This window comes from Balaenoptera acutorostrata, chromosome 5, assembly GCF_949987535.1.
Source record: "Balaenoptera acutorostrata chromosome 5, mBalAcu1.1, whole genome shotgun sequence".
Taxonomy (NCBI): Eukaryota; Metazoa; Chordata; class Mammalia; order Artiodactyla; family Balaenopteridae; genus Balaenoptera; species Balaenoptera acutorostrata.
Genome location: NC_080068.1, coordinates 141,082,275 through 141,222,669, shown reverse-complemented (window position 1 = coordinate 141,222,669; position 140,395 = coordinate 141,082,275). Strand labels below are relative to the sequence as shown.

The window sequence follows — 140,395 nt, the reverse complement described above, 5'->3', positions numbered from 1 at the left end:
ATATAGATCAATGGTACAGGATAGAATGCCCAGAGATAAACCCATGCACATATGGGCCCTAATTTACAACAAAGGAGGCAAAAACATACAATGGAGAAAAGACAGCCTCTTCAATAAGTGGTGCTGGGAAAACTGGACAGCTACATGTAAAAGAATGAAATTAGAACACTACCAAACACCATACACAAAAATAAACTCCAAATGGATTAAAGACTTAAATGTAAGACCAGACACTGTAAAACTTTTAGAGGAAAACATAGGAAATCACTCTTTGACATAAACCACAGCAAGATCTTTTTTGATGCACCTCCTAGAGTAACGGAAATAAAAACAAAAATAAACAAATGGGACTTAATTAAACTTAAAAGCTTTTGTACAGCAAAGGAAACCATAAACAAGACAAAAAGACAACCCTCAGAACGGGAGAAAATATTTGCAAATGAAACAACAGACAAAGGATTAATCTCCAAAATATACAAACAGCTCATGGAGCTCAATATCGAAAAAAAAACAATCCAGTTAAAAAATGGGCAGAAGACCTAAATAGACATTTCACCAAGGAAGACATACGGATGACCAAGAGGCACGTGAAAAGATACTCAACATCACTAATGATTAGAGAAATGCAAATCAAAACTACAATGAAGTATCACCTCACGCCAGTCAGAATGGCCATTATCAAAAAAGCTAGAAACAATAAATGCTGGAAAGGGTGTGGTGAAAATGGAACCCCCCTACACTGTTGATGGAAATGTGAATTGATACAACCACTATGGAAAACAGTACAGAGGTTCCTTAAAAAACTAAAAATAGAACTACCATATGACCCAGCAATCCCACTACTGGGCATATACCCTGCAAAAACCATAATTCAAAAAGAGACTTGCACCAAAATGTTCATTGCAGCTCTATTTACAATAGCCAGGATATGGAAGCAACCTAAGTGTCCATCGACAGACGAATGGATAAAGAAGATGTGGCACATATATACAATGGAATATTACTCAGCCATAAAAAGAAACGAAATTGAGTTATTTGTAGTGAGGTGGATGGACCTAGAGTCTGTCATACAGAGTGAAGTAAGTCAGAAAGAGAAAAACAAATACCATATGCTAATACACATATATGGGCTCTAAAAAAAAATGGTACTGATGAACCTAGTTGCAGGGCAGGAATAAAGAGGCAGACATAGAGAGTGGACTTGATGACATGGGGTGGGTGGGCGAAGCTGGAGCAAAGTGAGAGTAGCATCGACATATATACACTACCAAATGTAAAACAGTTAGCTAATGGGAAGCAGCAGCATAGCACAGGGAGATTGGCTTGATGCTTTGCGATGACCTAGAGGGGTGGGATAGGATGGGAGGGAGGTTCAAGAAGGAGGAGATATGGGGACATGTGTATTCATACGGCTGATTCGCTTTGTTGTGCAACAGAAACTAACACGGTATTGTGAAGCAATTATACTCCAATAAAGATCTATTAAAAAAATTAATAACTTGCTGCCAAGGACATTCTCAAGAAAGTGAAAAGGCAACACACAGAATGGGAAGAAATATTGGCAAACCATATATCTGATAACTATCTGGTGTCTAGAATATAACAATAAGAAACCCAAATAATCCAACTTTAAAATGAGCAAAGGATCTGAAAGACACGTCTCCAAAGAAGATGTATAAATGGCCAACAGGCACATGAAAAGATGCTCAACATCATTAGTCATCAGGGATGTGCAAATCAAAACCACAGTGAAACACCACTTCACACCCACTAGGATGGCTGTCATCAAAAACAGAAACAACTAGTGCTGGTGAGGACGTGGAGAAATTGGAAACCTTGTACATTGGTGGTGGGAATGTAAAAAGGTGCAGCCACTGTGGAAAAGTTGTCAGTGCCTCCAAAAGTTAAACATGGAATTTTCATGTGACACAGCAATTCTACTCCTAAGTATATAAGAAAAATGAAGAGAACAAGAGAAATGAAAACATAGGTCCACACAAAAACCCGCGCATAAATGTTCATAGCAGCATTATTCACAACAGCCAAAAAGTGGAAACAGCCTACATGTCCATCAACTAATGGCTTTTTTTTAACGTGGTCCATCCATACGATGGAAGATTATTCAACCATTAAAAGGAATGATGCACTGACATAGCTACAACATGGATGAATCTTTGAAAACATTATGCTAAGTGAAAGAAGCCAGACACAAAGGCCACATATAGGATTTCATTTATAAACGTTCATAGTAGGCAAACTTATAGAGACAGAAAGCAGATTAGGGGTCATTAGGGGATGAGGGAGAGGGGGTAATTGGGAATGACCACTAACAGGTGTGGGATTTCCTCTTGGGATGACAGAAATATTGTGAAATTAGATAATGGTGATGATTGCACAACATTGTGAACATACTAAACACCACTGATTTGTGCACTTTAAAATGGTTAAAACGGTGACTTTTATGTTACATAAATTATATCTCAGTAAAAAATACAATTTAATAAAAGGAAAAAAATGGACTTCCCTGGCGGTCCCATGGTTAAGATTCCGAGCTCCCTCTGCAGGAGGTGCGGGATCGATCCCTGGTTGGGGAATTAAGATCCCACATGCCGTGCAGTGCAGCCAAAACTTTTTTTTAAAAAAAGGAAAAAACTGGGGCTTCCCTGGTGGCGCAGTGGTTGAGAATCTGCCTGCCAATGCAGGGGACACGGGTTCGAGCCCTGGTCTGGGAAGATCCCACATGCCACGGAGCGACTAGTTCCGTGAGCCACAATTACTGAGCCTGCGCATCTGGAGCCTGTGCTCCGCAACAAGAGAGGCCGCGATAGCGAGAGGCCTGCGCACCGCGATGAAGAGTGGCCCCCATTTGCCGCAACTAGAGAAAGCCCTCGCACAGAAACGAAGACCCAACACAGCCATAAATAAATAAATAAATAAATAAAATTTAAAAAAAAAAAAAAAAAGGAAAAAACTGAATAAAGCTTCACAGGCCTGTGAGGAATAATGTAAGGTCGAATGCTTGTGTCATCAGAGTCCCAGACAGAGAGGAGGAAGGGGGCAGTGCACAAAAAAACCTCAAGAAATAATTGCTGAAAACTTGCCACATTTGGCAAGACATAAGCTTGGGACAACCCAAATGTCCTCCAGTGGGTAAACAGGTAAACGAATGAGGCTACAGCTGTACAACGGAAACCACCCAGTGGACAAAGGACGGCCCCGCTGACACAGGAAACTCCTTGGCTGGTCCCCAGGGCATCTCGCTGAGGAAGGAAGCCATTCTCCAGGCCTCCCTTTCCCCTTGGGTTTCTTTCACAGTCATTGCTCGAAGCCTTTTTCAGATAATCCCAATGTCTTATTTCATTTATAAGATGTTCTAGAAAAGACAGAACCGTGGTGATGGAAAGCAAGTCGCTGGTGGCCAGGGGTTATGGCTGGAGGAGACCACGGGCAGCTCTGGGGTGGCTCACTGGACCACTGGAGAGGAAACACCAGCTCCCCAGAGGGGAGAGTCCTGACACTTGACCTGTGATGTGTGGCCACCACGCCGGGTCCAGGAGGGAGCCGGGGACGCAGGGAGCGGCCAGGCCTGGTTCCCCAAGGAGCCCCAGGAAGACACAGAAACAGGAGGTGCCAAGACTCCAGCGCCCGGGGAATGAGACAATCACCCTCACTGCCTGTCCTGACTTGGCCGTGGACACCCGCATGCCCCCCTCGAGCTCAGCCGGGCGGTCGCCCAGACCTCTCTCAGCACGCAGTCCATTTCATGGCCACTAAGCGTGTCTTCAGAAAGGCGGTGTCCGGCGCTGAGATGAAAGCGCCGGGTCTGGTTTCCGGGCAACGGGTTTTATCTCTTAGCGGCAGGTAGATGAGGGAGCGCCTGGCAGTGGTCCATGTCTAAGAGTCAGGACGATGTGCTGGTTATTCATTCCTGTGGCTGACACGGGCAGTGTGCCGGCAGGGGCTTCACTGAAGAAGGAAGCCGGGGCCCAGGGCTGTGGACCATGCAGTTCTGCACAAGCAGGGTGAGTGAGTGGCGGAGCAAGGTCGCCCCAAGTGTCCACGCTCTGAGCTCAGCTCTGGCCTGATATCCGCCCTCCCCGGGCACCCTCCCTGCCCGAGCCCCCTCCACTGCCGACCTCGGCCCTCCCCAGGCCAGCTCCAGAGGCCTCTCCGGCCCTCACACCCCGGGAACACAATCCCTCCTTCCTCTTATACTGGGAATATTTGAGATTCCACACAGTGGCCCCATTGAACTTTTCCAGAAATATTTCCTGAGCAGCAAATTCTTGAGCCTTTTTTGAAATGCATTTTCCTTCTGTCCTGCTTTCTCTGCTGCCCTTTGCCTCTCCCGCGGCCCAGCAATTTCTCTGGCTCACAGGAAGGCCTGCGTCCTTTTGAGCAGGGTTCCCTGGAGGGGCCTTACTGAGAGGCTGTGAGTTTTCAGCCTCTGTGGGTCCCATGGGCCTCCATGGAGATGGATTCTGAACCTTGTGTCACCTTGGGAGACACCTCCCCTGGGAAGCCCTCCTGACAGCCAGCCCCACCCGGGGCAGCACCCGGGCAAGGCGTCCGTGGGGAAGAAGCAACTCATCCCAGACCAAAACCTACAGGTCCTACTGTGCGTGGGCGTGCAGCCTGCGCCACGTGGGATTCGCCACGGCAACTGGCATGTCTGCATCAGGGTGACCTCGGACGAGCACGTGCTGGGTGCTGCCACCAGGCAAACTGCGGTGAAATCTCCCAGCACTCGCCGGGAGCCCGGGACAAGCATCTTGCGACAGCCCCCTGGTGTGGACTGCGCAGAACCGCCTGTTGGGGCCTCTCGGCTGTGGTGTGTCCCGAGCCCAGGCTGGGCCCCTGAGCAGTGCGTGGGCGCCACGTCCCAGCGGGAGGCCTCCGGGCAGAAGCCGCGTTGAAGGAAGAAATGAGTGAGTGTGAGCGAAGAACGAGCAGGAGAAGGAGCCCGTGGCCGAGAGGAGGGAGGCACTCTGCCTCCGGGAGCGCACGGTGGGCGCCGGATGCTGCCCCCTGCAGTCATGTGCAGTGCGAGCGACCCCGACTGTGTGTCGGCGCCCTGCGGCACACGCTGGACGTCACCACTTCCGTTTACGGTCTGGACTTTCCCGTCCTGGTGGAGAAACCGTTCTCTAACCTGAGATCGCAAGAGCATTCTCCTGGATGTTCTTCTCAACGTTTTGGTGTTTTGCTTTTCCCATGTAGGTCTTCAATGCATCCAGAATTTGCTTTGTGTACGATAGGGCCCTACGTCTTCATTGCCCACACAGACAAGCAATTATTTCAGCCCCATCTGTCAAAGTGCCTGCCCTTTCCACACTATATGACAGAGGGGAGCCAAGACCAGCTCTCTGACTTGGGATCCGGAATGCCCTCCCTCACCTCCTCCCCCTGACCAACTCCTATTCATCCTTCAATACCCGATGTGCTCACTGCTCCCAGGCAGACTTCTCTGACTTCGCCTGGGTTTGGTGTCTCCTCTGGGCTCCTGCAGCCTCTCTGCTTCCCTCTGCCACAGCAGAAAACACAGAAATGAAGTCTGATAAACTGGGGTAGGTCGTGAAAGGTTGAAATCCTTCTCCTCTTTTACTTGTGTGACCTTGGGCAAATTCCTTAACTTCTATTAGCTCAGTTCCCTTGTCTATAAAACAAGGGTAATAATGTATGCCCTAAAGGTTGTTGTAAGAATTAAATAAGGAGGGGCTTCCCTGGTGGCACAGGGGTTAGGAATCTGCCTGCCAGTGCAGGGGACACGGGTTCCAGCCCTGGTCCAGGAAGACCCCACATGCCGCAGAGCAACTAAGCCTGCGCTCTAGAGCCCGCGAGCCACAACTACGGAGCTCACGTGCCACAGCTACTGAGCCCATGAGCCACAACTACTGAGCCCACGTGCCACAATTACTGAGCCCATGAGCCACAACTACTGAGCCTGCGTGCCACAACTACTGAAGCCCACGCGCCTAGAACCCGTGCTCCGCAACAAGAGAAGCCACGACAATGAGAAACCCACGCACTGCAACGAAGAGTAGCCCCCGCTCGCCATTAGAGAAAGCCCACGCACAGCAATGAAGACCCAACACAGCCCAAAATAAATAAATAAATAAATTGACACCTTTAAAAAAAAAAGAATTAAATAAGGAATCTTTATAAGCTTCCTAGAATATTACAAGAACTCCATAAATGATCATTATAGCTGCAATGCTGATTGCGGATGTTGTGACCATCTCTTTCCTTGTCTGTTTCCCCCAGTAGATGGAAAGCTTCCTGGGGGCAGGAACTGGGTCTGCCCCATGGGGGTGTTTGTGTTTGCTGAACAGAAGGCAGCTTCGCATCCCAGGACAGAGAGAGGACACAGCTTCGGCCATCACGATGGGGAGGAGGCGGTTAAAAGGAAGAGCAGCCTGGGCTTGGCTTGGAATCGGGGCCCCAGTCCACGTGGCCACCGCATCCCTTCCAGAGCGTCTCTTTTCACAGTGGAAAATAGGCGCTGGCAACCTCCCGCTGGACGTACAAGCACTAGCGGGCGAGCCCTGGAGAGGGCTTCTCCAGATGGCCCCGGAGCACCGCGGCTGAATTCCTGCTGAGAACGCTCTCCAGCCCGCGGCGGCAGCCCTGAGCCCGGCGCGGAGGGTGGGCTGCTCATTGCCACCTTGTTTCCCGTCGCCCCACTGGGGACACAGCCAAGCAGGGTCAGCATAGGGACCCAGGCCTTCAGCTTCCCCTCCTGCACTAAAAGTCAGAACGGAAAAGGTGACATGTTTAAAACCCACCGGTCCTTTCAACACGACTTTCCTGCCCTTTCTGTGTCCAGCCTGTGATAGGAGCAGGGAGTCAGAGAGGATGGAGCCCACCCAAGTCCCGGGCCGAGACCCCATCGCTGAGAGAGGAGCTGACGGGCCCTGGGGGGCTCTGTCCGGCCAGTCACAGCAACAGGGCACAGGGCAGCTGCTGTCTAGCCCCCAGATGGTCTGTACCCGAGCCAGCTACTGACCCACCCACCTCCCTCCGGCCAAACCTGGCTCTTCATGTCAAAGGCAGGATAGTTCATGGCAGAGCCCAGGCGGCAAATTGTCCTTTCATTTGTTCATTCATCCATTCATTCATTCGTTCATCTCTCTGTGCTTCCATTTCTTCATCTGAAAAATGAGGATATTAATAGTGCCCGCAGGCTTCCCTGGTGGCGCAGTGGTTAAGAATCCACCTGCCAATGCAGGGGACACGGGTTCGAGCCCTGGTCCGGGAAGATTCCACATGCCGCGGAGCAGCTAAGCCCGTGCACCACAACTACTGAGCCCACGTGCCACAACTACTGAAGCCCACGTGCCTAGAGCCCACGCACTGCAACGAAGAGCAGCCCCTGCTCGCCACAACTGGAGAAAGCCTGTGCACAGCAATGAAGACCCAATGCAGCCAAAAATAAAAATAAAAAATAGTGCCCGTACCATAGGGATGGCGTGTGGATTACTTCCCAGAGGGAGGAGGCCTTCACTGATCACGCTCGTCTGTCCTGCCCAAGCCTGGAGCCAACTGGGGACAAAGGAATCAGGCAGATGGGACTGGGAATAAAATACCAGCTTTAATACTTAAAACAGACAAACAAAGCTGGATTCAGAAGAACATAGCTGGGACGGGTAGCAACCGTGGCTTCCTAGTGCCGGCCACCAGGGTTAGGCTATCGTCGGGCCACGGGCAGCAGTGACCCCTGCAGGCCTCCTGTCAGGGCTGCCCCGAAACCCGGCCACCGGGGGGAGCTGACCACGCTGCGAACTCAGAGGGGACAGAGGGCGGAGAAGCTCGTGCACGGCCTGCTCCCCCAGCAGGGAAGAGCTCTCTCCTCCAGGCAGGTTTAGGAAAATCCCTCCTTAAGGACACTAGGTGAGGAAAAATGCCGTCTGCCGCTCCCACCCTGTCTACACAGGGTGGATGTGGATAGAAAGTGCTTAGAGAGTGCCAGGCGTGCAGAAGGTGCACACTAACATTGGCTGTTATGATTCTCACTATTATTACTTGCTAAGCCCTTGCAATGTGCCAGGCACGAGGCTGGAAGCTGAGGATGCAGAAGTGAGCAGGGCAGGCACGGTCCTGCCCCCCTGAGCCTCCAGCCCAGCACCCGCGACCTGTGGGATCTGGGTAAGGCAACAACTTCCCTACACCTGCTTCCTCTTGGGCTCGTTGGAAGGATGCCATGCGATACCGTGTTGTGTGTGTCCTCCTTCAAACAGTGGATACTTCAGCTTCACTTTGTTTGTTCCCACCACGTGGCTTGCAGGACCTTAGTTCTCCAACCAGGGACTGAACCAGCGTCCTGGGCAGTGAAAGCACTGAGCCCTAACCACTGGACCACCAGGGAATTCCCAGCTTCGTTCTTTTCAACTTGGTTTGGATACTTTTGGTCTTTTGCATTTCCATATGAATCTTAGAATCGGTTTGTCAATTTCTACTAAAAAGCCCACTGAGAGCTTGCCTGGGATTAGGTCGAATCTACAGATAAATTTGGGGAGAAGAGTCATCTTAACCTCTTTTGTGTCTTTAGGTCTTTACTTTCAGCAGTATTTGGCGGTTTTCAGTGCACCAGCCTTTCATCTCTTTTGTCAGATTTATTCCTAAGTATTTCGTACTTTTTGATGTTCTCGTAAATGGTTCTTTTATATTTCAGTTTCCAATCATTCATTGCTAGTGTATTAAAAATGGATTTATGTATTGAGCTTGTATCCTGCAACCTTGTTAAACTCACTTATTCATTCTAATAGCTTTTTTGTAGATTCCATCAGATTCCATCAGATTTCCTACATAGATGACCATGGTGCATGTGAAAAAGACAGTTTTACTTCTTCATTTCCAATATGCATGCCCTTTATTTCTTTTTGTTGCCTCCTTGCACTGGCCAGCCCTTCAGTACAATGCTGACCAGGAGTGGGGCAGCATATAACCTTGTCCCGTCCCTCTTCTCAGAGGCAGTCTGTCTTCATCCACAAAGTACGACATGAACAGGGGTGTTTTATAGGTGTCCTTGCTCAGCTGAAGGAAGTTCCCTTCTATTCCTAGTGTGCTGAGAGTTTTTATCAAAAATACACGTTGGGTTTTATCAAAGCTTTTTTTTGCATCTATTGAGATGATCATGTGGTTTTTCATTTTTAGCTTATTAATGCAGCAAATTACATCGATTGCTTTTAAAATGTTAAACCACCCTTGCATTCCTGGGATAAATCTGGCTTGGTCATAATATATTATTCTATTTATATATTATTGGATTCAAGTTGTTTAAAATTTTTCCACTTATGTTCATAAAAGAAGTTAGTCTGTACTTTCTGTAATGTCGGTGTCTGGTTTTGGTATCAGGATAATGCTGGCTTCATAGAATGAGTTGAGAAATATTCCTTCCTCTTCTATTTTCCAGAAGAGTCTGGGGATAATTGGTGTTATTTCTTCCTTAGATTTTTGGTAGCATTTTCCAATGAAACCATCTGGGCCTGAATTTTCTCTTTGGGGAGGTTTCAATTACTAATTCAATTTCTCTAATAGCTATAGGGCTATACTCTGAAAAGAGAATCTTTTTCTTCTTGAGCTTTGGTAGTTCATGTCTTTCAAGGAATTTGTCCATTGTAGCTAAGTTGTTGAGTTTTATGAAGTTGTATGTACTATTCCCTATTTTCCTTTTAATATCTATGAAATCTGTAGTGATGTCACCTCTCTCATCCCTGATATTGGTAATATTGGTAGGCTTTGCCCAAACAGGATTTCCTACAAAATAGTAAAGACATGCTGAATTGGCTTCTCCAGTAGCTACTTCACATTCTCTCTGGAACCCCTAACATTTCCTCCCCTCCTTCCCTTCTGCTCATACCATCTGGTCCTGTATCCAGTTGAGCCCCAAAGATGGCCAAGCAAGGTAGGACCAGGTATGGCTGCATACAACAGAAAACAGAATTAAATGGCTTAAAGAGTTCAGCAGTTTACTTTCTCAGGTAAAATATGTCAGGAGACATGAGGTCAGCAGAGACCCCAGAGCCTGCTCCCTTTCTGCTTCCACATACTCACTGTGTGGTATGTATCTTCAAAGTCACAATCTGGCTGCTGCAGCTCCAACTAGCACACATGCATTCCAGCCAAGAAGAAGGGAAGAGGAGAGGTTAAGGGGGTGAGCACCTGCTATCTGTCCCCCTTTAAGGAACATTCCTAATTTTCTACTCTGGTACCTCCACTCCACTTCACTGGCCATGCCTGCAGCTCCAACTTCACCTGCTCCTCCCTTCAGCCTGTCTCTTGGGGTCTCACCAAGCCCACTCATCCCCCAACACAACTCCGCACCAGACTTCTGTGCCCCATCTCCTTCCCACCAGAGGCTCAGAGGATGGTCCTTATCCCCCACCACTCTACAGATGGGGAAACTCAGGCCCCAAGAGAAGGGGCTCACCCAGGGTCTCACAAAGTTGGTGCCCCAGAAGGGCGACCACGCCAGCCACTACTCCCGCCCAGAGCTCTGGCTGGCACAGTCCGTCTGGCTCTCTGAAGATGACATTCCAAGAGACTGATTGCAGGATCCAGGACCACCCAGTAAGCGGTTGAATGAGTCATCTCACAGCCAAGGTGCCAGGTGCCTCTGAGCCCTCCAGAAACGGGGCTGTGGTCCTGCTGACCATGGGGGGGTTCTCTCATCCCCCCGCCAAGTCCGCTCAGCCCCCAACACAGGTCAGACGTGGTGCCGAACATGAGGGTTCAGCAAAGGGTCCTTTTGTCTTCCTAGAACAGTGCTTCAGTCCCTAATGCGACTCACTCACCTCCCATCTCCCAGAGGGTGGGCACCACTGACCCCTGCCCGTGTCCTCAGCTGAGGAAACACCGGGACAGAAACAGGCAAATGACCCCAGAGCACGGGCACAATCCCACCCTACACTGAGATCACCAGGGTTGGAAAGAACTGGAGAAAGTTCTAGATGATCCTACAGCAGCCCCCCTACGCTGTCTTCTGTCCCCCGCCCACAGGTGGACCGCCTGAGGGTCCCAGAAGCACCTTGTCCAGGCTGACGCAGCCACAAGAGTCAGGGCCTGGTTGCAGGCGGGCTGTGAGCAGAGACGCGTCCGCAGCAAAGGCTACTCCGTGCCCTCGGTCAGTCATCTCCCAGCCACCCTGCCCCGGGAAGGCCCTTTCTCATTTTGCAGACGGGAAGTTAAGTTAAACTGCCCCAAGGTACTTCAGACCCCTTGCTCTGCTGTCCCGCCCGGAGCCCTAACTCCCCTGACCCAGCCCCTTTGCCGTCCACCCCACACCAGCCCAATCAGGAGAACTTCGGCAGGCTTCCTGCCCCCCTTCTGCCCTAACACCCAACTGAAGCCTGGACGGGCAAAGTCAGGCCAGTGCGGGCCAGCACAGGGAAAGGGCACCGTCAAGGCAAAGAGATTCCTGAATGCAACTCAGTTCTTGGAAGTCACTTTTTCCTTCTCTCTCCCCAGGTGCCCGCCCTCTTCGCGTCCTGCCAGGAGTTTGTACCTCGTGAAAACCCTGAGAGGAGGGGGCCGCCTCCCAGCCGTGGGCCTGCAGCTGACGTGGCCTCGAGCCTGGCCACCAGCAGGAGGACGAGGGAGCCAAATCGCCTGGGCCCCTCCTGGCCAGAGGGACAAGCCTCCACCAGGTGTGTCTTTGGGGGCTTTCTGGGCGAGGGGGCTGGAGACGAAGCGGAGCGGACCCCCTCAACAGGCGCCTGGGGCTCCCCTCTGTTATTTGGCCCCAGGAGTGCATAGACCCTGCAGGGCCTCCATCCCAGCCCGTCCCCCCCCACCCCCAGCAGCCCTGCCATACCCTCCCTCCTTGCTGCAGACAGGAGGTGCTGCCCTGGGCACCTGTGCAGGTAAGGGCAGAAGGGTCTGACCCAGGTTACTCAGAGTGCGTGGCAAGGCCAGGAGTTCCTGACCCCAGAGCCTGTGCCCTCCCCGGCCATGGCCTCTTGGGGCTGAAAACAGTCTCTGTGAAGGAGCAGGAACCCAGGAGACTGTCAACGTCAGAGGACAGCTGAGCTGGAAGGAGAAGAGAGCCACGCAGCCTGTCCTCCGGTGAGGACTTGGAGGCCCAGAGAGGGTGGGGGCCCCCGGCCTCACACAGCAGGTTGGTGACAGGGCTGGGACATGCCTGCCACTGCCTCCCAAACCCGGGAGACTGTGCCCCTCCCCTCCAAATGGCCAGCCCTTCCCTCAGCTCGCTCCCCCTCCTCCCTCCCTGGCACTAGGGGAGAGAACTTCCCCAGGGTCTGGCCCTGATTACCACCGGATAGAAATGAATTTCAAAATAAATTTCTGGATGAATCATGGCACCAGGAAACCGAAAACTGCCTGTGTCTGCTGGAGGCTTCTGTCCCGTCTGACCTGTCAGGCGGCTTCCTGCTGTCTCCTTTTTTCAATCCTGGAAATAACTCATTGCTAATGGTTCATTCGGAACAAATGCTATGCGGCTACAACACTGGGCCACCCAACCAGCTAGAGCCGCACTGAAGGCTGCCTGGTAATCATGACCAGTCGCCCAGTACTAGGCATCTTCTGCAGTTGTTCAGGTTCCTTCTCTTTCCAGACAGGAATGAACCGGGGGACAGAGCATCGCCATCAAGAAGAGGCTCCATCCGCACACCAACCCCTCATGCAATGTCTGAAATCAGCTAGGAGAGACGCCAGGCTTCTCAAGAAATTGTCTGCTTGGTAGCACGGGTTACACTGTTACAGGGTTACATTACTGCAAATGTCACTAGGGACCCCGCTCGGGATAACACGGTGCTTAGCACATGGAATGTCCCTGGTTCAATAACATCTTGCTGAACTGAAGGAAGAAAGCAGGAAGGGTAGGAGGGAGGGAAGGAGGAAGAAAGGAAGGACAGAAGGAAGGAAGGGAGGGAGGGAGGAAGGAAGGAAGGGAGAGTGAATGGATAGACAGGTGGATGGTGGGTAGATAAAGGATGGATGGATAGATGGATGAGTGGGTGTATGGATGAGTGGGTGGTTGGATGAATGGATGGACAGATGGATGATGATGTATGGCTGGTAAGATGGGTAACTGTGAGGATAGATCCTACATCCCCACAGGTACATTCATTCATTCATTCCACAAACATTTATGGAGCACCTATTATGCACCAAACCCATTCCAGACACTGGGGATTCAGTGGTAATCAAGAAAGACACAGTCTTTCTTCCTGGAGTTCACAGCCTGGAACTGGAAGGGGAACAAAAAGTCAGGCTCCATTTCCACAGAAGGAATGCAGAAGGCAGTTTCCCCTTTTGCATAAGCCAGTGTAGTTCAACCTTGGCTGAATATGTCTGCATTTGTGTCATGAGCTCAGCTGTAATAAAGGGCAGTGTGGTGCATTAGAAGGAGCCTGCACTCTGGAGTCTGATCAGGTTAAATCAGTGCATTGGTGCTTACCTGCTGTGTAACATGGGCAAGTCAGTTCACTTCTCTTGGTCTGTTTCTTCACCTATTCAATGGAAGTAATTGTCCCCATTTGCAGTGCCGTCATGGAAATTGAATGAGAGAATGTAATGCTCTCAATAAGTGGTAGCTTCTATGAATGTGCCTCAACTGTCACCTTTATCCTCCCTCTTGAGTACTGAAAACATAGGGGTGTTTACCTATAGGACCCATCCTGTCCCTTGAACCACTGCTCCTTTCCTGGAGGAGGGGTCTTTCCAGTGCTCCCTATGGCCCTGTGAACCTACCAAGGCAGCTCACAGACATTCTGTCCAAGGCCCAGGCCCCACCGCAACCATCCAACCCCCTCTCGATTTGCTGTTGATGCTGCCCGGCTGCCCTGGGCTATCAGAGGGGCAAGGAGCAAACCCCACTCCCGTTTATCTCCCCACCCCTCATTTCCCTCTTTGGTCCTCCTGCCAAAGTTGTAAAGAATCATGAAATTCCCTCCGAAGGTTAAGAAATTAAAAGACACGACAGTGTAAAAAGGAAAGAGTGTAAGCCTGTCTAATCAGACTGACTTTTCACACGGTCCAAAGGGAACCCCCCCCCAAAGTTAAGCCTTCCTTCCCCAACCATCTTCCCTGTCTTCAGAGGTAGCACATCCACCTGCAAACTTCTGCCCGTGACACCCCCCCCCCATCTCTCAGGGTCAAAATGGACTTGGCACCAGCCACACACCCCCAGGCGCTGAGGGGCCCCAGGTGGACCTGGGCCTGCAGCTCCGCAGGACGCCCAACCCCCAGGGCCCTCAGGCCTCTCAGCTCCAGGCGACTCACCGTCTCTGGCCAAGCACAAGCCATCTTCCTGAGGCTGACCCCGCTGGGCCAGCATGACCCCGAGCTGGCCCTGGCCCAGAGCCATCGGCAAACCACTGTGACTGGTCGGGGAAAAAAGGCACAGAAATCGAGAGTAGACAGAAACGTTTGTGACAATTTGACAAAGCAATTTTGTTTGTTGTTAAATCTTAAAACAATGATGTTTAAATGAGCCTGTCCTTTGAATGACTATCTTTTTATTTCATTTTCTAACAGTTTATTATATTTTCCAAAAGTATTGCTCTGACAGATTGGGAATTTTTTGAAACCGTTCTTCCCCATAGATCATTTGAGAAGTGCCGGTCTGAACGCTTAAGAAAAAAGAGGGTCTATTTTCCTGAGGGTCTTGCTGTCGCAGCCCCGCACTGCCACATGGGGACTCAGGGTCTCTCATCCTCACACAGAACCAGGTTCCTCTCTGTCGGCCCATTCTTCTCCCCAACCCCTAAACTCCCCAGCTCAGGGACCTCCTGGGAACAGAAACCAGCTTATTCGAGACTCCCTCTTAGAAGTTGATCCCCTCAGCCTCAGCACCCCCAGGGAACCTTCATGATGCCTGCGTAAGAGGCCCCAGGGAAGTCAGAGGAGCGTGAAGGCCAGGCTGTCAGGGACAGAGGCCAGGAGGGGTCTGTCCCGTCTGCAGAGAGTCTGGGCTGGGCCCCCACCACTTAAGTCTCTCTTGTCTTCAGCAGAAGGAAAGCAGTTTGTTTACAAATAGAAGACAATGTTGGTGCAGCTGGCGGCCTCCGGGTCGAGCGGGGGAAGGGGGGTGGTAGGTAGCAGGCGGGGTAGTCACAGGCAGCCTGCGGTGTATTCCGGGTCATGAGATCCGAGGCCAGACAAGCGGCACAGAAGGGTCTCGCCGGCTGTGCCGGTCAACGTGTCGGCCTCTAGGGGTGCTCTGTCCCCCTGAAGCCGGTGGCCATGGCCCTGCCTGGCCAAGACTCAGGCAGCCCAATCCTTCCAATAAATGGCCTCGTACAAAATAATGGTGTCTTCTGCACCCGCTGAGCACCTGCTGTATGCCGGGCTCTGACCCAGCGTAGGGAGCGGGTGTAGCTCCCTTGAAACACAAGGGAAACCAAGGCTCAGAGAAGAGACATGTTCTGACCAAAATCACAGAACATTTAAGTGTTAGCGCTGAGACTGGGACCTCAGAGCGCCAGCAGCAAAATCTGGCATATTTTTAGCCGAAAGGCCCATCTCACAGGCACAGAAAAGCCGGCCCAAAGCACGGAGGTCCTGGCTGCTATGTCAGCCAGCTGATCAAGCATCAGCTGCACAAATATTTCTTGAGCTGCCAGGACATACCAGGCCCTGGGCTGAACTCCTGGGGTCCAGCCAGGCAGAACACAAAGTCCTGTTTTGAGAAGCAGAAGTGAACCCTCTCAGATCATCTGGCCCGGGGAGAGGATATTTGAGCCAAGGCTGAGAGACAGCAGCGAGTGAGCTGCATGAGTATTTTGGTGAAAGAATACCGCAGGCAGAGGGACACCCTGCTCCCTGGACCAGAGGCAACACCAACCCCCAGTCCAACCCCAGCCTCCTACACGTTCTTCAGGCTCATCCCAGGGTCACCTCCCTGTGGAAGCCTTCCCAGATTCACCCCTCCCCAGTCTAGGTCCGACACTCCTCCGGGCTCCCACGGCCCGGGTTCTGCCCCTGGTGACACTTGTGTTAGCCTCTCTTGGAGTCCTCGCCAGCCCGGGAGCAGCGTGGGGACAGGGGCTGTGTCTGCAGCACCGTTTTAGAGCCTGGCACAGAGTGAGAACCCAGGGTGCGAGTCACGGGGTGCCCTTCACTGGACGGTGAGCTCCTAGCGGTCAGCTTGGCGGGGCTCCGCTTGGATTCTTCGAGATCGCTTCCTCCGAGCCCAGAACAGGGCCCAGCCCAGAGCAGGAGTTCTGAGAGTATTTGTTAAATAAATGAACTCGAAGTCCCGGTGCGTGTGGACGAGCACCTCACGTGGTCCTCCCACACAGGTCCTCCGGCCTGTGTGCCGGGGAGTCTTGTTAAGTGTTTTTCTGTGCAGCCCTGAGCTGGGGGGCGTATTTGGTAAACTTCTTAGGGAGCTGGAGAAAGTACCCTCACTGGGCAGCTGGACGAAGTTTCATGAAGGCAGCCACTGCCCAGATCAGAAAGCACAGACCAGCACCTGCGCTCTGAGGCCTCTGCCCGCCCCCCGCAAGCACCACTTCCCTCCTGAAAGCAGCACATCCTTCCCCCGCAGGCGCAGATGGCCTTGCCTGGGCGGGACCTTCTCAAAGGCGGCGCACACGACACGTCTCCTCTGTCCGGCCGCCCCGCGCAGCCGTCCCGCGCCCAGGATCCACCCACGCTGTGTGCCACGCGAGGCCGTGTCACTGCCATGCGGTTCTCCCTCGCACTCAGGTCGCTGTTGGAGACACCTGAGTGGTTTCCAGTGGGTGCCCGACGTGCGCGTTTTTGCTGGGTGTCCACCCGGGAGTGGGAGTGCTGAGTCGCCGCCCAGCAGATGCTGCCAGACGGTGAGACCCAAACTTTGGCTCAAAGCGCCAAAACCCGCTTGCCCCAGCGGCGTCCCACGAGCTCCGGCTGCCGCAGCACGTGGAACGTCTGGTGTATTTCAGGACTTGTTTCTGGTGGGCATTTAATGACCCTGCGTGTGGTTCAATCTGCATCTCCCCGAGGACTGAGAAAGCTGAGCACCTCTTCAGGTTTCCCGATCCTTTGAACATCCTCTTTCCTGAGGTGTCTCTTTAAAGTCTTTTACCCGTTTGTATGTTTTATCTGCCTTTTTCTTAATGGTTTGCAGTTGTTCTTTATTGTAGATTCAGATATTTTTGTCCATTGTACGTACTACGAACACCTCCGTTTTCAGCTCGCTGGTTCCTTTTCTTACCGGTGGCTTTTGATGGGCTGACATCCTTAATTCTACTATAGCCCAATTTACAATGCTGTCTTTATGAGTAGAACTTACGTACATGTCCCGGTGGAGAAACCTCTGCCTTCCCGCCCACCGCCCCCACCACCCCCACCGCCCCGAGTCCTGAAGATGGTGTTCTACATTGTCCTCCAAAAGGCTTTCTGTTTTGACCTCCATGTTCGGATCTGCTGTCCATCATAGACTGAGCTGGGGTGTGCGGAGAGCCGGGGGCAAGGCTCACTTTCCCAGACACGGGCTGCAGCACCTTAACGGGAAAGTGCACGCTTCCCCTGCAGAGGTACCTTCCTCCCCCATCAGCGCAGGGACTTGGGGGCTGCTCTGTATGCCCCGCCCTCTCGGTCTGGCTGCCTGTCCGGGTGCCAACACCTCCCTGGCTCGTTTACGCCCCTTTATAACAGGGATTAACCCTGTCAGTGAGTCCCTCCAGCGTAGCTCTGCTTTTTCAAGATCGCCGTGACTGTTCTCGGTTCTTCACATTTCCATGCACCTTTGACATTCCCTGTCGATTTTTCCCAAACAAGGAACCACTGGGGTTTTATTGGCAGTTATTTTCCTTCAGCCCTTCACAGAGCTCGCTCCCGTTTCTCCCGGTTTCCATCACTCCTGTCGAGGAAGGGGGCAGTGCCGCAGAGCTTGGACAGCCAAGACCCAGGGAGACGGCCCTCGGGCTGTACTGTCCACGTGCCAAGGAGCTGACTCGGCACAAGCTGGCTTCCGGGGCGCCTAAAGCCGACTGGGGCTGCTCTTCCAATTCGAGCAATTCTCTGCACCCAAGTCAGACTAAACTGGTGTAGGTGGATCCTTGCGGGAAACGCCGCCAAGGGACGGCTCCCCGTCGGGAGCTCAAACGGTGGGTCATCGTGAGCCCCCGGTGCACCCAGAATGCTCACGTTTAACAAGCAGATACCGGGATCCCACCAGCCTCTCATCCCGCCCTCCCGAGATCCCACAGGGGAGGCCAGTGCCCCATTTTACAGATGAAGAGGCTGAGGCGCAGGCTGGTGAGGGAGTTTCGCGAACGCATACTCAGTGGCTGAGCTGAGACCCCAGGCAGGTCTGCCTGGCTCTCTCACCTGCGACCCCGGCAGTGACCCCCCAACCCGTCCCTGCCAGCCCAATCCAGGTCCCACGAGGTGTCCGCCGGGCAGGCGACGGGAGGCGTGTCGCTGGGGGGAAGAAGCCACTGCAGGGCCGGAGGAAGGTGCTGAGCCAGGCGCCCGCCCAGCTCTGCTCTCCCAGCCCCCAGGTCCTGCGGGTCATGGGAGGCACACAACAGCCTCCCCCAGGGGTCTAGCCCCTGAGATGCACCCAGCACAGGCCTCAGTGCCTCCTTCCCTCTGTGCCAGCTGGGAGCGGGGCCAGGACACAGACGGGGGCCTGCGCAGACAGAGGCCGTCAGCAACCGTGAGCACGGCCGAGGGCCCGGAGGAGGGAGCCTGGGCTGCGCGTGGCAGACGCAGGCCGGGTGCACCCGCTCCCTCGTCCACGACGTTTGCTGTGTCCACTCTCTGTCCCGCCCGGTCCTCGTGCTGAGCACACAGCAGCGGACCCAGCCAGCAAGGTCCTTCAAGCTTCGTGCTCCGAGGCTGACCCCAGCACCCAAAGCCACGTGAGGGCGGCTGGCCTCGCGTGGTGGCCAGGGACTCGCCGGTAGGGTGGGGTGCGGCGTGGGGCGGGATGCGACTTGAGAGAGGAGTGGTGGCGACGCTGACAGGGCTAGGCTGCCGACTGGCCCTGGGGTCGGGGAGGAGACACCGGGCGGACCCCAGGCTTCTGAGCAGGACCAAGACAGGAACGGTCACCCGTGGGACCCGTCGTGGGCCTCGCCTCCGCTCACAGGCCCGGGCCCTCCCGGAGCCCCCCTGCTCTGTGCTGCCGAAGTGACACGAGCTCCCTCCCCCCCCGGGGCCTCGGCCCAGCTGCTGCCTCTCCCGAGGTTGCCCCTCTCCCAGGTCACGGCCCCGCACCCCTTCCCTCATCTGTTCCTGTCTCTGCCGTACTGTCACCTGCCATCATGACCCCTGAAGCAGTTCCTTGGAGGTTCCCATCGACTTAGTGCTCGAACCTCTGAGATCTCTGGGCGACTCACGTGCCCACGTACCTGGGTCTGTCCTCTGTCAGGGGTAGGTGCAGAGCCGCCTGGCCAATGACACACCCGTGCTCTTTGGGGGCCACCCACACAGGGTGAGCGAGGAGGGCGGCTGGCTTCTGGTCCCCACGGTGGGGGACATCTCTGGGGGGCCGTCATCTGACCGCAAACACAGACCACCACCGGGGAGAAAGTAAGCAGCCCCCGGCATCAGTCCCCTGGAAATCATCACTCAGCATGTTCCCATCTGTCCTTCCAGACTCTTCTCTGAGCGCGTGTGGTTTCAGGAAGGGACCCATGCTCTCTGGGACTCACTATTGTGAAAGCTCAATGCGTCCGGGGCATTTCCGTGACACTCAGCACAGGGCCCTGTACGGCTGCGAGGATACCCGCACCCCCCGCACCCCGCCCATCGGACACTAAAGCGGCAGCGGCAGCCTCTTTCCCGCGGTGGCACGCTCGGGCAGTCCCCAAAGCTGGTTACATGTGACCGCAGGGAGCACCGTCCGGCTCCATCTCCACGCTCACCCCTCCTCCTCGAGACCCCGGGCTGAGCTCCCCCCCCAGGAGCCTCCGGCCGCGGTCACTTTCTGTCCTCTTCGGGTAACCGACGCTCATGGTCGCAGGTGGAGGTGGCCAGGCAGAGGCAGGAGGTCGGGGAGCAGCACAGACGCTGAAGCAGACCTGGGACCGTGGGGGCCTGTGCCCCTCAGCCCCCCGACTCCCTTCTCGGCTTCCGTGTCCCGGAGGCCCAGGGACCCCCATCCAGCCCCCTCGCTGTCCCTGCCGGCTGCGTCCTGCAGTCCCACCTCAGATCCGCGTCTATACCGAATGCTTTCTCCCTCCGATGGCCCCCCCGCTCCATCCTCTGCACACACTCTCTGCTGGTTTCATGCCCTCCCACTACCCCAGGTACCATCTGGGGTCAGCAGAATAGTGTCCCCCCCCCCCCCCAAGACATCCCCGTGGGAATCCCTGTAAGCCGTGAGGTCAGGTCGCACTGCAAGGGGCAGTGAAGGGTGCAGACGGCAGGAAGTTGCTCATCAGCTGACCTTGAGACGGGCGATGGTCCTGGGCTGTCAGGCGGGCCCGATGGCATCAGAGGGTTCCTCAGTGTGGACGAGGGAGGGTCATCAGCAGAGGACGTGACTGCGGAAATGGGGCGGGGGATGTGACAGGGCTGGCTCTGCAGATGACGAGGGACCACAAGCCAAGGAGTGCGGTCGCCTCTAGAAGCTAGAAAAGGTGAGGAGTGGATTCGCCCTGGAGCCTGCAGACGGGGTGTGGCCCTGACCACACCTGACTTTAGCCCGTGAGACCGATAATGATTTGGGTTGTATAAGCCGCCACGTCTGTGCTAATTTGTTACAACAGCAAAAGGAAGCTAACGTACCATCTCCATCTCTACCTGGGTGGTCCAAAGGACAGCTCCAGCCCAGATCCCGCTCCTGAGTCCAGACACATGAACAACTGCCCCCAATGTCTCCACGGGGGTGTCACCCCAAACTCAGCACATCCAGGAATGAATTCACCACTCACCCACCGTGCCACCCCTTTCGCATCCCCACCGAGTGACGGACACTGGGTCAAACACCATGACCGGAAGCCACCCGAGGTGGGCTTTGACACGGGGTGGGGGGGGGCACGTGTCAAGCGCCTCTGCTCCGGTTCACCTGTGAGGCCCTCCTCGCGGGGCCCAACCGCCCGGGCTGCGGTTTCCACACTGAAACGGGCTCCTGCTCACGAGAGCAGTGCGGCAGGCAGGGAAGGCCCGGCTCTGCCTCTTTCAATGGAAATCGCCCTCATCAGGGCCACCCCTGGGGGATTGCTTCCCCGCCCAGCCCAGAGCACAGGGAGGTACAAAAGGGCCCTTGCTGCCAGCTGGGCCTGCTGGACGGCACTGCTCACACACAGCTCCCGAGAGACCCAGCGTGACTCCAGCGAGACTACTTTCTTGCCTAACTCCTTGCCCTGCCTGGTCCTGACGTTCCGGGATCCCTGTCTCAGGCTCCGCTTCCAGGGGACCTGGCCCCCTGCTTCGCACAGGCTGGGTGCAGAGGTAACCGACGCCCGCCTGGTGTTTCCCGAGTGTCACTTGTGCAGGGTTGTCCAGTGGTCAGCGGCTGCGGCCCTCAGCTGTCCTGCCCGTCGGGAAATGCCGGTGGGCATCCATCGAGGGGCACAGGCGCCCCTCCCTCCCTCCCTGCCTCTTCAGGCTCCCCTTTCACAGGAGGCACCGGTGCTCAGGACTGTGGAGCAATCCCAACCCCAAAGGCTAGAGTTACATTTACGATTGCTTGTGCTTCTTTGGTTATTCTAGGAGAGGTACAATCACAAAATCTCAGAGGCTTACCTGTATTCTGCTTTCCAGTTTCCATGGAAACCCCAAGCATTACCCAGCATGTGCTCAGGAGAGGAGTGCCTGACTGGGTCCCTCCGAGCGGCCAGCTGCCAGCCCTTCAGGGCTTCACGGGATGGGGTGTGAGGCTGGCCAGCCAGCGCCTGATCTGGGAAGGGGAAGGGCCCAGAGGAGACGGGCAGCCCAAGGTCTCAGAAGCAGCTACTGGCTTGGAGAAGGGCTCTTCCCCCACTTTACAGGTGAGCAAGCTGAGGCTCGGGAAGGGGAAGGGACTTGCCCCAAACCCCACAGACCAGTCTCAGGACCCTGGCAAACATGATTGTGTTGTGCGCACATCATCTGAGGCTCACAGCCGGCACTTTATGTTACAGCCACTGTCCGGGTCACCAAAACCACATGGCCACAGTCGGGGCTGGCGGACTCCAAGGCCCTGAGGGGCTGAGACAGGCTTCCCTTCCACTCAGCCCCCCTGGGGCCTCCAAGTGTCCGCCTGCATAAACAGGTGACATGGAGCGGCCTCTGGGTGCATCAGGCCTCCCTCTGCCTGGGGAGTAGCTGGGGCGGGGGTTCTGGGGCTCCTGCCGCCTTCACCAGCCCAGCAGTAGCCTACGGCCACAGGCAGGGCCGGCAGCCCTCACCCGCCCTTGCAGCCCCTAGCCACTAGCTATTAACAGCCCAAGTGCCTGGAATGTCACCTTCCTGCCTCTCCCAGCCCAATCCGGCTCTGTGGGGAGTTCAGTGCTGGTGGCGGAGAGTGGTTACAGGGGTTCGCTGGCCCCAGGCCGGGCAGGGGAAGCTGGCATGGTCACAGGCCGTGGGCTGACCCCTTGACCGGGCACCAGGGGCGCTTAGAGGGCAGCTCCATCCGCCGATCTCAGGAGAAGCCAGCCGGTACCGAGGCCCCCAGCTCCCCGGCTGCAGCCAGGCCTTCAGTGAGCCGGGACAGGGGGATGGGCGGCCCCGCTAACCAAGCCACATTTTCCATTTGGAGCCACAGGGAGCTTGGGTTGGGGTTTCCACTTGTGCCAGGAAACGGCTCCCAGCACTCCCAGCTGGGCCTCTGCTGGAGCCTGGGACGGGTGGGTGCTGAGGAGGGGTGGCGCCAAGGGGAAGAGCAGTGCAGCACTTGGCCTGCTTCCCCGGGCAGAGCCCTCGCTCCCCCGCTTGCAGGGACCCCCGGCCAAGGGAGGGAACTCCCCGAGCCAGGCAGGGGCCGCAGAGCCCGAGGTTAAATCAGGCTAAGGGGGCGCTGAGCGTTGTGGGTCCCTGGCCGAGGCCCGGCTGAGGGCTCTGCTTTGGTTTTAGTGGCATCAAGTTCTCATGGTTATAAAGGCAGTTTAAGAAATGGGGAATTCCAGCAAAGTCGTTTTCTGGGGCACTGAGGGTTTAGGAGAAATTCCTTTTGCTTCACCCCCTGCTGTTGAAAGTCGGGGGACTGCCCGTCTGGAGCACCGTGACACCCTCCTTTGGCTCCTGGACATCCCTCTGAGCGCCGTCTCCTCGTAAAGTACCCACTAGAGCAGGGAGCCCTCTCTCCTTTCATGTCCCGCATGCACTCCAGCCAGACAGCCCTGGGTTCCAGCTCTGGTGCTGCCGTTGACTGTGTGGCCTTAAGCAAGTGTCTCAACCTCTCTGTTGTCTCTGACTTCTCATCAGTACAAAAAGAGGGACGATGAGGACACCCTTCTCTGGGGGTTGAGGATGAGCAGACTTCCTGCACCTCCCCTGCACCAGCTCCGTCTTACCCCGTGACCCCAGCCCGCCCACCCTGCTGCCTCTCCAGGGCCACAGAGGAGGCCATGGGGGGTCTCTAGCCACCCCAAGTCTCACAAGCCGAGGCTGCAGCACTGCCAGCTAATCCCCCACCCGGGACATCCACCCACAATCTACATCTTACTGGGCAGGAGTTCCCTGCCCCTCGCCAGTCAGCACGTGGCCCTGCTGGCCTTTCTGCTCGGGACCCTCCACCTGAGCCCACACCCTGCACCTCTCGGGTTCAGATTCCCACATGATTGAGTCTGTTGCTTCCGGCTGGTTCCCTGGGGTCTGATCTTCTGGCCTGGTCCCATCAGCTGTGGGTGGGCAGGTGTGATATTGTGATTTATAGTAAGAAATATATCACACGTACCTTCACCAGGCGTGGAGAGACTGAGCCTCAGGTGGAGGGAGAGACTGCGTCTGCACTGGGCGGGCCACGCGAGCCTCTCTCACAGCCAGCGTTCACGTTCCCATTCTACAGATGGGAAATGGAGGCTCCCTAACCTGCCCGAGGTCACACAGCTAAGAGGCGGAGCCCACATTCAAACCCAGGTCTGTTTGGGCTGGTTTTGTTGTTTTCTGAGTACCGGCTTGGCTGTCTCTTCCTGCCCCGCACCCATCCCCACTGCCTCTCTACCAGAACGGTGCATCCAGCCCATGATGCCCGGTGTGGGGTAAAAAGCAGAAAAGCCCAGTGGGCAAACGCCTGGCAGCCCTCACCTGGATAAACCACCTGAATGGGGGGGATGCAGGAGCTACTACAAAGGCCTGCCTTGGCCTCTACAGACTAAGAATCACTGGACTTCTTATCGCCCAAGGCGGAAATTTACTGGCTGGGAAGGCCACGTGGATTAATGTGCTTTTAATTAACCTCCCGGCCGATCCTGAGCCATCGGGCCTTTCTGGAGTCCGACCCACTGCACCAACTGACACCATACCAACCACCCAGCCGAGCTCCAGCCTGGGGGCCGGCCGGCGACCCCGAAAACCCATCCACTCCTCCCCCCCTTAGTTGCATCCTTGAAGCCTGATAGACAAGGAAACAGCCACTGCCACTGCGGCTCAGGGTGGGGCGGGGACAAGGAGATCAGTGGTTTCTGCCTGCACAACAGCGAGATGTGGATGCTGCCCGATCTTAATTCTGGAAGAAGTTAGAGGGCAGCGATTTCCACACTGGGATCATTCGAGTCCGTACCGCTTTTGTCAAGGTGGCCCCATCCACGAACCAACTAAATCATCATCTACTTAACATTTTGTATTATATTGACTTGCTTTTTACTAAAACGGATTCATTTTGACAATACACTTCACCACTGACCATGGGAGACCAGCACCACCTGCCCTAAATGGGGGATGAGAAATAAACACACACCCAGATTAAACCTCTGCTCGGCCCCTCGGCTCAAGGGCCCCACCAGGAAAGAGCCACCTGGGAGGTGGGGTCCCAGGTTTGAATCTTGACTCTGGCAGTTGCTGTGTGATTTTGGGCAAGTCACCCAACCTCTCTGAGCCTCAATTTGCTTTCTGGGGGACCAGGTCACTGACACCCTATGGGTAGTGAGGTTTAACTATGATAACAGATATAAACCATCAAGTGCAACAGGACTCGGGGGACGGCTGTGGCTGTCCTGTCCGCCTCCTGTCTGGACGAGAGCAATCTCTTTGCCGGCAGCCCATCCTCGCCGGGTCCAGGACCTCTCAAAAGTCCTGTCTCCCCCACTGGACCGAGGGCTCCGTCTGGGATGAGTCGGGTGGCTCCAAGCAGCTACGGTAACCGTTTCCTGAGTGGAGGCCCACCGTTCACCCACTTTTAATGCACTTTCCTATGAGCTGCCTCTTCCCCTAACCACAGAGACCCCAAGAAAAACGACCCCAGGAAGGGGCCAGCCGGAAACGGGCAGGGAGGAGGTTAAAGGGCGCTCTCAGCTCTCCGTGCCGGGGCTCTCCCTGCAGCAGCCCTGGGCCTCCACGGTGACCCTGGGCAGGCAGTCACCCCAGAAGCAGAGCCCAGAGAGACGAAGCACAGCCTCAGCTCCCGATCCCCTTCGAGGTGACGGGGGTCTTTAATGGGGAGACGGGGGTGGGGGTCACCTCTGGGTGGGACAGGAAGGTGGCCGCCCAGGGGAGCAGACCCCCCGCCGGCCAGGGACACGGAACAGCGTGGCGGGCGGAGAGAGGCTGGACGGCGCCTGGAAGATGTACCTCGTGACCCGAGGTCACTCCCCTGCCCGCAGGACCCCCGGAGCCTCCCCTCTGGGTCTCGCTCCACCACCAGCACTGACTCAGCCCACGGCCTCTAAACGCACCAGCCACCAGGCTCACAGCCACCCAGCCCTCGGGACGCTCAGAGGTCACCTGCTGCCCTGCCAACCCCGACCAGCCCCGGCTGGCGGCAGGCCAGTCACTACGGTAACCACTGTTCCCCTCGGTGCACCTCCTCCGAGGCAGACGGGGTGAGCCAGGCTCTGGGGACGGGCGAGGGCTGCAGGGCCACGCACCTGTGAGTCCACAGGGCGCCCTGGGTCCTTGGAGGAAATGGGACTTCGGGCTGGGCCGCCTGGACACAGGCCGCTTGTGGGCCCTGACGCCGCCTGGCCCGCGGCTAGCCCGCGTGGGCCTGGTTCAGTCCACCTCACAGCCACCTGTGCGGCGCCCACGAGAGCCCACGTCCCACAAGACGCTCCGGCTCAGAGCCGTCGCCCGGCGTGTCCTCGGGGCAGGCCGCAGCCAGGCCACTGTGCTCAGCGATCACCTGGCCTGTGCACCCACAGATGGGCGGCACGTTGCTGCGATGCTACAGCGTGTGTGACGCCCAATGTCACGGTGACCTGTGGGCAGAGGGCACGGCGGTCCTGGGGGCTGGTAAGAAATGGCTCCCGGAACCCAGAGGCTGGATCTGGGTGACACGGCCCATCGCAGCCATTTCGGCAACGCTGGGTGGCACACGGGGGAACTACAGGCGTGGCGCCCCGCTCAGCGCAGCTCGCAGCCTGGCAGCCCCCATCGGGACAGGCAGAGACCACGCCGCCAGCTGGGGCAGGCGTCCCCGGGGCAACAGGGAGGGCTGAGGTCATCTTCCTGACCCCAAACTGGACGCTGGGCTGAGAACGTACCCTTGGGGCTTTTCAGGACAAGATGTCCGTCCCGGGACCTGGGGGTAGGGGTGCAGCTCATTTTCCTGAGGGCCACCCCGCCTGCCCCAGGACAGGCAGCTCTGGATGGGGTTTTGAGTCCAGATCCCGCAGACCCAGGCTACGGTGGCCGCAGCGCACACCCTCGTGCTGGAAAAGGAGAGCAGGTGCTCGCGGGCCCGGGCAGACGGGCTGCCTGGGGGGCACACCCTGCACGTGGGGCGGGCCTGGGGCAGCCCCGGGGCTCACCCCGTAGGGATGCTCCCCTTCCAAGAGGAGAAGGGGGGAGGATCCCAACGCAGGGAGGCCAGGGGCTCGTCGGAAGGGCATCAGCCCGGATGCGCCGGGCAGCCGGCAACAGCAGCCTCCGCTCAGCGGCTTCAAGGATGCAGGCGCCTCGGCTCTGGGAGAGACAGCTCAGAGACTCTGGGAACCTGGGCTCCTCCCAGCTTTCGCTCTGCCCCCCTTGACTTCCTACACCAGGAGGGGTCTCCACAGCCAGGAAACCGCCCCCGGGAGCCCCGGTGGTCCCCTCCCACCTCACTGGTCAGAATGGTCAGAATGGCTCCACCTGGGGCTTCCCTGGCGGTGCAGTGGTTAAGACTCGGAGCTTCCACTGCAGGGGGTGCAGGCTCCGTCCCTGATCTAAGAGCCCGCGTGCTGCGCAGTGCGGCAAAAAAAAAAAAAGAATGGCTCCATCTGCACAGGCCAAGCCAACCACGGCCGGAGTGGCGTCACTGCGGCCACTCAGGCCCTCCAGGATGTCCTCGCGGGGCCTCACGCAAGGGAGAGGCTGGGCGGGTGGTAGGCAGGCACAGCCCATGTCCCCACCCGGCCAACCCTGCCCATTCCTGGAGGCTGGCCAGGCGCCTGCTGGCCTGTCCTTGACCTCAACCTGGCACCGGGGGCTCCCAGCTGACCAGGGCTTCCCGAGGGCAGGGCCCTGTGCCCCGCGGCAGCCCCAGTCATGCTGCACGGAGCGGAACAGAGTGGGTTCCTTCTCATCACTCACGAATGAACGGAGAATCCCGCACGAGGAACACTCCACAAGGGAAAGGCCGCCGGATACGTTCCACGGAAAATCAAGGGGCAGAACAATGCACTGACACGGCTTTTGGTGTAAAACTATAAACGCAATTTTAAATAGAAGCACATCGGGATTTGGGGATTTTTTTGTTTTCCCGGAATGAGAATTAACAGTACCTGTGGGGAGAAGATCTAGGGCAGGAGAAGGAGGCCAACCCCGGAGCGGCTAGTGGCTGGCAGGGCGGCCACCCTGCTGCACACCGAGAAGGGCCAGTTCAAGCACTTCCTGCACCTCCTGAGCCACGAGACACCACGAGACTGTCACCCTCTCTTCCTGATGTAAAGATGCTGACCACATTTAAAACAAACCCAGCACTCGGACAGGGGCGGGGGGACGGGTGAGTGATTTTAGCTTCTGTGGGGCGTGATCACGTCCCCTGTGAGAACCTGGAGGAAGGAGGAAGGAAAACGACCTTGAACGCCACCAGGTCAGAAGCGCAGCGCTCGGCGGAGCTGGGAGTCTCCCTCATGCTCGGCGTCCCCGCACCAGGCCTCCACGCAGGCGGAGCAGCTCACAGAGGCTGCTTTTTCTTCCTGGTGGTGGCCGGCCGCAGCTCCCCAGGCCCGTGGGCAAACGGGCAGCGGTCCGAAGGCAGAACACAACCGTCAGGGTGATGAGTGAAAAACCAACAGATTCGGGTTTTGAAGGTTTCCGAGAACAGCCTCCGTTTTGCTTCTGGTTCCTTTTCCTTCCGAGGCCTCTCTTCCCGCCAGTCGCGGAGGCGAACTCGCCCGTCCAGAACTGGGGGTGGGAACAAGGAGAAAAGACAGCCGAGGCGTGAACTGCGAGCTGGGCAGGTCGCCGGGCTCTGTGGGGACAGCTGTCCAGGGCCGGGGTGCGGCCACGGGAGACGCAGCCCCCGGCAGGCTCGGCGGCGGGAGGGGCAGAGGCGCTGGGATCCCAGGCGGTGGCCCCAGCCCCCCACCTGCCCGCGGCCTGCAGTCCCCCCTACACACACGGGAGCACGAGGAGGGGCTGGGGGGAGCAAGGACAGGGTTGTGGCGCCTGGGAGCCGTCAGGAGCTGCCGCACACCAGGGGGAGGGCGAGGGGCCGGCGCCGGAGGTCCTGGTGGTGACAGGACCCGGGCGTGACCACTCGTGGGCACCGGCTCGTGGAACAAGGCTAACGACGACCACGAGTGTGGTCCCCACGCGGGCAGGACGTCTGCGTGGCGGCACTGGCCCTCGAGGGCACGCGTCCGCATCATGAGGAGGGAGCGGAGGGAGCGGCGGAGAGGCCCTGTCCGGGCAGGTGGAGACGAGGGGCAGGCTGCGGGGGCCACCAGGGTTACAGGCAGAGCCCCCAAACGTAAACGGGAAGTAGGGGGTAGGGGCACGGCAGCCCTGGCGGCAGGGGTAGGGCAGGAGGCCTTCACAGAGCAGCACGGGGCTGAGATGCGGCGGGGGGACCTGTGTGGGCGGGGTGACCGCAGAGCTGGGCCGCTGGAGGACCCCAGGGCGGTGCAGGGGGAGGGCCCGGGGCCGCCCAAACGCCTCCTGAACCGGTCGCCCCAACTCGGCTGAAGCTGCGCTGGGAGCTTCCGCTGGGCCGTTTCCTCCCGAGAAGCCAACACCCCCACGTGAGACGGGGCCAGAGCAACCAAACCCGTCCTGCTTTTCCTGGAAGCCATACAGCCACCTGGAGACGGAAAGGCTCAGCAAAAATAAAGGAAGCTTAGTGAACAAATCTGGCTCTCCAACTTCTAAGGAAAACTTGAAAGTGTGCATTCAAGCTTGAATTTCGCTTTCAAATTGCCTCGTGTTGCAACAATAACCAGACTGTCTGTCTCTGCAGACTGATGTTTATCGAAAACTGTCCCCTGAAACCAGAGGAAGGAACTGCAGAGGTGCCTCTCCGCACAAGGGACACAAGGCAGGGATTCACCCTCGGGGGCGGCCGAGAAGCACCTCGGAAGGGAGGCCGGCCCTGCTTCCAAGGCGGCAGACGCAGAGAGCTCGGCTGTCCTGGCCCGGCGGCTGGGCAGGCAGCCACCGCCTTCCACAGGCGCTCCCACAGCAGCCCCTCCCGGCACAGCCGGGAACGACACGCCCTAGCCGGGGCGGGGCGGCCGGAGCCCCCCGGCCGTGTGCAAGGAGCCTGGGAGGCAGGACTCCCCCGGACTCCTGCCGTGGGTGCCCCAGAAAGAGGAGGAGCCCCTGACGGCCTGGACGGGCTCAAGAGAAAGCCGGGCGAGAGGGCGAGGGGCTCGCTGGGACCAAAGCCGAGTGCAGACCCTCACCCTCCACAGAGGCTGGCCCGTCCCCTCCCCTCAGGGCGGGCTGGCTCGCAGCGGGCCCTCCACCGGCCGTACCACGTTTCTAGAGCAATCCCTGCAGGGTCGGGGGAAGGGGACCCAGGCAGGATTTGTACGGCCTGTGGAGCAGGCGCTGATGACGAGGGGTGGCCCTGCAGGGGGCAGGGGCCGGCGAGTCCCGGGGGGCCAGGCCGGCTGACAGGCCCCCGCCCCCAGGCTGGGCAGGCCCCCCTCTGCTGAGCTGCGTCCGTGTCCTCAAGGCTGAGCGCGGGCTCCAAGCCCGGCCCAGGGCGGCGCCTGCCCTCCCGCGCCCGCCCGGCGCATGCCCGGCCCACAAGGTGCTCACCCGAAACTGTTTTCACCTCCTCACTCGTGTAAAACTAACCATGCTAGTTTAAAAAAAATCTCCTACAGAGGTCAGACCCAGCTTTGGTGCTTACTTTTTGCATGACTGGGTGTAGAATGTTCACTGGAGTTCAATCCCCAAGCCACCTACTCAGAAGTGTTTCCAAAAATAAACGTGCTGGGCTTCCCTGGTGGCGCAGTGGTTGAGAATCCGCCTGCCAATGCAGGGGACACGGGTTCGTGCCCCGGTCTGGGAAGATCCCACATGCCACGGAGCAACTGGGCCCGTGAGCCACAATTACTGAGCCTGCGCGTCTGGAGCCTGTGCTCCGCAACGGGAGAGGCCGCGACAGTGAGAGGCCCGCGCACCGCGATGAAGAGTGGTCCCCACTCGCCGCAACTGGAGAAAGCCCTCGCACAGAAACGAAGACTCAACACAGTCATAAATAAATAAATAAAAGAACGTGAATTTCTTTAAAAAATAAAAAAATAAAAAAAAAAATAAACGTGCTCCTCGATGCAAACCGCACAGAAGACCCATCACACACATGCATATTTATGGCGGGGGAGAAAAGAACACTGTTTCGTGAAACCAAACCGAAAAACATGCTGGGAACAGCAGAAAGCGGAGCAGCCCCCTGGGCACAGCGAGTTGTCGTCGCCAAAGCTCCATGCGGTGGAGCCCAGCTGGGTGGGGACTCCCAGCCGCAAGGCCCACCCTCCCCCTGCCTCTCGGCCCACCAGTGGGCTGCCCTCCACACCCCCCAACCCTGGACCCGCCAGCTCCACTGCGGGGCTCACTGCCACCGCAACAGCAGCATTTAGCCGACTGAGGTCAAGTGGAAATGAAAACCAACGTTAGCTCTAGAAGGACAAACAACCAGGCCCCCCGAAGGTGGTGCGGGCGTGAACACACGAGCTCTCAGGGTCACACACATGGGGCGGGTGGTACAGGTGTGTATGCCTCGGGGTGGTGCACACACGGCGGTGCACACGGAGCTCTCAGGTAGGTGCACGCGTGGAGGCGGGACCACAAGGTGGCAGCGCTCACCTCCCGAGGAGGTCCACAGGCCGAGGAGTGGACAGATGTGCTTCCACATCTCCGTGCGCAGCCCCTCCACCCACAGCCCCCGTCACGCGGCGACCACCCTGGCGGTAGGAGCACAAAGGTGCGGCGGGGGGGATAGGTCCAGATCCCGGGGCTCGGGACAAGGCCTTCAGGCCCAGTGCTGGCCAGCGCCCTCGGGACAGACTTCTATTCCGTGCTGCCACAGTGGCCTCCCCGCCTCTGCAAAGGCCCCAGCCCAGCAGGGCCCGTCACCCCTCCCCACACAGACCCCCAAGGCACCTGTCCCAAGGGGCTGGACCCACTGCTCGGAGCGCCCACCCACCCGCCAGGTCCTGGGGATGAGTGGGGACAGGGAGGCTGTCATCTGGGCGTGCAGCCCCCAGCACGGACAGAGTGGGGTCAGGCAGGCATGTCCTCCTTGTCGGACACCCCATCCTTCATCCACGCAGGTGCTGAGCCTGACACACTGGTCTCCGGCCACCTCTCGGCCCTGCCTGCATGAGCCCATGGTCCGGTTGGGCCTGCCCCTCCCCACCATCACAGCGAGTCAGCATGCCCCTGCCAGTCACAGAAGCCCAAATCCTCCGCACGGCCACAGGGGGCTGCAGCCTGCCAGCGCTACCTCCCCCTCCCCCTCGCTCATCAAGCCCCCACCCTGCCACTTCGCACACGCTGTTCCCTCTGCCTGAAGTGCTTTTCCTTGTTCACTTCGCCAAGTCCCAGCTCAGATGTCATTTCCTAAGCAAAGCCTTCCTGATGCCTGTCTGAGGTAAGGCCAGGCCTCCCTGGGCGAGAAGGTCACCTACGACATTAGGGTGATGCAAGAAGACGCCCACTATTCTTAAAGCCACGCACAGAAGTACTTAGGGGGTGACTAGCACGTCAGCTGGGCTGTGCTTAAAATACTTCCACAAAAACAAAGGGGAAAAAGCTTTATGAAGCAAACACGACAACTGATGGACCCTCCGGCTGATGTGTACACAGAATCTCCTCTGTGTATGTTGGTGAAGTTTAACAGAACTTCTTGGAACCCCAGGTGCCCATGTAAACATTTGCGACGTTTCCCCTCCCTGTCAGGCTGCAAACTCCAGGAGGGCAGGAGTGGCAGCGCCCCGTTCTGCAGAGCTCTGCAGCCTGCGTGGAAGAGCACGCAGGCCCCGGGCCCTTCTCCCTCCACCCACCTGGATCCCAGGGCGCCTGTGTGTTTGTGTGGGGGGCGGGGGGTAGGAGTGGGTGCAGGCACATGGGCCGGGGTAGGGAGGCCTCCCTCCTCTAGGCCCAGGGCCTGGATGGGAGCTCAGGATGCTTCCAGTTTGCAGGCAGCCAGAGGCCAAAGCAAAGCCAAGTACTGAAGCTCCACCCGAAAAAGCTCCCCAGCGACAGGAGGCCCTGCCAGCGGCTCTTCCCTCCGTGGGAGGAGGGGGCGCGTCCTGGACGGGGCGGGGCTGGGCCCGGGGGTGCCGGGCAGAGGCTGGCAGCATCACAGAAGCAGAGGTGCGACCCACGTCCTGTCGGGACTTGAGATGCACATGAGGGGATCTATCCTCTAGCTCTGAAACTCCTCTCTGATAAGGTTCATTTCATTAAAAAACGGGGGGAAAGGAAGGAGAGGGTGGTGGTGGAATCTGCACGAGCGCCACCTCGCGCTGCCTCGGGAACCGCGGAGCCCACCCTCAGGCGCCGAGAGCCGAGGGAGCCCCGGCGCAGCCCTCACCGTGGAACACCTGCGAGCTGTTCCTCAGCAGCGTCCGCAGGCCCCCGCGCTCCCGCCTCAGCCTCCGCAGCGTGTCTCTGTCCAGCTCCCGGGCCACTTCCGCCAAGGACAGGCTCCCTGTGGAAGACGGGGTTTCCCCCACACGAGAACTTTAGTTAAACTGAGTCCACAGCTGGCTGGAACTCCGCAGGCAGAGCCATCGCACCTGAGATGCCAGGCCGCGCGCTGGTGTCTGACCCCCGAGGACAACCGAACCTCCCAGACACGGAAAGCCAGCCCTGCCGCGCGGTCCGGCCGCTGCTCGGGGGAGGGACTGCAATTCCCCGCACCAAGCCCACCTCGCAGCCACCTCAAACCCCTTCCGAGAGGAGACAGGAAGTCTGCGGGGAAAATTAACCCCCCACCCCCCGCCCAGAACCCCATGACGTGGGCTCGCACGTGCAGCCCCGCACCGCCGCCTCTCACCCTTCCACGTGTGCGTGTCCCGACCCCGCCACCTCCCACCCTGCGTCCCCTCGGCCATGCCTGGCAGAGGGTAGACCCCAGCCTGGGATGAGTGAGGTCCTGGGGACAGACCCGCTCACTGACGTCGCGCAGGACTCAGACACACTGGGGGTCCCGAGCCTGACGCTGGGGCAGGGCTCACTAAGTCCAGCGACCAAGGGGGGATTGTGCAGCTGCGAGGCTGGGATGGGAGGGGCGTGAGGATGAAGAAGGAGACTCAGCACAGCGCCATCCACGCTGCGGGGGGAGAAGGACCCGCTGCTCACCCCTCCCTGGGCCGGCCCACCCACGGGGCCAGCAGGCAGCATCCCCGACAGGCTGAGGGTGGGGCCTCCATCTCCTCCAGTGACCCCAAAACTCAGAGGGCGAGCGCCTGGCTGCACAGGAAGCCCTACAGCCCCCTCGGGCGGCAGCCCACCAACAAGCTCCTTCCCTCAGCCCATCTGCACACTCCTAACGACTTGACGTTTAATTAAAAATGACCACACAGGCACGTCCCTGGTGGTCCAGTGGTTAAGACTCCGCGCTCCCAGTGCAGGGGGCCCAGGTCTGATCCCTGGTCAGGGAACTAGATCCACACGCATGCCGCAACTAAGAGCCCACTTGCTGCAACTAAAAGATCCTGCACACCGCAAGGAAGATCCCGCAGGTGGGCAACTAAGATCCGGTGCGGCCAAATATTTAAAAAATAAAAAAAATAAAAATAAAAATGACCACACAGTTTTAAGTTGGTTCTAAGAAGAGAAGAGAGTCACTGCCTGAAACCCAGCCAGTACCCAGGGTGGTCGTTACCTCCTCGATTCCAGGCCTTCGCACTCCTGCTCTGAGAACTTCTCATGTTTAACTGCTTTCCACCCAACAACAAATTCGCCACTTGCAAAACCACTCGGTCGATAAAATCTCGAGGGAGGGCAGCACAGTTCCTCACGCGCTTGACTTTTTCTCTGGGGTGAAATCCAGACAGCCAGAGCCCTTCAGCGGAGGACTCTGGTGTGTGCCCGGCCCCGACGTCCAGGGCTCCACGCCCCTCAGGGCCATCGGCACCACCGGCGGCGGCCCCGGGTGGAGGAGGGGCAGGGACCTGGCCAGGTGGGCTCACAGGGCCGCCCGGCCTGCTATTAATGTAGCGGGTTCTCCGCTCATCCACAGAATCTTCTCCAGCGGGCGGGTATGTTCTGGATTTCCCAATGAGACACACCTGCACGTGAAAAGAGCACAGAAGTACTTTAGCAGTTTCCAATCGTATTTCAACGTTCTCCAGGGAACTCTCTTGTTCTGGAGAATAAATTCCACGAATGTCTTAGACACCCATCATGAAAGGAATCCTTATTTTAAAAACTCATACCAATCAATGACTTAATATACTATCAGCAAAAGCCCACAGGAAGCTTCACTCCTCACACTTCCACAGAGCCTAACAGACACGACAGACCAAGGTCACCTCTACTGAGCCAACCAGCCGCACCCCACTGCACCCCTCTTCCGCCCCACACACAGACCCTGACGGTAACCCTCCAGAGCTCTCAAGGGGCAGCGCTGCCAGAGCGAGGAGAGCACGTGTGCACCTAGCACTCAGCATGGCGGGGACGTCCAGTTCACGCCGTCCCCTTCCCCGTTCGCACGTCCAGACGAAGGCTGCCCTCAGGAGCCCCGGGGAGAGCCAGGCCCCGTCCGGCGACGCTGCAGTGGGTACAGCGTCTCTGGACGTCCTCTCCGGGCCCGAACCCGATGAAGGCGAGTCTGGTTGCATCAGAGCCACCCCTCACTGCTCTCCAGCTGTGCCACCTGCTGAATGTGTGATCTTGGGCAGGTGACAACTTCTGTGTGCGTGGAATGAGAAGGCGGGGCACGTAATCAGTCCTCAATTAACAGCTGCTGTGTGTGGACACCCGCACTTGCATCTGACCCCCAGTTATATGGAAACTGAGGTTCGGAGAGATTAAGCAATGCTCCATGGTCTCCAGCAACCAGTAACGGAATAGCAAATGCAAACATCAAAACTGTAGGCTCTTCGTACCTACGTGACCCAGACTCCAGCAGAATTCCATTCCAACCTCAGAAGGCTGACTTGCCAGAAGAGAGGACATTTAATAGAATGACATGAAGGCTCTGAAGGTGAGCCCTAAAGGACGTTCCAAAACGATCCTGAGCAGCGACAGCAGTGACGTAACTGAAGCCGACAGAGGGCCCAGCGCAGGCAGGGGAGCCCGAGTGAGGGCCCAGCGCCGGCCGGCGAGCTGCTCCCCCTCGTTGGCAGTGAGGACACGGGCAGGGAGTGTCTGTACTGTGCCCCCGAATGCACTGCTAGGAAGTGGCAGAGCCCAGAGTCAAGCTCAAACCTTCGATCCTTTTCACCACTGTCAAGCCATCAAGCTGAGATCGGATGACAGGTTTTTGTGTTTAGTTTTTCACAAAAAGCACTGACGGCCATAGAGTCTCATGAAAGAAAGTTACCAGAGATTAATAAAACCGATGTCAACGGTTCCCCTGACTCTCTGATAAGTTCAAGCCCCCTGCGTGGTGAGCAGGTCAGCCCCGACCACCTGGCAGGGTCACAGGCAGTGCAAGGGTCAATTTCTACCTGGAAAAATTCATTTCAAGTAAATCTGAATCAATGAGTCTTTTAATGAGGAAATGTGAAATCATTTTGAACTTCTGAAGCGATTTCAGCCAGTCATTTGGGACCCTAAGTCAGAAGTTAGAGCGTTCAGCCGCAGGCAGCACTACGGCCAGAAACCCGTAGAGAAGCCAAGCTGACACCCACTCTGGGAGGGTCCCCGAGGGGCAGTCACAGTTTCTGGAAAAGGGATGAAGACCCGCTGAGGGTTCCTGCAGAGCTGCCACAGGGCTGGAGAAGGAAGTGCCAGAACGCCTGCAAAGCAGGGGACTGCAGGCACAGAACAAGCCTCTGGACCCGCCAGTGACGGGGATGTTGGGATCAGCAAGGGCACCTCTGAGACAGTCACACCTGCAACCATCCCAGTGTCGTCTACGGTTCTGTGACAAGGACGGCCCCAAGCTTTCCATCTAAACACCACGTGTCGCCCGCCGAGGACAGCCCAGGTGACCAGGACGCACCCTCTTGGTGGAAGGAATCCTAAGACAATCCTCCTCCACGTGGAAGCCACAGGTCGACCCCACCTCGGTGATGAAATCCAGGTACCCTCGGTACTGGGTCTTCTTGCTCTGCCTCCTCTGGTATTTCCCAATGAAGTCAAAGAAGCAGCAGGGCACGACGAAGAAGCGGCAGTTGTAGGAAGACCTTCAAAGACAATCAGCGACACGGAAACCCAAAGTCTTAAACAGATTCAATAAAGAAAATTCCCCAGAAAGCCACACGGCAATAGTGTGTCAGGGCAAAATGCAAACGATGTGCTACTGGCTAATTTTGTTTTTTATATAAAAAGAAGCATTATAGCCTTCCCCAATTTAATTTCTAGAAACAATGTAGCATAGTATCTTTTCAATTAAATATGAATCTAATTACTTTTATTAAAAATATTTTTTTTCTATTGCAATTATGATCATCAACTGTAATCTAAAACTTTCTGAAGTACTTGGAGATTTCAGCTGTTGGACAGGAAATTTCAGAGGTAAGCACAAAAAAGATTATGATTTGCTCCTTGACCTATATTATTCTAAAAAAGTCCAAAAGAATGGCCCTGGAAGGTATTATGCTTAGTGAAATGAAGTCAGACAGAGAAAGACAAATACTGTGCATTATCATTTGTATGCTGAATCTAAAAAATAAAACAAACGAATGAAAATAACCAAAAAGAAACAACTCACAGATATAGAGAATGAATTAGTGGTCACCAGTGGGGAGAGGGAAGCGGGGAGGGGTGAGGCAGGGGTAGAGGATTAAGAGGTACAAACTACTATGTATAACATAAATAAGCTACAAGAATATGTTGTACAGCACAGGGAACACAGGAAATATTTTATGATAACTACAAATACAGTACGACCAAAAAAATTTTTAATCACTATGTTGTACGCCTGAAACTACATAATATTGTAAATCAACTGTACCTAAAAGAAAAGGGGGGGAGGGCATTAAAAAAATAAATAAATAGAATAGTCCAAAAGAACCTTGGATAAAAGAGACTCGGCAATGAAATATGAAAGGGCAGCAAGGTAACGTGCATCTTAAAGAAGTCTGACTGAGGCAGAGAGCCCAAAATTGAAGAGACAAACATTTCAGCAGAGGGTCTTTACACTGAAAGACAAACCCTCCTGTTATTAGGAAAAACACATCTTTCAACACTGGATATAAACACTGTGGAAGTAATCACAACGAAAATATAATGTGGACGTGTGAACCACATACATAATTTTATATTTTCTAGTATCCGTATCTTCAATAGCAAAATAAAACAGGTGGAATTTATTTTAAATTTAACCCAATATATCCAACAGATGATCATCTCATCAATCTGGACCAGCCACGTTTCAAGTACGCCATAGCCACAAGCAGCCAGTGGCTACGGTTCTGGACGGCGAGGTTCAGGCAACAAAACATCCCCAGACACCACTGTGCTGACACCTCCACCTACTCACCTGGCCGCAATCACAGGTATCCACGGCGTCAGTTCATCAGAATGGTTTCCGATTAACCAATCGACGTCCGGGAAGAGGGTCTTATCATTTGGTGTGATTGCACTTTCCTAAAAGGAAGACACGGAACAAGACTAAACGTCTAGTAAATAAAATCAGAGCACAGAGGGCAACAACAAACGCAGCCACCCCTGCAGAACCGCAGCTGTTCCCGGCCCGGTCTCAAACCCTCTGGGCTGCAGGTCTTCATCTGCAAAAGGCGGAAGCTGGGCCAGGAGTGAAGAAGTGTGTGCCCGGCCCGGCCTGCCCGAGGGCACGGCTACTGACAACTTTTAGCATCATCGCTGCGCCGGATGAGCCAACGCTTCTGGGTGCTCATCTCCTTTTGATATTAAAAATAGCCTTTTCACATAAATATAAGAGCAGCTAAAGGAGACAGGGGACATGTGAACCGTTTTACTTTTGGCAGGAGGAGGAGCAAGAAACGGCCTGCAGAGGGGTGGGCGCAAAGCTGGGAGGTCTGAGGCTGACTTGACATAGAACCTGATGCACTTACACAACCCACGGAATGAGCGCATCTGTGAAAAGAGAAAATATAGGAAGAATTTACAGAAGTGTGCACCAGCCTTTGCTATTACGCTATTATCTTTTGTGAACTCTCAGACAGCAAGTTTTTACCCACTGAACAGGCATGTTCACCACTGTGATAGTTTCTGTAGTTAAGCTGGGAACAGCTTGCTTTGAGGATTTAAGAACTTTAAGTGAACACCTTATCCTTTCTGCTAATCAGCAGGCCGTCATTAATTATCAAAGTCAACAGTCTCAATGGTGAAGCTGTCAGTGAGAACTGGAGACTACAGCCGAAACTAACACAACACTGCAAATTCACTATACTTCAATGTAAAAAAAAGGGTAAAAAAAAAAAACTGGAAAGAGAGACAAAAGAGACTATATAACCACTCAAAATCCTCTAATCTTAGAATTGAAGAATGAACCCCCAAGGCAAGTAAGCAGACGTGTTAGTTCTCGGTCAGAACAAATGGGGAAGACGTGATGTTAACACTCACCTTTCAAGGTCACTGGAGTGTTTTGCAAAGCTGATGGATACAAAAATTGAATTTAAATTCATCTTTTTGGTTCTTGAATAAGCATATGTGCTATTTTCACATATGTTAAAATGCTGAAAACAGTATTTCAGTGAAATACTGAAAATGGTCTATACGTAATTCAAAAGTAGGCAAAACAAACTTTTGATACTATTTATTCTTTCTTCCCACCCAGTCTACATTTAAATTTGCCTGCCTCTTTAAATGGTCTACATTTACAAAAACAAATTACGCTTAGTAATTATCATAATCACATTTACAGTTTTCTTTCCAACATGCTAGACAACAAAGCTCTACCTGTCTTAGAAACAGTTTTGGGATTTTGAATATGGCAAATTGCAATATTCCTATTTCCTACAGAGCTTCACAAACAAAATTAGGACACTTTGTGCTCATCACAATGCTGTTATCAAAAGCATGTGTTTTTCTTAACTGTCTCTTGCTTACAATCAAATGAGGTTTTTGAAATAAAGGAAAGTTGTACCCCATGCTTGGCCTTCGAATGCCCAGACTGTGCCTATTCGTGGAAATCAGCCATTTACTAGGAAACACACAGCCCCAAGCCCTTGCCAACAAAGGCAGGCTCGCTCCTGGCCACGTTCTTCTAGAGCAGAGGTGTCCTCGAAGCGTGGCCAGCCTCCACCCTCACGTTTAACACCGGAACACGCGGGACTCTTCCAGCTCCGCGACCAGAGGTCCAGGTGTAACGAGAAAAAAATCCACGAGAGGTGAGACAGAGCACTCCTACTAGCAGGCCTTGACTGAGTGATGGGGTGGGGTTTCCCCCACTCCACAGGGAACCTCGAATAAAGAACTAGAATCTTCCACCTGTTCTCCAAGGGGCACATTGTGCCAGCCAGCTCTTCCTTGGGGTCATGATTTAAACAGAGCCTATTCAACTGCTGTGTGAACTTTTTACCCAAAGAAATTATTTTGCTTTTTCACCTGGGACACAGGGGATTTTGGAATCAACCACGTTATTCCCTTAGCTTTGATCATCAGCCTCATCAAAATTCAGAGCCCAATTTTATTACCTGCGTAAGGACACGTGGTCTGTACACGTAGCTGCAGAGCCTCCCCTAGTCCTTCATCTGGTTTACCACCATTCCTCAAACCTGAGATTTTTTTTTAAATGTTCTAATTTATTGTAATGTATGAACATACAAGCAAATGTAAACCCTTGTAGCATAAAGTAAAGTATAAAAATATAATGAGAAACTGAGCAAATAAAAAGCTGTCGGGCAGCTGCAACAAACCTCCCTTCCTCCAATCTTTTTATATTTTGCAATAATATTCTCGACTTTAATAGAAAGGCAAAGAGAAAATATCCAAGTAAGTCTTGAAACTTTCGTTTTCTTTTCATAGATGAAATGATATACCCGAGATCTGCTTCGAAACCACGGCTGGGCGGATGCTGTGGTTGGGGACGGGGAGGAATGAGACAAAAGAATCGCTGAGGCGGGCTGATGAGCTTCTGGGGTTTGGCACGCGCTTCTCTCCACTTTGGTATATTCCTGACATTCCCCACAATGAAAAGCAAATGCCCTTTTCATTTCTCCGGCCAGCATCCTGCCCTCAAGCAGATGAGACGTGGCGTCCCAGTCACCCCCGCGCGTCTTCGCGCGGGAACGGGGTCTAGAGGCGATGCGGGCAGCTGGACAGCAGAGGCCCCACGGCGCCCCGGAGCCAAGGGTGCGGCCCCACTGCCGCGCTCCCCTGCCGGCTTGGAGGCCTGGGCTCTTAAGAGACCAACGCCGGGAAACGCTAGAGCCCAGACCTGCCATGGGGTGCTGCGGAGGAGACCCTGCTCTCTGATGGCTCGGAGCTGCCCTGGACCACGGCGGGGCGGACGGGGCTCCCTGTAGCCCCGCGGTCACGACTGAGGCCAGGCGTGCTGTCCGTCTCCGCTGGACGGCTGCACGTGTGCGGCCCGGTCCGGCCCCTCCACTGCGCTCCCCTCCCCCGACTCCTCGCCAGCTCGCCGTCTTGCTGGAGGCCACTCTTGGCCACGCTGCTCACACAGCAGGACCGCCCATGGTGCCCGCCCCGGCCCGGTCCTGGCAGGCTGGGCACCCACTGCCTAGTGGAGGTCTGAACGTGCGGCCTGTCCCAGGCACCAGAGGAGATGCAGAGGAGGGGTCGTCCTCCGCCCCTGCCCCCAAGGCAGCCAAGAGCCCCCTCGGGCACCCACAGGAGATGCAAAGGGCCTGCGGCAGACCCGGGGAAGGAGACATGCCTCCAGCTCCGGCATCCCTCCTTCGGTTTAACCGGAAGGCTGTGGAGGTCTAAAGCTTCATCCGTTTTTACAGTCTCAGAGCGCTGAGACGAATGTGGACTGCTGTGGTTATGAGCATCTCTGACTGGCCCGTACACAGAGACACCCCTTAAAACAACCGCGCTGAGGTCAAGGGAAGGGACAGAGCCAGTACCTCTAAGTGCGTCTCTGGTCCGTACATGTCCCAGACTTTTCGTCTTCGGACATCAATCCCTCTGCCTGGATGCTGAAACGAGGAATTTCAGGAATCAAAGGTTAAGGTCAGTACACCATAATAAATTAGCAAGAACAAATCAAACTCTGCAGGTATCACCCCCTGCGTGAAGTGCAGGAGACCCTCAGCTCCTCGGCTGCTGAGAACAGACACTCGCATCCTGCAGGGCACAGACGGAACCTGTGCTGCCGAGGCTTTGCGAAGGGGGAGCAGAGCCAAGGCGTGGGAACACCTCCACGGCCACACGCAGCCCCGGGAAATACGCCTGCCCGGAAAGGGCGCCGGCTCCTCTGAGCTGGTCAAGCTCAGCTCCCGGGCTCACCTTCGCTTCCAGCCCCCAGACGAGCCTCGTCCCCAGGGTCATTCTCACCCAGCGCACCCTGACCACACGCTGCTCTCCCGGGGCCCCACCCCCGTGTCTCCACCCACTGGCTCCTAGTCGCCACCAGGCACGCTAACACCCCACAGACAACCTGTCCACAGGGGTCACAACTACAGCCTGTTTTACAAAGCACCTCAGAAAGGCCCATCTAACAGCCCCATTCCAAAGTCCCACAGGTGAGGACAAATGTGTCTGTCCTTAAGGCAGGACGCTATGGTCACAAGAAAACCAGCCTTCGGGTCACCACCATTGGGCTTCAATCCCCACTGTCACTCTCGAGCACGAAGCTCACTGGGCCAGGTGACGGCACTGCTGCACCCAGGTCACTGGTCTCGCTGGACGCTGCGAGACGCCGGGGAAAAGCTGACGCTTGCGAGTCCTGAACTGCTCCCAGGGCCGGGGCTGTTCTCAGCTCTCAATGCCTCTGCTTCACAATCCAGAAAATGGGTGCAAGACTGACGATCACAGTTTTACATATGTATGTGTATCAATACAATATACGGGTGCCTGACTGTCCTCTGAGCTAGAATCTAAACTTCTCTAGGGCAGAACCCACCTTATCCTTTATATTCCCCTCCCTGTGCCTTGAAATGGTGGGTTTTCCCAAGAAAATACTGACAACAAAAACAGGAGAGCTGTTGGAAGCGTGTGGTCCCACAGGCCGAGTGCCTGAGAGCCCTCTTCCAGTCTAACGAGACCCCTGCCTCTGGTCCTGTTTACAAGCTGCCTGCGCCACAGTTCACAACCGGCCACTACGCCGGCAGCCAGGCCGCCTCTGAGCCCAGACCGGGCCAGCAGAGAAAGACCTCGCGCTGGGCCTGAAGACGCTCTAGCAAAGGTACGAGACACGGCCCCGAGCATGCTTTACCCCCTCGCTGCTCAGGATGTGGACCAGGAGGCCGTTCCCACAGCCGAGGTCGACAAAGGACTGCCTGGTTGGCTCTCCCCGCTCAGCTCTCTCTTCTTCCCACAGAATCTAAGAAAACAGAAAAAAGAAACCAAAGTCAGTTTGTGATTCACTCTACGCCAGAGTAATTCAGACACAACCCCACGTGGAACGACAGATCCTCTTGCGCACAGGAGGAGCGGCCTCCTCCGAGGCCCTGGGCCTCCGCACAGGTGACGCCCGGGTGAGCAGAGGGAGGCGGGATTCGCCCACGTCCCCGGCCGGACGCCGCGCGGGCATCGAAGCCATCTTCTTCCACCCAGAGTCCACGTTCACGTGGTCGTCTCTGGGCAAAGGCTGTACAGATTACTGTTAGCTCCTTCAGGCGTTCTCTCAACTCTTCAAGCTTTGTGTGCTTTGAGAAGCAACGTTATTTCGAAGACTAAGAGAATTACGGGTGAAAGGAAATTGGAAGGTATCTCCTCTAAACATCTCATAGATGAGAAAATCAAGACTATGAAGTTAAAGGCTTGCCCAGATCCAGGCGGTCAGCAAGGCAGCCGAGAAGGTCTAGAACTAGAAAGACCGCACGCGAGGACGGGTAGGCAGGTGCTTCTCAGACGGGCCCCGACGGCAGCCCCCACACGCAGCCAGCATCTCCGTGTTCCACGCTGACTACTAATTAGGAAAGCACTGCTTCAGTTCAGTTCCTGAGGTTACATTTCGCAATTCAGACTTGTTCTACATTCATGCAAAAGCACCATGCAAAGTTAAAAAAATAAATCACTTGTGTAACCAACCTTGGCAAACAGAACTATACAAGCCCTGAGCTACCCGTAGCAACCTCCCGCCCTTCCACCTGAACTCAGCCCACAAGCAGTCGTACCAGCAGGTAGGCAGCAAGGGCCACGTCTTCATACACGAACTTCTCAGGGTCAGTTACTTCAGGCCACACCTACAACATTTTCAAGGGCACATGTAAATTTTCACCGCATCTGTGTGTATCAGGACACATTGAGACCAATGGAGTCTGAAGCAAGACTGTGGAATAAAGACATTGTCTGTAAGACATTTAGGTGGGGCCACTGGGCATCAGAGGGAAACGCTGAGCTATACTACCCTCATCACTTCTCTAGACAAGTATGACAAACAAGGAAATGAGGGGCGGGGCGGGGGGGTCGAGGACGCAAAGGCGCAGGGGTTAGGAGGTCAGTGCTCCACCCTCTGGTCTGTCAGTGAGTTGCTGTCACTTGTCAGGAGTGTCACTCAGCTGTTTTGTCCCCATCTCCCTATCTGTAAAGCAGGGATAAAGACTTTGACTTAATTACCATGCAGGATGACCATCAGGTACTATGAAACTAGAAAATACTGGCTGTGCAAGTGTGAGGCCTCTTTATTAAAATCAGTAACGTGCAGAACAGGAGTTTGGGAGATGAGAAAAAAACCAATGGCCAATGTTAAACATTCAGATTTCTGTTTCCAGTCTAGTGGATTAGATAGTTTGGACGAACCATCTCACCAAGGACAATTTTAAAAGCTGGAAGAATAAAGAAGTCCCTTCTTAAAGGTACTAAACAGTACGATAATGAAGGACCACTAGGCCAGGACCTGGGAGAGAAGGGGAACCCAGCAGAGGTCAGCCAGCTCCAGCAGGAACGGGTGGTTACTGTTTCACGCCTGAGACTCTGGGGGATGCTTTGCTACACAGCGGGAGGGGACTGATACAAAAACACACGGCAACGATGAACTGCGGTTACCTCTAGGACAAGGGAGGGAGATACGAACAGGAAGAGGACAAAGCAAGTTCAACTCTGTTAGCACAGGCGCCTTGGAGATACTGCGAGTTCAGTTCCAGACACCCCAACAAAGTAAATATTGCAGTAAAGCGAGTCACACAGACTTTTTGGCTTTCCAGTGCATATAAAAGTTCCGTTTACACTACAGAGTAGTCTATTAAGTGTGCAATAGCATTGAGTCTAAAAAAACAACGGACGTACTTTAATTAAAAAATACTTCATTGCTGGGAATTCCCTGGCAGTCCAGTGGTTAAGACTCAGCACTTTCACAGCAGAGAGCGTGGGTTTAACCCCTGGCTGGGGACTTAAGATCTCGTAAGCCGCCTGGCGCAGCCAAAAAATAAAATACTTGATTGCTAAAAAATGCCAACCATCATCTGAGTCTTCAGTGAGTTATAGTAGTAACATCAAAGGTCACTGATCACAGGTCACCATGACAAATATAATAATAATGAAAAAGTTTGAAATATTGTGCAAATTACCAACATGTGACACAGATATACAAAGTGAGCAAACGCTGTTGGAAAATGGTGCCAACAGACCTATTCCGTGCAGGGCCGTTACAAACCTTCAATTCGTAAAAAATACAATATTTGCAAAGCACAATAAATGGAGATATGCTTGTGATACTTTATTTCTTAAGCTGGGTGTGAATACACAGATGTTTGCTGTTATCTTCTTTTTACATCTTAAAGTTAAGGACATTTTACAAGATTTGTCTCCTTTTTGGAAGTATATGCTTTTGTACTTTAATTTTTCATGTATTTTTTTCAAATACCTTTATGTTTGTACTAAAGAATTATGGTAATTTAGTATTTAAATATTCAATTATTTTAAATTAAATTATTTTCCTTTTGTTCTCTTGAAAAAAAATAGTAACGTGCCAAAACAAAACAAAACAAAAAAAACCAAATCCTTTTCCACAGCGTAACTGCCAATGTTTTTATGGTCTGCATCCCTAACTATGTCAAAGTACAGGCTGCAATGTGGGACTTCAGGTGGGTATGTTTTGACTTAATGTCTGCATCTGTAGCACACAGGCGAAACAATGTTACCTGCAGTAGCTTGGTATATCACCTCGTTTAAATGGGGGTGGGGGAGGTCACAGACGTCTTTCCCCAGAATTACCTTGACCATGTCTTTATACTTCTCTTTAAGCGCCTGGTAAGCCTTGCTGTACTTCATGATGGAAATGAGGGACAGGGTGCTTTTGAACCCACTCTGCCTGCTCCCCACACACCACCTGGCCAGTTTGGCCAGCAACTCTTCTCCAAGCCAGGTGGGTTTGGGATACACAATGCCATCTGAATGCCATCTTTCTGGACAGAAAATTAAAACAGATATGAACCTTTGAAAATAAGAGAAATATGAATAAGCAGAGCTGGTTTCAATTCTTATTTTTAAACTACACATTTCTTTGCCAAAAGAACAGAGAAATTAAGACAGCTACGATGACAAAATATTGTACCCCAAACACAAGACAATCTGGAACTAGTTACAGAATTTTCATCCTACAGAGAAAAACACATTTAAAAAGCAGCAAGAATTCCTCCTCTCTTGCAAACGTTGTTAAAATGCATTTACACAACTTACGAAGCCCATCAGAAGGATGGCAAACGACGAAGTTCCTCTCACCTCCCACTTCATGCACTGATTAGCTAGATTCTAAAACATCTATGGATTTCTTTAACTTCTCTAGGTTTTATACGTTTCACATGTGCTACCCAGATGTAGAACGCTGGTCCACTGAGTATCTCCCATCCAGAAAGCTGAGTGCTCGGTCACCAAGCTGAGGACACATACACAGTCCCTGTGGCTCACAGGCCTTCTAGGTCACCGTGTGTCCTCTGCCACCAGAGCGCAGAGGCCGCGGCCCTGTCTGTTCTGTTCGCTGCTCGACCCGGGCCCCAGCAGTGCCTGATCACAGCGGGCGCTCGCTGTCTGGGCGCTGAGTAAACGCGCAACCCGCGGGCCCAGGTCACGACAACACATCCGCCGAGGCTGCGATCCAGGCAGTGCGATGAAGGGGAGAAGCATCAAGTTCGCTGGCGCACAGAGAAGGAGGTGGCGCTCAATGGGGGCCCCTAAGAAGGAGCAGAAGCACAGGCGGCTGGGTGAGGGGGTGGGGCTGGGGCGGGGCTGGGGCGGGGCGGGGGGCGGAGCTGGGGCAGGGGCAGGCGCGGGGCGGGGGCAAGGGCAAGGGGTGGCCCGTCTGCTGAGAGTTTGGACTGTCAGGCTTTTGCCACCAGGCACATCAAAGGGACACAGCTCACTCCCGTAAGTAACAGGTGCCCAGTGTCCACTGAGAGACACGCCCCAAGATGCTCACCTTTCCCGTCCCTTCCCCTCGGAAGCTATCCTGCTGGGGCTGATGGCCTCGGGCCTTTCCTCTGCTCTTCCTGGGCCCCACGCTCTTTCCCAGGTGTCCCCGGGGACAGGAGATGTCAGCCGGGAAAGGTGGGGAGTAGCCACCCGGGCACTCAGAAGCTCATGGAGAACAGGGGCTGGGATTCCACCGCATCAGCCACACTGAGCGCCTGCCGCGGCCGGACTCGGGCCGGGCTTCCCCAACCAGGCGAGGGGACAGCAGCCTCCAGCGCGCACCCTGCAGCTCCGGCATCGGCGCCCCCTGGGTGACCCACACGGGCACACCAGCTTTCCCACAGGGTCTGCCCTCACTCTCCAGGGGAGAGGAAAGGGCATCGGGGCAAGGCCCCTCGGGGAGCATTTAACAACTGGCAAGAGGCTTCGCCCCAGCAGACCCTGAGTATTCCACCCAGCGTGTAAGCCTGCAACAGGTCCCTGGTAAGTCCAGCCCAGCCCCCTCCTGGGGGGCTCAAAAATGATTAAACCCGTTTCAGAGGTGAGAAGACTGAGGGCCACAGAGGCAACGTACCCAAGCTCAATGCTGGTGGGGAAACCCAGGTCTACGTGACTCCAAAACCAAGCTCTTCCCAATGTACCCCTCAGCTCTCTATGAAACCATATGCAAAGCTCATCCCCAAGGTTGTCTTGAAAGAATAGACCCATGTGGCTCTCAGGAAAACATCAGCAGAAGAATAGCGAGTGATTTAACCTTAGCCTCTGACTTTTTCATTTAAAAAATACCAAATGGAAGTAAATCAAATTTCACACTTTCCAGACAGGCCCAAACACCACATGGAATTAAGGGAACGGATGAAACTGCTGCTTTTATAATAAACATCACAGAATACCCACTATATCTAAGACCACGTGAGCCTCAGTGGACAATAAAAAAGAAGGTTCCACTTACCACCCATTACCAAGGTGTAAGAAATAACAAAATAACGAAAGGATTGTGTTTATTTGAATTCGGTGCTAGAACCCGGTGCTACTAACCATCAAGGCTACACGGAACGTACGGGCCCTCCAGCCAGGCTATGACCACCCAGGTGCCAACAGGGACAAGGACGCGTCAGGGAAACGCCAACTAGAAAACACATTCCCACAAACCTGAACCGCCTGAGAGAGAGTCCCTGCTGCTCCCTGGTGACCGGAATCTTACAGCCGCCTAAGGAAATCCCTGACTGGGGCTTCCCTGGTGGCGCAGTGGTTAAGAATCCACCTGCCAATGCAGGGGACACGGGTTCGAGCCTTGGTCCAGAAGATCCCACGTGCCGTAGAGCCACAACTAGTGAGCCTGTCCTCTAGAGCCCGTGTGCCACAACTACTGAAGCCCATGCGCCTAGAGCCCGTGCTCCGCAACAAGAGAAGCCACCGCGATGAGAAGCCCGTGCACTGCAACAAAGAGTAGCCCGCGCTCACTGCAACTAGAGAAAGCCCACGCGCAGCAACAAAGACCCGATGCAGCCCCCCAAAATTAATTAATTAATTTAAAAAAATCATCGATTTAAGGCATCAATCATTGAGAGAAAGGAATAAGTTTTCCAGTCCTCACCATTCTCCTTCGCTATGACTGAGCTGAATTTGATACACGTTGCTCGTCTTGACCTTTAAATTCCCTTCATTGTCTTCTTCCAAAGGTAAAAAAATTACAGTTCCATTGAGGACATCTGGGGAAAAAAAGATAGGGATGATCAATTAAAACTGCTTAGTTCAGAGTCTCATCAAAAGTGGTCTCAAAAAAATAGTACTGAATCCACCGTGCCTTCAACCCCCAGGGCTTTTCCCCACTCGATTTACATCAGCGAATGTCCTGGCCACGGCCGCATCCCGGAGCCTGCACCACGCCACTCGGAGCAGCCGTGTTCAAAGAGCTGAGCGTAGTCCTGAAAGGGCGCCCCTTGTGGAGGAGCGATGCTCACCAAGAGGAAGAGGACAGGCTTAGCCGGCCCCGCTCTTCCGTGAAGCCCATGTGAGAATGCAGACATCCACGTTTGAAGGCCTCGTGGGCAGATGCGCTCATCCCCTCAGGCCGGGAGAGGTGAAGTGTAAAAGGTGATCAAAGCTGGAAGGGCTCCTAAACTAGTCTGGGCAGCAGGGTCAGAGAGGGCCTCCTGGAGGAGGGGACACCTGCCAAGAGTCTTACAGGGGCACAGAGGCCCACAGCATTGGGGGGCGGGGAGGGGGTACGCACCCACCAGTAATTCAGCATCGCTGCTTGTGGTGGACAGAACAACCTCCAGAGACACCCGCACCCTGCCACCCAGAACCTGTGACCACACGGAGTTGTTTCATGGCAAAAAGGGACTCTACAGATGTGACGAGGGTTACGGACCTTGGAAGAGAGAGAGGGTATCCTGGATTACGCAGGTGGGCTCAGCCTAGCCACGTGAGCCCTGAACAGCTGAGAGCCGTCTCCAGCTAGAGGCAGAAAAGATGCAGCAGCAGGGGAAGCCAACGAGGCTCTGAGCATGAGACAAATTCGGCACGGGTGCGGCTCTGAGATGGAGGGAGGCCTCTACGAGCTGCCCCAGGAGCTGGCCTTTTCCCTTATCCCTTTACCTAGTAAATTCCTCTTTACCACTCATGGTCCAGCGCTCCTTCACCGTCTTCCCCAAGCCTTCCAGACACCACCCCAATCCACAACCCCACCCTCTGTACTAAGGATTCACATTTCTACGTGCCCCCTCCAAAAACAATGAAAAATCTACAACCTCCCTAGGGCATGGCAAGGAAACTGGCAGACTAGGTGCCTTTAGTGCCTCTTCACTTACTGGCTGGTTTTTAATCTAACTGCAGCCTCTGCGAAAGACTCTCCTCGGGACCAAACTCTAGGCAGGCTCCTCTGAGGCCTGGGTCAATTAGGGTTCAACCTTGGCCTATGAAGACCCGAACAAACACTGTCACAGTTCCCAACAGCTCAAGACCACATCCCTAGCATGACCCTAGGCCCCCTTAAAGTGCCCACCTGAAAAAACTCAAGGCTGAGAGAAGAAGAGACTGTTCCAGCCCACACCTGAACAAGAGCCCCTGTGACCGCCTCTGTGGGAGGGGAGGACCTAACATCCACAGGCACCAGTTAGCAAACCCAGATGGGTGTCACATGGACTGATCCCCCACCTTTCCTGCTTCTGGTTAGTTTTTCACCTCCCTGACTCTACCGCCCCATCCTCTTCCTTCATTCTCCCTGTAGAAAGCCCAGTCACCTCTGCACAAATCGCAGTGGAGTTCAGTTCACGCTGGACTCTTCTCCCTACTGTGATAGTGCGCATTACCAATTAAAACCTATCCTTGCCACTTCCACTAGTGTCCGGCTCTATGTATCTTCGGCACCTGCCACTATCAGAAACACTCTTACCCTGCACGACAATTTCTCTCCTCGGAGCACTGAGCGGGCAATGCGTGTTCGTTTTCGGGATGACGGTTCTGAGAATCACGTCGAGCTCGTGCTGAGCCTCTAGCTGCGATTCCGCCCAGGAGCGGGTGAAGAAGGCTAGCATCTCTCGATTGCCGCTGGCGAGGCTTCGGGAGAAATCGTCCCAGAGAGAATCCAGGTCCGAGGCGGGGAAGTCGCCCACCCCGGCTCCAGCCTTGCCGGGCTGCCCAGGGGCCCCAGAGAGCAGAGGCGCTTTGGCTGCTTCCCGCTGGTCCTCCCCTTGCTGGCGCCGGCCCTGGGACTCCTGGGGGCCTTGCTCGGGGCCTGCGCTCGGCCGAGGGCCCGGCCCCCCCTCGGGGAAACGCTGGCCGTGCCCCGGCCCCTCCTTGGGCCCGCATTCCGCCGGGGCCTGCTCCTCCCGCTCGGGGCCTGAGCTCGGCCGGGGGCCGGCATGCTCGGCCCGGGGCAAGGAGACGCTCCGCCGGGCCTCTAGGCGAACGCCACACAGCCGCTTGTTGGTCACCTGCGGCCTCTCCACCCACACGGCCACCGCCGCCCAGAAGCCCCCAGGAAGCAGCGAATCCGGGTCGCGCACAGCAACCCTTCCCAGCTCCGCCATGTTCTGCCTCCGCCGAGAGCCTCGGCAGCGCGCCGGGATGACGCACGTTACGGCGCGGCGTGTTTGCGTCATGGGGGCGGGACGCTGCGGCCGGAAGTGAAAAGGAAGAAGCTGGACCCCCTGCCTTTCCTGCTTTGGATTCATTGGCATCATTCGACTGGGGAGTTCGGGGCTGAGGAATTCTTTTTTTTTTTTTTTTTTTTTAATACAGCAGGTTCTTATTAGTTATCCATTTTATACATATTAGTGTATACATGTCAATCCCAATCTCCCAATTCATCACACCACCAGCCCCATGCCCCGCCGCTTTACCCACTTGGTGTCCATACCTTTGTTCTCTACATGTGTCTCAATTTCTGCCCTGCAAACCGGTTCATCTGTACCATTTTTCTAGGTTCCACATATATGCGTTAATATACGATATTTGTTTTTCTCTTTCTGACTTACTTCACTCTGGGGGCTGAGGAATTTAACCTTTGCTTTATTCTCTGGGGAAACATCCAAGGGTGTCGGTGCCGGATAGTAACATGACCAGAGCTGAGTTTTGGAGAATTCTGGAGGTGGTGTATTTATGGAATCATAAAGGTCAATCCTGCATCCGACATCTGATTGTCTCCGTATTGTTACCGATCAAAGTCATGGAGCCTACGTTTGTGAATGTTCAGGGTTGTGCTCTTATGAAAGCTCGCGAGTCTCCATGTTTACTCTGGCGTGCTTTCTCGTGTGGGAGAGTTGCAGCTGGTGTGTTCCTGCGTCTGACCACTGCCCTGGGGTGTTTATTAGGACAGGTGAACGTCAGCTGTCACCTGCGTGTTCCCAGGAGGATCAGAGACGGGCAGGTACTGTGGGTTTAGGCCAACATCACCTGCACAGTCTGCAGAATCTAGTGATATCCTAAAAACCTCAAAGATTCTTCATTCTTTTTGTACATTATAGTCCCTCAGTTGGGATTTTCCCTAAAGGGTCTCTGTCAGAATCAAGGAGTGAAAACTAACTCAGATCATGTGATTTATCAGAGAGAAGAGCAAAAACCAAATGTCTGTTGAATTACGTAAAAGATAAATGAATGCTAAACCTCATAGTCTTTGACCACGGAGTTGATTTTCATGCCGTCTGTATTTCTTTCCCAGGGCTGCCATAAAAAATTACCACAAACTAGGTGGTTTAAAACAATGGAAATTTATTCTCTCACAGATCTGAAAGCTTGGAGGGGGAATCTATTTCTTGCCTCTCAACTTCTGGTGGTCGCCAGCAATTGTAAGTGTTCCTGGGCTTGTGGCCACATAACTCTAATCGCTGCCTCTATGATCATGTGGCCTTCTTGTGTTTCTCTGTGTCTCTTCTCCTGCAAAGACCCTATTTCCAAATAAGGTCACAGGTATGGTGGGTTAGGACTTTGGCATGTCTTTGGGGGGAGACATAATTCAACCTCCACCACTATCCAAAGATGTTTAGCCAGGTGGGGCAGCCAAAAGATTAATAATTACAAACTTTATTAGTTGCTAACATGTGGAGAGACCTGGGCTAAGTATTGAGGATGCAGGGTGAAGTAAGATCCTGCCCTTGAGGAACCTTCAGGCTGACAGAGGAGGCAGACAGGTAAGACAATGATCAAGGAATATGAAAAGTGCAACAGTCAAGATATACGGGGTGCAGAGGCTGCAGAAGGAGGGGAAGATTTTTTACACTATAAGGCTCCTCTGGGACTTCCCTGGTGGCGCAGGAAATCCGCCTGCCAATGCAGGGGACACGGGTTTGATCCCTGGTCGGGGACGATCCCACATGCCGCAGAGCAACTAAGCCCGTGCGCCACAGCTACTGAAGCCCGCGCACCTAGAGCCCATGCTCCGCAACAAGAGAAGCCACCACAATGAGAAGCCCATGCACCTCAACGAAGAGTAGCCCCCGCTCGCCGCAATGAGAGAAAGCCTGCACACAGCAACAAAGACCCAACGCAGCCAAAAATAAATAAATTAATTTTAAATAAAAAATAAAAATAAAAGCCCTTGCCCACTGATTGGCAGTGGGTAGTTGGCCTTTGGACAGGAGTCCACCTTTTCCCCTGGTTGCTGACTCCTGAATAAAGCAACGTTTCCTTTATACCAACACCTGCCTCTCAAGTATCAGCTTTCAAGTGGCAAGCAGTTGGACCTGAGTGCAGCAATGTGAGGTCATAAATCCAGAGGCCAATGTTTAGGGGGAGGTGGAAAATTCCAATTCGATGGGGGCAGTATCCCTGCATAAGCTCACGCCGGCTCCCTGCCAGAAGCCCACACATTGAATCAAAATTGCAGGTAACCTGCCTCTTGGGCTCCTGCCTCCGACATCCCACACAGGCTGGTTCCTGCCTCCCTTGCCACCTCGTTTCCCTTCCCTCACCTGCTAAGCCCTGCATGGGGTGCTTCTCATCCTTGGAACTTGGAAGCTCATTCCCCTCTCTCCCACTCTGTTCCCTCTGCCTGGAATGCTCGTTCCCTATCTTCTCCCAATTAAGAGCTCAGATTAAATGTCCTCTCCTCAGATGGGGCTTCCCAAACGCGCCCCACCCGCACCAAAGAAAGAGCCCTCCAGACGCCTCATATCTTATTGCCCTGTTTTGTTTTCTTATAATTATCCAAGCGTTGTAGTGTGTTTTGTTTCCTTCCTCTGGAACACAAGCATCCTTAGGTCAGGAACTCTGTCTGGCTTGTTTGCCACCATAGCCCTAGCTTAGTTTTTGGCACACTGGATACACCCAGTGATAATTTCTGAGTGAAAATGTCCGTGAGGGAAGGCAGTGTGTCAGAGCCAGGCTTAGGTCAAGGTTGCAAGCTGTGGCCTGGGGTTGGGAGTGGTCTCAGGATACTGCTAGCCTAGAGAACTTCCAGTGAGGATGGAAATGTTCTATGTCTGCATTGTCTGAAACAGTAGCCACATGTGGCTATGGAGCATGTGAACTGTAGCTAATGCAACTGAGGAACTTAATGTGAAATGTATTTAACTAATGCACATTTGAATTAAAATAGGCGCATGAGGCTAGTGGCTACTGTATTGGACAGTGTGGCTCTAGAGAGACCCAAGTGGGACTCCCAAACACCCTCCAGGCTGGGTCCTCAACATCTAAGTGCCGGACGCCGGGTGGAGCTCAGGGAAAGCAGCGGCTGAGGCTTCAGAAGGAAGGCCCTCTAGGCTCTGAGTGTCCTGAGTGCCAGCCCCATTGTGCTGACTGAACATGGGCTTCACGCCACTTCAGTAGGAGCCCATCCTCCCCATTACTTTCTAGGTCCTCAGCCAGACACTCCCCTGATGCCAAGCCTCCTTCAGTGTTTAAACCCTTTGGATTGAATTGTTGGGTTTATGGTTTCCAAAAATAAATTCTTTCATTGACTCATGCCCGTAACATTTGCCATGAAGATCAAAGCTTCGGCCCTTTGTGTGTGCATCTCATACAAAACCATATTGCATTGCATAACTCTTTCCCAATACCATTCTCAGCTGCCTAGTACTTGATGTAGGTTTACTACGGGGAAGGAGGTTGATGCTTGTGGTCCTGGCAGAGCTGTGACAGGACCATACTTGGTACCAAATCATCACGGCCCATCCCAACCCAGTGACCTGGTGACTCCTTTCCAACCACTCTTCTGCGGATCCTGAACTGGTAAGGGAGGTGGTGGTGGTGGGAGAGAAAGGAGGAAGGGGATAAGGAGAGACAAGTGGCCAGAGTTTTGGAGGAGACTTTAGTGTTAACAATGTGTTCAAATAATTGCAGTTACCGACAATGGCCAAAAGAGCAAATGACTCAAAATGAGCAGGGAATGGGTGCGCCCAACAGGGTGGAGTGGGACAGATGTCAAAAGGACAAGAGTGGGCGGTTGGGGGCTGACAGCAGAGCCCCAGCAGAGGACAGCCAGATCATCGCCAGCTGAGTTACCGAAAGAGCTCGCACCCTGCCCTACTGCTCACACCAGCTCCTGGCAGCTTTACCAGGAAGCAGCTAAGAAAACATGTGCAAAACAGAACTCCCTTTCTCTTTCCCCAAGTGGCTCCTCCTATGTCGGTCTCCATGGCATCTCTATCTACCCAGCAAAACAACCCTGAGTAGTGTGTGAACCCTTCTTCTCTCCCCACCTCGCCGCCGCCCAAAAAGTCATTATGTCCACCCAATTCCACCTAGAGATGTCCAAAGCACGTTCCCTGTCAAATGCACGTCAAGCAGTGTCCTAAAACCAGGGAGGGAACAGAATCCCCGGGATTCTTCTGCAGGAAGGTGCACTGGGAAGAGCGCCAGGGACCCTCCGAGGAAAGTCCCCCGTTTGCGCGCAGCCTCAGCGGCCTCTGCGCGCGGACGCGTCCTGCGTTTCCCGGGCGACGGGGCGGGAGGCGCGGTGAGATGACGTCACGGACGGGGGAGGAGAAGCGGGGCGGGGCGGACGGCAGGGCCTGTCTGCGGCTGCGCGCGCTTCTCTTCGGCTGGGACTTCGGCCTTGGTCCTGGGGACGATCGTTGAGCGCCTGCTGTGTGCGCTGGGCGGTGCGAGGACTCGCGAGCCGGAGGGCCTGGCGAGTTCCGAAGGTCCAGCCCGCTTTAGCCCGGGAGCGCGGGGGCGGCACGTGCAAAGGTCCGGGGGCAAACGTGTGTCCCGCGCGGGATTGCTGGGTGCAGAGGCTGCAAGGGCCGGCGGCCGGGCGGGTAACTGCGCGAGACGTTTTGAGGAGTTACGACATTGTCCCCTGAGGTCACCTAAAGGGAGAATGATCGGATCCGCATGTTAGGGCCATCTCTGAAATTGTCTGCAAGCGGCTATTGCCACAGTAATGGTATGGACATTCCATGCGGGGAACTGCTCCAAGTGCCCCCGTGAATGGCAACAGCCTGCAGACTAGATACAGGACTAGCCTTACCGTGTTGTCATCACCCCCGAGAGGTGAAGTGACTTTGCCAAATTCGCCCGACGCGTAAGCTCTAGGATTGGGATCTGACACCAGGTGACTGGCTTCAGATCCTTGTATGTAACAGCTGAACCATCATGCAGTACTGTTGGTGACCTCAGGCGGCATTTTGCTGCTTAGGATCCTGGCATTTGGGGTGGGATGTGCCTGATGACAGCGTTAAGACCTTGGACAATTTACTCCACTCTGACAAGCTGCGGTTTCCTCACGTGGAAAGTGAGAGTACTGATTATACTGGGGTTGCCAGCACCATGGAGATCAACTATTCAATTTCTGTTAGCAACGTGTGAGATTAACACACCCACCCACACGCAATGTTTGCTCAATAATTGGAGGTTATTATGATAGATGTAATAGGAGCAACGAGAAACGAAAGGGTTCGGTTAGCATTAAAGAGGTGCAATGGGTGAGGGGGAGGAGGGCTTGGGAACTAATTGGATTATGGGGCACAAGGGAGAGGGGAGTTCCAGGATGACACTTGGGTTTATAGATCAACTAACCCTTGGGCTACTGGCAGCAAGGAACTGGCCCTGCAAGGGGACAGGTAGAGCCGGGGGCTGAGGGTGAGTTCCATGCTGAACATTCAGAGTTTGAGGACCTCTGGAACATGAGAGGAGAGGGGTGTCCAGGAAGCTGCCAATGAGCACATGGGGCTGGAGGTGTGGAGTTGGGAGCCCTTGGTGAATTAAGTCAATGTAAACGGATGAGATGACGCAGGGCGAGAGTGGCTGAGGCCCAGTCTGCAAGGAGACAGAAGAGGAGCAGCAGAGGGAGAAGTGTGGTGTCTGGACCAACGAACAGGAGGGACCCTGAGGAGCAACAGGGATGGGGCCACCTGCAGGGAAGTCCAGAAAGATACAGAGTTCCCTTGGACTTTGTAGCTTGCATTGGGGGGAACTTGGTCTCTGCCAAGAGCTGCGCCTTACTTTTTTTTTTTTTTTTAATTTAACCTATTTATTGAGCTATAACTCACTGTACAATTCACCCATCTAAAGTGTACAGATCAGTGGTTTTCCCTATCCTGTATTCACAGAGTTGTGCAACCAATGCCACTGTTTAATTCCAGGACATGTTCTTCACTCCAAAAGAAACCTTGGACACATTAGTTGTCACAATCCTTATCTTTCCACCTCCCCAGCTCCTGGCAGCTGCTAACCTACTTTCTGCCTCTCTCTTTTTACCCTATCTGATCATTTCACTTAAATGGGATCATGCAGTCTGTTATCTTTCAAGTCTGACTTCTTTCACCCAGCATCATGTTTTCAAGGTTCGTCTACATTGTAGCATATGCCAGTACTGCCTTCCTTTTTGTGGCAAGTAATATTTCATTGTATGGAGAGACTACATTTTATTGATGAACATATGGGTTGTTTCTACTTTTGGGTTATTATAAATGCTGCTATGAATATTCTTATACAAATTTTTGTGTGGATATTTATTTTCATTTCTCTTGGCTATATACCTAGAAGCGGAATTGCCGGGTCATGTGGTAACAGTATACTTAAGCTTTTGAAAAATTACCAAATTTTCCAAAGTCACTGCACCATTTTACATTCCCACCAGCAATGTATAAGGGTTCCAGTTTCTCCGCATCCTCATCAACACTTGTTATTATCTATCTTTTTGATCCATGGCCATCCTAGGGTATGCAAAGTGGTATCTTATTTTGGTTTTGATTTTCATTTCTCTGATGGCTAATGATGTTGAGAGTCTTTTCATGAGCTTGTTGGCCATTCATATATCTTTGGAGAAATGTCTATTTGAGCCCTTTAAATTGGGTTATTTGGCTTTATTATTAAGTTTTAAGATTCTTCATGTAGCCTGGGTACAAGTCCCTTATCAATATATGATTTTCAGATCTCTTCCCCCATTCTCTGGGTTGTCATTTCACTATTTTAAGAAAATTTTTGTTGGAGTATAGTTGATTTACAATGTTGTGTTAGCTTCAGGTGTACAGCAAAGTGAATCAGTTATACATATAGCCACTCTTTTTTTTTTTTAAAGATTATTTTCCCATATAGGCCATTACAGAGTATTGAGTAGAGTTCCCTGTGCTATACAGCAGGGAACTTACTAGTTATCTATTAGTTATCTTATTAGTTATCTATTTTATATATAGTAGTGTGTATGTGTCAGTCCCAATCTTCCAGTTTATCCCTCCCTCCCCCTTACCCCAGTAACCATCAGCTTGTTTTCTACATCTGTGGCTCTACTTCTGCTTTGTAAATAAGTTCATTTGTACCCTTTTTTTTAGATTGCACATATAAGCGATATCATATGATATTTGTCTTTCTGTGTCTGACTTACTTCACTCAGTATGACAATTTCTAGGTCCTTCCACATTGCTGCAAATGGCATTATTTTGTTCTTTTTTATGGCTGAGTAATATTCCATTGTATATATGTACCACATCTTCTTTATCCATTCTTCTGTTGATGGACATTTAGGTTGCTTTCATGTCCTGGCCATTGTAAATAGTGCTGCAATGAACATTGGGGTGCGTGTATCTTTTTGAATTATGGTTTCCTCTGGGTATATGCCCAGGAGTGGGATTCCTGGATCATATGGCAACTCTATATTTAGTTTTTTAAGGAACCTCCATACTGTTTTCCATAGTGGCTGTGATAGTGACCAGGGTTCTTGGCCTTGCCCAACCAATAGAAATTGATCAGAGGCCAGACAAGAAATTCAAACAAGGCTTTATTGGGACCCCTGCTGCAGCAGGGGGGAGCAAACAACAGGTTCCCTTGCTGGCTCGCTCCCTGAGGGGGTGCGAGCTGGTTCCGTATATGGGGTGAGGGTAGGGGTGTGTACAGGGGTCAGCCGGAGGGGTGGCTTAGGTGGTCTGCCCACCCCTTAGGTGGGGTTGAGTGCAGGGGGCATGCGCAGTACCCTGCTTTTGCTCCCGGCTCTTTGGAAGTGGCATTTCAGTTTTTTGGTCTTTTGTATACTTTGTCCAGAATTTGCCCCAACTGCCCATGCACACAGTTATTTTTAGTCCCATATAGTTTCTTTGTCTTTTATTGCTCAAGGAGAGGTGTGTCCATGTGCAAGCACTGCAGCAAAGGGTCCCAGGTCCCAGGCCTGTCTCAGCTGTACCAGTTTACATTCCTACCCACAGCGTAGGAGGGGTCCTTTTTCTCCACACCCTCTCCAGCATTTATTGTTTGTAGATATTTTGGTGACGGCCATTCTGACCGGTGTGTGGTGATACCTCATTGTAGTTTTGATTTGCCACTTTCTTGATGGTGTCCTTTGCAGCAAAACATTTTCATTTTGATGAAGTCCAACATGTATGTTTTTTCTTTTGTTGCTTGTGCTTTTGGTATCATCTCTAAGAAGGCTTTGCCTATCCTGAAATTATAGAGATTTACTCTTATATATATTTCTAAGAGTTTATAGTTGTAGCTCTTACATTTAGATCTGTGATCCATTCTGAGTTAATTTTTGTGTATGTGTGTGGAAAGAGTTCAACTTCATTCCTTTGCATGTGGTTATTCAGCTGCCCCAGCACCATCTGAGAAAAGACTGTTTTTCTCTGTTGAACTGTCTTGGCACCCTTCTCAAAAAGCAGTTGACCCTACATGTTAAGGTTTATTGCTGGACTCTCAATCCTATTCCATTGGTAAATATGTCTATCTTTATGCCAGTACCACAGTGTCTTCATTATTGTCACTTTGTAGCAAATTTTGAAATCAGGAAGAAGTGTGAACCCTCCAACTTTGTTTTTCAAGATGTTTTTGTCTATTCTGAGTTCCTTACATTTCCATATGAATTTTAGGGTCAGCTTTTTAATTCTTGCCAAAAAAGCCAGCTGGAATTTTGACTGGGATAACACTGAATCTGTAGATGAGTTGGGGAATATTGGTATCTCAACAATATTAAGTCTTCTGATCCGTGAACAAGGGGTACAAGACTTCCGCCACCAGGGCAGTCTTATTTAGGTCTTAGATTTCTCTCAAAAATGTTTTACAGTTTTCAGAGTACAAGTTTTGCACTTCTTTTGTTGAATTTATTTCCAAGTATTTTATCATATTTAATGCTGTTGTTGATGGAATTGTTTTCTTAATTTCATTTTTGAGTTGTTCATTGCTAGTATATAGAAACCAGTTGACTTTTGCTTACTGATCTTGTACCCTGCAAACTGGCTGAACTGATTTATTAATTCTAATCGTTTTTTGGAATTTCTATATACAAAGTCATGTCATCTGCAGATAGAGATAGGTTTCTAATCTGGATGCCTTTAATTTCATTTCTTGCCTAATTATATTGACTAGCACGTCCAGTATAGTGTCGACTAGAAGAGGTAGTGGACATCCTTGTCTTGTTCCTGATCTTAGGGGAAAGGCATTCAGTCTTTAATATTTAAGTACAATGATAGCTATGGAGTTTTCGTAGATGCCTTTTATCAGGTTAAATAGCTTTTATCAAACTATTTCTAGTTTATTGAGTTTTTATCATGAAAGGGTGTTTGTTTTTGTCAAATGCTTTGTCTGCAACTGTTGATGTGTATTTTTTGTCCTTTATTCTGTTGATATGGTGTATTACATGAATTGATTTTCAAATGTTGAATCAGCCCCACATTCCTGGTATAAATTTCACTTGGTCATGGTGTATAATCTTTTTTTGTATGTTGCTGGATTTAGTTTGCAAGATTTATTGAGGACTTTTGCTATATTCATGAGGGGTGTTGGTCTGTAGTTTTCTTGTGATGTCTTTGGTTTTGGTTTCAAGGCAATACTGGCTTAATGGAACACTTTACAGACATGTTCCTGCCTCTTTTTTGGGGGGCAGGGGATGGGAGGAAGAGTTTGTAGATTACTGGTATTCTTCTTTAAACGTTTGGTAGAATTCACAACCGAAGGCCTCTGGCTTTTCTTTGTGTGTCGTTTATTGATTCCTGATTCAATCTCTTTACTTGTTATAGGTCTATTCACATTTTCTATTTCTTCATGAGTCAGTTTTGGTAGATTGTGTCTTTTGAGGAATTTGTCCATTTTATGGAGTGTATCGGATTTGTTGGCATACAGTGGTTCATAGGATTCCCTTAGAATCCTTTTTATTTCTTTAAGGTCAGTAGTAATAGTCCCTCCTTGGTTCCTGAAGTTGGTAATTTGTGTTTTCCCTCTTTTTTAACTGGGTCAGTCGAGCTAGAAGTTTGTCAATTTTGTCAGTCTTTTCAAAGAACCAACTTCTGTTTTTGTTGATTTTTCTCTTTTCTATTCCATAATTTTGGCTCTAACCTTTTATCTTCTTCCTTTCTGCTTGCTCTAGGTTTAGTTTGTGCTTTTTTCCCAGCATCTTAAAGTGGTGCCTGAAGAACTTGCCTTGGGGTCAGACTCTGGGTTCAGGTCCCTTCTCTACCGCTTCTCAGCGGTGGGAGCTCCCAAAAGACAGCAAGCCTCTCTGAGCTGGGGTTCTTGCATCTTTCGAGAGGGAGAGTAGTACTTGGCTCACAGTTTGGGGGGTGAAATAAGCCGCAGTCTGTCGCAGTAGCATCCCTGACACACAAGTGGGTGGTCAGATGTACCCCTCCCCATCTTTTCCCCTGTCACACACACAGAAGACAGAGGTGCTTCACCAGGAAAGAGACCACTTTCCCATGGTGTATCAGCGACCTTGACCATCATACTCAGAGTCCGACATCCTAGACTATTCTAATGTTTAACTAGAAGGATTTAAAGGTTCCCTTGGGCCTTAGAGAGTTGAGCTGGGGGTTCACGCCCAGGACTCTGCTCTCCTGGTGGCCCTCTAGGTCTGTGTTCACAAGCCTCTCCCGTCCCTGGCTTCATTGGCCCAGGCACTGTGGAAAAGGAGCCAGTCTGCTCAGAAAATTCCAGATCGAACCTTTGGTCAAGAGAGCTGGGTTGCTCTGTTAGTAGAAGCCGGACATCCCCCGTCCAGGCTCTGGGCGGGCATCCCCCATCCAGGCGGGCTCACGGGCACCCTAGGGGTGTGGCCAGAGTGCACTGGCCAGCACTGGCTCGACTCCAGGGCGAGGCTTCCTGGGCCGCCGGTCTGGATGGCCCGGCGGGGGCGAGGTATCTTCAGGCCAGGCTGTAGCACACAGAGCCCTGGACCTTGGTGCTTCACAGCACCGGCCCTGGGCTGCCCTTTGCCCCCGTCCAACTCCTCATCACCTTGGTTCAGGAATAGAAACGCGGAGCACTCACCTTCTCTCCTGGGAGAATGGCTGTCAGCTGTGTGGTCCCCGCTGGCTGTCCCTTCAGAGTCAGAGCTCGTTTGTCCTTCACGTCCCGTCGCACACATGCCGTCGTTGGTGATGGTGTGAGTAGGACACGAGCTGACTTGACTCATGTGTCTGTGCAGGTGGTGGGAGCGATGGTGCCCCTTGGGGAAGGGAGCGATGACCCCCTGCTGCCAGACCTGCCCCGGGGGCCCCTGCATGCGGCCCGCGCCCGCGCCTCCTTCCCCTGGAAGGAACTGGCGCTGTTCTGGGAAGGGCCGGACATGCTGCGCTTCAAGGTGAGGCTGGGCTGGGCGGCGCCGGGGGACCCTCGCGGTCGGGCAGGGTCTGCTGGGTGGCTGGTTCCTCGGCAGAAAGGTGGGGCGGGCCCTCGGGGGATCATAGGGAGCTGGGAACGAATGAACACAGACAGGTGGAGCTTCCTAAGCCTGGGGCCCTCCGCTCTCGCCCGGGAAGGACGCTCACCTCTGTCCCTGCATTTCTGGGTTAGACTGCACGTCTGAGGCCATGAGACGTGGCCATGAGAAATCCACATAAGCCAGAGCATAGCGACTTTCCATGCTTTACCTCCAAATCAGCCATTCCGTGCCCCCTGCGTTTCCAGAAAAACATCTTCTCGGCTCTGGAGAACGACCCCCTCTTTGCCCATCCCCCTGGCAGTCTCTCGCTGGAGAAGTACCGGGAGCTGAACTTCCTGCGCTGCAAGCGGGTCTTCGAATACGACTTCCTCCGCGTGGAGGACTTGCTGGGGAGCCCGCAGAGGGTCCTGGCGCTGATCCAGTGCCTGGGCATGTACGACTGGTCCCTGGCCACCAAGTTCTTCCTGCACACGCTGGTGAGTCGGCCCCAGGAGAGGAGAGGAGAGAGAGCCCCACTCTCACCCTGCGCCCCGGGGCCACGACGGCTGTCTGTCCACGTGGACCTAAGGCACACTCGGCCCGTGAGAGGGAGACAGGTGCCTTTGTGGTTTCGTGGTTGTCAGCGTTTGCCTGCTTCTAAAGTTTTGGGAGATCTGTGCGTTGGGGAAATGTTCATTTAAAGCGATTTCTAGAAAATAAGATAGGAACCAAAAGCAGAGATGAGAATGTGTGGGCAGATCTTGTGACTTTTAGTGAGAAGGCCGATGTTTTTTCAGCCATTTATGCAAATATTTACGCGTTAAGTCTTTGGATAAAGTGCAGTGCTGTGAAGTTAAAGCCCCATAGGAACAGGAGCTTTGGGACTTCTGCTTTATACCAAAAAATAAAGAAAGAAAGAAAGGGAGGGAGAGAGAGAGAGAGAGAGAAAGAGAGAGAGAGAAAGGTCAAAGGTGAAGCCCGTGTTTCTGCCTCAAATACATGGGTAGAGCTGAACTTGAGAAGGCGGCCTCATCCACGTGCTGTGTGAAGGAAAGGTGGGCTCACTCTGCCTTTCCTGCACCCTCATCCCTCACCCAATCCCCATCTCCTTGCTGTTCATGGACCCTCACAGTTCTGTGTAACTCACATAAACTGCTTGGGACAAGGACCCAGGTCTCGCCACTGCACGAGCTCAAGGCTGTGTCTCAGGGGACCCTGGACCTTGGACGCCAGTGCCCTTACCTCTGGGAACCTGGTGACCTCGCTGTGGGACGCTGTGGTGCTGAGGGACCGTGGTAGGGTGGGTGTGAAGTCCCAGGGGGGCAGCACTCATTAGCTTCCACCCTTTTACGTCATGATGTTATATTTTCAGACCTTTGGATCAGCGATCTACAGCTCTGGTTCTGAAAGGCATTTCAAATACCTTCCAAAGATCTTCAGTATGGAGGTCAGTGGAGGTTCGTGGTAAGTCGCGAGCTCATGTCCTGTTCCCTGTTCCCCTTAGAGGTTTGTGGAAGGGGCAGCTTGCAGCAGAGGGTAGGGATGCCCGTCTTATTTCATGATGTTCTCAGGCTTTTCACCAAATAGCGAAGGCTGTTGTTTACCACACTGGGCTGTGCCAGATTCCCAGCGTTACAGGAATTTAGGTTTTTGTTATCGAGGTAAAGCCTCCCGTTGTCTCCTGCCGCCCGGGAGCCGTTCTTGCCGCCGTGCTGACTTAGCGAGACCGCCGTCCGCTCATCCAACCTGCTGTTCTCACAGGCGGGAGCTGCGGCCGGCGGCCTGCACGGCGGGATGGCTCAGTAAGGTCACTGGTTGTTAGATAGGAAATGGAGATTTGGGGCTTTGATGGGTGGTTTAGGCCGTAAGGGAAGGGTGTTGGCAGGGTCCCTCCACGAAGGGGACCCTCGCCTTACATCATTTTCTGTTTCCACATTAGATTTTTGGATGCTTTGCTCTGACTGAAGTGAGTCACGGGAGTAATACCAAGGCCATGCGGACGACCGCTCACTATGACCCCACCACTGAGGTAGGTGATACCCGCCCATCTGTCTGTGGGCTTCGAGCACAGGAAACGTGGTGTTGTCATGTAATTAGACCAAGAAACCCGTCTTTCTACATGAGTGCACACTGAGATCTGTCACGCAGAACAGTGGAGCTTAGGAGATAAAGGCTGTGAGAGGTGCAACCCAGTCCCACCCGGAAATCTGTCCTGGTTTGGATTTGGGTGGAATTTGAATGTGGTGAAGGCACGAGCTATCACTTGGTAAAATTTATTTCTTTGTTTACCAGGTTTGGTGTATGATTTGTAAACCATTCAATCTGCTCCTGCTTTGTAGAACAAACAGTAAAGAAGATTCTCTGTGACCCTTGTCCCTCTCTAGCTGTCTGTCTGCGTCCCCTGCCTGTGGCCAGGCTCTTTCGGGCAGTGGCCCGGCCCCTCCGGTCCTGGCACTCCTCCTGCATTCGTGGATTCTCGTGGCACGTGTCCATGGGACCCCGGCGGTCCTTGCTGTCAGGGGGCACGTGCTCTAGAGGAGGCGAGCCTGTGAACAGATGGGGTCGTGGTGTGTGGGGCGGTCGGCGCTGTGGACGGCAGTGAGGGAGGCGGAGAGGACGGGGCGTGCGGGGGATCTGTGACCTCTGCTGCTCGCATCCTGCGGCCCCTCTCCCATCACTGGCGTCGGGCCCCTTTGCCCCCATGTCTCCCAGAGGCCCGCGTCCTTCTGCCACTTTCTCACGGTTCTGGTGTCGTGGGACCCTTTGGCCGTCACCCGCCCGGTTGGTCGTGTGGTTCGGCAGAGTGAAGCCGTGTCCCGTGCGTCTGCTCACCACGTGGCCAGTCATTCACGGGGCAGCGCCGGCCGAGTGTGGGTTGTGTGCCTGCCGTGCTGCAGGCTGGGGGCGCAAGAGGATGAACCCGAGGAGCCCCCGGCGGAGCAGGGGCAGTGGAGGGGGGTCACAGCGGGCGCCCGCAGGCTGCCAGGTGGCGTCTGGGAGGAGAGCCGGGGGCCAGCCACGCTCTCGGGGCTGAGAGCAGGCCGTGTGGCCTCTTGGGTTCTTACCTGTCATTTAAGCCACGACGTACCTTTGTCTGAACCCAGGTCTTTCTGGCTCTTGGCCTCCTCTTTCCTCGGCTCCCGTGCCCCTGGGCTCTCGGTGTAGGGGGAAGGGGGGCTTCCAACTCCGGCACAGAGAGGTCAGTGCCTCTTTGGCCTGGTGGCCTGGGCGGAACGCGACAGGCAGTTGTTTCTGACCCCGTTCCTCTTGGCGTTTGTCCTTAAGTGCAGATCGGTCAAGATTAGGATCCCCGAGCCTCCCACGGGCCGCGGGTTGTGTTGGTCTAGACAACGGGTATTTGTTGAGCACCTACTGTGTGCTAGAAGCTGCGGCGAGGGCCTGGACTCATAGCGGTGAGCAGGCCGGTGGGCCTCTTATGCTGGAGGGGAGATGCTGACGGTCACCGGCGTGGAGAAGCTGGGTGTGACTGGGCTGTGGAGACGCGGGGGGTGAGGGGAGAGTGTGGAGGGTGCGGGGACGGTGACTGTGTACTGTCTCGTGCAGTAGCACACGTACAGCTTATAAAATCATACACACTGCCGGTTACAGAAGGAAATTCTCCCCGTGAGCCCTGCAAGAACAAGGAAAGCTGAACTGGAGCTGGCCTCCAGGGACCTCGGGAATTTATGCGGGAGGTGACACGCTCTCCTCTGCCCGCAGGCGCTGTCCGTCCAGTGACCAGGAGGCCCTCTCCTTGGAGTGGCTCAGTCTTTCCCGGGCCCTCCAGTGGGCACCTCCCTGGGGGCAGCCCCCAGCCCTGCTTTCCTCTTGCTCTCCTGCTGTGTCCTGCCTCCCCAGGGCCCCGGCTGTGTCCTCCTGTCTGCTCCTTCTTTAATTCCTGTGCTTGTCTGCCTCGTGCTCCTGGGCTCATGGGGCGTCATCCCCCCGTCATCTCCCCCAGCCTGTAGGTGGGAGAGACAGGGCGAGCGGAGGGACAGAACGTCGTGAATGAGAGGCGGATGAGGGGTCAGGCAGGTGTGAGGCAGAGGAGGGGACCCATCCCTCCTCCCAAAGGCCGTGCTCGGGGGAGGTTTGCTGGGAAGGTAAACGCTGTCGGGCGTTGGCAGCTTCCAAGATATTTTGCGTATAGTTTATTGTTCGACATACTGGTCATCGTTTTCCATAGGAAGGTGCTTCTTTAAGTCATAAGACCCAGGATATGCTCTGTTTAAAAGCAGGGCTACCTGTGCCGTGCAGGAGATAACCTTCAGCCCGTTCTTGCTCTTGCCTCAAAAGATTTTGAACAGAGAAAATCGAGTGTGTCATAGAGAGAAAGAAATTCCGTGTATTCCCTAGTCTCCAACTGTAACTTTAATTTTTTTTCCTCGTGCAGGAAATCATCATACATTCGCCTGATTTCGAAGCCGCCAAGTTCTGGGTTGGCAATATGGGCAAGACGGCTACACACGCGGTGGTGTTCGCTCAGCTGTACACGCCAGGGGGCCAGTGCCACGGGCTGCACCCCTTTGTCGTGCAGGTAGGGGCAGGTTTTACCCGGGGGTGTCTGGCCAGTCTGGAGACATTTTCATCACAGCTGGGGACGGGGTGCTTCTGGCATCTGGGGTACAGACCAAGGGTGCCTTAAACACCTTGTAGTACACACGACAGCCCTGCTGCCACCCCCCGCCAGAAGCCTGATCAGCCCCAAATGTCAGTGTGCTGCCGCTGAGAAACCCTGAGCCCAGGATCATCTGGGGGAGAATCTCCATCCTCCTGGGGGCCACACTGGCATGGTGGGACACCTGTCCCCACCCCCCAGGCTCTGGCAGCCGGTCTCAGGGGCTCCAGGCGTTCCGATGTGAAGTCTGACTTGGGGGCTTTCATGTAGCCCCTTCCTGGGTCACAAACGGAGCTTTGGCCATCGGGGGTGCCTGGGATGGCCGGCCTGTTTCCCGCTGCCAAGGGCGGCTGCAGTGTCCCTGGACTTGGAGCTCTGGGAGGTTCTCCAGGACCTTTCTATCTGGGCTAACTGGATACTGAATGACACCCTGCTTCCCCCGCCCCCAGACCTATTCTGGCATTTTTTATTCTCAAAGACTTTTCTGATGGGGGCGGTGCTCTCATGAGAGAAGAAAATCATCATTTTTTTTTTAATTGAGCTGAAATTCATGTAACATGCAATTAACCATTTTATTTATTTTTAAATTAAATTAAATTTATTTATTTTTTTGGCTGCGCTGTGTGGCTTGTGGGATCTTAGTTCCCCGACCAGGGATTGAACCCGGGCCCACAGCAGTGAAAGCACAGAGTCTGAACCACTGGACCACCAGGGAATTACCAAAATTAACCATTTTATAAATTTATTTATTTATTTATTTATTTATTTATTTATTTATTTATGGCTGTGCTGGGTCTTCGTTTCTGTGCGAGGGCTTTCTCCAGTTGCGGCAAGTGGGGGCCACTCTTCATCGCGGTGCACGGGCCTCTCACTATCGCGGCCTCTCGTTGCGGAGCACAGTCTCCAGACGTGCAGGCTCAGCAGTTGTGGCTCACGGGCCCAGTTGCTCCGCGGCATGTGGGATCCTCCCAGACCAGGGCTCGAACCCGTGTCCCCTGCATTGGCAGGCAGATTCTCAACCACTGCGCCACCAGGGAAGCCCCAAAATTAACCATTTTAAAGTGAACAATTTAGTGGCATTTAGGGAATTCACGATGTTGTATCTCTCTAGTTTCAGAGCGTTTCCTTTCTAGAAGAAACCCCACACTCATTCAGCACTGCCTCCCTGCCACCCTCCCCAGCTCTGGCAACCAGTGGTCTGCTTTCTGTCTCTATGCATCTGCCTCTTCTGGATGTTTCATATAAAACGCATCATGCACTATGTGACCTTTTGTGTCTGACTTCTTTCCCTTCACGTGTTTTTGAAGTTCATCCACGTTGCAGCCTGTCCCAGAACCCCCTTCCTTTTAAAGCCTGAATGATCCATTATGTGGGTGGTCCACAGTTTGTGTATGCATTCGTCCTTTGATGGATCTTGGGTGGTTTCACCTTTTGGCTGTTGGGAGTAATGTCACTGTCAACATTCATGAGCAGTGTCTGTTTGGACACCAGTCTTCAGTTCTTTGGGGTATGTACCTAGGAGTGGAATTGCTGGGTCGTATGGTCATTCTGTGTTAAACTTTTTGTAGAATCCCATACTAGTTTCCACCATTTTACATCCCCACCTGCAATGCCGAGGGCTCCAGTTTCTTCACATCCTCACCAACACTTGTTATTTTCCTTTTTCTTCCCCATAACCACCCTAGTGGGTATGAAGCAGTATCTGCTTGCGATTTTGATTTGCATTTTCTTAATAACCAACGATGTGGAACATATTTTCCTATGCCATTTGCTTATCTTCTTTGTCAAAATGTCTATTCAAATCCTTTGCCCTGTGGAACCAAGCAGGGACTGAGAAAGCAAAGGCTGTTTGCTCAGAGCTGGCTGAGCGAGGGGTCGGCCTTCATCATTGTGATTGGCAGAGACCCAGAGGCAGGCAGAGGAGTGGGTGAGCTTCCCAGTGGGGAAAAGGGGGCTCGGGGTGCCTGATGGGGCTGGAGGCCTGGTTGGGGGGAGGGGCTACCAGAAGAGGGAGGCATCCCAGGTGACTATTCAGGGGGCAGGTTGGACCTTCTGGGGTTGGTCCTGAGTTGGAAGCAGGACAACGATTAGGGAGGCCATCAGTATTGATTGAGTCCTGGCCAATTGTCCAGGGGTGGCTGTTTGGCTTCCTGGCTTGTCACTAGAGACAGCAGTCTGCCCTCCTGCATGTCTGACTCCCACCAGACTGGCTCCCGGGGCTGGCGGCTGCGGGCTGAGGGTCAGAGCCCTGCTTTCGCAAGTGGTCTGGTCATCGTCCAGTTGTATGTGCAGACTCTCAGTTCATTTCTTAATCGGATTGTTTGTGATTTTTGGTGAGTCACAAGGGTTCTTTATGTATTCTGCATACTAAGCCTTAGCAGATGGATGGTGTGCAAATATTTCCTCCTGTTCTAAAATTATCTTCACTTTCTCGATAACGTCCTCTGTGCACAAGGGCTTGAATTTTGACGACGCCCAGTTGACCCATTTCCCTTTGGTGCTCATGTCCTTATTTTTCAACTTGCAATGAACCCCTGCAGACCAGGTGTATTTTTTGTTACCTAAGGCCACCACACACTGTTTCTGGAGTATAGATTTGTACCCGAAGTGAACTTCCTATGGAAATTGGACTTGAATGCAACGTCTTTCAGTGTCTCTGGTTCTTAGACTATAGAGCCATGGTGTTCTGGATTCTGTTACACGCTGTGCTTTAAACACTCGGTAGGATGTTGTCGCCCCTCCATCTGGCATATCCTCTCTGTGTAACTAGTGCATATCCAGTGCAGGCTCGAGGGTGGCGTGAATCCTGTCCTCGTGGAGTTTACCGTCTACTCAGAAAGAGAGGTTGACATAAGTCATCACAAAACTATTTAATTAGAATGTGATATGTGCCATATCACATATTTTTTTATTGGAAAATTCAACAGGATTAGTTTAATACGGTGTAGTGGTTTACACTACTTAGGTACCAATACTTCTTTTTCTTTAATTAAAAAAAATTTTTTTTTTATTGAGGTATACTTGATTTACAACGTTATATTTGTTTCAGGTGTACAATACAGTGATTCAAAATTTTTATAGATTATACTCCATTTAAAGTTATTATTAAATATTGGCTATATTCCCTGTGCTATACAATGTATCCTTGTAGCTTATTTACTTTATACGTAGTAGTGTGTACCTACCGGAGGGCATAATTTATTGCAGGTTTGTTATATCAGGTGGACAGTCTCCAAATATTGTGGGAAATGTTATATGTAAATTGATACAATTAAATACTTTTGAGAAGAGGAGACCGTTAACTTAATCCTGGTTTTGACTTTAGTGAGCGTCCTTTCCTTGATTTGAGAGGTTAACATGAAGTTTGTAAGGACTATGTTATCATTTCTTTCTAGATGAACTGAAAACTGGCATTAGCAGTATTTTTCTGTTTGATGACTTGAAAATCACTAACTGTTTTTTATATCTCTTCTCCTCTCCATCTTTTTTGTAAAACTTTTTTTCTGTTTCGTAAGGATTTCAAGAGTTTTTATCTGAATCTTTACTGAGCCTTATTGTTTGTCACTAGCCTTCAATTTTATTTTATCTGTATTATAAAGTTCAACTAAATTAGCTAACTGTTCCACTGAAAGAAAGGAAAACTAGCAATTCATACAAACAGCTAAATTTCTAATACTGCAAATTCAGTAGTTCTTTAACACGGATGTTTTTGTCAGCCTTCGTGCCGTTGGCATTCGGGGCTGGAAAATTCCAGGCTCCGGGACCACCCTATGCACCGTAGGATGCTTAGCATTGCTGGCCTCTACCCACTAGACGCCTGTAGTACCCGCCACTCACGACAACCAAAAATATCAACAGACATCGGCAAATGACACTGGGACGGGAGGGTGGCGCAATCATGCCTGGTAGGAGTCACTGAAAGTCTTTGAGAACGAAACTCCATACTGTCCGCTTAGGGCGCACGAAGCGAGGGCCAGTCAGCTAGCTGTCTGTGTGTGTGTTAGTAAGTATATTTACTGGAAACTCATTTGGGGGAGCAGAGATTTACAGAAATAATCCACAGCAAGTATGTGCACAACCGTTTTGTCATTTCATTAAAAGCCAGTGGAAAGTCCTCCATCTAAAATGTGACTGGGAAATGCCTGGCATTCTCCAGGCAGCACGTACTAATCAGCTCCTACGTCGGCGTCCTGGGGCCACCATAACCAAACAAAGCATCACAGACTGGGGGCCTGAAACCACAGAAATTGACTCTCCACAGTCTGGAGGCCAGAGGTCTGAAATCAAGGTGTCAGAAAGTCCACACTCCCCCCGGAGGCGCCATGGGAGGGTCCTTCCTCTGTCTCTTCCAGCTTCTGGTGACCCCAGAGTTCCTGGGCTGTGGCCTCTTCCCTCTCATCTCTGCTTCCGTCTGCACGTGGCCCCGCTCTCTCCATGCCCTCTCCTCCCCCGACTCTTGGAGGACAGCGGTCATTGGATTCAGGGCCCACCCAGGTAACCCAGAGGGACCTCACCTCCAGATCCTTAATTACATCTGCAAGGACCCTGTCTCCCATCAAGGTCACACGTTTGGAGGACACTTTAACCCACGGCAGCTACACGGAGGGAGCCTGTGGCTCAGTCACTGGGGGTTTCGAATATTTTCATCTTGATTTTCGTGTGGTCATAAGAGTTGCCATCTGTGGTTTCTGCAGATTCGGGACCCGAAGACCCTTCTTCCCATGCCAGGGGTGATGGTTGGCGACATCGGAAAGAAGCTTGGACAGAACGGTCTGGACAATGGGTGAGCGCGTACCTTGTGCTTGACGGTCACTCCTCCAGGGGTCGTTCCTCAAGGCTGCCTGCTCAGTACGTCCTACCTGTGAGCCCACCGGGTCCCTCAGTGCTGTCCCCGTACCCTCCCAGACTCCTGCGGGATGCACCTCACCTCTGCACCTGAGATCATGCTGGAAAGGGCCGGGTCCTGTTTGTACTCCAACTTCAGGAGACATAAGTGGCCCCAAGTGCAGAGCACACAAACTTCTCCCCAGCAGGTGGCCACTCCAGCTCTCAGGCCAGGTTCAGGCTGGACACCTGTCTCCCGTGGGGCCTCAGCCTGTGACCCGGGCCTGCTCCTCATCCTGGAGCTCAGGCACCCAACAGGTGTCCACGCTGCTTCTGGGGTAGAGCCGGGTCCCGGGTAGCGGGGGCAGAGTGGTCTGAGACGAGACCTGGGCTTGGGGAGCTGGAGGTGGGGGGGTGGGCAGGGAAGCCACGTCAGGAAGGGCCTTGGATTCTCCCTGAGGGATTCCCGGGCTCATTCATGGCATGAGTTTTGGAATCAGACAGATCTGGGTTCAAATCCTGGGTCCACCTCTGCCTCTTTGTGTTGTCTTGACCAGCTTTCTTGGCCGTCTCCTCGTCTGTAAGGTGGGCATGATGTCTGCAAGCTCGGCCCCCGCGTAGCCCTGCCTGGGGGCCTGGCACGGTCTTACTGACCTTTGCTACCTGTCAGCGCTCCCCCACCTGCGCCTGCGGGCGGGACTCACATGCCGTCTCCCGGAAAGCCTGGCTGAGATGCTTTGTGTCCCTCTGTTCTCCTGAGATGCTTTCTACCTGGGGGGAAAGCACAGCCGGGGGTTCCTTAGTCGTGTACCTCACACTGCGTCTCGGGAACGTTTGCATACCTGCCGCTTCGTCGGGGGGCAGAGAACAGAGGAGCCCGCCTCGCCGTAGTTTGAGCTGGTTATCCTGACCCTGGTCATCTTGAGTGTAAATCAGGAGGCAGTTCATCTCTGAGACAGAAGCTGGGCCAGGTGGTCTCCCACCACCCTAAGCGTGGAGAAACCTCCTTTCAGCTGTCGCCCCTCCCCAGAGGTCAGGGAGCTGGGGGCACGGAGAGTGCCTCAAACCTCTGCTTGGACCCTCAGAACAGGTGGGGCCCCAGCCTGTACCAGACAGGGCGGGAGAACCATCGATTTTCACTGAGTGTAGCTGGAGGAGAAAATGGAAGGATGTCACTAAAAAGTAAAACCAGAAACACACACACACACACACACACACACACAGCCCTTCTAACCTATACCTGTCAAGAGCTTCGAGTGCCTCTCTCGCTGGGCTGTGAAAAGAGCTGTTAATTAACGCTGGAGCCTGGGGTTGGGGGAGGAGGGTGTCAGTTTCCTTCCATCACTGCTTTGTGCGGGTGCATGGGGCCCCCCCGGCAGGGACGGGCCATGTGGCCTGTGGTCCTTGGGGCAGGGGAAGCTCTGCAGCCCTCAAAGCGAGGCCGCCACGCGGCTCGGTGTGTTTGAGAAGATGCACCCGATCTGGCCGAGGTGAGCCAGCATCAAGGAGGACCATGCGGGAGGTGGAGGTGGAAGGCCCCGTCTTGCTCTGGACTCTGTGACCACGAGCGTCCTTTTATTAGATCCATGCGTCCCAGTGTGGGACCCGGAAAATGCGTGTGTGGTGACTCCGTCTGTGGAAGGGTCTGTGCTCACACGTAAGGCCGGGCAGGTGTATCTCCAGGCGCCTGGCGGTAGGAAATGACCCTCCAGCTGTGAGCAAGTGCTGCCGGGTCACTGCTGTCCAAGGAAGGCCTTGGGTGAGGTCACAGATCTCCAGTCCCCGTTCATTTGGTTTTACAAGTTAGAACCTTTAACAGTGTTTTGGGACATCCGTGAAAAACTCTGCACTTGGTTCTCCCAAATCAAGTCCCGTTTTAGAGCCTGAGTATTTGTCTCTTATGGCGATGGTCCCAGGGAGTCACGCCGACGTCCCAAAGACCCTCCTAAATAAACATGTCACGTCAGAGGAGCCAAGCTTTTCTGAGACTCAGCAGTGCCAGCCCGGGTGCCGCCAGGGGGCAGCATGGTGACCACCCTGAAGCCGGCTCAGAGCGGCCCCCCCAAACCAGAGTCGCCGTTCCCATGGGGCCACTTGGAGGCCGGCGGACGGGACGTGGAAGCAGCCGTACCCGGTCCCTGAGCCTTTGAAGGTTCAGTGGTGCCTGGGGTCCCTCGGCCCCTGGGCTGGGGCTGGGATGTGGGCCAGGGGCGGTGACGCAGGCAGTGCCCGCCCCGCCAGAAACGCAGCTGTGCCCGCCCGCTTCGGGGCGCACGCCCAGCAGAGGGCGCGCGGGTCTGAGTCCCGGGCTTTCCCTGCTTGCCTGCTGCTTGCGGAGCAGTGTCGCGACTGAGTGAGTTTTGTCCGAGATCTTTTATTTTGAAAAAGTGATTAACAATTCATAGGTGGGTCACAAGAATTCGCGCGTCTGTGGGAAGACGGTCTGGAAATCAGAGGCAGACGTAAATCGCACGGATTACTTTTAGCCAAATAACTCTGAAAGCAAATCAGTAAAGATCCCTCAAGTGAACTGTTGAACCTCACCTTCAAGGTGGGCTGCAGGGCCTCCTCACACTTGCTCAGAGGTGAGGCGGGGAATCATCTCGAGAGCGGCTGAGAGGACGTCCCACGAGGCGCTGGGGCCCCGGTGGGGCTGGGGCAGCAGTGAGAGGCCCCAGGAGCAAGGAGGTCACTGGGACGTGGAGCGAGAGGCCCGGGAGGAAGGGGGTGCGGGGCCTGGGAGCAGGGCCTGCCGCCCGCTAACTCCCCAGCCCTGCTGTATGCTCACACTGTCGTGTCACACACCCCAAGTCACGCACACCCCGTATCAGATACAACCTATGCGGCCCCCCCCCCGGCCCCTGCCCTCTGGGGACACTGGGGATTCTGACCAGGCTGGCCAGCATCGACTGTTTGTGGAACAGCCTTTGCCACATGGCAGTGCTCAAAAGAGAATGTGTAAAATTTTTATTTCAGTTGAAGTCCAGCAAATATTTTCGCAACTATAAATATATTCAGCCTTGTTGCATCCTGTGCAGCAGGAAGGGTGAAGATTTTCCACTCCTTAAAAAGGGCGCTCTGAGCTGACAGCATCAGACTTGGAGGAGCATTCCTTGCCTTTCAAGTGACGAGCTGGACCAGACCAGGGACATCGGCACTGAGGCCGGCCCTTCTTGAGACGTGGGTGTCTGAACCCCCCAAAGGCTCCCGGGGCCAGTCAGAGCCACCCCACAAAGGCCCTGACGAGTGGCTCCCTCCAGGCAGTGCCTTCGGATGCTTGGGCCGGGCCTGCGTTTCCCACGCCGGAAGGGAGACCCTGGCCTGGATGCTGGTGGGGGCCTGGCGGCCTCGCGTGCAGAAATCCTAGTCGCTTCCGAAGGAATTGGGGAGGGGCCCCTCCAGCCGCCCCGCGCCCAGCCCCGGGTCTCAGCTCTTCCCCAGGTGCACTGGCTGTGTCACCCCTCAAGGCTGCCCTGGGACTCGGGGTTCTGTGGAGGTGCACCAGCGCCCTAAGGACGATGTCTCGCCGCTGTTGATTCATCCCCGGCACTTATTACGTGTCTGCTAGGTGCTAGGCATGTGGCCCCCTTATAAGAGGGTCACTAACTGCCACCGAGAAGCAAGTGGCTCAGTGGGCAACGTGGCCAGGACCGCCATCTAATGGTGCTGTGGGACCCCTGGGTGCTCACCTCGGGGCAGGGGTGGGAATCGTGGCAGGCATCTTGGAGGAGGTGGCAGCGCTCTGAGGGCCGTCGGCCCAGAGGCCAGGAGAGGGCCTGGCCGGCTTGACGGTCACAGGCAGATGTGACCCAGCTGCGGGCTGCGGGCTACCAGGAGGCCGGTGCTGTTGCAGCAGCTGATGGGGTCCCGCCGGAGGGCTTACCACGTTTTCCTACGGGTTTAGATTCTGTTGGCCCCAGGGACCCAAGATTCTCGTGCCGGGTGTGACCGTTCCGAGCTGAAGTTTAGAAAGGCCTCTGCTCCTGTGTGCGGGACAGGGGCACGAGGTGGGGTCTGGAAAGAGCTGGGTGGGGGGGGACTGTTGCAGGAAATGGGACAAGAAGAGGTACAGACCATCGAGACACAGCTCGGGGTGGGGGGGAGCGCCGTGGCTCGGGACGGTGCCTGGGGAGCCGTGCAGCCTGGGATCCAAGGAGGAGCTGGGGGGTGGCACGAGGAGCTGCCCCCCTTCTCCGCAGGGCGCCGCTGCTCTTCCCAGAGCCGCTTCCCGTGGTTCCGTAAAAGAATGTTCCGTGTGACATCTAAACTGCTTGGAAATCAGATAAGGCACCGTCGGAACTGTTGATATTTTAAGATGGTTTGGGTTTTTTTGCACAGTGTCTGTACCACCCGTTACTTCGCATAACCTTGTTCCCTGCACTATCGTGAGACAGATTTTCCTTCCTGACAACCACGGAAAATACCTTCGATTACTGACACACACGTGATCCCCAGGGATGCGTGTGCACGCGTGTTCTCAGCTGCTCAGGGGAGCTGACTCGCCTGCCTCTGGAGCCCTAATGGGATGGTGCGGTTCTCCTGTTTGACGTGGGACGTTTAAAACCTCAGTTTGCTGACTTTGTCACTCCGTGTGTGGACTCTGGTGTGGGATTCAAGTGTGAGAACCAGAGATTCTCATCTTTACGAAAACGGTCCCGCCTTTTCTGCTGAATGACCGGTCCCGGGTGTTCTGGCCGCAGCGAGCGAGGACGTTTCCTCCCAGCGTGCAGTGTAGCAGAAGCCCGCGTGCAGCCCTGAGGTCCGAGCGCCGGGGGTAGGGGCGTGGGGGGGCTGGCCTCCATCGTTACCAGCAGACAGCCGCTTTATCTCACGCAGAGCCCATCACTCACACCACCTTTTGCTTACGCCTGCTTTTTTGGATAGAACAATTTGTTGAAATGTCCTGTCTACTGGTGCCTTCTCTCTCCTGCGTTTTTGTCTTGTTGGGTTTTCTGGGTTTTTTTTTTGGTCTTTTGGGGATTATGTCACCTTTTGAGCTGTCCTTTGCTTTTATTTGACTGAGTTTCAGGAGGGAGAGGAGATAAGCCCCGGGGGCCGACCCCAGTTTAACCAGAAGCGTTGTGTCTCCGCACAGATTTGCCATGTTCCACAAGGTCAGGATTCCTCGCCAGGACCTGCTGAACCGCTCAGGAGATATCACCCCCGAGGGCACCTACGTCACCCATGTTAAGGTACAGCTGCCTCCAGGCCCACAGGACACCCACCCCCTGTGCTCAGAGGGGGATAGTCACCACAGGAGCCCGTGGCCCGTGCAGACCTGCCTAGGATCAGGTCCCCGTGCCGCTAACAGGGACGGGAGTGCTTGGGTCGGCCACACCTCCAGGGCCCCGAGCACGATGACCTCCCCCCGCCCCGCCCCTGCCAGCCCCCCGGCACTTCAGTTAGGGAGGTTGCCCCCGCCAGTTCTGTTTCCCACCAGGGGCTTAAGAGTGAAGGGTCGCCTGGTGGGCTGTGCACCAACGGGGGTGACCACACACCTAAGTTTATTGAGTGTAGACATGCAGTGGCACGGCCCCGGGTGCTTTCCAGACGTGGCCAAGTCAGGGTCGCTGAGCCCTCCCGGTCCTGAACCCACGGCCAGGATGATGCGACCCGGGAGCACATGTGCGTGTGAGATCCCTGCCTGACATTGAGCTTCGGCTGCTTGGAGCCGAGAGAACAGGGCTTCAACGAGTGTGACAAGTACCTTCAGATGACGAGAGAAGCTAGAGGAGACACAGGAAGCCGTTCAAGAATGGAAACAGCGATATAAAAAAATGAACGAAAAGTACGAAAGTAAGTCCTTGAGAGAACCCAACAGATGGGGTACATACAGCGGGAGAGTGAATTAGTGGTTGGAAATCAGAGTGAAGGAGGCGGCAGGAAGGGATGGAGAGAACCACGGAGACAATGTCTTGCAGAAACGATGAAGATAAATGTCTCTAAAGTAAAGAAGGAAGAAAACCTTGACGGAGGGGCACATACAGGAGGAGTCAGGATCTCCCATCCCACACTCACTGTGGAGAAATGGCAGAACCTCGTAGAGAAGATGCTGAGGTCTTCCGGAGACAGGACGCTGAGCCACCTCCCACGGAATGGACCCCCTTTCGTCTCAGAGCTCTGCGGCGCGACGCCGGACGCAAGAAGTCAGCGAGATGACATTTCAGACCACTGAGGGAAGACAACTGTAAACATGCTTCTTCTAAATCCAACTGGACTGTCATTCGTGCGTGGGAACATAATAAATATTCTCGGCCAGAGGCTTGAAGTGTTGCCATACAAATACCAGAGTGGACATAATTTTGGAAGAAAAGCCCGAATAGTAAAATAAGTGAACCCAGGAGAAGCAGCAGAGGGTAAGGGAGGTGTACGTGATCGAATAATTTGGTGAGGCTTACGGGCGGATGTACCCAAACGCCGCCGACGGCCCTTAAAGCACAAGCCACTGTTGGAAACAGCGATAAGTGCATTGCGATTTACCACACATTAAAAATAGATGCACGCAGGCAATTACCCAGTTCCAAAGATCACAAAGGACAACAGATGACCATCACACCCCTTAGAATGGTGGTTTGATGGGCCGGGAGGAATCCCAGGTGGGGGGTGAGGGGATGGGGGAAGGAGCCTGTTCTACAAACGAAATGTCGGTGCCCGCCGTGCCCTCTGCCCTCGGCTCCTGCCTCGCTCTCAGCACGCTGTCCGGTCCCCGGTGGGATCGGGAGCAGGGCTTCGTACTTCCAGGGGGCAGCTTGCAGGTCTCTGCAGGTGGTGCATCTGCCCGGGCCCCCGTCCTCCTGTCGCTGGGCATCCTCCGTGCCCCCCCACAGCCTCCCGTGATGGGGACGCCGGCCCCCATGCAGCTTGGCCTCCTGGGCCCAGGGGCCTGTGTCTGGGGCGCCCCGGGGGCAGGGCCTGGAAGGGTTGAGTGAATAAAGGAGCGCCCCTCCACGTCTGTGCCCGTCCCCGAGGCAGCTTGCGGATCCCAGGTCCGCCCTCACCTGCTTTCCTCCTGCAGGACGCCAGGCAGCACTTCAGCGAGTCCCTGGGCAGCCTGTCCTCCGGCCGGGTCGCCATCGCGGGCATGTCCGTCGTGAACCTGAAGCTGGCCGTGTCCATAGCTCTGCGTTTCTCAGCCACCAGGCGTCAGTTTGGACCAACAGACGAGGAGGAAGCACCGGTGCTGGAGTATCCGATGCAGGTACGGCTTGCGCAGGCGTGAGTTCACTTCCTTTCTGCTCCGCGTGCAGACATAGCTTCTCTCTTAGGTCGCTGCACCGGGGTTACTGGTCGCTGATCAGCCCTCTTCAGGAGTTAACAGCGGGAGTGACAGACACTCCCAGGGAAGGAGTGCGGCGTCTGGGGCCCCGCGTGCTCTCGATGAGCGGTCTTTAGTTGAAAAGGAGTGTGTACGACCAGTAGGAGGCGCTCTGGTGAGGCCGAGGGAGCAGGTGTGCACGCTCAGCCCACCTGCAGGGCCCTGCACGTCCGGGCCGCGCTCCAACGCGCCCGTCCCGTCCCTGGGCAGTGACCCCAGGACCCAGCGGCTGCATGGGCAACACTGTTCGTGGTGACGTCCTTTAGCAGAGGGTATGCTCACCTCCCAGGTCCTCCGAGATGAGGCAGCCCTCGATGGCAAAGGTGCAGCTCAGGCTGAGCTTCACCTGGACGCCGGGGCGGGGCGGGGGATGCATTTTATCACAGCGAGCCCCCACCGGTGCCCCCAGCCCCCAGCCCTTCCGTGCACACCGCGCAGCTGCCCTGCACACCAGGTGGGCTGGTGGTTGTCCCCGGGTTCCAGGTGGGTCCCCGAGGATCGAGTCGGTGGCTCCTGCCAGAGTCAGCAGCTAAATCGGACCCAGGTCTTGGCCAGTTAGGCGTGAGCAAAGGTGTATCTGAGCGAAAGTTTCAGGAAATTGTAACTGAATCGAAGTTGTTTCTTTTAACACTTCTTTTGCTATGGCCGTGAACCTGTTTTTTTTTTTTTTTTTTAATTGAGGATCTTGAATCAGATGCGTATGTTTGATTGATTGATTGATTGACTGATTTTGGCTGTGTTGGGTCTTCGTTTCTGTGCGAGGGCTTTCTCCAGTTGTGGCAAGCGGGGGCCACTCTTCATCGCGATGCGCGGGCCTCTCACCGTCGCGGCCTCTCTCGTTGCGGAGCACAGGCTCCAGACGCGCAGGCTCAGCAGTTGTGGCTCACGGGCCCAGCCGCTCTGCGGCATGTGGGATCTTCCCAGGCCAGGGCTCGAACCCGTGTCCCCTGCATTAGCAGGCAGATTCTCAACCACTGCGCCACCTGGGAAGCCCCGTGAACCTGTTTTAATGCCAAATAAACAAGTAAGGAAAAGCCCAGTGCCTGGTTCATGCCTGGCTGGCACACAGTGTCCACCACACCACTAACCCCGTGGCCTTGGTGAGGTCACGGCACGTCCGACTGCCTGGGCATCGTGCCTGGCTCAGTGGTCACGAGAGCCCACCTGAGCCACATGCTTGGGCTCCTGACCCCAGGTCCACCCCCTCCCTGCTGTGTGTCCTTGGGCAAGCCACTGAACCTCTCTGTGCTCTAGTTTTCTCCTTTGTAAGTTGGGACTGGTGATAAGACCTCTCTGTGAGTGGCTGTAAGGATTAAATACGTTAGTGCATGAGAAGCAGTTGGCACCGTGACCACACCCAGGAGACGGCAGGTGACCACGGTGCTGCCGACGGTGGCACCTGTCTCCCAGGTCCTTTCAGGCTCCGCCCCCTCCATCCACGCAACAGCGGATGTGCGCTGGTGAAAGAGACACCCTCCCTCGGCTCTCCGTGAGCCTGTTTCCCCGTCTGGCTCGGGGGGTGGTCGCTTCATTCCCCGTAGGCTCCCAAAGCACAGGCATCGCCGGGTGGGCCCTGCGCTCGGGCACGGCCGCCTGGCTTTCTTAGTTCTCTTGTAGATCAGCATTTGCTCTGGCTCAGGGGTCACGTGGATGGGAGAGCGGTGAGGGGGCCGTGCAGGGCGGTGCACACGGCACGGTTTCTCCTTGAGTGGGGTCATCAGGGTGGTGCAGGAGACCTGGTCCCGCTGGAAGAGCGTCGGGGGGCAGGTGTCACGGGGGTGGGTCCGGGAGGCATGCAGGACCTTCTGCAACAAGTGGGGACGGTGGGCAGCGGGTTCCTGGCGCTCCAGCCCTGTCGCCCACCCCGGAAGGCAGGCGGGCCCTGGGGGCACTTGGAGGTCTCCAGGCAGGGATTTGTCTGTTTCAGCAATGGCGCTTACTTCCGTACCTGGCCGCGGCCTATGCCTTGGACCACTTTTCCAAATGGCTCTTCCTGGATCTGGCGGAGCTTCAGCAAGGCCTTCTGGGGAGAGACCGGAGCGCCAGGCAGGTGAGGCTCTCCGCTTTTCTCCGCAGCGTTTATCATCCTTTAAATTTCACTGGGGTTGGACAGCACAGATTCAGCCTTTCTTTCAAAACAACCTCGGTGCGTGGATTTGCGGGGATGAAGGCTCCGTCCGACTTGACCCCTGGGCTGTGTCCTGTCAGAGCCCTCGCTGCGACGGGAACGTGTCAGGCACGTGTCCACATTCCCGATTCTCAAGGATGTGCTGACACGTCTCCTGGTTCCCGTCTGTGAGTTCAGCTGCTGTTCTCCTCTTGAGAACATGATGGTTTTGCAAAATCCACATTACCGGCCCCTCCGTCGATTTCACGGTTCTGATCCCTTTGTAAACAACCCGACAAAGGTCTGAATCCAGCTGACTGGATTTGACTTGACAGGCGAGGCTTTGCTCCAGAAATGAGCGTGCAAATCCACTGAGATCGGCCCCTTCGTAGAAAGGGGTCCTCCGCTAATTTCTATGTGGACGGTTCATGTGTTGTTTTCTTCCCCCCTTATGCTGCCTCATGGGCAGCGGTGAAATGTGAATCACACCAAGGGCGTCTGAAAACTGATTAGGAATGCTGCAGATCGGGGTTATGTACCACACCCTGAAAAGCCTGTATCAAATTAGCACGTTTTGGAATATTCAACGTAAACATCCAGGAGTCAAGAGGTGGGGGGGGGGTGGCGGGGGGTTGCCGGCAGTGTGCACTGCTGAGCAGTCAGGCCGACCGCGATGACCGTGACCCTGAAGACCGTTTCATCAGGAGTGCAGGGTCACGCGTGTTTTTTCTCCCAAGCGTGAGTCATTGAAACTTTTGCCAGCTGACAATGGAGTTGTCCTGTTAAAAATGTTTTGAAGTGTCATCGAGCTCTGTTCTTTCTGAAACTCAGTGCTTCAACCCAGGCACAGGTTCTAAAGTAGCCCTTCTCTGAAGTTGAAAATGCTGGTAGAACACATCACGTTGTCTAGCGGGTGTGCGTGTGTGTCTCTCTTGTAATCGTTCGCGTTGAACATAGAGTCGAGGCGAAAGGGTATTTACTAGACGTGTTAAGGCTGGGGATGCTGGCTGGGCCCTCCGCGCAGTGTGGACCGAGTGGCCATGTCTGTGCAGTCCCCTGGGGCCGCCTGCCACCCTCTCCCCTGGGGGCAGTGTCTCAGCACCGCCTCCCACCCCTTGGGTTTCCTCTTAGTCTCCGCTGCAAACTTCGCGTAAACCGAGTCATAACGTTATGTTCTTCTGCGATCAGCCTTCCCCGCTCCCCCGCACTCCCACCCCGTGTTTACTGGCTAGGCAGAGCTGTGGTCGTTTATTTTCACTGTCATGAAGTTGTGTGACTGTACTGCAGGGTATCCGTGCTTAGTTGAATCCTGTTTTTTAAACTAAAATTGGGTTTCTTTCCTTTGTAGTTGTCGGGTACCTCGGATTAGACTGGAGGGGACGTAAGCCTCTGAGGCTCTGCTTGAACTGACCCCGACCTCTGGGGTCGGAGCCTTTTTTTCACCTGTTCTCGTTGGCTTCTCTCTCCCAAGGCAGAGCTGGGACGCGAGATCCATGCCTTGGCGTCGGCCGGCAAGCCCCTGGCCTCGTGGACGGCCCAGCGCGGAATCCAGGAGTGCCGGGAGGCGTGCGGAGGACACGGCTATCTGGCCAGTAGGTTTTGGGGACACGTGGGCTGGTTTTCTGTCCTCGCCCGCACCATGTGGCTCACGGCCAGGGGTCGGCAAACGGCAGCCTGCGGGCCAAAGGCTGTCTCTGTGGGTAAAGGTTTTTGTGAATAAAGATTTATTGGCCCCCGGTCACGCCCATTCGTTTACACACTTCCTGTGGCCGTGTTCCCGCTCCACTCGCCGAGCTGAGCCGTCTCAGCAAAGCCTAAAACATTTACTGGCTGGAACTTTCTAGAGCAAGTTTGCCAACCCCTGCCCTAGTCCAATCCCTCGGCTCGCTGCCACCTGATGTTCCTTGGTCGAAACCTGGGTGTCACGAGGCAGCGTGGAGACCGAAAACCAGAACAGAAAGGAGCTTATCTGTTCATCTGAATTGGAACTTTTTCCAATGTTAATGACTTGTTCCACTGTTAATGACTTTGGCAGTAAACCAGCACCAAGTTTTGTTCTGAAGAAAAATTCTGAAACTTAGAAAGAGAGAGTTGGCAGCTGTTCGGTCAGCTGGTGGATGGTGGAGAGAGGGGTGACCGACAGCCCGGGACCGGATCCCGGCTCTGCCGGTCATGGGCTTCATAGCCGCGGGCAAGCTGCCCACCCTCACCGCTCCTCAGCTTTCTTCTCCATAAAATGGGACTAATGATAGGATAGCACAACGGGGGTTTTTGCAACGAGTAAGTGAACTAACCCATGTGAAGGGTTTAGCACAGTGTGGGCATATGGCGTGTGCCCAGTTATTTTGGTCTATTATTATTATCATTATTATTGTGGTCATCATCATTATTGCAGCTTACCTGCCTAACTCCCCATGTGCTAATCTTCAATAACTGATTGGTTAAAGTCTGGTTACTCAGAGAAGGCAACAACAGAACTGGCAGAGACCTTCTTGACAGTTTATTCCTCCGGAAGCCTTTTAGGAGCTTTTAGTAACTGGGATGTGTCCCAGTTACTCCTCGTGCGGGGGCAGCAGGCAGGGGGGCCCCTCCCCTCCTCCACACTCCACGTTTACTGACGTGTGGGTAACCGTGGGGCTGCAGAAGTTACTCATCCATGTGTTTTGTCCTCTGTGCAATGCTCTTTGTAGTATTTATTTGTTGTTATAGCTCATAGAGACACTATAAATAGTTTAGAAGGAGGAACTTGAATCATGCAGCCCTGCAGACAACAAAAATGACTAAAGGAAGTGTCATCACATAATACAAACAGGGCTGAAGCCAGTGAGGCCCAACTCAGCAGGGATAAACGTAAAGCCGTTTATCTAGATTTAAATATCAGTTGCAAATCATTTCTCTAAGGGCACTCTTAGCCCTTCATGTTCAGTGGTCTAACTGTGGCATGGGCAGCAAGTCAGAGGAAGACGATCAGCGTGTCATAGGTGACCACAAGCCTCACGTCTGCTGCAGAACATCTTACACCCTCTTGGGCTGTTCATAGCAATACGTGAGTGTGAGCAGTTAGGGTCCTACCCTTTCTCCCGTCTCAGCCTCACGTTTGGAGAATATTCTCTGTCAGAGGATGGAAACCTAGGTGGTGAGGATCTGGGAAGCATACTTTATAAAATCTGCAAAGGATTTGGGTTATTTCACTGGTAGGAAAGACAAGAGAAAAACGAGAGTTGTCTTCAGACATTTGAAATGTCTCGTGTCAAAAGAAGGGTTCCTTCCGTTGGAAGAGGATGAAGGGCACCCTCCCGCCGCTCAGGTAGTCAGCTCTGTCAGTGACCCCGCTGGAGGGCGCTTTGCCAGGTGACCTGAGAGGCTCGTGATAGGGACAGGGAGGCTGATGCCAGCGGATGCTTCTCGAGCGCGGCACTGGGACTTCATGGGGAGCCACCCGCTTCCCTTCCTGGGGACCTTGCGGGTGTCACCAATATGTCCCTAAAGAGGGAGCAGCTGGATCGAGAGGGCACACCGCGGGTCGGGGGTGGAGTCGGCACTGGGAGCAGGGTGGGAAGTGCCTCATCCGGTCCAGCTGGGCCTGGGGCCTCAGAGTCCCAGGTGGCAGTTGGGGGTTGGGGGGCACTTCTCACATGTGCACCCCCAGTGACGAGAACGCTGGGGCCTCCTTGCAGTGAACCGTCTGGGAGACCTCAGAGATGACAACGACCCGAACTGCACATACGAAGGCGACAACAACGTCTTGCTGCAGCAGACCAGCAACTACCTGCTTGGCCTGCTGGTGCGCCGGGACCAAGGTGAGGAGGCTGGCGCCCCTGCAGCCCAGTTGGGGGCAGGAGGGTGCGGTTCCCAGGCCCCCTTGAGCTAGCTCTTCTGTCAGGATGGACCCTGGGTTTGCAGGAAGGAAATGTGTGATCAAATGGGGATGGACCAGTTTCTGAAGTGATGGGCTAGGCCAGGTGGGGTCCTTCCGCCAGACGTCCCCTGGGGTTGGGGGGGGTCCCTGGCTCTCCTGAGTCACTGGCTGTGCTCCTAGGCGGTGCCCGCATTGAGAGCCCGCTGAAGACCGTGGACTTTCTGGAAGCCTATCCCAACATCCTTGGCCACAGGTTCGAGGGTTGCAGCCCTGAGGACTGCTTGAACTCCTCAGGTAAGTACACTCCCTCCGTGTCTCCAGGGGGCACTGTGCCCGGCAGAAGCCGGAATGGCAGCCCATCTGCCAGAGAGCAAGGGGCGCTGGGTCTGCTCCTGGCCCCCCACCGTGTTAACGGTTGTGATTTTAATCGCAAAAACCGCTGTCTGGATGCTCTGTGTTCCACGGAACGCTGTTAGCAGAGAGCCTTTGGCGTGGCAGGAGGGCACCTGGCTTTACGGAGTGTTTGTGTCCCCTGGGGGCGGGTCGCTGGGTCCTCCGGGTGAAGGAGCCGCCCCCTCCCTTACTCGGAGGATGGAGGGCATGTGACACATCGCAGCATCGGCAGCTGCGGGCACTGGGCGTGCCGTCTCTGGGGGACCCCGCCGGGCTGCACCGCTGCTCACGTCTCCAGGAGAGGAGACCACGGCTGCCCAGTCCACCCCAGTGCGTGCCAGCGGCCGGAGCAGGCGTCAGACCCCGGCTGGGCTGACTTGCCAGCCGTCTCTCCTCCATCTTCTTCATCGCCATCATCAGCCAGAAACGTTGCTGCTAGTAATTGCTTCGTCTCCCTCGCCACACTTTGTTACAGCTTTTCTGACAATAACTCACCTCCTTCATCTCCCTTTTTAAAGCGCTAAGAGGACACAGGGACACACTTGAAGATCTCTTTCTGATGGTCACAGAGCTCCCCAAATGTTGCTCCAGGAAGCCCCCGGGAATGACCTAATCACTCTAATAACACCAACCCCGCCGGAATTTTTCCCCCAATGCTGTCCCCACTGTAAACTCAGAACGTGGCACGCGGTGTGCCAGCTTCAGGACGCGTCCGCCATGCCCGCTGTGTCCCTTCGCCGCTCGCTGCGACCGTGGACGCAGAAGCTGTTTTGTGCACCGGCATCACGAAGCACGCCAGGGCAGCGTCATCTGTTTTTCCTGTGGGTGCTCTAATTTCTGCTCGTTCCAACAAAGTGAAAACATTTTCTGGAGCAAAGAACGCAAACAAAATTCATTTGACAACAGGGGCTTGGCATCCAACACTGACGATCTTCCCCACGTGGAGAAGGGAGCCCACGGCCAGCCGTTGGTCTCCAGGGCATTCGATCATCAAATCCCACATCTCGGGGCCAGCCTTTGTCTCAGCTGCATCTTTGGTAAAAAGTTCGTAAATGACATATGACCCTGGGGCTCTGAAGGGCTGGACACTCAGGACCTTTCCAGCATTGAGCGAGGGCTGTCTGCAAGCTCAGGAGATTTTTCCTTCAGGGATTAAAAGGTTTATTTGGAGAGGGAGGGGCCGGGTGGGGCACTTCTCTGTCTGGTTCCTCTGATTTATGTGCTGAGGGTGCGTGTGTGCTGAGGATGGGTGTAACAAACGGTCCTGAGCGTTGAGGAGCTGCACGTCGCTTAATAACTGAGGCCCAGTTCTTTCCTTTAGTTGGCTTATTTGCAAAAATATTAAATAATTGGAGTTCAGCGTGTTGGCTGCTCTGACCCTTGTGTACGTACACAGGACAGTAGGATTGTGTAGCATCACGTGTTCAGCGGGGTACATGGTGCGGTCAGCACACCGCCCAGAGGCTGGGAGCTCAGGGTCTGGAGTCAGCTGTGTAACCTCGAGCTAGATGCTTAACCTCTCTGAGCCTCAGTTTCCCCTGTAAGGTATCAGGAGGGAATGCGGTAGCCCCCGCCCTCGTGGGGGGCTCGCCGCCATGAGCTGGGGCCCTCCCTTGGGAATGGTGGGTGCAGAGCGACCCCTGCAGCGTGAGCTTAGCTGCTTCCCAGGAAGGCGGCTTGCGAGGTGGGTCTTGGAGGTTCAGAGTGGAGTGTGGGGGGGGCAGTCAGCCACACGGGAGCCGTGGGGTGGGCGTGGTGGGAGAGCAGGTGGCCCCCACCCCTGGGGCTGTGTGCCAGCCGAGGGTCTGCGGCCAGGTGGCCAAGCCTTGCTTTCCGGGGCGCACCTGGGCCAGAGCCCCACTTTGGAAGGCATGCCCTGGTGCCGACGCAGAGCAAGGCTGGACTCGGGAGACCAGCCAGGAAACCAGAACCCGGGCGGGGGCAGTGCAGGAGAGAGTTGGGAGAGCTGGGTGAGGGCAGGGGAGGTGGTCAGATGGAAAGGACAGCTTGAGTGGTGCGTTCGATGGAGGGCCAGGTGAGACCCCCCCCTGGGGGGTGGGTGCTGGTGAAGCTGGGAGTTCAGGTGTCCCACGTTGAGTGCCCGGTGGGCGTGTCAGGGAGCCCCGATGCTGAGAGCCCATGCAGGTGGGCAGACCTCGGAGTGATTGATGGTAGTGACAGTGGCCGCCCTGGGAGCTGCCTGGGTTGGGGGGGGCCAGCATGGGGACACAGGCAGCACTCAGGGCCTTCGAGGGATGCAGGGAAGCAGCCAGGGGAGCCCCGAGGAGGCCCCGTGTGGCAGCGCCTCAAAGGCCATTTGTGACCAGGAGACCGGGAAGGACTTGAGGACTGCAGTTGAAGCAGCATTTGTCTTGGGCCTTCAGCAGCCCCCCAAGCAGCAGCGTTACCGCCCACCTGTGCCAGTTTCCCCGTTTGTTCCCGATGACTCCTCACGCCCAGACGGACTCTCCGAGTGGCCCACACGCCGCCCGGCTATGACTGTACCTTTTGTGTGCTCGCTGGGGGCTCCCCCCTTCCGTGTGGGCACAGAGCAGCGTCACCCACTTCTCTGTGAAGAATTAAGGGCTAAACGTGGAATTTCTAAAGTAAAACGTTCCAGCAACTCATGTATCAAGCTTGCTTCTCACTCGGAGCACAGAGCAAACTGAACGGGTTGCTGACGTCAGGCACGGTGGGTCCACGTGGTGCGGGACCCTCGGGGAGCCCGGTCACTTCTGCAGAGGGTCGCCTGCCCGGGCAGCGTCTGGGAACAGTCCAGAGCAGCCGCGGTTGCTGCGTCCTGGGATGGTGGGGCCTCTGGCTGGAGTCAGGAATTAGCCTGAGCGGCTTCTGGCCTTGGCGACTTCCTTGGGTTTTGTTGCCACGTCAATAATTCATGGAAAATCTGAGTCCCCGTGGCGCCTACCTGTTACGGTCTTGGTGACGGTCCATCCGGCAGGAAGAGTTTAGCCACAAAGACCCTGGGACACACATGCGTCAGAGTGGGCCCCGTCGGCATCAGAGCTGGTTTCCAGCATCCACCTGGCTTTTCAGGGATGTCCTGAAGGGCAGCGCCCTGGGCCACTGGTTTGTGGACGTCCCGTGGCACAGGACCGGGTGTGAAAACAGCAGGAATGTGTCCAGGACCGAAGCTCAAAGTCCCAGTGTGGGCGGGGCCGCACTCCCTCCGGAGGCTCCGGGGAGCCTCGCTCCTCGTCTCCGCAGCTCATGGGGGCTGCAGGCGTCCCTGGGCTTGCGGCCGCATCCCGCATCTCTGCCTCTGCCCTCGCACGGCCTCTGTTCTGTGTCTGCGCTTCTCCTTTTTCTCATTGGATTCAGGGCCACCCTGATCTAGGATGACCCCGTGTTGTCACGTCATTCCATCTGCAAAGACCCTGTGCCCAAGTAAGGGCGCATTCACAAGATTCAGGGGGTTAGGACATGGATGTGACTTCGGGGGGCCCCGTTCCAGCCACCCCACCTGGCAGGCCTCTGGGAGGGGTGCCTCGTCCCAGGTCCCCGCCCCCGCCTCACTGGGCTCCCTGAGAACAGCTGTGTGAGCTCGGCCAGGCTGCTTGCAGCCTTGGAGCCTTTAATTCCTCAGCCCAGTGAGACGGATCGTTTGCTGTTTAATGAAGTTGTCAGCTGTGCTATGAGGTAACGGATACGACAGCGTGAAACGGTCGGGGGTCTGTAGCAGGACCCCAGTGGGTACCATGTGTCATCTTCCCAGGGAACGGGCTGTGTGACATCAAAGGAAATCCCAGGTCCCCTGTGTCCTGCCTTTGTGCCCAGACCCAGTTCGGCCAGATCCCACCTGGGAGTCCGGAGCCGAGAGCAGCTGCAGGTCCCACAGGCCTGGGCGCCCTGGCCCTGGGCCCTCTGCCTGGGTCGGGGGTGAAAGCGTGGTGGCTTCAGACTCCTAACCCCTGCCCCGCTCACTCGCCATGTGCCTGGGCTCCTCCTCACGCCCTGTGTCCTTAACGGAAGAGGCAGTAGCAGTCCTGCCGGGCAGGGTGTTCTGAGGTCGCCGAGGCCTCGGAACTAGCGGAGATGTGACGAGAAGGACCCGCAGATGCGGGCGCAGCGCTGGGGGATAGGGAGGAGGACGGAGGTCTCCCTCCAGCCCCTTCCAGCCCACCCCTGTCTGTCTACACCCCTGCCGTGGTGCTTCCTCTCTGCCCTTCAGGGCTCTCGGGCGAGGGGGGCGAGGCCTCGGGGGGGGCCGGTGTGAGGCCCAGGGCCCCAGGGCCAGGCTGGCCAGGTGGACAGGGAGCCCCTCCTCCTACCACCTGCTGGAAAGTCGTCCCGACGTCCGTGCGGATCCGAGCTCCTTCCAGACTGTGTATCCTCATCGTAAACCAGGTGGCTGCCCCCAGAGTGACTCCGTGGCCCTGTGGACTCCGTGGCCCTGTGGACTCCGTGGCCCTGTGGACTCTGTGGCCGCTAGAACCGTGTAGAACACGGCTGGCCTCACAGCAGAGCCAGGAAATACCCTCACCTGCGCCTGTCCCAGCCCGGCCACCCCCCGGGGGGGGTTGCCACGGGCAGCCCCCCGTCTCTGGGCCTCAGTTTCCGCACCTGTAAACTGGAGAACTGAGTTCTCGACAAGGGTGAGGCGCCCTGCGGTTGCATCGGTTACAGTTCTCTCTGTTTCTCGTTTTGAAGTCCCGCTGGCGGCCTACGAGTGGTTGGTCTGTTACCTGCTCCGCGAGAGTTATCAGAAATTAAATCAAGAGAAACAATCGGGAAGCAACGACTTTGAAGCAAGAAACAACTGTCAGGTATGTGTTGGTTTTAAAAGTTGCTTTTCTAACGATTCGCTCCTACTTCCCGCACTGTCGTGTCCTTGGTGAGCTGCACGTCCTGGTGGTGGCAGGCCCTGGTGCTCAGCCCCTGTGACCTCGGGCGCTTGGCCTGACCTCTCCGCACAGTGGTTTGCTGTTGGGACGGTGGCGCCGCCCTTGCCCCGTGTGGAAGAGGTTGTGGGCATCATACCTAAGGTGCCCGACAAGTGTGTGGCCCGTCGGCCGGAGCTGTGCTGGTTGGAGGGGGCACCCGGGGCTGTGGGGGCCTGAGGCGCACAGTGGAGCCCATCAGCCGCCAGGGCCCCTCCCAGCAGAGTGACGGCTCGGTGACTCCTGTGAGGTCCCACCCGCGCTCTGTCTGCCTTTGCTTCCTTAGTCATCGTGCTTCTCTCCAAGGAGGCTTGGTGAGATTGGCCCAAGGGCAGCTCTGGTTCTCACTCCGGGACAGGGCTGCCTCTCGTGTCTGGAATCCCCAGCACGAAAACAGCCGCTCTAAACACCTCTTTACGCGGGATCTGGTCCTGCTGTGGTCCGTGGGCCCCGTGCATCTACAGTGACGGGTGTCGTTTGGGAAAAACGTAGCCCAGGAAGCTTCTCAAACTGGTGTCACCCCTTCTCCTTGGACACTGGGCGATGGAGCCTCCCCCGGGAGCCCGGGGCCGCGTCTGCCCATCACCTCCGAGGGCCCCGCCCCCTGTGCTGTGAGGGGCAGCTTCACGCCCTTCGGCAGATGCAGCCAGAGCAAAGCAGCCATCCAGGGACCGGCTGGGCATGCCTGCCCCAGGGAGGGGGAGGGGCACACAAGGATGGGTCTCGACTGGAAAGGCTCCGACCGAGGGCGAATAAACCAAGATCACACCTGTGTCTTAAATGAATTCGGCGGACGTCAAGGTCGGTGAAACCCTAGTTCAGTCCAGGAACCCGAGAGAGGAGGTGTGAACACGATCCTTCAGCGTGGGCTGGGGCCGTGGCACACTCGGTCACTCGGACACGGACGGCTGTGGAGCTCCTCCTTTCTCTGCGTTGTAGCCCAAGACCCCGAAGAGTTGGAGGACACAGAGGCCGCCCATTCCCACAACATCCGCATCCCGCAGAGCTGCCCAGAAGGTCACCACAGGTCTCGTCTGAGCCGTTCTGTGACACCGCCGTGCCCGCCGGCCTGTGCCCGGCACCTGCACACACAGACAGCAGAACCCGTGTGTGTGGCTTGGTCGTTTGAGAAGGAATTCACATTTAGACCTTTGACTGAGAACTTGGTAAGGGCACTTCAGTGAGCCTCGTGGCAGAGAACAGGAGGGGCCAGCGTACCCAGCCTGGGTCCAGCCAGGACGGGTGTCCCTGGGGAGAGCCTCAGAGCTGAGGTGCGGCCAGAAGGAGCGGCCGTGATGTGGGCTGGAAGGCGGCCGCGGGGCCTGGAGGGGAAGGTGACCCGAGAGGGGGGCTGCATTCTCCAGACCTGGTCTGGATCACGAAGCATTAGGAGTGAGCGCTGGGTCGTCCTGACAGCTGAGAGCGCCTCAGAGCCCTGGGCTGGACGTTCAGGGTCCTGTGGAGGTGTGGTCCCCGCCCGTATGGTGATCGGAGCAGCAGTAGAGCCTGAGAGGGAAACTTCAGCGAATGTTTACGTGCCCTCGGCGGGCCGAGCTGCTCAAGCATGACAGGAAACTCAGAGGCTGTGAAAGAAGAGAGAACCGTCAGCTCTGACTACACACACGTTCACCCTTTCTAAACAGCAAAAGGTACTACAAGCGAAGTCAGGAGACAGATTGCAGTCTGGGGAAGCATGGAACGCACGTAACCGACGGTAGGAAAGAGTCCCTACAGACTGAGGGTCAGCCTGGCCCGGAAACCAGCCACTGGCCCGAGGCAGCAGCCAGAGCAGTCGCTGACCGTGAACCAGGGCCAGGGATGTGCGGGTCAGAGGACAGTGTCTGACGGACAAGGGCCACTCCACGCGCTGTCAGCCGAGGGTGTGAACTTCTGTGCCCTTTGGGGGAGGTTACTGGCTGCTTTTGTGAAAATATAAAGCGTGTTCACTCTTTGACTCAGCGGGCGGTGGGGTGGGGGGGGGAGCTGATAAACTTTTCTTTATCTGCTGCTGCTTGTAAGAACTCCCAAGCATTGAACCCAAGCCAGCTGACCCCTGAGCCCAGCTCTTTCCCCACACTGCATGGCTAATGTCCGCACTTGGATAGTTCAGAGTTTGTTTTTTGCCTAAAATATTTATTACTTGTTAAAATGCAAATATACTCAGAAATCAGAGCACACCAGAAACTGATAGCTGGATCCGAATCTTTTCCCTGGGGCTGTAGGTTTATTGGGGGCGGGGATTCATGAGAGGGAGGAGCCTGGCACTGGGACCCGTGCGGGGAGAGGGGAACGGACCTTCCTGGCCTCACACGTCAGACTGCTGGTCTCTCTCTGGAGCTTTTCATGATGACAGAGCGGCAGAAACATTGAGTATGGAGCGGCTTGTGCCACGGGGGGTAGGACCACCCCTGAGTGTTTCTGTCCCCACCACGGCCCCAGAGTGGACACCATACAGGACCCTTTGTGGGCACTGGCCCACGTCTGTTAATAGTGCGGTCAGATCTGCTGGCGGCAAGGACAGGCTGTCCGGGAGAAGTCAAGGACGGGCACCGTGTGTAAGGATTTGGGAGGGAAGTTGAGGGCACGGGAGCTGGAGTGAGGCCCTCACCCCTATGCATGTTTGGGCGGTGTGATTTTGGGGGACCTGTCCGTGCATTGTGGGGTGCCCAGCAGTACCCCAGGCCTGTACCCACTAAGATGCCAGCAACACCCCCGAGTTGTGACAACCCAAACTGTCTCCTGACAGTGCCAGATGCCCCAGGGGGCAAACCGGCCCCAGTCAAGGACCCCTGAGTCAGCGGAGCCTCCTGTGTGGAGCGGGGAGCTGATGGGAAGCGGAAGCAGATCCGTTCTCTGTGGCTCCTGGAATCTCGGCTCTGCCATGTCTCCCTTCAGACACTTCCTGCCTGCCCATGGCCTGGCGTGGCCGTCACCCTGCATCCACGTGACCACCCAGGCCCAGCACATACTGCCCGTGCACTGTGTTCTCCACGACTATTCATTCGGGTTCTCAGGCAGCAGGTCAGGTGGCCTGACGGGCGGCCAGGAGAGCCAGCCAGCCCCTGGCGCCCAGTCCGCGGGGTGGGGAGTAGACGTGGGCTCCTGAGCCCGCTGCTGCATCGTGCGTCCTGGGCGCGGAGGTCGCGGTGGGGCAGACCCCCAAAGCCCATGTCCCCCAGGCAGCTAGCTGATGGCCTCATCTGAACATTTCCAGAAGCACACGTAGTAGCTTCGTGCGTGTCCGAGCCCTGGGATTGAGACAGAGTAGAATAGCAGCCACCATCACAGAGCAGCTTCTAGGACCCCGAGCAGGTGCTGGACACATGAGATGCTGTCTGATGCTCCTGCCGGCAGCGCTCGGAGGCTGCACCCTGACGCTCCCTCTTCTCAGACCAAGAAGCTTGGGCTTGGGGCGGAAACCACTTGTCCACACGTGCACATTTGGAAAAGCCGAGTGGATTTGGAAGCTGGTCCCCTCGACCCTGAATCACTTCTGCGTCAGTGACTCAAAGCTCAGCGGGGCTCAGGATGCGTTTTTCGGGTGGCGAGGTCAGAGGTGGCGCTGCCTTTCCAGGCCTGCACCAGCTGATGCCATAGCTGAAATAGACGTGCGCTGCTTGCACGGGAAAGTAAGATGAACGCAATGTGATTTAATACTAGAAAGTCCACGTGGTTGAAAAGGAGAGAGTAAAGTGGAGAGCATGGAGAGTTTGGATTCAGTTCTGAGCCCGGCCTCTGGGATTCGCAAGGGTCCCCACACAGAGCAGAGCCCACAGCGCGTGAGCACGTTTAGGGGTGCTGGTGGTTACTGTAATGACATGCTCTAGCAACATAGTGAAGGGGTGGACATTGGGGCCAGCCTGCCTGGGTTCAACTGTGTCTCCACCTCTTGCCCGTTGCGTGACCTTGTTTCATCCGTGGGGTACAGGGAGGATCAAGGTGATAAACTGCTGGCTCTTATTAGCTTAGTGCCTGGCCTGGGGTGAGGGTGGGGTACTCCCTGCCCACCTCCGTCGTCAGCTTTGTCAGCTTCCCTCCTGTGAGGTCTCCTCACCCAGCCTCCCCCAACGCTCACCCTCCAAAGCCAAGGGCGCACACACCACGGCGTGTGCGAGAGGGAAGGGGACAAAGCAGCTCTGAAGGCCCCGGGCTGGCCCTCCAGGCAGGACACGGGGATGCAGGATGTGTGCCCTCGCGGCTTCAGAAGCCCAGCGGGGTCTTGGGGTCGGACCAGGTAGACTGGCACGAGGCCGGGGAAGCTTCCTCCCCTTGAATTTTCTCCTGAGGGCGCCTAGTCTCGGGCAGGCCCTGGGAGAGCCTCGGCCTTGGAAGTGACCAAGGGACGACCCAGTGTTTGCTCTGAAAGTCGAGAGCAGGCCTTGAAATCATAGCTCCTGCCCCTTGGTGACTGCGCCCCCTTCCCCCCGCCCCCACCCCGGACCGCACTCTGGACCCCGCTCTGTTGATTCTGGTTGATGTTCGGGGGCAAAGTAGGCAGGCACTGAATAAAGGTCTTCACCCTGCCCCATCCCCGGTCACCTCCTTGCTGGATTATTTTTTTAATTACACAAGCAACACATGATCATTATAACAAATCAGGAACACATCTATAATTGTTCTAATAAAAAAACAGTAAACTGATAAATTAGAGATGGGGAAAGAAAAGCTGACAAGCAAAGCTAATGATTAGCAGCAGATGTTTTGGATATTGGTCACCAGATCCGTGGTGACTTCCTGCTTCCACAAACAAAGCCAGCATCAGAACTCACACGCAAGTAAAACTCGGCTGGGAACGGCTGCACATCTTGGCCCCTGTTCAGCAGTTCCCTTATTCCTGGACGTGATAGGAGAGTGGGAGACAAAGGCTGATCTTTAGAAACTTGCGAGGCAGGGGCGTGGCCACACCCTTGGACGAGCTGATGTCACTTTCAGGTGAGTCCCCGGAGTAGCCTTGTCCGTGGCCCCGGGTACAAGAGAATTGACCTTGTGCTCTCAGGGAGCCCACCTCCTGGAGACGCCACTGCTCTGCAGTGCCAGGCCGCGCTGGACAAGCCCGCCGTGCCTGTGTGTTGGCTGTGGGGTTACCCCGCGTCCCAGATGGGACTGAGCTGAGAGAGGTCGCCGGGCCTGAGGTCCAGAGCCGCTGCAGCTGGGCTTGTGTTCCTGCAGGCCTTTCCATGGTGCTTCCCCAGAGGCACTGCCCAGCCCCGTCTGTCCCCTGCTGCACTAGTGCTGCTGGCACGCAGACCTTGGTGTGTGTTCCCTAACGCAGTGCGCTGTGTTCTGTTGAAGGTGTACTGCTGCCGCCCCTTGGCCCTGGCATTCCTGGAGCTCACGGTCGTGCGGAGGTTCCACGAGCACGTGCACCAGCCCCACGTGCCACCCCCGCTGCGGGCTGTGCTTGGGCGGCTCAGTGCTCTCTACGCCCTGTGGTCCCTGAACCAGCACACGGCCCTGCTCTACCGAGGTGAGCCCCCTGCCCAGGAGCTGGGCGCCCTCCGCTTTACCCAGCAGACTCTGCTTTGCCCATGTGGTGCTCCTTCCGTGCCATTTACTGAGCACTCATCACATGTTGAGTGAGGAGCAGAGGAGCCCAGAGGCCACAAGAAGACAAGCACAGCAGCAGGGTGGCGCCCACAGGGCTGAGCCCGGGCTGCTGGGGCAGCACCCCCAGGAATGCCCAGACTGGGGATCCGGGAGGGCTTCCTGGAGGCGGTGATGAATGGCCTGATTCCTGGAAGATTGGTGGGAAGGGGGTAAATCTGAGTTTCTCAACCTTCATTTTCATTATTATCCCCCAAGGAGCCCTTTTAGACGTTTTTTCCTAACCACCCCCATGACGTGTTAACACTACAGCTATTCTGTGTATCTGTTCCCGTTCTGTGTGTACATCTGGGCTGTGTGAGGAGTAGATTTTTCCCCTCCCCCTTGCCAAGAACCCATGTTTTCCCTCTTGGGGCTGGTGCTGCCCCTGGGAGGTGGTGCCCGAGGGCTCCCGGGTGGAGGGAGCAGCGGGGTGTGGCGCGAGGACCCCACCCACTCTGAGTGAGCGGGCGCCGTTCTCTGCGGCAAAAGTCAGACAAAAGCCAGTCCCGCGGCAAAACCGGGGCCACCTCTTTAGGCCTGTTGGACGGCACGGCACAGCCCGCCGCAGTGTAGGAGGTGAGGCGGAGGAGCTGGGTCTCGTGCCCAGCCCCTGGTGGCTGCAGATGCCCACATGCCCGCAGGTGCAGCTGTGTGCCTGCAGCCCCTGTCGGCCCCCAGCCCAGCCTCCTGCCACCGCCCATGCTGCGCTCTGCCTGCCGCCCGCCCTGCCCCGCAGGTCTCCCCCCAGCCCCCCGAGGCCGCCCTTCCTGGGCTTTAGCCTCCCCAGCTCCCGGCTCTGACCCCCAGCACAGGCTCAGTGAGCTGGCAGGAAGGCGGACACAGGAACCCAGCCCTGGCCGGTGCCGTTCTGCGAAGAGGTCGCAGCGGGGCTCGGGCAGCAGTAGCGAGGCATTTTCACACAGAATGGGCTATTTTGGAAAGCTGTTTCAGCATGTTTGCAATTTGTGGGTAATTTGGGAGTTAGGGTAGCAGACCCCAGAGTAACCAGCGCTCTGCTTACAGGTGGCTACTTTTCTGGTGAACAAGCAGGTAAAATGGTAGAGAACGCCATCCTGGCCCTGTGTGCCCAGGTGAGTTGAAATCCCCTTATATCCTTATATGTTTTCCATATTACATGCGATCACCTGTATATTAACGTTCACTGACCTTAGCTTCCCACTCGTTTGTGTGTGTGTGCAACCGTTAGCACAGCCGGGAAACTTACAGAGAACGTGCTTATGTCAGAAATTTCAGGAAGCGTCACTTTCAGGGACCGTCGTAGAATCTGTACACGTTCAGCGCGCTCTAATGATATTTTTTACAGCGAAATCGATAATTCTCTCCAGCATTTCAAGTTAGCCTCCAATTTTAGTTCGTTTCATGGTATTTTCCTTTTTTATTGCATCCTTCTACTTTTGTCGCCCAGAAAAGTCAGATGGCCCCAGCCCCACGTCACGCTCTGGCGGCACTCTGTCCACTGGAGCTTTCTGCGGGGGTGGACGTGTTCTGGGGTGGCGCTGTCCCATACCATCACCACTGGCCACCTGGGGCTGTTGGCAGTACAATGGCGGCCGGTGTGACCAAGGATTTTTAGTTTTCTTTAATTTTTTTTTTTAAACAAATTTATTTATATTTTTTAAATTTATTTTTGGCTGTGTTGTGTCTTCGTTGCTGCATGCGGGCTTTCTCTAGTTGCGGCGAGAGGGGGCTACTCTTCGTTGCAGTGCACGGGCTTCTCATTGCAGTGGCTTCTCTTGTTGCGGAGCACGGGCTCTAGGCATGCGGGCTTCAGGAGTTGCGGCACACGGGCTCAGCAGTTGTGGCTCATGTGTTCTAGAGCGCAGGCTCGGTAGTTGTGGTGCACGGGCTTAGTTGCTCCGTGGCATGTGGGATCTTCCTGGACCAGGGATCCAACCTGTGATCCCTGCATTGGCAGGCGGATTCTTAACCACTGCACCACCAGGGAAGTCCAGTTTTCTTTAATTTTAACGAAACAGTCATGTGTGTCGTGGCTGCCGTATTGGGCGGTGCAGTTAGAGGCATTTCTCTACTTTTGATGGTAAGACACGAACCAAAGTCCCCAGCATTTTGCCCAGTGTCTCACACGACGGGCGACAGGCCACTCCGTTTCTCCCCTTTCAGGGCTTTCAAGTTGATGTAGTTCCAGGTGATGGCTCTGTGGTTGGCATGAAGGCTCTCCCCGGGTGTGTTTCCTAAGCGCCCGTCTCTCCCCACGTGGGCTCTGGGTAAGGGTGTCTCTGTGATCGTGCTGCGTACACAGGCCACGTTTACTTAAACAGGAGGGGGTTTTCCTTCGTGTGTTCCACAGGTGGTGAGTTGCCATTATAAAAAATACAGCCATCGTTCTCCTTGCTCTCAAACGTCACACTTACACCACGGAGCTGGTGGCTGGCGGTCCTGGGCCATAATGCAGCCCGAGCCGCCTGGCAGATCCAGGCTCGTCCTGACTCGGGGAGGCCGGGGTCGGCCGGGTGGAGGGCGCCAGCTCCTTCCCTGGTCCAGCCATTCCCTTGTGCATCGTCTGTGGGTCTGTCCACACCGTCACAGCAGTGGTGAGCGTGAGACAGAGACCCTGCGGCCCACAAAGCCGGGCTCTTTCCTGTGGGCCCCTTACATTAAACGATGGCCGACCCCGGTCGAGACCAGGACCCTGCTCTGCTGACGTTTCCCCCTGCAGTGGGGCAGGCTCGTCTCCCCTCACCCACCGTGGTGCCGAGGGTGTGCGGGGGCCGTGGAGCAGCATGTGAACCACAAAGCGGGCTGCGTTTCCTCTGTTCTTGTGACTCTTTGCTCAACAGTTGCTGTAATACATTGTTCAAGTCGCCTCCGTTCCAGCGTTCTCTTCAGTTCAGCCACGGCATTTCATAGTTATTTTAAGAAAATTATTTTTTGCATTTCAAGAAAATTCTTGGGAGTCTTCTCATATAAATTCCACTTGTCATATTGAAGAATAATTTGTATAATGGGACGGGAGGGTAATAAAACTACTGGGAACCGAAGAGCGTTGGAATGATGGCTTTTCAAGGTGCTCATAAATGCTTTTTCTCTTACATTTTTTTCCGGACATATTTTCCTCTGTTGGAACAGTAATTGCCCAGATGAGTCAGGGTTCAGAGACAAACCTCTGAAGACAGTTGCCAATTAATGAGCTACAGAATCGTCAGTTTTACGAGCGGTCCGTACCTTGTTGAAAAAAAATAGAACACTGGAAGTCTTGAGCGGATAGCAACATGGTGAAAATATTCAGACACACACTCAGGGAACCTAAAATCCAGGCCAATGAAAAGATAATGCTTTAGTAATCGAGCCGCATGCGCCTGCCTGCTGGAGTTACCGTTGCTAGTGGGTTGTAGGCTCTGTTGCTCGGTGGTCGCCATGGAGACGCCGGGAGTTGCCAAGTGTACGGACTTTGTTTTCCCACAGCTGAAAGATGATTCTGTTGCCCTGGTGGATGTGATCGCCCCTCCTGACTTCATCCTGGACTCACCGATTGGCAGAGCTGACGGCGAGGTAAAGGCCAGCCCGCTCCCGTGGCGCTTGGGGGCACTGCACTCGGGACCGCAAGCCGGGGGCTCTCTGGGGCCTGATGGCGGTCGTTGCAGAGCCTGAGATGATGGCGTGGCTCGGGAGTCTCTGGTCACACTTGGGCAGCAGGGAGGGAGTGGCTGGGAGAAGTGGGGGTGGTCATGGGTGGGTTAGCCGTCCCCCAGCCTGCCCTCCTCCGAGAAAGGGGATGGCACTGCCGCCCCCTTGGGCCGTGATGCCGAGGTCAGCCCGAGCCTGTGCGAAGCTCGGGGCCCTGCAGCTGTCTCGCTCTCTTCACGCTCTCCTGGGAGCCTCTCCACTCCCGGGTCTTCTGACCGTCTCACGGCACTAGCTCGTTACCCCTCACCCTTCTCCCTGTGCTTCCCTCGCAGCCCGCACGTGGCTCCCTAGCTCCCCTCTTCCCCCTCCTCCCCACGCTCCGCAGTGATGGCTTAGAAAGCAGGCCTTGTCAGACAGCTGCTCTGATGGAGCTCTGCACCTGCACGTGCCCCACACCTGAAATGGCACCCAAATCCCTTCCTGCGTCCCCGGCCCACGCGGCCTGACCTCTGCCCGGTTCTCCAAGGTCATTTCACACTGCGCCCCTCCCACCCTCTGGACTGAAGTCTCACTGTCCTCCCGTTTCTCAGTCGTACTGGGCTCATTCCCACCCCAGGGCCTTTGCACCTGTGTTCCTGTTGCCGGAGCACTTCTGTTCGTTCTAAGCGGAATGCCGCCTCTTCAGAGAGGTCTTCTCCGGCCTCCAGCTGAAGTGCCACCCCCAAGAGTGGCCCCACTTTGTCCTGCTGTGGGACCCTCACAGTGCCCACAGGTATCCCTACCTGACCTCCTCCACCACGTGGAGATGCCCGTGCTGGACGACACCCACGGGTCTGCTTGATGCCGCCCACTACCTGTGGGTGGTTGTCCCTATGTTGCCATGGAGACGTGGCATTTCAAAGTGTTGAGGTCACGTGCAGAGGTTCCAAGGCTGTCGTGTTCTTTCTGCCGAGACTTCTGCTGACCCAGGAGACCGAACGTAGGGTGCTGGGAACCCTCCGTCTGTCCCCAGGGGACACTGCAATCAGTCTGGGGGGGGCCGGCGCCTGGACCTCTGACCAGCCCAAGCCACACCTGGGATTGGGACAGGAGTACCAGGCACTGGGGTGGGCAGTTCGGACGAGTCCCCCATCGAATTCAGGACGGCGAGGACCGTACATCTGTGGAGGGCCTGCTGTCCTCTGGCTGCGCAGCTGGGCGGGGCGTCCCCACTCACGGTGTGTGTTACCACGTCCACTTCGCCAGGGAGAAACCCAGCCTCCGGAGGGGCTGGGCGGGTTGTAGCGGAGCCAGGATTGGGGCCAAGACGGACCGTCGGGAGGGAAGGCAGGAGAGAGTGAACCTCGCTCTTGGCCAGGGCCCCAGCGGGAGTACGAGGAGGATGTGCTCACAAGGCCACAGGAGAGGGGCCGGCCTCTGCGACACGGGGCTCCCAGCAGCAGGCAGCACCCACGGGAGCATTAGCCCCGAACAGGCGGCGCCCGGCGGCCCTGACTCACGGGCGGGCGGCGGAGGAGTAGGGGAGGGCCGTCCCATCCCGTCCTGTCCCGAGACGGGGGCCCCGGGTTCCACGCTGACACCAGAGCCAGCCCGAGGCTTCACCCAACAGGGTGCCTTACACAGCGCGTGTTCCTGCTGGTGTAAGGGCTGAGGTTTGAACTAGGTGCTCCTGAGTAAGAAATTCATTTTATTTTATTTTTAATGTCGGGCATTACTTTTTATAAATTTATTTATTTATTTATTTTTGGCCGTGTTGGGTCTCCATTGGTGCACGCGGGCTTTCTCTATTTGCAGCGAGCGGGGGCTACTCTTCGTTGCGGTGCGCAGGCTTCTCATTGCGGTGGCTTCTCTTGTTGCAGAGCACGGGCTCTAGGTGCACGGGCTTCAGAAGCTGTTGCGCATGGGCTGTAGAGCACAGGCTCAGTAGTTGTGGTGCGTGGGCTCAGTAGTTGTGGCTCTCAGGCTGTAGAGCACAGGCTCAGCTGTGGCACACGGGCTTCAGTAGTTGTGGTGTGTGGGCTCAGTAGTTGCGGCTTGCAGGCTCTAGAGCACAGGCTCAGTAGTTTTGACATGCAGGCTTCAGTAGTTGTGGTGCACGGGCTCAGTATTTGCGGCACACGGACTCTAGAGCGCAGGCTCAGTAGTTGTGGCACATGGGCTTAGTTACTCCGCGGCATGTGGGATCTTCCCGGACCAGGGCTCAAACCCATATCCCCTGCATTGGCAGGCAGATTCCTAACCACTGCGCCACCAGGCAAGTCCCAGAAATTCATTTTAGATGAACAAGCACAGCTGTAGGAGGTTGAGATCATCAGTAAGTGAAGCATAATGCTCCAGGCCTCGGATTGATGACCTGTGGAGACAAAGCCTGTCTCTGTGTCTCCCTGGGAGCCAAGAATAGCAGAACCTGGGTGGAATTGCTGAGTGTGTTTAGCAGGTGCAGGGGAGGGTGGCTTCTTAAAAGTAACATTTGTCAGCATCAGCCAGATACAAAACCGCCCCCTTCCCTATCTCCACGGACCTCAGCCTGGACGCTGGCCGTGCTGGGAGCAGGGAGGTGTCAGGCGGCTGCCTGCCACGCTCGGGACCTTCCTCTAAGATAACAACTGAGAGCAGTTCCGCCTGGGGGGCCCTGAGGCGACAGCCAGCTGGCCCAGTCGGCACAGTCTGACGGGGCAGGCAGAAAGGGGACAGTGTGTGCCCAGGCCCTGTGGCCCAGGGGACAAGCCGTCATCCTGCTGCTTGGCTGCACCGCCGCCGGCCAGCCAGCGGCCACGTGGGTGCGAGAGAAACGTCGACTTGCAGAATCCACCTTCCACGAGAATTTCCAAAGCAAAGGGCAAGCAGGATGTCTTCATCATTAAGTGCACATTATGGTCCTTTATAGTTGCATTTTCACAATTGTTCTCTACTGACAAAGACTGGTTTACGTAAATTAAAGTTAAATCCTCTTAAAATGTTTCCATGAAGTGACAGGAGAGAACTTCCTGGGTTTTCACAGTTGCATTGGCACACTCAAAATCTTTCTTATTACATACGTGTGTGTTCCGTATGTATTTTCTGCAGCTCTATAAAAACCTCTGGAGCGCTGTGCTTCAGGAGAGCAAGGTGCTAGAGAGGGCATCGTGGTGGTCGGAATTCTCTGCCAACAAGCCCGTCATAGGAAGTTTGAAATCAAAGCTGTAGTCGCACTGGCTAACTATGATGAAGCCGTGAAGACATGGATCTCGAGTTCAAGTTCCGGAGGCCCCAGAGATGGCTGCCGCTCTCCGAACCCACAGCTCTGCCCTTGCCCGGCTGCTCGTCCTGTCGAGCCCAAGGCGGGACTCGCTCATCCTGGCCTGCCCCCCACCCCGAGTCCCAGCAGGATGGGTAATGCCTGAAGGGCAGGGCTGATTTGGGTCCATCCTGATTTGCTGGGTGAAAAGAAAACCTGTAAGATCATTTCTTCCTGATGGACTGAGCACTTTTTGATAATTAGAGCTTTGTACATTCTATTTTCATATGCTAATTATGAAACTGGCCGCTGGTAATTCGCATTAGGCAATATTCTGCCTTCATCTGAGATTTCTTACAAGGCTCTGCTTCAGTAAGCCCTATACGATGCCAGTCTGATTCTTTGTTCACTCTGGTTTGACTTCCTCATGTAATTAAATTATAACCTTACTAATTTGCACCATGGACCACCCGAATGACATAGTTGAAGATTTTAAAGGAAAAGAAAATCAGTTTTATTACTTTGTTGTGTGGAACTGGAAGCTTCTATCAAAGAAATGTTTCCAAAGGAAAAAAAATGCATAATGATTTGAACGTCTGGTCTTCCTTAAGTTCTGACCTCCCAGTTGTGTACTTTGTCACTCTGTTACGTGAATCGGTTTGTTCCTACAGGCAATGGAACAACCATTGCTGCCTGGCTCCGCTGGGGGGGCGTTTGCTCTGCGGTCCTGAGCGCCCTGATGGGGTGGTGGGGGGAGACAGATGGAAGAGGTTGATGGGCGTCTCCACCTGTCACTCGAGTGTCCCAGGTCAGGACGATGGCTGGTGGGTGGGTTCTTACTCGACACCCTGTCTCCATTCCGCCCCCCGCCTCTGGGGCAGGGGAGGGGCCGTCCTGTGGCCGTACGAAGTGGCTGAGATGGAGGATGGAGGCTGGCCAGGTGCGGTCCCCCCTCCTCCTGCATGTGCCCGGGACCGGCTCTGCCCTCGGCTTCCAGCCCTCTCGCCTGGGCGGAGGGTCTTGTCTGAGGACCAGGGGCCAGTGGGGCCTCAGGAGGAGCTTCACGTGGCTCCAGGCCGGCCCTTCTCTGCAAATACTGGGCTGCACAGAAGCCTGCCCTCCGGGGGAGCCCTGGTCACGTGGTCTTTGTGAGCGAGCGCCCTCAACACCTGGCTGTCGAGGGCCAGGGGCCCCACGGACGATCTGCTCTGTCCCAGGGCTGCCCACGTGGCGTCCCAATCCCGGGTCCCTCCGTCCTTCCTTGGCGTGTCCCCCTTCCCTGACCGACCAACGGCCTCTGTGTGGACACGGATGTGGTGTTGGCAGCGGACTCCCTTCCCACCTGGTATCTGAGCCAGGGGGGCCTGTCCCTTGCCCTGCTGAGCTGTCACTCGTCTGCCAGAAGGAATTATGTGACATGCTGCCTTTACCACATGAGTAGTCCAATTCCCTGGACAGCACAGCACTGACTGGCTTGTAGTCAGTCTTCCCATTGGTCTGGAAGCTCTTTGAGGTTAGGGACCAGGTCTGAATCACCTGTTTCCAGTTCCCAGCTCGAGGCCACACACGGGAAGTGCTTGGCAAGTGCTGGAGGGAGGCGTGGATGGGTGGATGGGTGGATGGGTGGATGAGTGGGTGGATGGATGAACGAATGAGTGAATGAGTTGCATGAAAAAACTCACGAATGAATGAGTGAAGAAACGAATGAATGAATGAGTACAAGAATGATTTGGGTGGATTTAGATGCTGCTGAAGGAAGAAGGACCATTTTGGCCCCAGTGCCCAGCGATGGCAGGTACTGCTGTGGTCCCAATCACTCCATCAAGTGGGGCTGCTCGCCTCGTGTGAGATTCGGGCCTTCCTGTCTCCACCCTGGGCTTGTGCTGTTGCTTTGAGCCCGTGCTGACCCCCGCCCACCTTTCCAGCTCCAGTACTGGCTGCAGCTCCTGGTCAGCCCCATTCCAAGGCAGTAGCCAGGGGTCTCTACCCTGGGTGGGGCTGCCTCCCCTCTGGATCCCCGGGACCAGGGATGGTCTCCTAGCTCTGCCCCTCACAGGGCGCCACCAATGAGGTGCTCCGTGGAGGGAGAGGTGAGCAGAGGGGTGGACACGTCCTTCACACTGAAGACCAATGGCGTCCCGTCTACAGCAGGCAGGATGTGTGAACCGCCGTGGAAATAATGCTGGAGTACAGTGTGACCAGACGGAGCCCACCAGCCAGCGAAAAGTCCATTTTTCATCTTGCAATATCATTGCAGTTGAAATTCTTTAAAAACCATCACAAGGAAAAAAAAGCCAAAGCCACTGCTCCCCTCCAGCCCCATTAAATGAACAAATGCTATTTCCAGAGCTACTCACTTGCCCGTCTCAGTAACCAAGCGTTTTTTTTTAACGAGTGTATTTCTACTCCTATGTAGAAAATCATGTATCAAATGACAGAATGCTGGATAAAGGCTTTGTGAACACGAACTCGACTTGGCCAGGGAAGCAGCAGTGGTCGTGCTCAGGCTTGGTCATTCAGCGAGCGGATGCTGACCTTCCACGAGAACTTACAGGAAGGGAAGAGCAGAAGGGAGGTCCAGGTGGGAAGAGCAACCCCAGGGGAGGAGCATTCTCGGCATCTTCTGAATTGGGGGAGCTCAGCAGGGAGGACGTGGAGTCCGGGGGTTTCCCTTGTGACCACAGTGCTACTGCACCTTGGATTTGATGTCCTTCTTCCCCACAGTAATGACCACACAAGATGTTATGGCTGAACTGTGTCCCCCCAAATCCATATGCCAAAGTCCTACCCCCAGCACCTCAGAACGTGACTGTTCTTGAAGACGGGCCTTTAAAGAGGCGATTAAGGTAAAATGAGGTCATACACATGGGTCCTGATCCAGTAAGACTGGTGTCCTAATGAGAAGCAGGGATCAGCACACGGACACACACAGAGGGGTAACCACGTGAGGACCCAGGGAGAAGACGGCCGTCCACAAGCCAGGGAGAGAGGCCTCAGAAGAAATCAGCCCTGCCCACGCCTTGATCTTGGGACTTCCAGCCTCCAGGGCTGCGAGGAAATCAGTTTCTGTGGCTCGGAAGCCCAAGCAAGGAAATGCACAGGACCCATTCCCGTATGATCTCTGCGAGCCCAGCCAGGGGCCAGAAGATTCCACCTATTGCAGCGGGTGGCCTGGTGGCTGGTCCAGGGCTCCTCTGACAGCGGGCACTCTGCACCCAGAGTGGGCAGATTTCAACCTGTGTTTCCAGTGCCCAGAGGGAAAAGGCTAAGGGGACAGTGACTACGTGTGTGTTTCCGGGGAAATCGTGGGCATGTGGGCGCTGGCTGGCGTGGGACATTGAAAGGGAAGCCAGGAGGAGACGTGTGCAGGGCTGGCCTGGGGACCGGTGTCCAGGTGGCACCTCACAGCCGGCGTTCCCCTGCCTGCCTTTCTCTTCCACCAGCCCTGGGGGTGGTGGCCACAGCGAGGAAGTGGGCTCTCGGGTCAGGCAGCCCACAGTCAGGGGCTGGGATGCAGACTCAGGTTCCCCGGCTCCAGAGCGCACTGGCCTGCCACTGGGGAGAAACTGCAGGCCGTGTACATCTGATGCCAGAGGTAGGGATCGTCCCCATTTTCCAGGTGAGGACACTGCTGCTCGAGAGCTCAAGTGACCAGCCTGCAGTCCCAAGTGCTTCCACCGTCCCTCGGGGCGGGGCTCCCGGGCTGGGGGCTGCAGCCCCTCCAGGGCTAACTTTGTGAGTCCAAAGGTGGCAGCAGAACCGTCGTGTGCTAAGAAGAGTGTGGAAGAGGAAACCGGCTGCCTTGCGTTCTGTCCAGGTGGTCTGCGGTGAAATTGTCCTTCCAGAAGGTTCCTTCGTCCATAGCAGGGGCCTCAGGACCAGTGTGCTGGTTCTGTCTGGAGCGCTGGGTGGGCGGGTGTTCAGAGTCACGCTAGTGACCATGTTAGGAGTGGAAAGCAGAGGGGTTTGGGATGATTGGTCCTCCCCAGGATGGCGAGGAACCACGGGCATCCGGCCAGTCCCCAGGGCGTGCTCGCAGCCTGAGGTCGGGAGAGCTGCACTTGAGGAACCCAGGTCTGGGGCCAGGCAAACATCCTCCCGGAGAGAGTGGGCATTTCCAGGAAGACGCCCTGCTCCCAGGGATGCCCTCGGGGAGGCGGGAGGCCTGGCGGCCTGGTGGCGCCTCTGCAGGACCCTCACCTCTCCGTCTGCAGCCACGATGACGGTGACAGCTCTGCTGACGGTGCCTGCCCCACCCCTGCCTGGCTGGCCCACAGGCGCCAGAGGCAGCAGAGACAACACTGCTCAGAAAGCGGTGACACCGGCCCAGCCAGGGGGACACAAGAGCCCTTTGTGGGGATGGGAGGGAAGAAGGTGTGGGCATCCTGCCCAGCTGCTGGCCTCAGACGGTGTCTGGTCTGTGTTTGCACGACGTCTTCCTACAGCCAGGCTGGAGAAGCACCCCCACAGTCCGGTCACCAGGAAGAGGTTTCCTTTCCTTGCTCTGCTCCAGGACCACAGTGGTTTCAACAAATCTCAGCCTTAGACCAGGTCCCATGCTTCCCTGAAGCAACCTTGAAAACTCCAGGGTGATGGGCTTCGAAAGGCATGAGCAGGACTGGGGCAGCCAACAGCCATAGGCACCTCACCTGCCAGCCCCCACCTCCACCTCCATCCAGGCCCTCCCCATCATCCACCCAGCCCCCCGCCCCCACCTCCATCCAGCCCCACCCCTCCCCCACCTCCACCCAGGCCCTCCCCATCATCCACCCAGCCCCGCCCCCACCTTCATCCAGCCCCTCCCCCACCGCCCCTAGCCCCACCCCCACTTCCATCCAGCCCCTCCCCAACATCCACCCAGCCCCGCCCCTTGCACCACCAAGCATTTATTTAACAAACACCCACTAAGCGTCTGCTGTGTGCTGGTCTCTGAGCAGGTGAGGAAGCGGAGGTGCTCCGTGGTCACCGTGCTTGGAACTGCCCAGCAGGGGGCTGGCCGCTGTAGTGCTCTTTGCCGCGGCTCTGCATCTCCGCTGACTGGCTCTTGGGTGCTGTGGGGACAAAGTCTGGGGCGCAGAGTGTGCACCCAAGCAGTGGGCGTGGAGGAGATGCAGCACATCTGCCACCGGCACGGTCGCCTGGCACTTCCAAATCTAGCAGAGCCACACACAGCCCTTGACCCGGGCGGCCAGGGGAGGCTGCTCCTCCGTGCCCGGCTCCCCTCGGCTGTGCCGCGCACTCCTGCACTGCGGCATCCGCTCTCCAGCTCCGGCGGTCTCTGCACGGCCTGACCCGGGGCCCGCGGCCTGTTCAGGGTGGCCGATCCATCCCAGATGCGGGACCCTGTCCGTCCCTTATCACTGAGCCCTGGGCACTGTGCGGAGTCGCCCTGTGAGGTCACGGCTGTCCAGCTAATCGGCCCGACTGTGGGTCAGGTCCAACCCTGGGAGCCGGGCAGGGGCGCCTGCAGGGGGGAGCTTCTAAGACTGCCCAGGCCCCCAGGGCGAGCGTCTTGGGAAGAGAGGCCCCCAGGTAAACTCTGACAACTCCTTCCTCGAATTCCCAGCCTCCTGCCAGGCAGTACGTTAATCACTCAGGTGCCACCGAGCTCCGGTCCAGAGCTGAGCTGCAGCAGTCGGTCTGCCCCCTGGCACGCCGAGGCTGTGCCAGACCCCCGAGCTAAGCGACCGCTTGAACCCCCCGCTCCCCCCGATTCCAGTAGGTATGCTCGGCAAGGTCACGAGACCCACCCCAGGTCACGTGACAAGGCCTGCTGCCTCGGGTCCCCTACTCAGCAGCCTGGGCGGACCTGCCGGGTGCTCAGCCCCGAGCCAGCGTCAGGACGGGGTGGGCAGGGCCGGGCAGCCTGGGTCTCCCTCCCTCCTAGCGCCAGAAGGATGGAGGACGGTGGTGAGTGGGCAGGCGTGCCTCCACCCCGGGAGCCCGCAGAGGCAGACAGAGGGCCCCACGCAGCAGGACGGGGACCTGCGGGGAGCGCCACTGCCCTGCAGGGCTGGCACCATGGGGCCTCTTAAAGCAATTTTTAAAAATTTAACTGAGCCACCATGACCGTGCGTCCACTCATGCCACACGTCCGGGTGAACCTGCCCTGCCTCCCTTCTCACTGCAGCCGCTCACGGTTCTTGCCCAGTGTCCCTCTGTCCCAGCCTCACGCCTCCACTCCCCACGGCACCTCTGTTCAGACCTCGCCCCGCCCCCCCACCTAGCCCGATTCCCATCTCCCCAGGGCTCCTCCTGCCCTCAAGCCAACGCCCCTTCCAGCCCCTCCGCAGACTGTTTGCATGAGCTGCTCCCCCTGCCTGGAACACCCTTCCCGTTGCCTCTGGACAGCTCCCGCTTACCCTGGACCCTCGCGAAAGCCACCCTCGGGGACCCTCCTCTGTGCTCCCAGCGCTCCACCCTGCCGGGCACAAGCTAGGGGCTCTGTCAACAGCAGCGGAGTTTCAGAAGCTGAAGCCGATGGAATTTCACGACTTGCTACCTTTGTGCAAACTTCCCACCGCGGCAGAGCCCGTGAATATGGTCCAGCAGAAACCACGGCATCGTAACAGAAATCTTAGCCTAAATGGATCAACAGTAAGCCTTGGGCACGAAGGGTCACACAGACACGCGGGGCCGCGGCCCCCTTCTTGATTCTCGTGTGCCTTTCACCAGACTCCGGGCTGGTTCGCAGACCCACGTGTGTGTGATTTACAGCTGTCTCTCCTCTCTGCGGCTGGGCCTGCCAGGCCTACTTTCCCAGCCTCCCTTGCAGCTGGGGATGGCCGTGTGTTTCGGGCTGACTTCTGTCCCCAAATCCGTATGTTGAAGCCCCAGCCCCAGTACCTCAGAGTGATTGCATTTGGAGTTAGGGCCTTTAAAGAGGCAATTAAGGGAAAATGAGGTCCAGAGGGTGGGCCTGAGTCCCGTATGACTGGTGTCCTCCTAAGAAGAGATCAGGACACAGACAGAGACAGAGGGACGAGCCTGTGCGGACACAGGGAGAAGGTGGCCGTCTGCAAGCCAGGGAGAGAGGCCTCAGAAGGAACAACCCTGCCCACACCTTGATCTCGGACTTCCAGCCTCCAGGACTGTGAGGAAATAAACTTCAGTCTGGTTCTGTGTTTCGGGGGCCCCGGGAAACCAGCACACCGTGCCTGGTGGGTCTGGGCGGTGAGGTGTAATCAGAAGTTTGGGGGTGGGGTTTCTGGGGGAGGTTTTAAGAGAGGGATAGACTCTGGGAAGCCCCTCTGCCTAGCCCACCTGCCTGCCTGTCAGCGTCGGGGAAGCACGTGGTTCCGGGTTGAGGAGAGCGGGTCCCCGGGAGTGCTCATCTCCCCCCCACTCCCCGGGGCGTCTCCTAGTCCCTCCCCCACCCCATCCCTGCCTCCAGGTCCGGCCCCCTGGAGGCCCCCACAGCTCCTGGCCCAGCAGAGGGTGGGGGGCGAGAGGGGGGCCCTGGTGCTGGAGCAGCACCCCCGGCCTGGGCGGACCTCCCCTCCCCTCTGCACCCCAGCTTCCCCGTCTACCGAAGGAGCGAGTGTGAACTCAAAGCTCTACCCTGAGCCTTCCAGCTGACATCATCTCTCTCTGTTAAGGGTACTTACTTACTTACTTACTTACTTACTTACGTACTTACGTACTTACTTACTTTACTTACTTTACTTACTTACTTATTTATGGCTGTGTTGGGTCTTCGTTTCTGTGCTAGGGATTTCTCTAGTTGTGGCAAGCGGGGGCCACTCCTCATCGCGGTGCGCGGGCCTCTCACTGTCGCGGCCTCTCTTGTTGCGGAGCACAGGCTCCAGACGCGCAGGCTCAGTAGTTGTGGCTCACGGGCCCAGTTGCTCCGTGGCATGTGGGATCCTCCCAGACCAGGGCTCGAACCCACGTCCCCTGCATTAGCAGGCGGATTCTTAACCACTGCACCACCGGGGAAGCCCAAGGGTTCTTTTTAAAATCAGAAAAACAACATAAACACATCATATAAAATTCTCAGCTCAAGGAAGAGAATCACCCACAGCCTGCGCCACACGCCTCCAAATGGCAAATCCTTCATCGTGGGGAGCTCTAGCCCGCACCTCCACCTGCAGTGGGTTTTCTGGGCGTCATTACCCTCCTGGGCTCCCGTGGTTTTTCGTGTTTCCTCTGTTAATATTCGATTCTAGGTATTCTCCATGGCACCGTACAGCGCTCACACCCATCTTTTCAAGTGGCTGCACGATAGTCCATCAAGCGAGCAGGGCCACGGCTGCTGTAGCCTTTTCCCGGTGGTTGGATGTGAAGGCTGTTTTCTGATTCCCGCTATGACAAACGGCCCAGCGGGGGGTGGACAAGGTCACATGCGTGTCCTCCCCTGTGTATTTGGGACTATACGGTGCCCTCCCAGAGTGGGACTTCTGGGTCGAGGTTCATGCACATTTTTGATGTTTACCGGCTCATATAAGTTTGCTTTTCACACTTGTTAAACCCCAATTTGTCAAGTCAACAGTGAGGCTTGGGGATGCAGCTGTCAGCTTACGCCCCAGTGCAGGCACTGCTACTGCAGGACATTTAAATTTAGTAGGTGGGCCAGGACTAGAGGGAGGCAGGGTGGACGTGGAGAGTGCTGGGCAGGCCGGGAGCCCCGGGGTCCCATCTCACCCACCCCGATGGCTATGGTCAGCTTACGCCTCTGCTCCCCAGGTCCTGCCCCAGGGAAGGGCACAGCTGTGGGAGCCCCAGCCAGACACCCTGGGGTCACCGCTGGCCCCTAGCGACCTGGTCCTGACAGGGCCCCGGGGTGCCCCCTCCCTCAGAAGCCCCTCCTCTCCGTGCCCACCCGTGAACCTCTCTGAGCCAGCGCCCATCACCTGGGCCTGATGGAGAGGCCTCCCCGTGCTCCCCGCCCCTGGGGGCCAGGGGGGAGCTCCTTGGACGGCATTCAGAGCCCTTCATGGCAGCCTCCACGCCCCCCACCCCCCACCTGCTCCCCTTCTTGCCCCTGCAGCCCAGCACTAGTCACCTCAGGCCACTCACCAAGCCCTTGGCCAGCCTCGGCTTGGACCCTCTCTGAGACCTTCCCCTGCCTCCGCCCCCAGGGCCACCATAGCCCCTCCCTCTCTGCTTCACCTCAGAGGCACGTGGGGACCCTCTTTCCCGCACTGGTCGTGGGACGGCAGAGGTGGAGGGTGAGGGAGGTGGGGACTCCATCCCCAGCCTCTCCGGGCGGCAGTGACGTCAGAGCCCAGCCTGCAATCCCAGGCTCGGACTTCCGGGGCCGTGCCTCTTCCCAAATCCTGCCGCTTCTCGTCCCTTTTCTAGGCTGGACCCAGATACCCAGAGGGGAGATAACCTGCGTGTTGACATCAGGGGTCCCGACCCCTGCTCCCGGGATCAGGCAAGCGACGCAAACTGCTGGTGCCTCAGTTTCCACACCTGTAGAATGGGGCGGCCCGCCTACATGGCAGGGCTCCTGTGAGGGTTTGAGGAGATAGTGGGCCGGGCTCCCATGAGACGTCTAGCAGGTGGTGACCACCTGCTGCTGTGCAGGGTCACGGCGGGGAGGACGGCGCCGTCTGGGGCTCTGGGGGCATGGAGGGCGGCCCCAGGCCTGGCAGGTGCTCAGGGTGGAGCCCCGGCTGGGGCAGCTGCGCACGGGCCCTGGGCTCAGCCCGGCCTGGCGAGCTGGGCTTCAGAGAGCACGCTGAGCAGCTGATCTGGGCTCCGCCCGGAGGGAGGCCCTCGTCTGAGAAAGCTGAAGGGAGATCGATGCCGTGCTGGCCTGAGCCCGAGGCCTGAGGGGGCAGGGCTGGCATCCTGCTGGACGGGGGAGCCCGGTGCCCAGGCCTGCGGGAGGGGGTGGCTCTGGGGCCTGGCCCTGAGTGTATAAGCCGGGCCCGTGGCATCGGAAGTTTCTCCAAAACGGCCATTCTCTCCTGGCCTTGCAGCTGTTTTTCCTTAAAAAGAAAAACACAAACCCAAACCAGAACAACCAAGTGGGGTTTCAGCGGCACGTTTGCCAGGCCGCTGGCGGACACGTGAGCAAAGCCAACAGCTGTGCTGGAGAAAGTCCACCTGACAGGACCCTGCACCCATCCCTCCAGCTGCCAACTGCGGTGTGGCGGGCCCAGCGCTGTCCTTCCACAATCCCGCCAGGTCCCTGGGAGGACAGAGAGGCAGCTGGGGCCTCCTGCTCAGAGCCTTTGCACAGGCTGTTCCCTCTGCCTCTAACACCATTCCCTTCGTTGTCCTCCCAGCAGCTCCTCTTCCCAGACCGACCCTCACTCTGCCTCCCCGTCTCTGTGCCCCAGGTGGCCTGCCTGCGTTCCAGAGACGGCTCTCTTGCGGAAGGCGTGCTCTCGCGCGGAAACGTGCTCTCGCGCGGAAGACGAGCTCTCGCGCGGAAGGCGTGCTCTCGCGCGGAAACGTGCTCTCGCGCGGAAGACGAGCTCTCTCGCGGAAACGTGCTCTCGCGCGGAAGGCGTGCTCTCTCGCGGAAACTGCTCTCGCGCGGAAACATGCTCTCGCGCGGAAGACGAGCTCTCTCGCGGAAGTCGTGCTCTCGCGCGGAAGGCGTGCTCTCTCGCGGAAACGTGCTCTCGCGCGGAAGACGTGCTCTCGCGCGGAAGTCGGCTTTGTGGTTCCCCTCCAGGTTCCTCTAGCCTCGCATATAAATGACAGAGTCCTTTTAATACTTGCGGGACGGAGTCCTACCGCATTGGGTGCCTGCTGACTCCTGAGGCACAAAGCTGAGTGGCCAGGGCCAGGCCTCTGCAGATGCTCCTTCAAAGCTGCGTCCTGATTAGCAGGGAGGTGAGGCGTCCTTCTTGAGCCTCTGCTGATGTAAGTCACTGAGCATGCACAGCCAAGCCCACTCGACTGAGTCACACCTCCTCCAGGGAGCCCTCCTGGGCCCCTGGGTCAGCACCCCTACTCTCTCCATCAGAACTGCAGCCCCCCGGCTGGCCTCCCTGCCTGCGCCTGCGCCCTCTCTGATGCTGTTGTAGGATGGGGGCATAAAGGGAGAAAGCAGAGAGCACTGCTCCCATGGCGCTGACATCCCCATGGGGAGAATTAGATTAAAGCGTAAACAGTAAACAGAGCACGCCATGTGCTCTGGGGAAAGTAAAGGCGGGGCAGGGCTAGGCCTCGGGCAGCAAGGGCGGAAGCAGGGAGATAGGCAGACAGCCACCAGCTGATGGTGGCTCCGAGCGAGGTGGTGGGAAAGTTCTAGGTCTGCGGGCGGTGACGCCTTTGGGACTTGCTGGTCAGATGCTTGAGATGGTGGTAGACAGAGGGGTGACAGCCGATCAGATGACAGTCTCCAGGAGGTAGACCCTGAAGGGATAGATTGACTTTGAAGGTGGCCAGGAGGCAGATTCGGATGGGCCTGAGCCCAGCCGTTTGTTACCTTGTGACTTGGGACAGGTGACAAGTCCTGAGTCTGCTTCCTGACAGTTCAGGAGACACACATGCCGCTGGACAGGTCTGGGCGCATCCCCTGCGCGGGAAGCCTTTCACCTACAGGTCCGTGCTTGGTGCCGTTCTTCTGAAGGCTGGTCATCTGCCCCATCCCTGGGCACCGTTTCCTGGAGCTCCCAGGGGTCACTCTGGTCCCCCAGCTCCACACCGTGGCCCAGCTTGCTCCTGCATGACCTCCCTGCCCCTGCCCAGTCCGGAGCTTGTGTCCTTGGACCTCGGGACCCTTCATCTGGGCATCTCCCGGTCCACCGGTCCACACCTGCCCCACCTGGGAAGGAAGAGAGGCTGGGAGGGGTGCCCAAAGAGGGGGTGCCCGTAATGGAGTGTGGTTCTGTGCCCACAGTGGCCTGGGATCCTTCCCGTGAGCTGCGCCCTGGGCTGCAGCCGTCAGCAGTCCAAACCCAAGCCCAGCGTTCACTCCTGGCAACGTCCTTCATTCAGCTCTTTCTACAAGACAAAGGAAGCTCTTTGGAAGCATCTCACTTAGGGGTCGGGCATCGTTTCTGACTTTGAGGGCTTGGTATCTCACCCACCACGTGGGCACTGGGTCCAGCAGGCCCGCCTTCCCTCATCTCTCCCCACCTGCCCGGGAACCTGTTCCCACCCCACTGGGACCAGCCAGCCAGCTCCATTGGAGGCACCTTACAGGTAGTAAAGTATTTCATCTCCAGTTGCTCTCCATTCACAGAGGAGGAAACCTGAAGCACAGAGAGGGCAGGTCGCTTGCCTAGTGTCACACAGCCCGCCGGGAGCAGAGTCAGGATGCAGATAGGCACCTGGTGCGTGCATCTGGCCGCCTGGGTCCTTGCCCGCCCACCGCCTGTCTGCCCCGTGACTGTGTCTGGCCCCTCGGAGGCTCTGGCCGGGCCTGCCTGGCCCACAGCGGAGTGGGGTTCATAACCGTGTGTGAAATGCAGGTGCCCTTAGATCTGATCCTCCCCACCTTCCAGCTGAGGAAACAGCCCCAGACAGTTGGCGTCCCTTGTATGTCACCAGAGGTCATGTCCAGACCAGCCGGGAGCCCTTCTGAGCCCAGCTGGCCCGGCCCTGGGGTCAAGGCCAGTGCATTTACTCATGGCTGGGTGAGGGGGGTCAGTCACCCAGCTTCACTGAACCTCACTTTTCTCACCCGCAGGTGACACCCCAACCTTGCATGATTGGAGTGAGCATTAAGTCCTATAAACCAGGTAGCCCTGAACTTTAACCTCCCAGGTATCTGCTTGAACGCGGGTCCCGAGTGGGTAGATCTGGGGGTGCCACTGGCGAGACCCCTGTGCAACAAGCTCTCGAGTGACACCCAGCTGCCCAACTGCGGTCACACTCTGAGCAGCAAGGACACGGGCCCAGCACATCGAGGCCCCGAGCTGGCCCCTCACCCCCCATGTCACTGCCCGGCAGGCACACTGCTGGGGGCAGGTTTAGGGTACGGCAGACTGAACCCTTTGTGTGGCCATGGGGCTCACAGAGACTAAGCGGAGTATTCACAGCTGTTGTCAGAACTGCAGAATTTGTCAGCAACGTGGAGGAAACTATCCTGAAGCCCAAAGGACAGATGGGGCCTAGGAGTGTGATTCTGCACACATACACACACGCACGCACGCCCACACATTTTGAGGGTTGTTTGTTCCCACGCTGGGGGCAGAGGGGCCAGATGTTGTATTTTTCTCAGAACACAAAGGAATCTCGGCCCTCACTCCCGCGTCCTTCAAATGGCAAAAATCCAGTGTTGGTTTTGCATCTGGAAACGGGAGGACAGAGTCCCCGGAATGGCCTGAGGGCGGCCAAGTCAGCTCAGTACGGGGCACCAGTGTCGCCCAAGCCTGTGTCCCCACCCCTAAGGGTCTCCAGATAGGATCTAAGGGGAGGCAAGACCAGGTGGGGAAGACCTGGTTCCCACCCCTCACGGCCTGTCCGCTGTGACTTCCCCGAGCATCTCGGGGCCCTGCTGCCAAGGGTCTTCCTCCGGACCTGCAACGGGAGGTGGACATGCCCCACGGAGCGGGTACCCGCCACACTGCCTGGTGGTCTCTGAGATCCCCGTCTCCACCAGGGAACCCAGGGCCCTTAGCTCTCACTCGTCCTCCCTCCCCTGTGCCTCTCAGGCAAGTCAGGGTCTCCATCCGCCTCCCTGGGCCTACTTCCCTTGAGCTGCAGTCTGAGCTCTCGCTTATCCACAGCTCACAGGAAAACCTTTTTTTAAAGTCTTTTAAAATCACAGTTGTATGTGCATATAATCTAAGGAGTTAAGTCATTCCCAGGGCTGCTTATAAAAAAACAGCAATCCCCTACCCCCCACCCCACCCACCCCAGTTATTCTTCCCCAGAGGCGGCCACTTCCTCTTTTCTAAAAAAGTAATTCTTTTGGTATTTCTGTCTGTATTCCTAAATAACATTCTTGTATTGCTCCTTCTTGTTTTTTCAGCTGAATCAGGATCTACTGACTTCCCCTATGGAGAAGAGGCATAAATTTCCCCTCATCCACTGTCCCTACCCCTACCACCTCCTTCCCAGCACCAGCCCAGCGATGCAGAGAGCGTGGTTTCAGTTACATTCACACGATCATGTAAATGGAGCCTACGGCAGAGCCAGGTAATATACTATCATTGCTTTTCCTGCCTTACCTTTTTTCCCTACAGTTATCAATCGCTATGTTGTCTTATCTGTTTTTTTTTTTTCTTCATGTGCTTATTGTTAATCCAGCTTCAGACCCTCTGCCTCTTGTCTAAATCTCCAGACCTCAGACACATGGGGTGTTCTGCATCTTCCTTGGTCTGGATTTACTCCCTTGTCTTGGGAGCTTGTAGTCTGCTGGCTTTCCAACAAGAGTGCAGGGGAGAGTTCAACTGTCTGGAAAGGTCCATGCCATCCTACACTTGATTGATAGCTTGGCTGGCTGTCCCAGGGCGTCCGTGCTGCTACAGCAGAATGCCGTTGACTGGGCGGCGTAGAAACAACAGGCACTTATCTCTCACAGTTTTGGAGCCTGGAAGTCCAAGATCAAAGCGCCAGCAGACTCAGTGTCCGGTGACACCAGCTTCCCAGTTTGTAGATGCCATCTTTTTGCTGTGACCTCATGTGGAGGAAGGGGTGTGTGAGCTCTCTGGGGTCTCTTTTATAAGACCACTAATCCCACTCATGAGGGCTCCACCCTCGTGGCCCAATCACCTCACAGAGACCCCACCTACTGACACCATCGCATTGGGGGTTAGGATTTCAACCTGTGAATTTGGGGGTGGGGGACACAAACATTCAGTCTGTCACAGTGGGTATAAAATTCTAATTTGGAAATCATTTCCCTATAGAAAAGGGTGGTCAGAGGCCAATCTTGCAGGAAGTTCTCTATCATCTTCTAGTTGCTAGTATAACCATTGTCAAGTCCAAAGCCATCCTGATCCCAAATACTTCATGTGTGACCTTTTGCTCTTCTATTACTTATTCAAAAATTAAAGTAATTTAAAAAAATAATTGTGAATGCTCTCATTTGGCCCTCACGCCTGCATCTTTCAAACAGGCAAAAGGAAGTCTTGGTTTTACGTATGTCCGGGGGAGCTGACTTCACACCCCAGATTAATCTCAGGAGTAAATCTTGGCTTTATGTTCCATCTAGTGTGGAGCCAGTGGGCACTGTGATGTGAGGGATTGGGGGGTGAACCTTATTGTCACGAATCTTACTCCTGTGGGTCTGTGTGCTGTAGAACTGGCCGCGGACGCTGTGTGGAGTGCCCGGCACGCAGTGGCCGTTGGCAGGGGGAGCGCCCAGCACCATCATCCCCTGCACCAGGGCACCTGCATCCTCCTCCCATGCACCCGCGGGAGCGCCCACCTGGCCCAGCCACCTCTACATCAGCCCCCTCCCGGGTCCCCACGGCCCTTCAGGTAGCTGACGGCGTGCATCTCTCCCAACTCAGGGTGGAGTGGGGAGCACATGAGGCCCCCGATGCTGCAGGTGACCCTCCGAGGGAGGCAGACTGTGTCCCCTCCTCCTGTCTGCCTTGGGTTTGAGTGGGATCATGCTGGGTTGGGTTAGAGCATGGGTTATAAGGTTTAAATCACAGGGCCGCCCTCACAGCCGTGTAAACCAAGGTTAGGGGCTTGACCCGTTGGGCCTCAGTTTCTACACCTGTAAAGTGGGGAGAGGAGAGCTGTTTTGAAAATTAAAGCAATAACGAGGTATGGTTTGATGAGCACTTAGTGGCACAAGGTGGGTCCTCACACTCACCGTCGGACTGTCTGCCAAGGAGCCAGGGGTCCTTGGTGGGCCTAACACTTGTGATACACGCCCTTGAGGCTCCACTTAGAGAGGGTCCAGGCTTGTCCCCAGGGAGCTGGAGCCTGATGCGGACCACAGACCCCTTGTCCCCGACCTGGAGCTGCGGCATTCTGGGAGGCGGGAGACTCCCACCAAGAAAGGCTGGGCCACCCTCCCCCTCTGGTTTTCATCAGGACTTGTCACCTCCCTTACCCCTCCCTGTTGGGCAGCGCCATGGCTCACAGTCCCCTTGGGACCGTCACAGCCCGAGTGCCGTCAGCTCACCAGGGTCAAGCCAGGGGACCTGCACCTTCCAGAAAGGAGGTGGAGACGGGCCTGACGTGGACTCGGGGTCCGTGAGCAGGCCTGGGCTGGGTGGCCTGTGGGCCTTCCAGGCGTGGGTGAGGATCGCGTCGGAAGCCTCTCTTGCAGGCAGGTGAGCGTGGCTGCAGAGGATGGACCCGAGGCAGAGACGGGCAGAGGCTGGAACCCTGGAATAAGGAACCGGCCCTTACCCTGGGGACCCCAGGGGCCGCCGGACAGTGTGCATTTCCTGGACGTGGGGTTGAGGGAGCGGGCGGTGTCCGGAATGATTTCTGTGACTGGGATGGGGCAGGTGGGGCTGATGGGGGGAGGGATCCAGGAGGTCACTGGGTACCTGGCCAGGTGCTGGGGAGAGGACTCCCTCTGTGTCCCCAAGGCCTGCCTGGGATGCTCTGATCTTTGTCTCCTGGATCACGCCTCTCGGGTCTCCATCCTCGGGATTTTCCCTTCCCTGGTGGTCCACGGGTCCAAGTCAGCAGGGTCCTCGTGTATTGGTGCCTTTGCGGGAGTTTTCAGCAGGATTTCTGCCCCCTCCTGCCCCCTCCATGAACACAGTTTGCCAGGAGGGCGGTTTTCCTCTGTGTCAGCTTCGCCCCACATTTAGGGTGGGCTGCTGGGTGGGCACAGCACCCAGTCTCTGCTGGGCTAGGCCAGGGCCGACTTCTCCAGCAGACACAGCACCCACATACCTGAGGGCCTGACAGGCTCCTAGGGGCCCCTGGAAATGTTCGATTTTAATTTTTTTTTAAATAGAATAAAAAGTGAAAATAATAATAAATACATAATAATGAATCTGGCCTGGATCACATTCATACTTGTACCAACACAGTTGTAAAATATAATTTTAATATTTTTTAATGAAGGAAGGAATCCACGAAAGCAAAAGTGCTGAGCACCCACGGAGGTCATCATACAGCCCTGGGCAAAGTAGGCATGTGGGCTAAGTGGGGTGCACGTGGGGTGCCTCCTCGTGCTTCCTCAGGACACAGGTCTTCAAATGATGACTTTCAGACTCAGAAAATATTTACTGGGTTTATTTGGACCCTCTTGGTCACAAGGTGCAGAAACACAACTCAGACCAGCTTCAGCCAAAGGGTGACTGATTGACTCAGTGACTGATAAGTCTAAGTGCACGTCAGGATTCAGGCACTGCTGGATCCAGGGCTCAAACAGTGTTGTCAGCGCCCAGACCCCTCCGTGCCTCTCAGACGGGCTCTCTTTTCTCTCAGCAGTCCCACAGTGCCAGCTCAGCTGCCCCAGTGGTGAAGACCACCCCTCCACAGCCCTGGGAGCCCCTGGTTAGCAGTGAGTAGTAGTTTCTGTCTCGTGGGACAGGCACTGGGCCTGGTGCATAAATGGTGCTCAAGCAGTGCTTCAGGGGCTGCAATACGTTGATCTTACCTGTGGGCGGGTCAACCTGCTCCCTTCCTTCGATTTCCTCCTGCCAACCACAGGCAAGGGGTTGTCTGAGGGCAGCCTCCTTGGTTCTGGCAGCTTCTGGGCGGGAGGTAGCTGTGCGCGTCCTGAGCGGTGAGGACAGGTCCCGCCACCAGGCTGAAGTGGACGTGGTGCTCTCATTCCCTTCCTCTGGGCGGCGGAGGCTCAGGTGTTGCGTGTGGGATGCGGTGCCTGCTGGTGAGCTGAGAGGAGGGCCGCCCACGTCTTCCTGGGGCTGGGACTGCACGGGGTGTGTGTGTGTGTGAGCGTGAGTTCAGTGGGTGGGAACTTGTGAGTCCGCCTAGTGTGCATGTGAGTTCAGTAGGGGTGTGTGTTACTTCCTGGCTGGTGACCTCCTGGCTGCCCACCACTGCAGCCCCCAGACCTGCCCGCCTCCCCCTCTCCCAGGGCTGCAGGGGAGCCCAGGCCACCTGGCACGCTCCTGGTCACCCCTCGCTCCCGTTCAACATGCCTTAGTGGCTCCTGCTTTACAACAGGAGGGGTTGGGAATTCCCTGGCGTCCAGTGGTTAGGGCTCGGCGCTTCCACTGCTGGGGCACGGGTTCAATCCCTGGTCGGGGAACTAAGATCCTACGAACTGCGCGGCCTGGCCAAAAAACCCGAAAACCAAAAACAACAACAAAACAAAACAAACAAAAGAAAACCCAGGAGGGGTTGATACCTCTGTCATCTGCTCCCCCAGGTGCCCTGGGGAGACCGAGGCCTGTGGTCCCTCTGAGGCCTTCGGGGTCTCTCTGTCTATGGGTCCGAGGCCGCCCAGGTTCGCCCTTGGGCCCCTTCCCCGTGCAGGTCTCCTGGCCGTGCCTGGGCCCCTCGTGTGGAGCTCAGCAGCGAGCCTTGTGCACGGCTCCTACTGGGCCATGTGGCGGAAGCCCCGATAGCCCGCTGCTTGCATGCGACATGTGTCACCTCCTTGCTGTCCAGACATGCCAGCCGGCTGACGACTGAGGCCCCACCTGCCCGACCCTCTCCGTGCAGGGCTGTCTGTCCACAGGATTGCGTGTGTGTCCGTGCAGTGTCTCTGGCTGTGGGTGCTTGACTGTAAACAAGTGACGCCCTCTGTCCCTGTGACCTCATCTTTCTGCCCACCTCCCTCAGTCCCCTGGGCAGGAGGCCAGCTCAGTTTTCTCTCCTGCAGCACAGGTGGGGGGGTGGTCCCACGAGGGGAAGGGGCTGAGGGGTGGCCCAATGCCCTCCACCTGGGCCCCTGCCTGGGGGAGCCAGCTTGCTGTACCCTGAGTCTCCCCAAAGACCTCCGCTCTGCACCGCCAGCCCCCCACTCCTGCACCCACATCATGTGGGCACCAGAGCCGGGCCCGGCACAGACACTACCTCACCCGCCCAGGGCTGCCAGCTGCGGGACCATGGCCACAGCCAGCCGGCCAGCCTAAGAGAGGGGACAAAAGTTCCTGAGTCTGCTTCGAGCTGGGTGTGGGTTCTGGGGGTGGGTGGGGGGTGGGTGGGTGTGGTTCGTGTCTCAGACTCATCCTGCTACTCACATCATGAGGACGGAGGGGCAGGCAGTGCGTGCAGCGCTGGACCACTCGCCCAGGGGTGGTCTCGGAGACTCTTCATAGTGACCCTGTGGGGTAGAGCCCGTACCCATTTAACTGATGAGAAAACTGAGGTCTGAGAAGTAAACTGATCAATTCAGGGTCTCAGAGCCGTGGGTGGAGGGGCCGGGATGCACTTCCCTGCCTTCTGATGACAGCAGGCCCAATGACTTACTGAAATGCCACCAACGAGCCTCAGGCTGAGCGTGGAACCTGCTGGAGCCTTTCACGTGGTGAGGAGGTGACAGGTCGCTGTCTTCTGTGGTCCAGAAGTCAAGGTCGAGGCCTGAGCCCAGGGTAGGGCAGGCGAGGGGAGAGAGGCACCAGGGGCAACATTTAAGGAGGCCGAGCTCTCTCTCGGGTGCGAGCGGCACCTCCTCCAGTGCTGCTCTGGGTGCCTCACTTTCCTTGTCTGGTCCCCCCCAGCTAGGGGGTGGGAGTGGGGACTGGGAGGCATGGTTTGGGCAGCAAGGACCTGTTTAGAATGCGAGGGCAGGGGACTCCCCTGGCGGTCCAGTGGTTAAGACTCCGTGCTTCCAGTGCAGGGGGCGCGGGTTCAATCCCTAGTCGGAGAACTAAGATCCCACATGCGGCGCGGATGGCCAAAAAGAAAAGAATGCGAGGGCCAGCCGAGGCATCCAGGACTCCAGGCTTTGATGTTCCGGAGTTGGTCCAGTCTCACGCTGGGGAGTCTGATCTCTGGTTCCAGGAGCAATTCTCCCCAGAGGGCTGTAGTGCTAAAACATTCTCAGACTTTACTTTTTGGTTAGATACAATTTATTTCTTTCTGGTTTGAAGAATAACATAGTCTCATCAAACGTGCCACCTCCAGTGCCCTCCGAAGCAGCATGCGGTCTGTACCACAGCCCAGCCGACTGGGACAGGGGCCTGAAACCCGCCCTCCTCCCCACCCACACCCTCAGTCGGCAGCCCATCTGCTCCCTGCTGGCTTCTGGGGAGACGCTGACACCCCGGAAGGTCCCGGTTGTCTCCACCACACGGCTCCCTCACGAGCCAGCTCCGTGCAGGGTGCCGTCCTCCTGGGCCTGGCGCTCGGGAGGTGAAGGGTGAGGCCCTACCCAGGGGGCCTCACGTGCTAATGGGTCCCTGTTCCCAGTGGCTCACGCAGGGCTGGACTAGGGTGGGTGCCCAGGGCACAGTTTAACGAGGTGCACACTCTCGGGGGCGTGCAAGTGCAGAGGCGTGATTTGGGCATCATAGGTGCAGCCTGATGCCTGCTCAGCAGCTGGGTGACCAGCGGCTGTGGCGCACGGAGAGGGCACAGCTGCCTCTCCTGGGTTACCAGGCAGCCTCCAGCCTGCCAGGAGTGTGGATGGGGGTGTCACCCGATGCCAGGGATCCAGCCCAGTGGCCCTGCTGCTCAGCTGCACCTCGTCCCCCACACCCCGTGTGCCTGCCTGGCCCCTGTTCCCGGCATCCAGCTCCTGGGCCTGGCTTGTCCCCTCCCCCAGGACCGTCACCTAGCCTCCTGCTTCCCTGAGAAGTCACGGCCTCCCCATCTCTCCTGGTCTCCCCCGTTCCGGCCTCCTCCCAGGCTGACACTCCTCCCGCTTCTCCATCTGCCTCTGCTGCCCCCCAGCCACTGGCCAGAGTCACTGTCTTGCAGGTCCCCTGACTGTTTCCTGGTCGGGCTCGGCACAGGGGCTCCTGAGGGGCACGGGCCTCCTGGGTCCATCTCTGGGTGCCCAGCGTGGGAGAGTCCCTGACCACCCCTCCTCCCTTGAGCTATTGCTGTTCCTCCCAGGGGCCTGGGGTTTCTCTAGAACCCGACTCGGGGGCCTGCCTGGCGCTGGGGTCCTGCTCAGAGATGGGACCCTGGTGACCTGTCCCAGCCCTGGGGAGCATTCGCTCGATGTGGCAGGCATTGTTCCTCCATTCACTCGTCCCTGACCTCTAAGTCAGGCACCACGCCGCGTATGGGCTGGGGAGGCTTGACCCTCACTCAGGCAGGATGTGATGAGAGTCTGGACTCAGAGGTCGGGGAGGATAGGAAGGAATGGATGGGAACTGTGAACTGATTCTGGAAAGATCAAATTGAACCAGGTTTGGTCGTTGAATTAAGTGACAGACAGAACTAGTCTATGCAGTTGGAAGTCAGGATAGACGAGAGCAGGGCTTCCCAAACTCAGGCTTGTGGACACCTGGGACTGAATCGTCCTCCATTTGGGGACCAGCCTGTGCAGAACAGAGTTTTGAACAGCGTCCCTGGCCCCTGCCCACTCGATGCCAGCAGTGCCCTCTCAGTTGTGACCATCAAAAGTGTCTGCATTCCTTACCAGACGTGCCCCGGGGTCAACACTGCCCCAGCCGAGAGCCCCGGACTAGAGGTTACCCCTAGGCATTCCTGGTACCGTCCTCTTTCAGATCCGGGGCTGGGTGCATGGCACGGTCACCTTTTGAAAAGTCACCAGCTGTACCCTGATGATTAGAGCTGCTCTGTATGTATGTTATAGCCAGGAAAAGGTTCATTAACAAAGGAATCACAGGAAAGTAGGATGAAGGACATGTAATGTTTCAGGGTCTTCGTCAACAGCGAGCTCTGAGGGTGCCCATGGTGTGTAGAGGCTCAAAGAGCCCCCAAGGGAATCAATCTGAGATGCTTTGGAAACAGAAGGATCTATGCCCGGGGGAGTTGAGTCCCGTGCCCTCAGGCTGGTCGAGCATTGGTGAATGGGTCTCCAGTCCTGACGCCATGCTTTTAGGACTCTCCTGTGCTCTGAGTGCCCTGGGCCTGCTCACAGTAGGTCTCAGTGATCACACAGGGTGGGTGCAGCTTGCATGGTGAGAAGGACAGCTGACTGAGCGTGCATGAGCCGTTTTCTGAGCTTTTTGCTGAACTGCTTTCAAGTTTTAGTGAACAGAAGACAAGCATTTCTTCATTATTGTTATTATAGTTCAAAACAAGTCTGGAAACAACCTAGAGGTACAATAATGGGGGATGATTAGTGCATTCTTGTGTCTCCACATATCAGAAGATTAGGCAGGAATTAGCATCTGCGCTTGAAGAAAGGCTTAACTTTACATAATATGAAGTGGGAAAGCAGCACTGAAATTTACCTACAGTGTGATCTCAATGCAGCAAGATTCGGACATAGGAAAAAGACGAACATCAGAGAATAAACGGAGAGATACTTCATGTTCGTGGACAGGAAACCTCTATATTGTCAAGATGTCAGTTTCCCAACTTGATCTATAGATTCACAGCAACCCAATTAAAATCTCAGCCTGTTTTGTTGTGGATGTCGATAAAAGACTTAGAAGGACACAGCAAAGTCAGCAGATACTGCCACTGCACCCTGACATTACGAGTGATTTAATTTTTTTACTTGTGCTTTTCTGATTTTTCTGCCATGAGCATATGCTGCTTTTAACATTAGAAAAGAGCAATGAAGTTATATATTTTTTAAAAGAAATAAATGCAGAAAGAAAGAAAAGTAAGCAGAGAGGGGCCGGGCAGAAGAGTTTAGCAGCAGAGCCTTTTGGAGTTGGCTGGACGGGGCCCAGGAGTGTCACTGGGGCCAGCTGTCATACGTCTCCTTCCTGGTGTCTGGAAACCCCGCCCCCAGCCTGCCCCATCCAAGCGCTTTGCTGGAGAGATAGTCCCACAGTGAAATTCAACTCAGACTGGCCTGGGGTCTGGGCCTCTCTGCATTTTACATCTGCGGAGATGGAACACCTGGGAAGCATCCATTTTCTATGGTCTGGATGGGCCGAGAGGGGATTATTTCTCCAGCTGGAGTCCTTTCTTTTAAAAGGCTTTTGAAATAGATGATGGAGCAGATACTGCCGAAAAGCCCAACTGCAGTTCCTCACGGTCAAGTCCCCTGTCCACAGAGCCTGCAGCGGAAAGGCCCCAAGGAGGCCCAAGGACTGTGAGGGCATTGCTCCTTGGACTCTGCTCTGGCTTTAAGGCCTTTCTCCAGTGCCACCTCCTCCAGGAAGCCCCCTTTGGTTTCCTGGACCCACAGTGCTCACCCCTTTGCCTGGTGTCCTAGTGTGCTTGACCTGCCCTGTCTTGGGTCACTGAGCTTTTTCTCCTTGTGGAGGAACCTAGGGAAGGGGATCAGGCTGACCCCAGTGACCCCTGACAGGGGAGTGAGGAAGTGAGTGGGGGACGGAGGATGCATCAAGAATCACAGCTGCAGCCTCCTGGGGCTCAATCCCAGTGGGGCCCCCTGGGAGACTGTGGAGCACACCTCGAGTGGTCCCACCCAGGCATGAGGAAGCTGGCATCACCCACAGGCGGCCATCCCTCACTGGCTGAGGGCCACTCCTGGGCGTAGCCTCCCAGGCATGTCCGTCCTGCCTGGGCACCTGCTGGCACATTTGCAGGCTGGTCCTTTGGCCTGAAATGGCAGACAGAGGCAGCCTTTGGCTGGAGTGTCAGGACCGTCAGCAGGTGGGCTGGCCTAGGGGTGGGGATGGGACATCACCACGCCTCCTCCCATGTCCTGGGGCAACCACAGAACCCCAGAGGCTGCGCCCCCCACGCTAGCCCGGAGTGACATTTGATGCAAGGCAGGCTGAGGACCCAGGTAGGCCGCCTGCCACTTCCCCCAGCCCCTCTCTCCTTGGGCCCAGAGCAGGTATCCGGAGGTTTGATGAAGAAAACAGAGCCGGGAGAGTCCGTGCCAGCTCTGACCCATCCCGGGGAGGCGACAAGCTTTCATTCATCCAACAAATAGTTATCGGCAGCCCCAGATCTGCCAGGCCCTGAACCTGAGGCTGTCACAGGAGCTGGTCGTAGCTCCAAGACTCTGAGTCAAAGCAGGACCCTTGGTCCCTGTAAAACAGGCTCGGGCCCGGGAGGGGCGCTGGCCCTGCAGGCAGTGTGCGCGGAGCTCGCAGCTTGACTTTGGAATCACATTCCAGCTCCACCCGCTTTGTGCTGTGTGGCCTGGGCACACCCGTGACCTCTCTGATCACGTCTCTCATCTGCAAAAGTGGGAAACAAACTCAGTTACAGGGTCATCAGAGGATTCCATGCCACCCAGACATCACGTGCTCAGAGCACAGCCTTCCACCTGGTGAATGGTCAGCACAGCATCACAATGGTAACGGGCCGTGAGATGGGGCTCTCCCCACCCAGAATTTGTTTCTGAGAGCAAAGCGGGCTAATGCCCACCCTTTCTAAAGAAGGAGCCAGAACCTCTCTGAAAAGGTGACTGAGGGGCGACTAAGGGGTGTTGGGCATACCGACCTGAGCCGTCACCCGCTTCTGGTGATCGTGATTGAGAGGGACCTGAGCAAGGGTGCTCAGGGACGAGCTGCCCGGGAGCCTTGCGCCTCCATCCCCAGGTGAGAGGAGAGGCACGTGCAGGCCCCAAGCCGGGTGCGGGGCTTGGAGAGAACCACTTGCCGGCAGGAAGGTGTCTCTCCGAGCCGCACAGAGCTGGGCGCGGCCGTGGAAAATCCGAGGGTACCAGGCGAGCAGGGAGACGGGGGAGGAGCACCAGCCCTTGCAGAGCGGAGGGGTTGAAGCCACGTTGCAGAGTGGCCGGCCCGGGAGGCCTCCTGTCAGGGCAAGTGGCCCCAGGGAGAGCAGCAGGAAGGGGTGGCCTGTGGGAAGCAGAAGCCGGGGAAGTGACCACAGTTTTCCCGAGGGCAGCCCTGCGAGGCTCTCGTTAGCCGTGGAATAAGTGGACCAGCCAGGAGTGCACATACTTTTGCGCAGACGTGTATTTTTCTGGTATGGCTTTCTGGGTTGGAGCGATGAGCATTTAACCCTCTAATAGACACATGGGCCAAACTGCCCTGCAAGAAGGTCTCCTGCCCGCGGTGGGTGTGTGGCCTGTCTCCGCACCTGGGCCCGGATGGACCTAAGTGCCTCCAAGCTCCGCTGGTGATGGTAGCATGGCATCTCGTGGTGGTTGTCACTTTCCATCCCCCATTCTTGGTGACGCTGGCCCCTTCCCTTGTGCTTGCTGACATTTGTTTGTCCTCTGTGTGGTGTGCCTGGCCCTGTCCTTGTGCAAGCAGGCAGGGGACATGTCCCCTCTCTGGGGAACATCAGCAGCGCTCACTGGGGCTCTGGTGGCGGCGGCCTTGTCCCTAGGAGCAGGGAGCCGGGACCGCAGCCTGCGGGGCCAATGCTGAGGCTGAGACAGACCAGCCCACTACCTGGACGGTTGGCTTCCCAGAGGGTCAGAAGCCTGCAGGCAGGAGGGTGGAAGGTAACTCAGGTGCCTTGAGTCTACGGTAATTATTTAAGAACAGCGCTAGGAGAACTGAGGCAGAAAAACTGTCCCGGTTTTAAAAAGACTTCATTTTCTAGACTCCAAAAGTCTGAGCCCAGATGCCTCATTTCACAGATGGGGAAACTGAGGCTTTGGGAGGGGGGAGGATGGGGTCGTCCGGCTGACTCCCCAGGGTGGCTGGGAAGAGGCACACTTGGATCCCGTGTAAATGCAGGAGGTAGGTTCAGAGGGAGGGCCAGGTGCTGGTACCTGTTTAACCATTGGCTCCGTGGGTAAAACAAAGGCAGAGCCCTGATTTGTGGGGTCTGCCACTTGTCACGTGTAAATTCTCCCACAGTGGCTGATTTTGAGCCACCAACATGGTGCTGGTGAGCATTGGCACTGGGAGGGGCATACAGTCCAGCCTGCTGGGGACAACCCAGGAAGGCTTTCCCCGCCGCAGCCTCCCGGGCCCAGCTGTTCCTGCTTCAAGGGGGGTCAGAGAAGCAGCTGTGCAGGCGGCACCTTAATCCACAGGTGGGCTCCTCTGGGGCCAGAGCATTTGTCCCCCGAAACAAGGGGCTCTGCCTGCATCAGGCGTCCCTCTCTGTATGTGGGCAGCTCGCCCAGTGGGCAGGGTTTGTCTTGGACACTTCTGGGCCTGCCCGCTGAACTGTGTGGCTGAGACCAGCCGTGACCGTCCTCGGAGTTTCACAGAAAAACCTGCTGGGCCCACTTTCCTCAGAGGAGCCTCGTGGACGCCTTCTCCACCTGCCTGTGTCCGTCCTTCCCAAACCACAAGGACAGGTATTATTATCCCCATTTTACAGGTGAGGAAACTGAGGCCCACTCAGCCAGTTCCAGGCCCTACATTAGTTCCACTGAACTAATGGCACAGATGACATAACAGCTGACCCGGCTGGGCAGTGCTCCTGTGGGAACCACCACCTACAGCTGTGCCCTGAGTGTGTGTCCTCTGGCATCTCTGAGCTGTAGTTTCTTCTGGAAAGACTGGATGAGATGCTGTGCCCTGAACACTTAGCACGGGGCTGGGTGCATGTTCATTAACACCGTGGAACAAGTGTGTGGAAGCCACCATAGATGTACTTGAGTCAGGGAATGCCTCATGGCCAGCCTGCCTGCTGGGAGGATACTCTGCAAACCAGGGCAGGGGATTTGCTGCTCGTTGGGGAGACCAGGGAGGGGAAGGGGGAGCGTGCAGAGAGCAGGTGGAGCGGGGTCAGAGTGGAAGGCGGTCCTCCAGTGAGGACTGGGGTTCCAGGGGAAGCAACCCTATTGTAGTTTGCAGACATTTTTAAGTTGTTTGCTGTGAGGCTGTGATGTACCTTCCCTCCCTTGTTCTCCACGAAATCTTCAGTAGTCAATATTTCTCTCATATAGTTTGCAAGAGGATTCTTCTTGAGAAATACTGAAGAAGATGGTGATCACAATAGTGATGCTGATGATGGGATAGTGGTGATGATGATGGTAGTGATGGTGATGATGGTGATAATGATGGTAGTGATGATGATGATGGTGACAATGATGACTGTGGTGGTGATGGTGATGATGGTGATTGATGGTGACGATGGTGATGATGATTATGATGATGGTGATGCTAATGGTGATGATGATGGTGATGATGATGGTGGTGACGATGATGGTGATGCTAATGGTGATAGTGATGATGATGGTGGTGATGATGGTGATGGTGGTCATGATGGTGGTCATGATGGTGATGATGGTGGTGATAGTGGTGATGATGATTATGATGATGATGGTGATGCTAATGGTGATGGTGATGAGGATGGTGATGATGATGGTGATGGTGATGATGGTGGTGATGATGATGGTGATGATGATGATGATGGTGGTGGTGATGATGATGGTGATGATGATGGTGGTGATGATGCTGGTGATGATGATGATGGTGGTGATGATGATGGTGGTGATGATGATGGTGATGATGATGGTGCTGGTGATGATGGTGGTGATGATGATGATGATGGTGGTGATGATGATGGTGGTGATGATGATGGTGATGATGATGATGGTGGTGATGATGATGGTGATGATGATAGAGGTGATGATGATGATGGTGATGATGATGATGATGATGATGACGGTGGTGATGGTGATGATGATGGTGATGCTAATGGTGATGATGGTGATGATGGTGGTGATGGTGATGATGATGGTGATGGTGGTGATAATGATGGTGGTGATGGTGATGATGGTGATGCTAATGGTGATGGTGATGATGATGGGGAAGATGATGGTGATGGTGATGATGATGGTGGTGATGGTGATCATGATGATGGCTCCTAATACTTGGGGACACCTACTAAGTCTCAGGCACAGTATTAATTTTATTTTACCTGATTTATCCCATTTATTCCTAATGAACCGTCTCTAAGTGTACACCATTATCATTCCCAGCATGAGTTCCATGTCCCTATTGCTCCAGGTGAAAGAGCTGCTCCTGCAGGTGTAAGAGTGCAAGGGCACCAAGGAAGGGGGTGCCTGGATATTCTGAGCCTCAACAACCAATCCCTATGAGGAGGGATTGCTGTTCTGCCTCCCAGGTGCAGAAACTGAGGCCCAGAGAGGGAGAGCCTGTGCCTAAGGTCACAGAGCTGGGGACTCAGAGACAAGATGAAAATTCATGTGGGCTTGATTCAGAGCTTTCACTAAGCATCTAGGCCAAGTGATAGAAAGGCAAAGAAGCAGCAGCCCTGCCTCAAGGAGCTCACAGTCTCATGGAGGAGACAGGCTGGTAAACTGACCACAGGGGAGGAACAAGAAAGCCACCTCAGCTGAGGGGTCGGGAAGGCTTCCTGGAGGAGGTGGCCTTTGGCCCTGGAGAGAAGGGGAGGCGTGCTCAGATGGCAGCTTGGGGAGGCCAGCCGGCAGGGTCTTGTATTTGCCCTGCTCACATTCTCAGCCGGGGCTCCATCCTGAGCCCCCAAACCTGCCACTGGACACTCAGAATGCCGGCCTCAGCAGCCATCTCTCCCAGACCTACTTTTAGACCCATTTCAGCTCTAAACGCAAACACATTGTCAAGATAGTGGCCAACTTGGATCCTGTCCACGAGCAGCCCACTCTGCGACACCAAAATAGAAAATGGCTCTATCTGTGGATGTCATGGCCTGCTGGCCAAGGCTTCGCCTTCAGCGGACAGATCCAGACAGCCCCGCCCTTGGATGACCCGGACACATCGATGCTTCCTACCCAAATACAGTATAAAAATGCTTGCAGAAACATGTTGCAGTTAACCTCATAAAAAGGCACTTCTTCCTGGGGCAGATCTCGGTGTCAGGCATGCGGGAACAGGCAGACCTCAGGCAGACAGTGGATCCTTCTTGCTAAAGGAGTGTGCTCGATGTCGTTTATCGTTATCATGGCTTCCCTGAGTTAGAAAGCCGCTGGATGTGGGAACTGGGAGTTTTGGACCGTCTCAGGAACACAGAAATCATAATAGCCCCTAGTTATTCATTGCATTCTCACCACGGGCTGGTGCTGTACTAATACTTCACCTGAATCCTCTCTCAAGCCACATAACCACCCCATGAGATGGATACATTGCTGTCCCATTTCATAGATGAGAAAATGGAGGCTCAGACAGGAGCCTCTGTCTCCTCCCCCTCCTCCCCTTCCTCCTCCCCTTCTCCCTTCTCCCCCAGCAGGATCACGCCCCAGGTGCCTCTGAAGTCACCAGCTTCTTGGCTCCCTTTGCCTCCCTGTCCCAACTCCCCACTCCCTGCAGGGCTTCTGGGGGTCACCTACGCCTGAATCCATGGCTCAGGGTCAACATCTGGGGGACCTGGCCTCAGACACCTCGTGTGTAAATGCTTCGACCTTGGTGTGCCTCCAACCCTCACCTCCTGCCAACTCTTCTTTTCAGAGAATTCCAGGATATGGTGTTTTTTCCTGCACACCTGCCGCTCAGTGACAATGACATCTGTTATCTGACAAGTCTGTCGTTCCTATTTAGAACAAGCAGAAAAAGAGGTCCCAGGTGGGGATAGAAGATAAAGGTAAAGACGATGGCTGGGAAGAATAGAGGGTTTGCAAAGAAGTCCTGGGGCCTCAAAGAGGCTGAGAACGCGCAGGTGAGCCGGACTTGGAACCATGGAAGGGAGCCAGGTGCGGGAGGAGGACCGGGTGCAGGAAGCGGCACAGCCCGGCGGGGATGCCGCGACCCTGGGTGACTGTGGGATGGATGAGCCCACAGCATGTCGAGCAGTGGAGTTGCTCAGTGTCTCAGGAATCCAGGTGGGCCTGAAGGCAGGAGTGAGGATGCTGGGTCAGAAGGCCGGGAGGAGTGAACACAGAGAGGCATGCTTCTTGCTCTCTGTGGGGCCAACAGAGCAGGTCCAGACTGAAGGGAAAGCAGGCGCCCAGGACTCCCTGCCCCTCAGTACACTGATTCACAGACTCCCTGCCTCTCAGTACCCTGTGATCTGGGTCATGACAGATCATCTAACAGATTGGTGGTCTTCATAGTTTTATTTCAGTGAACGTAAGCATATACACAGGGCCTTGTTGGCCCCTGGCTGGTGCGGCCCTGGGTCCCTGAGCTCTTCACATGCATAGTCTTCTGTCAGGAGATTTGCTCAAAGCTCAGCCCTGGCTGATGGAGAGGGGGGCCTGGGTGGCAGAGAGGAGGCTCGGGATGGCATGCTGTCCACGTGTGTGAGCAGGTTGCAGGTGGCGGGGAATCAGCTGCGCCTAAGCTTGACCCCCAGAGACTCAGACATATCCATCCCAGCCCAAAGGTATGCCAGCTTTGGGGCAGGAGCCCTGGGAAAGCTGTGAGCCAAGGGGAGTTGAGAACAGAGCTGGGTCTGTTTGGAAATGGTTCATCTTCTGAACAAGGAGTTGGGGCACAGCAGGTCTGGGTGTCCACTCTGGGCTGGACACTGAGACACGTCTGTGCATCAATGAAATAGAAAACAAATATACAATGGAAAGGGTCGACAAAGTCAAATCTTCTTTAAAGAGTAATAAAATGTATTACCCCCGATAAGACTAATCAGGATAAAAAGAGGGGAAAGCACAAATGGTGATGTCAAGAATGAAAATGGGACATAATGCGAGAAACAGAGGCCATTAAAGAAATAAAAAGAGGAAATTATGAACAATTTTGTCAATACTTGCAAAATTTAGATGAAATAAACACATTCCCAGAGAAACACAACTTGCCTAAGCTGACATAAGAAGAAATGGGAAATTTGAATTGTCCCTGTTACACTAAAGAGGTTGAATCCATAGTTCAGACCTTCCCAAGAAGGTTCTTGGAGAAAACTCCAAGAATAGATGTCATTACCAGAAAATTCTATCACCATTTAAGAGAGAAATAATGTCAATCTTATAAAAATTTTTGCAGAGAACAGAAAAAGATTAAACACTGCCCAAGTCATTTTATGAGGTCAGAATAATCGTGATAGAAAACTCCAAAGTGAACACCTGGAAAAAGGAAAATTATAGACCAACTACTAATGAACACAGAAAACTCAAACAAAATGCCAGCAAAATATTAAAAAAGGATATTACACCATAATAAGATTTTGTCCAGTAGTGCAAGGTTGGTATAGCATTTTAAAATCAAGGTATTTCAGTACAGTAACAGAGCAAAGGAGGAAATCATTTAATCATTTTAGTAGAAGCAGAAAAGGCTTTTGTTAAAATTCAATATTCATAGTTTTTATTATTATTGCAAACTAGCAATAAAAGGAAACTTTCTTAAGCTGATAAAGGCTAGTATAAAAAACTTACAGGAAACATTATTTTTAATGGTGAAATGTGGAAATCTCTTCTTTTGAGATCAGAAACAAGATTAAGATGTCCATTATCAGTTTTTCTACATAACATTGAACTAGCGGTTTTAGCCAGTGCAACAAGGCAAGAAAAACAAGTAAAATTTATTAAGATTGAAAAGGAAGAAACAAAACTCATTATTTATAGATGATATTATTGAGTATGTAGAAAATCCAAAATACTCTCTCTCTCTATATTGTTAGAATTAACAAGGTTGCTGGATATAAGACCAGTATACAAAATTATTGAAAAATAAGAAAAAAATCATAAAAATAAGGCTATATATCAGCAATAGTCAGAAAATTTAAAAAAAATTTGAAGGATACTATTTACAACATCAAATGTAAGCTATCTACACAGACAACTATATGACATTTTTGGAGAAATTAATGGAAATTTAAATAAATGGGGGAATACCCATGTTCACGTAGTAGAAGCCTGGATATTATAAATGTCACCTCTCTCAAAGTTGATCTGTAGATCCAGTGCCATACTAATGAAATTCACAAGAGGTGGAACTTGACAAACTTATTCTAGAATATATGCAGAAAAACAAAGAGTCAAGGACAGCTAAGCACCCTTGAAGGAAAAGAACAATGTGGATGGTTTTACTGTACTCAATAATAAAATATATCATAAAACTAAAGTGATTTTGACTGGATGGTGTTGGGACAAGGATAGAGGGGAAGATCCATAGGACAGAAGAGTCCAAAAACAGACCAGGCATATATGGGAGCTTGGGCTCTGACAAAGGGAGAAATAATTGCCTTTTATGGGACAATGATATCTCCATATGTTCAGATGGAAAAGGATGGGACTTGACCTCTCCTTTGCACCACACATAAAAGTCAGTTCCAGCTGGATTATGTATCTAAGTGTAAACCGTAAAATAATAAAGCTTCAGGAAGCTATCAGGAAGGTAGGGATCCTGAGGTAGAAAGATACTTTCTAAGCCAGATATAAAAAACATTGGCTAGGAAGGAAAAGATGGGTAAATTGGGCTATTAAAACAAACCCTTCTGTTCATCAAAGGATACCGTTTGAAGAGTGGCAATGCAAGCTACAGAGACAGAGAAGGTATTCTCAGCACAAAAATCCTGAAAAGAGCTCATTTCTACAGTGTATAAAAGAACCACCAAGCAGTAAGAAAAAGGCTGTTCTAGAGAGTAACGGGCAAGATGTGAAACGTCCTGCACCAGAGAGCACATCTAAATGACCAACAAGTGTTTGCAGAGCTGCCCAGGCTCCCAGGAGTCACAGATTTGCAAACTGAAATCAAGAGCTACTGCTCCGTGGCCACAGAATGCCTCACATTCAAGGCTGGCTACATCAAGCGCTGGTGAGGGTGTGGCGCAGTGAGAACTCTCGTCCACGCGGGGGGCGGGGGGAGTGCAAGTTAGTAAAACCACTTCGAAAAGCTTATATTTCTACCCAAATGGGATATACATGCACCCAATAACCCAGCCGTTTCACTCCTAGAGAGGCACCCAGAAGAAATGCTTGCCCAGTCGCTGAAGACACACACGCATGCTCACGGCTCTGTGGAGGAGCTGGGGCACAGCCCCGAGCTGGAAACAGCCCAAGTGTCTGTCACCAGGAGACAGGTACTCGTGGGCCAGATGCTCTGCAGTGCTGATGAACATCAATAACTAAAGCCACAATCGCTGTGGATGAGGCTCACAAGCACCATATTTGGTGAAACACACAAATGAGGACCCACCGTGGGATCCCATTTTTAATAGTGTAAGATGCACGTGAAACTCAACTTGTGTTTAGCAATGCGGGCGTAGGTGATAAAACTTTAAAGCAAAGGGAGGAAATTATGACCACAAAGTGAGGGAAGGAGGGGGCATCGTGGGAGGGACTGCAGGCGGTGTGGGGGCTGTCAGGCTTCTGTTCTTGACAAGGGGGGGTGGTGGTGTGGGTTTGTTTTCAGATGATACACTCCACCGTAGGCGTGGGCCCTTTTCTCTATGTGTCACATTTCACAGGAAAAATGATTCTGAAAAAATAAAAACGTTTCAAGCATGTCAACTCTTCATTTACCCACTGTGCCGTTTTTAGAAAACATTTACTTGAAGAAACATTTCAACCAAAACGAAAAAGACATTGATAGAAGAAGACGACATTGAATTCAAGAAAAGTGGGTATAACCTGACACGTGGAATGAAAAGAAATGTGCACAAGGACACGGCACGCCGACAGAGGTGCAATGGGGAGCGTGGCGATCGCGTGCGTGTGTGCTGTGTGTGCGTGCACATGTCTGTGTGTATATTCACGTGTGTGCCCTGTGCACACTCACGTGTGCTGTGTGTGCACACGTGCCTGTGAGTGTATATTTACATGTGGCCGTGTGCATAGTCACGTGTGCAGTGTGAGCGCATGTGCTGTCACATCTTGTTCCGTTTACCTGGGTTTGGAGGGGCCGGGGCTGTGAGTCTGGGAGGGTCTGCAGAGGTGGGTAAGGGCCAGACTCTGGCCTCGCCTCTGGACCTGAGAAGACAGAGGGCAGCCGTTTGTGGGACAGCGTGTGGCTTGTGACCACCGTGTGTAGAGATGACGGACGTCAGAGAGGACTTGGGCAGCCGGAGGGAGGAGGGCCCCTCTCAGTGGGTGAGGGGTGAGGGGTGAGGTGAGAGGCTCACCACGTCTGAGGAGCCCTGGAGGGGTGGCCCCAGAGTGGGGGGGTCTCCCTTGAAGTGAGGGGAGGGAACGGGATGGAGGCCAAATTGAGGAGGACGGTCCATTTCCCCAGGAGGCTCTCCTGGCTGGAGATGTCCCCAGAGCCTGGAGCGGGTCCCGGGTGGAGCTTGGTGACTCCGGGTGGGTAAAAGGACAGCACATGGTCTGCTCCATCAGAGTGGACACCTGCGGGTGTAGGGAGGCTGGTTCCCGGGGCTCAGAGAAATCCGTGGCAATGAGGAAATTGGGGTCATTCTCCGCCCTCCCCTATCGCCCTTCCCCTCCCCTCCCCGAGTCTCCACGCCCCTGGGTATCTGGCCTTCCTTGATATGGAACTTGGGGATCTGGCTTGCAGTGACGCGGCAGGCACGGGCCCCAGAATGTTAGAGCTAAGAGGACCTCGGTTTCACGAGCCCCACCTGAGTGGAGTGTTTTCCCTGAGCACCTGCTCTGCTGCAGGCACAGGGCTGGCTCTGGGGGCGTGGCTGGGACTTCAGAGAAATTCACAAACTCCTGGAGCCGGCCTTCTGGGAAAGGAAGCGGTCAGTATACAACTGAACAGTGGGACAGACCGGATGTGGGAAGCAGGGACTTCCCTGGGGGCCTGGTGCGGCCAGGCTTCCTGGGGAGAGAGGATGGATGGGCTTTAGAGAGGGTTCAGGCTCCTGCTGTCACGAATCACCATAAATGCAGTGACTTAAAACAGTGCAACTTACTCTCACAGTTCTCAGGGTCAGTGTCACTGCTGAATTCCAGGTGTGGGCAGGGCTGGTTCCTCTGGGGGCTGCAGGGGAGAACCCATTTCCCCATCTTTTCCAGCTTCCAGGGGCTCCCACAGTCTTCAGCCCCTTCATGTCACCCCAACCTCGCATCCATTGTCTGACCCTCCTGCCTCGCTCTATCAGGACGCTGTGGTCACGTGCCCCCCCGCCGGAGAATCCAGGGTGACCTCCCATCTCAGGATCCTGCACCTGATGACAGCTGCAAGGTCCCTCTGGCCACGTGAGGTGACATGACAGGTTCCGGGGGGTATGACGTGGACACCCGTGGGACCATTTTTCAGCCTACCATGGAGGGGATGGTCAGTAGAAAGAAGCAGGCACAGGGCAGCCTGGGAGAGCGTCCAGGGAGAGGGAGCGGCTTGCACAAAGGCGGGACAGGGGAAAGTGAGCGGAGGGAGATGAGAGCAGAGCCAGATCCCGAAAGACCTGATAAACATGCAGCAAGAGCGGGGCGGGCAGCCGTGGGGGCTGCGGGGAGGCGGGGAGGCGGGGAGGCGGGGAGGCGAGTGTCCACGCCTGCGGTGCAGGGCAGGGGGTGACGGGAGGCGGGACCCGCCCTATGGAGACACAGAGCTGGGCAGTGTTGGCAGGTGGACCCCAGCCTGGTCTCCCCCAGGCACGGCTCAAGGCTGGGGTGTCAGTGCCAGGTCCTCTGCTGTTTCCCTCGCATGTTTCTGACCCATTCCAGAAGTTGCATCTCTGGTCACTGTGTTCTGGATCCACTAATCCCGGAGGGGGCCGCGGAGGAACTCTGGGAGGAAGATGCCATGACCTGCAGGTCTGCTGCTCACAGCGATCCTACCCCGGAACACTGGCTCTGGGAGCCCCTGGCCCGGTCCCACGTGCTCGGGCAGATGGATGTTTGTCCAGCTGCAGCTGTGACCACAGCTGTCTGCTCCGGCCCAGCCCTGTCCCCTGCAGGCCAGCCCCCAGCTCATGTGTGACCCCAGGTCCTTCGCCTCTCTAGGCCTCAGTCTCAGCCTCTGTGCAATGGGTTGTTTGGTAAGCTGTGATGCCCCTTTCAGTCCCATCCTTCCAAAACTCCAGGTGTTTAGGGCGGGACCCCGAGGCTGGAAGCGGGGGTCCCCCTCCCCACGGGGCTCTGACCCTCTCAGCACCTTGTTTACAGCTCCTGGGACGCAGAGTAGGGGGTGGGCTGTGAGCTCAGCCACCAGGGGCTGCGTCAGGAGCCTGGGGGTTGCACACGGCTTGGGCGGCAGCTGGCAGGCTCTGAGAAAGTTGTTCTTCTCCAGGAGCAGCCAGAGTAGCCGCGGAGAGGCCAGCTCTGCCCAGCGGGGGGCGGTCAGGGCTGAGTGGCTGGCGGCGGACAGAGGCCTTGACTGCCACAGAGCCCACCACTGCAGGGCCGGCTGGGGCGGGCGAGCAGGCGGCCCCCAGCATCAGGCGAGGGGTCCCTCCGCCCGGGAGGTGGCATCCATAGGCCTCCCTGGATGCAGAAGCGTAGAGTCAAGGGCCCCGACAGAGGTCAGCCAGGGAGGGGCCGAGCCGAGACCACGGCCCAGGCCCAGCTGACTCCTGAGCCGAGAGCCCCACCTCCTACCTCCCGTTTCACTCATGGACAACCTGAGGTCACGGAGGGTAGGGGAGCGATGTCACCCCGGGGGCTGGTGGCAGGGAGCAAGCGGATGTGAAGTGACACTTGTTTTTGGCGTTGCCATGCCGCTCGCAGGGTCTTAGTTCCCGGGTCAGGGACTGAACCAGGCCACCTGAGTGAAAGCGCCGAGTCCTAACCGCTGGACTGCCAGGGAAGTGCCCTATGTGACATTTAATTCAGCACTTACTGCAGCAAAGCCGCTTTAGGGACAGATGGGTCTCACCCCGCCCTTTCTGGGCAGCGGGGCTGCGTCCCACGTCTGCCCGCTTCCTGCCTCCCCTCCAAACCCGAGGGTCTCTGGGTGGTGGTGGAGCAGGGGGGATGCTGATGGATTGGTCACCGTTGCTGCCCGCAGAGGCCATGCTCAGGGAGCCCGGTCCACCCCAGCTCCACACCTCAGGGGAAGACGGTTCCCTGAAACGCCCAGAGGGAGCCGGCGACCCGTCTGGGGCACGGCAAACCCGTGATCCGACTGGACCTGCTGGGCAAGTGCTGGGCACGCCCGACGTCTGTCTCTCAAGGTCTCGGGCAGGAGGGGCTGTCGGTGTCCCCCACGTTGCCCCACCTCTGAGGTCAGAGCAGTTCTGGGCTCGCTGTCAGCCTTACCTCCAGGGCCTGCGTCCCTCTGCCTTTGGCCTGGGGACTCCCTTCGGGCATAGCGGACACTAGCTCCGCCCCCTGGAATGAGGGAGGGTGGGGTCTGTGGACGACCACCCCACTTTCCATTTTGCACAGCTCTTTGGAGGGTCCCAGCTGGGTCCGCCCCGTTGCCTGCGCCCACCAGCTCACCACCGCAGGCCTCAGTCGGCTTCTCTCCCTTCCCCACCCCCACTGCTGTGCTAAGGACCGGATTGTGTCCCCCACATTCATATGCTGAAGCCCTACCTGCAGCGTGATGGTAGGGAGAGTTGGGGCCTTGGGGGTGAGCAGGGCTCGGTGAGGGTGGGGACTTCACGGTGGGATTGCCGGCCCTATGGGCAGCCCCCCACGCCACGTCACACAGGAGCAGCGACCTCGGCAGCTGGGAACCGAGTGGATCCCCTTGATCTTGGACCCCAGATCCCTCTCAGATGCCTGGCCCTGGTCAAGCCTGAGGCTCTACTCTCAGTGCCCTGCTTCCAGCTCACCCTCTGCCCAAGTCCAGGCCCACACGCCAGCGGCCGTGTCCTGGACTGCCGCTTCCACAGCCCCGGGCTCCTTACTCTCAGGGGGGACCAAGTGGCCGCTGGGCATGCGCTCGGGGCAGCTGACGATGGAG

The 140,395-nt window shown here is 55.5% G+C and overlaps 2 protein-coding genes and 2 long non-coding RNA genes across 5 annotated transcripts; 2 read left to right on the top strand and 2 right to left on the bottom strand.

Moving 5' to 3' along the window:
• Positions 1-27,664: 27,664 nt before the first annotated feature.
• TRMT44 (tRNA methyltransferase 44 homolog) lies at positions 27,665-51,119 on the bottom strand. The gene is made up of 11 exons (XM_007172308.2): positions 50,459-51,119; positions 48,656-48,770; positions 45,865-46,084; positions 43,827-43,895; positions 42,923-43,030; positions 41,613-41,684; positions 38,081-38,187; positions 36,599-36,782; positions 34,313-34,718; positions 33,017-33,133; positions 27,665-28,374 (listed from the first exon to the last, which is right to left on the bottom strand). Exons 1-11 carry the CDS (start codon positions 51,093-51,095, stop codon positions 28,145-28,147), a joined length of 2,265 nt encoding a protein of 754 aa, XP_007172370.1. The 5' UTR covers positions 51,096-51,119; the 3' UTR covers positions 27,665-28,144.
• A 4,411-nt stretch (positions 51,120-55,530) lies between these two features.
• ACOX3 (acyl-CoA oxidase 3, pristanoyl) lies at positions 55,531-103,585 on the top strand. Of its 2 annotated transcripts, none has more exons than XM_007172309.3 (18): positions 55,531-55,692; positions 62,354-62,509; positions 62,836-63,066; positions 63,942-64,016; positions 64,509-64,598; positions 66,963-67,106; positions 71,882-71,970; positions 77,107-77,203; positions 79,027-79,209; positions 81,254-81,376; positions 82,905-83,025; positions 85,111-85,233; positions 85,473-85,586; positions 90,354-90,469; positions 95,876-96,050; positions 97,193-97,260; positions 99,614-99,700; positions 102,842-103,585. In XM_007172309.3, exons 2-18 carry the CDS (start codon positions 62,366-62,368, stop codon positions 102,959-102,961), a joined length of 2,100 nt encoding a protein of 699 aa, XP_007172371.3. In that variant the 5' UTR covers positions 55,531-55,692; positions 62,354-62,365; the 3' UTR covers positions 102,962-103,585. The 2 variants fall into 2 exon arrangements, with proteins under 2 accessions (XP_007172371.3, XP_057403344.1); XM_057547361.1 differs by having other exon boundaries at positions 55,535-55,646.
• Positions 103,586-105,419: 1,834 nt separating this feature from the next.
• LOC130708195 (uncharacterized) lies at positions 105,420-112,261 on the bottom strand. The gene is made up of 4 exons (XR_009008282.1): positions 112,104-112,261; positions 110,666-110,942; positions 107,898-108,058; positions 105,420-107,496 (listed from the first exon to the last, which is right to left on the bottom strand). It is a non-coding gene; the product is annotated as an uncharacterized LOC130708195 (long non-coding RNA).
• A 3,326-nt stretch (positions 112,262-115,587) lies between these two features.
• Positions 115,588-117,870, top strand: LOC130708194 (uncharacterized). Its single transcript, XR_009008281.1, has 3 exons — positions 115,588-115,642; positions 116,878-117,044; positions 117,156-117,870. It is a non-coding gene; the product is annotated as an uncharacterized LOC130708194 (long non-coding RNA).
• The last annotated feature ends 22,525 nt before the right edge of the window (positions 117,871-140,395 follow it).

Coding starts and splice junctions, on each gene's coding strand:
- TRMT44 (XM_007172308.2), bottom strand. CDS start 51,095: ATGGCGGAGCTGGGAAGGGTTGCTGTGCGCGACCCGGATTCGCTGCTT. Junction 43,896..45,864: donor AGTATAAAGACATGGTCAAG/GTAATTCTGGGG, acceptor AAAATGTTGTAG/GTGTGGCCTGAAGTAACTGA. Junction 34,719..36,598: donor GGATTCCTTCCACCAAGAGG/GTGCGTCCTGGT, acceptor TTTCACGTGCAG/GTGTGTCTCATTGGGAAATC.
- ACOX3 (XM_007172309.3), top strand. CDS start 62,366: ATGGTGCCCCTTGGGGAAGGGAGCGATGACCCCCTGCTGCCAGACCTG. Junction 62,510..62,835: donor CGGACATGCTGCGCTTCAAG/GTGAGGCTGGGC, acceptor CTGCGTTTCCAG/AAAAACATCTTCTCGGCTCT. Junction 85,587..90,353: donor GGACTGCTTGAACTCCTCAG/GTAAGTACACTC, acceptor CTCGTTTTGAAG/TCCCGCTGGCGGCCTACGAG.